This window comes from Rhea pennata, chromosome 20 (assembly GCF_028389875.1).
Source record: "Rhea pennata isolate bPtePen1 chromosome 20, bPtePen1.pri, whole genome shotgun sequence".
In the NCBI taxonomy this organism is placed as follows: Eukaryota; Metazoa; Chordata; class Aves; order Rheiformes; family Rheidae; genus Rhea; species Rhea pennata.
The window spans coordinates 9,513,885-9,658,063 of NC_084682.1; the positions used below are offsets into that span (position 1 = coordinate 9,513,885).

General features: G+C 46.6%; 1 protein-coding gene and 1 long non-coding RNA gene across 2 annotated transcripts; one reads left to right on the forward strand and one right to left on the reverse strand.

The window, feature by feature from the left end:
• Nucleotides 1-9,230: 9,230 nt before the first annotated feature.
• CASTOR2 (cytosolic arginine sensor for mTORC1 subunit 2) lies at nt 9,231-118,353 on the reverse strand. Its single transcript, XM_062592862.1, has 9 exons — nt 118,022-118,353; nt 57,934-58,004; nt 21,240-21,433; nt 20,282-20,414; nt 18,251-18,374; nt 17,527-17,637; nt 16,088-16,170; nt 14,360-14,454; nt 9,231-9,534 (listed from the first exon to the last, which is right to left on the reverse strand). Exons 1-9 carry the CDS (start codon nt 118,132-118,134, stop codon nt 9,469-9,471), a joined length of 990 nt encoding a protein of 329 aa, XP_062448846.1. The 5' UTR covers nt 118,135-118,353; the 3' UTR covers nt 9,231-9,468.
• Nucleotides 38,941-43,997, forward strand: LOC134149625 (uncharacterized). The gene is made up of 3 exons (XR_009960467.1): nt 38,941-40,941; nt 42,843-42,913; nt 43,756-43,997. It is a non-coding gene; the product is annotated as an uncharacterized LOC134149625 (long non-coding RNA).
• Nucleotides 118,354-144,179: the final 25,826 nt, after the last annotated feature.

Consider the following 144,179-nt stretch of genomic DNA (forward strand, 5'->3'; position numbering starts at 1 on the left):
TTTTTGTTTTTCCCTTACGAATACAATTCCCTCTTCCCTTTCCGTCTGCTTCACACGTGGCCAAAGCTCCTTAGCTTTTCCTACCAGCAGTGACAGATAGAAACTCAGAGGGATACTCGTCTTTTTCAGCAAAGGGGAAAATCAACATTGATGAAGGCACCCAGGTAACAAAATTGCATGTCCCGAGCTCCTGGGAAAGGGGGCTTCGTGTCTGAGGCTTGGCCCTGCTGACACCCAAACTGTGCCCACGCGAGGACCTCGCTGATGCCTCCTGCGCCTGTCTGATCCCATGCTGCTCCAACCAGGAAGGTACCAAACTGATCCAAGCCCTGCTCGGTGCAACAGGGTCTGTGGACACTCGGCGCACAGTGAACATGAGCCTGATCCCCAAAGCCTCCTGCCCGGCCCCATCGCTGCACAGAGACCTCACAGCTCAGCCCAGTCTGCCACCGCCTCCCGTGCCTGCCGTGGGCGAGCCGGCATCCCGCGGCGCCTGGAGGCAGCCAGTGCTTCCCGCGGCCCCTTCCCCTTGCAGCTCCAGGGGCTTGTGCGGCCCAGGCGGGAGCCGGTGAGCACTGCCAGCCGCAGCAACAGGCACCGTGGAGAAGCAAAAGCTGACGTCAACTTTCAGACAGAAGTCTGAATTCCTGAATTGAAGAGTTTTCCAGAAACCCTTGTGCTCTAAGCAAAAGAAACTGTTAAAAAGAAACTTGAATTGCCCAGAAAAAGAAGCACACCTGGGGAGGCATCCAGTCTCTGTGCCATCAACTCAAACCAAACCAGCCTCCTCCCAGGATGAGCCTAAGTTTAAGCATGTGAACTGGACTGAACAGATGAATTCCTCTTTCAGGGCCTTAAGGATATTCAGAGCAGCCCCAACAGTGAGCCAGCTCTTTGCACACCAGGCTCTGGAAAATGGTAGCAACGTTTCTACTTCAAAGGCAGTGGCATGAAACTAGGTCCTTGCAAAATTACTTTTGTCAGGTTACAAAAGAGCAGGTAGGAAGCCTTTGGGAGAAAGGCTTATTATTATGATTGCAGAAGGCTGGTTTTCAATCCTCAATGACCTGAGGTCCCACCAGAAACCTGGGGGGAGTGGGGGGCACCTTGAATTACAACCACTCTCCGAAAGCATCTTCCCAAACACGCAGCGACACTGCCTTTCCCGCGTCAGCACCGCGCCACGTCCAGGGAGGAGAAAAGCAAACTACTCCCTAAAATGAAAGGAGCCAGTTTTTGGCATCATTTTTTCAGGGTTGGGGGGACATAGCTAAAAGCCTCGGGCCTGGCCAGAAAGGAACATATAGATCAACTCTTCTATGCTATATGCAGAGGACAGACCTAATATAGAGGAGATAGAGGGAAGCAAAGTGCTTCCTCTCCCCTCTCTCAGATATTTCAAAACTTCAAGCACCGCTGGATTCCTGTTGGGCAACTCCAGCCTTCCCAGATCCAAAACCCACTCACATTTCATAAACAAAATTTTGCAGAAAGCTAAAAAAGTGATGAAGATAAAAACAATGGAGACCAGAGAATTAAACAGAGGGTTTGTAACTAGAACAACATTTGTCCTGCCTGGGATAGTGCTGAAGCTGAGTGGAGCGTGTCACTGCGCCTTTTCACCTCCAGCCAGGCGCCCTGGGACGGGGGAGTCAGGGCCGACACAGCTGACATCTCTCCCACTGCTCCCTGATACTTCTGCTGCTGAAAAGCTGCTTTCCAAATGGAGACGAGCAGCCCGGAGTTACTGCTGTCTCACAACCAGGCCCTGACTGTGCCCTGGGCAGCCATAATCTCCAAGAAGGAATTACAGAGCAGGGAAAAGCTATTACAGGTTATCTGCAAAATAACATTTCAGTTCTAGCCCTCATAAGTTATCTATCCAAGCAGAAGAAGCAATGGCTGGTGCTGTCCAGAGAGACCAGGCGAGGGATGCCAGGGCTATACACGTTCCAAAGAGGTATGTTTCTCTGCACATTCACACCCTAAAAGAATAATGTGCTTTGAGATGTGCTTCATTTATTTCCCCTCTATAAATCAGAGCCTGTGCATTGCTCCAGGTTCACCATAGCTGCTGCACAGGCTAAACCACTTGCTGCAGCAAGGATTCGCTGATTAAACTCAAGTGCACATTAGTTTGTGCTGTATTGCAGAACACAGTCCTCTTCCTCCCTAGGCCAGTTGGGACACTATTACCTAAATTTGTGCTTTCTCATCAGGAGTTTGGTCCCCCTTGAGCCCTGCAGCTGTGCATGGGAAATGCAAGCAGTGCTAAGCTGTCCACTACACAGTTGGCTTGCGGCTGAGGACAGACTCTGCTTGCCAGCACAGCCACTTGCTGGCAACGGGCTGTGCTTCTGGGGGATCAGGTAAGGAAGGAGGCAGAGGGATGGCAAAGAGGGGGCTGGAGACAGCAGGGAAAATACAAGATTCACAGTTTAGCGCCTCCCTCCCAGGTGCATCAGGAGGCTCCTACAATCCCTGTCGGTGTGCGCACGTGGAGCGTTTCCGTATCAGCCCAGGACTGCAGAGATGCCCAAGGGGCGTCACTGTCTTCCGTGAGGCTCGGACAGACAGATGCACCTGCACTCTGGGTGAGGGGGTCTCCAAGTCCGTCGGGCAGATCTGCACATCTCGGCCAATGTAAACACCCCCCAGCACATGCTGTAAAATGTAAATACTATTTGGCAAAAGGATTACTGGATTGTACTCTCCAGCAGGTAATAAAGGTTTAATCCATTCTAACATTTGCAGGCAGGGCTGCACCAGTTAAGTGAGATGCCTTAAGCTGCTTATTTGAGAGGTCCACAAAACTAATGAAAATAACATAGAAAAAGAAATGCTCATCAAAAGATGATTTCTTGTCCACTAGCAAATGCTGCTGCGAGACATTTTAACTTGGGAGCTAGCAGCTGATGTTCAGCTTTGGGCTGAACAATGAATTTCTCCCTTAATCACTATCAGAAAATACCACTGATCCCATGGCAAGGCAGAAACACTGATGAGCACACTGCAGGCTGTCGCCGAGGGGGGCCCCATGTTCTCCTGCACCTCCCTTTTACTCAAGCCAGTGATCTTTAAAGAAGTTCAAATGCCCTGGTGCTTTCTTAAAGCCAATGTGGGTGCACGGTCAGAGAAACCAGAAGGATGCGACCAACTCGCTCAGGTCACAGCCTTGACCTGGCTGTTACCTCAACACAAGGAGCTTTCCCTGACAAAGACACTGCAGCAGCAGGAGATCTTCTGACCACTTGGGGTTTGTGAGAGCTCAAGCCACCTTTGCAAGGATGGCACTGGTGGACAAATGCATCCCCCAGGGAGTTTTACTGGGCTGAGCAAGGAGGCTGAGCAGGGAAGGGATGGGTGTTTAATTAAAAAAAGGAAAAAGAGGAATGAAAATACTTTTGTATTCACAGTGACAAGCCACATGCATTCATTTTGGCAAAACTAAGAAGGAACTTGAAATTTTTCCTTTGCATAATTCAGTACACCAGCTATTCATTCCTCTCCCCTGGCCTTCCCATGCTTGTATGTCCACAGACCTCCTTTGTGCTGCACCTCATGCCCTGTGCTCAGGAACGTCCTTTGGGCGACAGACAGTGGCAACTCTCGATGCCAGCTGCAACTCCTGGACACTGCAGGTCTGCCCTGGCTTCATACTGCTACTAGCAGCTGCTCCCCCGAGGAAAACAGCCAAGACAGAAACAGGGATAGGCACAGGCCTATCCCTGAAGACCTAGGGCCACCATCACAGCCACCTGGTGCGGGGACACATGGGTGTTGCACTCCCAGTGCAGACAACCACATGCAGGCTCTGAACGGAGACACTTTCTGCCTGGCCTCTCTCTCAGGTGTTTACACTCTGCTTGCATTAAAAGCATCAGGAAAACAACTGCATGCTATCAGTGACCACTGGGGCTTGAGTGAGTTCCCCTGCTAAAAGCCCCCCACATTGCACAGCCTTATTTTCCTTCCAGAGTCGGCAGAACAAAATGTAATGCTTCACAAAAACTAAACCTGATTAATTTCTGTTGGATGCTTTTCTTGGACAAAGCAATCACGACCTTCCAGTAATGTTTTCCTTTAAGTGTCAGTCCTGAAAATACACGTCAGCTCTACATGGCACATCTTAAAATACTAAATTACTGCTAAATTCCATTTGCAGTCTCACAAGCAGGGTCTGACATCACCATACTTTTTGTTACAGACAAGAATTGATTCATTTCTGACCAAAAGCATTCTCTACCTGTGCCTGTGGGAATGGTAACACTAAGCTTGGCATTAAAAATAAATTTGGAAGAAGCAGCATATTGTTTATAAGAAAGATGGATGTTCATTATAAATGGCCTTGCCATTAAGTAAATCTTAATACTAATGTCATCCACTGTGCGTTCTGCAATCTCTGCATTCCAGTCAAAGCAGAACACTTCCATTAAAACCTCTCTCCACAAGAAAGACCATCACATCACTTAGAGCATAATATTTCAGAAACGCTACCAACTGCAAACCAAACTGACTTCAGCTTCTGAAAGAAAAAGATGCACAAACTTATTAAAGGATGCATTTATGGGACAGGCAGAAAATTAGCAACCTAATGTTGAAATACAAGCTGCAAGGAACAACCTCCAGCAAACACACTTGTTGCAAATGATGAAGCATAACTGAAATGTCAAACTAGGTGACATTTTGGGTAGAAATCTTTTCCCATCTGGAATCTAACAAACAGCACTCCTGCTCAGCAGGAAACTCCAACAACAAGATGCAAAGACCACACACTTCCAATTACTGACTTCAAACAGCCTCTGTTACGGAAAAAAGCCCCTCTTCCACTTTCATCTATTTAAAAACAACCCACTGATTTAAACCTCCTAACAGGCCAACAAATGCTAGGCTTCCAATAAATACCAAACCTCTGCATTAGCACTGGTTAGTCCTCTGGCCATGAAACTACCAACAACCACTGAAAAACAGACCTCTCTGAAAGAGCAAAAACCCACTCTGGTAAAAGGCAGCCACACACACTCATGAGAAAACACAAGTGCACACTAGCACCTAGAGTGCTTGGGGAGGTCCACCTTGACCTGGCACCCTCGGACCCATAAAGATGCTCCCTGTCATCTCTGAAGACATTGCTGTGGGGAAGGTTTTGCACGGTGCTTCCCCGCGGTGCTCCCTGGGCAGGCGAGCGCCTGGCATCGCCAGGGCACTCTGCTCAATTGCTGCCGAAGGACGCCAGGGAAATCCGGCCAACGCACGTCCCAGTTTAGTGCTCGCAGAAAAGGGAAGCCCCGTTGCAAACCAGTTGGTCCCTGGGGCTCAAACAGGCACTTGCAAACGACCCACTGCTGCATACAGGCTGAAGTAATTCAGGGCAGCAACTAAAACGGAGAAAAAGGAGCAACTTTTCTAAAGACTCTGTGCTCAGTGCACCAAACTGAGGAGGAACAGGGTGTTTCTGAAGCAGACAAGAAAAAACAATGCTGCAGATGCATTACACCACAAATCATGCTAGGTCTCTGCCTGCTTGCAGCGAGTGGAAGAGCCACAGCTTTGCTGCAAGTCAGCTTTGCTGCCGCTCTTTGTTAAAAACGCGTAGAGAAACCCAGACAGCGTATCTAAGTATTCATATTGCCTATATACTTGAATTAAAAATATATGGTGAATCCATGTGTGTATACAGCACTTACTACATACACACACACACACACACACACACACAGAGCGTGTGCCTAGAGCATACACACATGTACTCACACCTCATATATTAACCTATATTGCTCAAGTATATATGCTATGTACAGTATATAGCCATACGAACATAAAACACAGGTATTTATATATGTGTACAATAGATACATACTAAGCATTTCTATGTAAACACTATACAATAATATGAACATACGCACACACACACTTGAACAGTAGAAAGGAATCTGCGGCCAAAATCTCATCAGAAAAAAAAAAGACAAAAAACTGCATACTAACACACACAACATGACAAAAGTTTAAATTTCTGTGAAAATGAAGGCCTCAGAGAAACAAGGAAGGAGACCGAGAGCTATCTTCTCCTTCCCCAGGCCACCCCTCCTTGCAGGGATGGAGCCGCATTTCGGGGTTTGGTGAATTTTTGTGCAACGAGAGATAGGAAGCAAGAGGGGTGCACAGAGAGGGTCCTGCGCAGTTAAGGTGATCCCTGATTAGCTCAGCAACCTCGGCCAAAGCAAACTCTCCAAGGAGCCGCGCCAGGAGACAAACCGCAAAGCACCCAGCGGGCGGAGAGCCCCCTTAAGCCCTTTTCCTCCTTTATCCACACAGTGTTGCAGGAAGGGCACAACGCCACCGATGCTTACAGACAGACATTATTATAGTAAGGCATTAAAAAAAAAAAAAAGAAAAAAAAAAGATCCTTCGATTTTCCCCCAGGCCAAAAGCCAGGTGCTGGGAGAGCGGGGGCAGTTCTACCCCGGGGGAAGCCGCGGAGCGGGCCGGGAGCTCGCCTCTCTCCACCTCGGCCCCCGCGCATCCTCGCGCAGTCCCGAGCACGCTCGTTTGGGCTCACAGCTAAGCGCTGTGCTGCTTTATTTATTTTCAATTTTTACAAAGCCCCTAATGGCCCCATCCTGCCTTTGCCTCTTACCACGTGAAGGTCTCCCAAGTGACACCACTGTGCAAATTTGCAACGGCCCCAACCGCATGCTGCATTTCCACAGTCATCTGAAAAAAACCTTCTCGGTTATGGAGACAAAAAGAGAGAGGAAAGAGGAAGGTGAATCCGATGGAGATGGCAGAGATATGGAGGCCCTTGATAGCGTTTCACCCCATGTGAATTCTTCAGGGTAACTTTTTAATGACAGCACATCAACCTGCTTGGTGAAAAGTTTAAAGCACCCCAGAATCATCCACAGATTTCACAATTTTTAAGGCCGACTCCCTCAGGAAGAAAAAAAAAAGAGAAAATTTAAATTAAAGAATCACCATCTAAAATAGCCTGAGTGCAAAGTTCAAAAAAAAAAAAAAAAAAAAAAAAAATCTTTTTCTCTTTCTCTTAAGGCTCAGTGAAGTTGTTGCTCGTTTCAAGTAATCCCTTACTGTAAATGCCATGATCCTTAGAGAGCAGCAATAGCATGTGGGGAGGGCACCAAACATCGCTCTGACACACACACACACTGGCTAATCATCCTTTCCCAGCAGTTGGTAAAACCCACAGGCACTAACCGGACCCTGTCCCGACGAGGCTGTGCACGCACACACGCAGGTCAAGCTCCGACTCAACCCCGCCGAGCCGAAACCTCGGCTGGCGACAACCCAGCTGTACGCCCACGAGCGCACTGGTTTTCACCTCCCCCCCCAACAAAAAAAAAAAAACCTAGCGCAAAACAAATCCGCAATCTGCTGTGCCGAGGCGAAACCCTTCAGCAATTCACGCCGTGCCAAGCTGCTGTCGCAGTGCCGCGCAGCCCCGCGCGCAAGAGCGCCGGGGGTGTTTGGGATTATTGCACTGCCCAGCTCGTGCCCGCAGCCTGGTGGCACGCAGCAGCGGACCAAAGCATTGCTCCGGACAAACATCCGAAGACGTGCAGCGCCGCACCTGGGATAAACCTTTACTCCAGAAATCTGGAGTGGATACAATATACCATGGGGCAGTTTTGACAACCCATGGAAAGGAACAGCAGAAATACTGCTCAGGAAAGTACATCAGTATGTGCCTATGCGCTCCTTGGCAGGGACACTTTAACTCCGTTAGGGCCTGCAAAGGGAAGCTACCCATGCTCTCGCCTACGGATGCGCTGATGCCCTGTCCAGCTGCCACACGACATCCCCACTGATTAAAAACCAAAAGGATTTCAAGCTCAGTGTCTGGATCTGGCAGCACCAGAAAACAGGACCGTTAAGTCCCTCCTGCTCAGCCACCATCAGTGTGAAAGGAGAACTAAACAGTGAGCCGCAGGCTGGTTGATGTGTCTGCGTGTCCCACGCACCAGTATAAACCATGGGGATGTCACGACTGGTCTTGGATGCTTGTTCACTGCCTCTGCAAAACCCTGGCTAAAACCTGCAATGCGCAAGCTCAAGAAAACCATGTTAGAAGTTGTTTCTTAACTAATGCTGGAAAGTCCTTACCAAAACTGTAAGACCTGAAATTTCTTAATGTCAAAAACGGGGAGGAAAGAAGTCTCAAAATGCAAGAAATCCTCGGATGCTTAATTGCAAAAGAAGCTCCTCTGAATATGGCCTCTCCTTTCCACAGCTCCTCGCTCCCGCAAGCTCCTACCCCGTGGTGCACCCCGCCGGCATGCCTGCCTTGGCTTGCACTCGCTGCCTGGATCTCCTCGGTGCTCCCTGGGTGCGGAGAGGGCACTTTGGCGGCAGACGCCGCGGCAGGCTTCAATGCCTCGTTCCCTGTGGCCACCGCCGTCATGCGAGCGAGGAGCTGACGGGAACCCGGGCTGTGACGCTGCTGCCTGCAGCGACCCCGGTGCCGGGCAGGACGGCAGCAAGCACCAGGGCTGCCCTGTGCAAGCAGCAGAAATGGGCTGGGAAGAGACCCGAGGAGGATGGAGACGGGATGCACCCCTCCTTCACTGAACCGGCACGACGAGGGCCGAGGACGGCTTCACTGCGAGCTGCCAGGGGGGCGGGGGGAGGGAGTCGGAGGCAGCCGGGCTCCCTCTGACCGGGGGACAGCATGGGAGAGGTGGGAGGGCGGCTGCGGAAAACTGAACTAAAACAGTCGTGTTTCAAAGCAGACAAGAGTCCCCGGTGCACCGTCCGCCGGGAGACGGTGCAGAGGGAAGCGTCAGCCGGGCTTTCTCCAGGCAGCCTGGCTTGGGCTCCTGGGAGAAAGGAAAAAAGGGGAAAAATTCGAACAACAGGATATTCTCTATTCCAATGACAAACAGGCTTGCTGGAGGAATCCGAACCCAGCTCCCTCCCTATTCGAATGTGCGCGACGAAGGATGGTCTTCAGAAAGTCCCGTGGGTGCGGGCAAGCTGGCGCCACGCAACGTCTCTTCTGTTTGATCCTACATTTTGCTCAGGGGAGTTTTCCAGGGCTCTCTTGGAGGACCGGGCCTGTGCACGCCGGCTGTGCCGCGAGCTCTCGCCGGAGCGCCCGTGCTCGCAGCCCGGCCGTGTCGCCGGACGTCCCGCGCGGCTCCTTTCGCATCGACAAAGCAAGCGGGTTACCCTGCACATCGGCGTTGTAATGTCAGGAAACCATCCGAACGCCCTTGCCTCCTGCCCCTCATTCATAAGGAAATTTAATAAAATAACAATAATAATAATAATAATAATAATAATAATTAAAACAAAGGCTTATTGGAGCTGTTTCCGCTCATCTTTCCACAGTCTCTTTTCATGTCACTCTCTGGAATCAGATTTTTCAAGAAATACTGTGAGAAAAAAAGAATAATAATAATAATAATAATTATAATAATAGAAAGCATCTGGAACCAGCTCAGAAGATTTCTAATGCTTTTCAGCTTGACTGACTTGGAGTGCATTGACCACACCATTTATGTTTTCTTCAGGTACCTGCAAGAAAAAAAAAAAAACAGGAAAGGTCACATCTTTAGCAAAAGCCAGGGAAGGACGACAACAGAGACAAAGCTAAAACAGTTCCCGAGGACCCAGGTATTGTTGGACACCTCAACTCCTCCAACAAAGTTCGTCTGAGAGACAGAGCTACTTTCAAGGTCATAAATGATAACAAGGATTTGCTGATGCTCCGTGTGAGCAAACTGCATAAGCGAGGGCTGGCAGTTCTGCCATCTACATGGTATCTGCTGGTAGGGACAGCAACTGGTTGGGTTTACTCCATCCCTTCCCAGTCCTTCTTCTCCTTTTCCTCTCCTCTCCTCTCCTTTCCCTTCCTTTCTTTTTTGAAGCACCTCCTTTGGGCGAGCGACATGGAGTGCACTGCCGGTCGCCTCGTTGCCCTTCTCTCCCGCTGGCTGGCAGTAGGAGGAACAGATACATCTCACCCAAGACCGTGTGCTTGGGCAAGAGAAACATAACAGCCCCAGAGATGCTTCGCTGCTCCACCACTGGATCGGGCTGAAGGGCTCCCTAGCCCATCCAAGTGAGCACTTTAGTTCTTGCAATTACCAATCTGGCTTTCACAGAAAGGTGATGCCCAGATAAAGCTCCAAGAGTCCTGGTAGCTCATGCACTACTGCAAATATGCAAGAGATTTGATTTCTGCCTCAAAGCACTTGTATACCAGGAGCTCACTACTGCAAGGTGCCTTGGGCTGATGGATTAATGCAACTACTACATGAGGTCCCACAAGGCTGTCAGGGCTTCTTACAAGCCTGGCACCCATAAGTCTGGGTGGTGAGTCCACATGGGGTGACAAGGGGAAAAGTCTGTCCAGAGAAGAGGACTGCCCATCTGACAGGCAGCTAACAGCTCTTGAAGGAGAGGAAGTGGAAAGGAGACTGAGGAAAAATAAACTATTTGTGAATTGCTTTGTGAAGCCAAAATAATTCATGTTAAGTTGAAGAAGGGACTGCCTTCTATGCAAGGTATGAGAATCCTTTGCCAGAAGCACAATACCTGGATTCATCAGACACCCTTATGAGTTTGTACTGTGGAAATACAATTGGACTGTGATTTTCCACAAGGCTTTCAACAAAACTGATGAACAAATACATAAGGAATAGCAAGAAGAACTTTCAGTTTTCCAATGGAACAGTGGAGCCACTGGCTCTGATGTGTGAACAAAGGTCAGCTGAGAAAGGACGAAAATAATCTTGAGACAACCATAGAGCCAACTCTTTCTGATTAAGAAGCAAACCTCCATCATATGAAACAGAACTACAAGACAAGAGTCTTTGCTGCTACTTTTCCATCATTTTTCCCAGTATCTTGAAGACGAAAGTAGAAGCAGCTATGTATGACTGTTTGCTTCTCCTGAAGATAATGGGAAAAGACATGGGAATCAATTTTGCACAAAAAACTTTTCACAGCCATCCCCAGCAGACATCGAGCATGTCTCTGCATATATTCCTTCAGTGCAATACAGACGCATGTGAAGGCAGAACAGGCCAGTTCTGGCCTGGTATTGATGGCATGGATCCACCTCCTTGCTTACACAGAATGGGCTGAACCTTCACTCACTGCAAAATGCATGACTCCCTTAAAGTCAAAGCAATGATATCAATCACCCAGTGAAGCTCTGCGCTGGATTTTCTCTGGGACCGGGGTGCAAACAGTTCTGATTTGTAGAACATGACATATTTTGCCACCAGCAGAGAAGTCCTACCTCTCCTCTGCCCCTCAAAGATCTCTATACTAGTGCAACTAGGGCTCCATGTTCACTTGTCAGCCAGAGGGTAGATCAAAGCATCCACCATGAAAGGCAAAGTAAAGCTCCAAACTACATCACAGACACTTCTTCAGCTTCAGCCTTATTATTATTATTATGCAAAAACCTTGTGAAGAAGAGCAACACCTCCCGGCGCGAGGCAGTGAGAGCAGAGCACCAGCTGGAAAGAGGGAGAGGGATCTTCTCACTAGCTCTCTCCAGGTGTATCCTAGAGGGAGCTGAAATCGTAGCTCCCTCTAGCCTGACCCTACATCACCCATGGGACACACCAGAGACCTGGAGGGTCCTGACTTGGCACTGTCTCCCAAAGGATTTTCTCTCCAGTGCAGCTCCAGATTTCCAGGCCCATGGCACACTCCTACAGCTACAGCATCCCAGAAAGAGTCTCTATTAATACCCAGGCCACATAAAAAAAAATTCAACAACAAAAAATACCTTAATGCACATGAGTGAAAAAAGATCAGGTCAGAGGGGAAAAATGAATGTTTGTAACAGCAGGTTTGGAACAATTTTGAAGAATGAAAGGGAGAATGTAGAGAATGGACTCCAGAGGTGCATAAACCTTGAGAAATTTCACTATAAGTCAAGGTGTCTGGCGAGCAAAGAGGAAGTGTGAAATTAAGAGAAATCATGCGAGAATCTACAGAGAGTCTTGGCCAATAAACCCCATCTAGAGCAAGCAAGAATATAGCTTCTGGAGCAAAGTCAGTCATGGAAGTGCTGGAAATGGCCCAGCATTTAACACATTTTGGTAGGAAGTTTTGACAGCTACAACAGTACTGCTCAAATGAAAAGGCATTTACAACTGCAAAGAAAGAAAACAAGAAATCACAAAGATAATGATAAAATACTGATTTGAGCATGGAAGATCTGCAGACCTTAATGCACGGCCCAAATGCCACCCCGAACAGCTGCCTGGAAGCTGAGAACTGCTGGTCTCAGATGGAGCAGGCTGAGACACATTTAAAACTTGGAGCTGCCTGCAGAGTCATCACACTTGGATGGCAGAAGTTTTAAGTGAAATATCTATTTTAACTGGCAGAGCTGAGCTCTCCAGATACTGCTTGACAATTAGAAGCACTCTGCACCCTCTGCCCTGCACAGAGCATGCACTTGGGGCTACAACAACAGGTAGGAATGCAAGGCAAAGCTAACAGTATTGATTTTAAAATGGTGTTTTATTGGCTTATCTTATCAGCACAGTTAATATTCAAGCAAATAAGACAAACATATATAACAGTCTAACCTTTGCTATCTGGGATAATATTTACTTTTACTCTTTACACATATGACCTATGCACTGCAAATGGTTTATGCCAACTGTGAAAAACTGAAGTAATTAGCTGGAAAAAAAAAAAAAACAGTGCAAAAAGTCCCTTGAACTCATTGGAGCTTTTACAGGTCAAAAGTAAGGCTTGAGCAGTGAGTCTGCAGTGATGAAAGCAGAAGTGTAATGTAAACAAGAAAGGGTGCATTTAAGCAAAACAAAACAAAAAGCCCCAGTTCTGCCTCAAAAACACCTTCCCTTGCCAGGCTACCAAGCCTTAACAGGAACTGGAAAAATACAAGTTTCAATGCAGTTTTCAATGAGCCAGGGGTAAAACCTGAGGTGAGACCACAGCGATGCACATAGGCTGGCACAGCTGCAGGAGTGTGGTCCTCCTGGGATAGAGGAGGCTTTTGCTATGCAGCTCATCAGATCCATTCCTCTATGCCTCCCTCATATGGTAAAAATGACTATTTAGGTGCTCCATGGTAGTCCTCTGGCTAGCCATTTGGTGGACTGAGGCCAAAGAGACTGGCCATCTGGGCAAGCAATAATAATAATTATTATTATAACTGCTATTTTAGCAGAGACCTGATTTCTGGAAGCAAGGGGTTGCTGAGCAGGCTGACCTCAGGTCCAGCATGCACAGAGCCCCTTTCATGGCCAGTTCCTCCCTAGGCCTGGCAGAACCTCAAACCTGCAAGGGTGCTCAGCCAGGCTGGGTTTTTGCCACGGATAAGCCAGTTCAAACCCTCACAAAAACCAGATGTGCTCAGCAAGGCTGTGGTGGGAGCAGAGCTCCAGCGGGATTCAGCACTGACTCGGGTTTGGAACCACAAAAATGCACAAAGAGAACAACCACAGACAGGCTTAGTGGCACGTTCAAACGCTCCAGAGCCTTTGAAAAAGTTTCTAAAAATGGGCAAAGAATGCAGGTACACTAAGTGCCTCAGCAAAACAACCAAATCCACATCTCTGGGGTTCCTGCAAACCTGACGAGATCCTTCAGAAACAGCAGAGCTAACTGGGTGCTCCCAGATAGATGTCAAAATGCTGAAGATTGGGACCATGTAGGGACTGAAAGATGAAGGCAGAGGTCTGCTCTTGGGACACTCTCCAAAATAGTCCCCTTCCCTGCACAAAACCACCTTCCTGAGAGTTCCTGACCATGCTTGCAGGCAAACGGAGAGGATTTGTGGCTGGTTCTCCTTAAATAACAGACAGCGATGCCCTGGAAGAGACGGCTGAGGGCAGGTGTGAAGTCTCCATCACTCTTGGTCTCTAAGGATTGAGACCAGCCTTTTGCAAGAATGACGCTTGCTGACCTGGGTTTGCCTTGAGCTAGGGCTGGACTCATTTCAGGAGCCTCTGGCAGAGGCAGTTACCGCCAAAAGGCTGTTTATTCAGGAGTGCCGGCGTTGCAGAGGGAACGGGGCACCAGGGCTTCTGCGGCCTCGGCCCCAGGCTGTTGCCAGCACAGCTCAGCCCTTGCAAACTGGCTGCTCCTGTCGCAGCCTGATCTGCTGCTCTAACCCAGGCATAAATGTGACAACGCAGCAAGGCTTGGCAGATAGGCGCAGGCATGATCTCACCCTCACCCAAGCTTTAATGCACGAGAAACACTGGGGAGAGGCATCTGTGCTGGGCCACGTCAGAACGAAGTCCCTTTGGTGAGCTCTCCCACAGGGAAATGATACTCTCACCATCACCTCTTTCCCAGGAAAACAACCTCCTCACCCCAGAAAAGCTACCCTGATACTCACCAACGCGTGATCAAACTTAAAAGTACTGATGTAATAGGCTGGGATGTCGGCCGCGGCCAAAGGCTCAGAAATCTGAGCGACAATTCCACATTCATCTAGAAGGAGACAAAGAATAGCAGCGATCAGCCGAATAGCACCCACTGGTCACCCTGGGGTTTGCAAGTGCCTCACCGATGTGGGGAGCAAGCGGAGGCACCACTAGACCCTGTAGACCTCACACCAGGAGCTCCATGAGTACAATCCCAGGCGTTTGACTTCCCCGGGGAATCAGGGGAAGGACTGCAGCATAGAGCCCACCAGATGAAATGCCTTCTTTAGGTGCTTTGTTGGTGATGTTTATGCAATAGCAGCAGAATTGGGCTCTCTGGGCAATCACAGTCCATTGCGCAATTGATTTTATCGCCTCCTTTTTCTTCCAGAAAAATGTAAATCTCCCAAAGGCACAAAACATTAGAACTGGAATGATTTTCAAAGGTCCAAAGAAAGGCAACTAATGAGATTCAGGACAGAAGCATCAAAAACTGTCTCAACTAGCCAAATCTTCATTTTTCTCTTTAGTTGTTGCTATTAAATTCTCTGCCATGCATTGCCGAAAGAGGAGATGCTGAACAGCTGTTTGGCCTGGCCACGTAATTCCTGGGCCACAGACTGCCACCACCACTGAGACTGGATTTCATGCTGATTTAAACGGTTCATCTGTTCTGTTCATCTGAGACCAATAGTACATTGTTTCCATGTGAAATCTGAGTTTCACTGATCCAAATTTACTATTCTCACTCAATTCTAACCTAACATATTTAAAAGCTACACATTTAGGAGACTGGCAGATGTCCTGATGTCCCATCAATGAAATATGGCATGCCATTTCTACATATTTTGCCTCAAAGATGCATAAAAACAAGGTGCATGAAGATTTCCTTCTTTTTATAGACCTAGGAATTAGCTACTGAAATTAGTTTGTCTGGTATAGATGTTTGATGAACAATGAACTAGGAATTAAATCTAAAAATTGGGCAAACATCTTTCAGGGATAATTAGTTTTCTTGAAGCCTGTATTTTGAAACAGTTTCAGAGACCTAATTTTTTCAAGGGAAAGAGCCCCAACATTTTCTGAAAACCAGGGCTTTGTGGGATTATTCCAACTGGACTCCTTAAAATTACAGGGATACAGAAACATAAGTCACTACTGTGGATGTGAAGCATTTGCTCTGTGCTATTTTGATCCAATATTCTTTTGATTAGAGAAAATATTTGGATTTGAAGCACTGCATTTGAAACTGAGATCCATGAACAGGGCTCCCACTTGGACTACTATAAATCAGCACTAAATCTGCTAAAGCCACAGAGTCGTCCAGGCTTTGCACTGGAGTATAACAGTCCTCTCTGACTCTTGATTTTAGTATTCTAAAGATCATTCTCATGCCATCTTTTAGGCCAATTTTTCTCTTTAAATAGAGACCTAGCTGTAGCTACTTCCCAGTTCCAGCAGATCAATGCAATTTAGATGGAGCTGTCAAACATGTAGCACTTTCAAAACTCTATTTAAAATCCTGACCTATTAGGTAGGAATCAGAATCCACCTTTTTGAAAGTCTCAGCTCTCAAAGTCATGTTAAGCTGCTGGCTCTTAAAAGGTCCCAGACAGGCCGCTGCAAGTTTTATCATCATTTCAGAAAACCTCAAGGTGACTGACTACCTGCACACCAACTGATCCCCAAATGTTACCTACCGAAGCCAAGTGGCTGCCCACCAATCCGCACCATCTTCCAGAGTTCACCAGATGCACTTGTAAACAACAAATTATTAGGAAATCTGCAGAAGAAAAGGGAACACCAAATGCGTCAATTAAAACACAGCAGTGTGTCAAATTCTGCTGGTGGGGATGCTGTTGCTCCTATATCCCCACACTGCTTGAAGTAAACAAAAAACAGCAGCAGCAGCTCAGTGAACACAAAAGAAGTTGAAGTAAGTGGCACAGATGAACCTGCCGGCCCCTCCAGATGTCCCAAGGTGAATACATGTGACACTGAAAGTCTGCATAAGCACTCAGAGAGGTGCAGAAGAAACTTGCCAAAACACAGGCTATGCCCTAGGCTTTACAAATCCCAAGAGTGATAATTTGAAGGCTTGATTTCAACTGCATTGTAGGAACACCTGGGGACAGAAGATGCTTCCCCCGATTTTCTGAGGAGCGTGAATGGTGACCACTGCGTTTGTGTCTGAGCATCTTCAGTACTTTATTCACTCATGGTCCCTGGGAGGTCCTGCAGACATCCCCATCTCCGAGTAGAGGACAGAAGACCAGAAGCGAAGTGACTTGCCCAAGGTCAAGCCAGCAGTCTGTGACATAGGGAATCAGCTCCCTGGGCTCCCCAAGTATCAGGCCACTGCTCTAACCCTCAAGCCTCTCTTGAAGGCAGACAGAGGTTTATTCCAATTAAGGTTAAAGCAACTTTAGGGAGCAATTAATAGTTTGTGAAACAAGTCCCTAGGGCAGGCAAGTATCAAAACTAAACACAGCACTGCATGCCAAAAGCAAATCCATGAATTGCATCTCTCCTGCCTAGCCTCCAGAGCTCAGCAAGTGATGTGGAGCTGAAGAAGTTCATATATAATACGCACAGGCTGATATTTGTTCCCTAGCCGACTTTTCGCCTTGCCAGACAAACAGAGTCATGAGCTCCTGCTGCACAGGGATGACTCAGTACATTACCATCACAAGGGGACTCCACATCAAGCCCAGCCATGTGTGAAAGAGAAGTTGGAGGACAACATCACTGAAGTCCCCACCCTACTCTAGAGCTTTGGCCTTAAAACGTCAACCATGTACACTGGATTTTTTGTTCTTTGCTGTTAAGAGTTCAGTCCATGAACAACCAAGTAAAAATGTCAAAATCACTTTGCTCCAGCATCCCTCCTTCAAAAGTGAGAAAACCCTTGGGATCCTACATTTCACCAGCTTTTCATTAGACTGAGGGCTTGGACAAACAAGCTCAAAATTTACTTTCTCCATGTCAGTCTTCACTCAGAAAAGTGACAAGGTGTACAGGCACATAAAACTGCCCCAGAGATGCTCCCCAGAATTAACACGTATGAGCCTGAATAACTTCCTGCTCCTTTGAGAACTTTCCAGGTGATTTTTTTGTGGCCCAAGAGACCAAGGCTCACCTCTGCTGTGTCTGGACATCCATGACCAAGGAGATGTAACCCTCAATGAGAGAAAAGGAGAAAAAGCGAATATGTCCCGAGTCTTCGTTGCCCACCACTGAGTCTTTTACTCTGAAGAGATAAGAGGGAACAGCATTAGCAGAAGCTAGAAGGGTAAAAGAAGGCATTTAAAACAGATACTAGGCACTGACATCAGAGATGTTCATACACTGACTTAGGCAAGAGACATTGAGTCCTGTCATATTATACTGCTTTTCACGTTTTGGTTTTGCAGGGGGAAGAAAATACCTGTCCCTACTACTGATAAAACTCTCGTCCATGCCCCAAACACGCTCCTCCAGCAGGAGGCCTTTGGCGACTCTGGGTTCCCAGCTTTCTCCACGCTGGCCCTGCATGGTCTGTGCATGTGGAACAGCAGCCCAGCCTGCATTCTATTTGTAGGCACATACGCATTTGCAGCATATGGGTTGCATTGCTACTCTTAGCTTAAACCTACAGACGCACAGCTCTACAAAGCCAGCAGACACTTTTGAGCACCTTCATATCTTATTTGGTGTCCACCTGGCAGGATACTCCTCTTGGACAGGTGAATACACCCTTCCTAAGCGCAGAACAACCCGAGTCCACCACGAATCCCTGGACATCTTGAAACAGCAATGGAAATTTGTGTCTTAAGACACCACCCGCACTTCCCCCAGGAGCCTCACTCACTGGTATGACGTACCCATTGGAGTAAAACATGACATCCATTAGGAGTGTAGCAACAGTGGGAAGGGTATCTGGATCCAGGCTGGTGACGCAGAACATATTACTTGGGCTGGAAAGGGGATGAATGACAGGCCTCTGAACTGCAAGAGACGCACAAAGACACACACAGATGATATGAAGCCAACCCTGCACCAGGTTCACATTCCACCAGACATTTAGTAGTCACACACCAGCACCAGCTGGACAGAAAGCTGACAGTGTTTCTAAGTGCAACTATACAAGAGATGGAAGGAGAAACTTCCTGCTAGGAACCAGCCCAAGGAAGGTGAGAGCGCAGCCCAGGGGTCTTGTGGCATGGCGTTTGCAAACAGCGTTTGAGAGCCCTCAGGTGCTAGGGCAAGCATGGAGGAAAGAGTGAGCTTCAGGTCCCTGAACACCATGCATGGCCCGTGCATGACTTCTAAGAGCAATGTTAACCGTAAGTCTGGAGGATGACTTCTAATGCAGAGGGATGGGTTCCCTCAAGGGTCAAAGCATGCAACTGCTGCCATTTATCGTTGCTGAAGGCTGCTGTAGTCCCAGCTTAGCCCTCTGCAGGATCTCACAAAGGAATCAAGGAGCTTGGTGGCCAACCTGCCCTTCAACTGGCCTCATGGGCATACAGGCAGAAATCACCCACAGCACTCTACTGCTCACGGGGAACCATTGGCTCTCCACTTGCAAGGGCTTTCTAGCCATCAGGTGCATCCACATGACACAAGGGGTATCTACAGGAGGTAGCCAGATAAATGAAAAAGCAGAAATAAATTCAGGCTTCTGCTATTTAAAGGCAGTGGTATGGAAGGCATTTCCCTGCCTGGTTGTTGGCAGCCTAGACCGCAGAAAGCAAGTGCAAAAAAATCAGGTGTCCATCTCAAAACACTGGCAAGATGGAAGCAAAACCCAGCATTTTTGTGGAAAACTAACAGTTTGCTTAACCCTGAAAGGAATTCCTCACCTAAGGTCATGAGACTCAGCCGTATCCCCTTCTCCACTGCCAGCCATGCCTGCTCACTGCAGGAGGAGTGCTTGACTTCTGCAGTGTGGTGAAGCATGGGGAAGGGAACGACCGGACCAACGGCCCCTTACATAAACCCACCTCCTTTTCCCTCCTTCCTCAAGGCCTATCTGGCCATAACATCTAAAAAAATTAAAACCACCCTTCGTGCACTGGCTTGGCAAATACATGCTTGCAGCTGGTGGCCAAGGGGCAGCTGGTATTCATGCATGTAATTATTAAATGGCAAAAGAACAAACTGCATACCTGTGCATCAACACCTGCGTCACTGTGCCCTTCCTTCACTTTTTTTGTATAATACTCATTTTCTTAAACAAGATGATCTATAGTTACTGAGTGACTAGGCTGAGTGGCACTTCATAATAATTGATCCCTGCTTTGTTTGGCTATGGGCACAAAATTTACACTCAGGTGTATGGGTAAACCTACGTTTTTAAACATTTCCTTTTCCTGACTTTGCCTTTTGTTCGATGCTTGTTTCTGCAGACTGCAAACATCCTCAGTTTTTGTATGGCATTGAGTCCACCGTAGCCTTGATCCTGACTGATACTGAAGTGTGAAAGCTAAACAACAATATTCTCCGCGCGCCAATCACGGCAATGCTTAATGCAGCTTTTATATAAGCTATTTTCCTTTGAAATGCTGAAATGTGGAACTTGGGACTACACACAATATTATTTTTGCTACTGAAAACAAATTGTATTTTAACTTTCTGTTCTGCAAAAGGCAAGACAGAAATTATGATGTCTAGAGACATGAAAACAGAATTATAAAGCTCAAATTCAGCAAAGCTCTTCTGCATTGCTCCTGGCAACTTCTCAAATCCTTGGTTGAACTGGGACAGACTCAGGCATACGCTAAGATGGTTTATTATCCTACAAAAAGATAAATATTCACCAAAATGGTGCAGGTACGTACTAGGCAGATTCCTCACCCCCATGTAACATGGAGACCAATTTCCCGGAAAGCTGAGCCCATCATGGTCCTTACCCAATTTTGGTTTGACAAATCCATTCGTTATCCCAAGGTCATCTGCAGCCACCGTCTCCCCGTTCACTACTCTAAGGATGGTGAACTCAGCAGCCAGTGTATGCATCACGAAGGGCAGGTCTCGCTCACGTACCTGAAAATGACAATGGGATTTGTTCATGATGATGCACGTCAGATATGAGAATTCGCTACAGTGTAGGTTAGGTACCCTTAGGGTACAGAAAAGTAGACGTATCACTTATCCTTGAGCCAGAAGTGCATAAGGATAATTATCATCTTGATGTGTGTTTGGAGAAGCATATTTAGTGATGTTACTGCAAATATCAGTAGGATTAAGCACCATAGCACTTTCAGATCTGTGGAAAGACTCCAGTGGACTTGCATAAGCTTGAATCAGCTTGCAGATACTAAGATGAATGTTTCACTTCTTCTCTTCCAGCATCCCATCAATAACAGCACTGCCTGTTCCTAAGCCTCGCTTCCTAAGGAAATAAAGCTTGTGCTCTATGTATACACGCGCACACGTATGAGACAGAGAGACAGCCAGAATGCGCGTCCCCAGAACAACTTTGGAGGCTCTTGGTCATCATCAACCAATCTGACAGCAGATACTACTTTCCTACAGCTCTTAGAAAACTAATGTCTGAATGAAGGTGAGAAATCCCACCAGTGCCTCCAGTAAGGGAGAGATTGCAGTGTGGGCTCGATGCTTTAATTAGATACCAGATAACCCACCGAACAGTGGCACAACAAACACTTCTTCCCATCTGAAAAGCTTCTGAGATGTCAGAGAACCTAACTGCAAGAGGTAGAGCTCTGGGGAAAGCAGACTTTGGTATTTCTGATGCTCCTCAAACAACTTGTTCCCTGAAGAGTCACTAAAACTCTGCCCATTTGAACTTTCATCTGGTGGAGCATGCAGCATTGCAAGCTGCCTGGTCCTCTCATGTCCGCTTACCAGAATGAAGTCCGTCTGATAGGTGGAGAGCATGAACACTGAGATGTTTTGGTCAGCTAGTGGTGCTATTACTGACTTGGCAATTTTGGTCACACCAATGGGCTGGGAGCTGGAGAAGCCACCTCCACCGGACACCACGTTGAGGGCAAGCCACGTAGCATCTGCCACACTCAAGTGTTCTGAGGAAGGGAGCTCTGCAAAGAGACAGAGAGAAAGGACAGAAGCTTGTTTTAGAGCCAAAGAGAGCTGGGTCCACTGTCTGGTCTGTATATGGTTTGCACGGACCTCAGTGCAAGGAACGAAATGAGCCCATTTATCTAGCCCACCTCCCTGGCTTTCCACACTGCTTCAAAGCTTGGTACCATGTTCCTTTTAAGATGTGCCCATTGCATCAACTTCCATTGCAGGAGTGACAGAAATTTTCAAGGATGATGCAAGGAATTACAAAAGCCTCTGCCATTTGCTAAGTTGCTAGTGACCAGCACTGTCAACAACTCCCCATGGAGGTAATCCTAGGACTTCGACTAACTTGAATCTCTCTCCTCCTCCACCTGATTTCTCAAACTACCTTACTCAGACTTTTCTATTCTCCTTTGTTTTACTTAGTCTTTTTGCTCTTGATTTAAATTTTGTTCTCTTGGACTGGAAACGTGGGATGACAGAGCAGTCTGGGCACTGGCCCAAGACTTGGGAGATGCAGAGCAGATATCCTGCTTTACCAACAGCTTTCTGCACATCTACAGGCAGCTGCCCCCATCTTTAATGCAGCCGATAAAAGCCCCATGGCTCTGCAAGGGATGGACACACACACTAGAGACTGCAAGGTGATCAAACAGGAAGGTAATGGAAATCTTAAAAACAACCCAGTTCCATTATGTTTGCTTCTCATCTCTTGCTTTTAAATACTTCAAAAACTACAGTTAAAACATTTAATAAAAATTGGTAACCATTTAAAAGAAATCTTAAAGTATTACCAGCCCATAAAACCAGACACAGACTCTGGAACGACGGCCTAAACCTTGTTATGATTGTCTGGACTTTGGATTTTGGTTTGGCAAATTACAGTTCAGACCTGGCTCTCGCAAATGCAGAATCCCACTTAGATCTACTTGGCTTAAGGAAGTCAACCTCAGATGCAGAGCCAGCCACCCCAGCCACCACAGATGTGCCCATGGAGATCAGAGCTATGCCAAACACACTGTGCAGAACTTCCAAGGGTATCGACACTTTCTAAAAACTCAATTCCCTTTTCTAGGAGGGTGAATCTGGCTTGTCGAAACCTCATCCAGCTCTCACGTCATCAGTCTGAATGGTATTATTATTTTACCCAGTTTCTGACTCTACCGACCTACTCCTGGCTCCTCCATCATCTTCCTCTGTACGGCCTTCAGGAGCTCCAGACACCACGTAATGAATTCATAACCTTGCTCCCCCAAAACCCCCGAGCACAGCTGCTATGAGACAATGACTGTGCTGAAAATCCTAAATGAACGGAGCACCAAATGTTGTTCGTTTTGCCCTCCTCAAAAACCTCATTTGTGTGTGGCATGAAAATAACCTTGAGCAAACACAGGGTGAACAGTTGGGACACGGAGGGTTTGGCTTTTGCATTCTGCTGTTTAGCTTCGTAGGCCAATGTTTCTCTTTCACTGAATAATCAGAGCTTGCAGGGAACAAAAACTGGACACTGGGGAGAGGGGGGTAAGTTTGGGCATTCACCAGCAGTGTGGTACCTCAGGGGGACCAGTGCAAGTTGCTGGCAGAAAATCCTTGTAGCAAAACGTCATTTACTGATCAGGTGGCCTTCTGCACCAGAAAAGCAGCCCCGAAACAAGGCTTGCTCCATCAACTGGCATGGACAAGCTACGGCTCAAAACAACTTGTGCTGATCTAGTGAGGAGCTGATGTCTTTTTTCCTCTATTCCCACCTCTGCTCCCTGCCTGTGAAATAAGGAAAAATTAAAATAGGACGTGTTCCTTCTTTGGCCATACATTTGCCCCCTGGCAACCTGGAGCAGCAAGCCCAGGCCGGGCCGCCTGCACGGCAGCAACATTTGCAGTTCCCGCACCCCCTGGCCATGAAAACAGCCAGGCTCCAAAACCGCGGAAAGCTCGAGCGACCCCTCGCCTCGCTGCAACCGTTAAGGGCTCGGCCCCGGGACCGGCAGGGAACGCGCGGCTGAGCTGCCGCTCCAGAAGCGGAGCAGACTACGGCCCTGCTCTCCACGGGCGACGCGGGCCCGGCTGCAGTTCATTAAACACCAGTAAGCTCTCTTGGGTCAGGGATGCGGCGGAAGAAGCGACGTTTCCCAGGGGCTGGATGCACCAGCCTGTCTCGCTCTGCCGGCAGCGGCGCCGCCCCACCAGGCCCTCGACGACCTCTTCTGCACGGGGCAGAAAGGCTGATTTGCCCCTTACGTCTGTTAATTGCTGGGAAGCGTCGCTCGCGTTGCTTTAAATGGGTTTAACAAGCCCTATGAAGTGTGACAAGGGCCATTTTGTTTGCTTAAGTAACCTGCTTCTCATAATTTAATTGATATTACGAAAAATGTCTAGCAAATGCCAGAGATGCCACTTCTGGACGCTGTTTCCACTAGGAAGCCGGATTGAAGAGCAAAGCCCGAATTTTAGAGAAACAAATGCAGATTAGAGGCTCCACAAATTCATTTACCTAGCACCAAACAAGCCACAGGGGAAGACGCTTTGCCCAGGAAGCTGCTAAACGTAAGCATGAGGAGCTCCAAAAACACCAGGCGTAACATTAATGCAGACAAAAAGGTAATAAATAAGCAGCAAAATAAGGAAGCACCCGTGTTTTGGTGCCAACGTGGTAGAATGCGAAACACTAGGAGAAAGCCCGACCACTAAAGAGTGCTGTAAAAGCCTACCCATGGAGACTGGACAGCCGTCACCCTCCAACCATGGGGCGAGGGACGGGGAACACAGATGCGGGACACAGAAGCGAGCACGTGCTTCCCAGGGGCCCCGAGCATCCTGCGCACGTGGCCCCAAGGGGCTCCCTGTCCTCAGCCGCAGGGCCGAGGCTCCAGCAGGCTCTCCAGACCCTCGTGCAGCTGCTTTAGCAGACTATGGGTCACCCCCCTCATCCTGGGGGACACCTCATCCTGGCTGAGGATGACCTATAAGAAGTCAGAGACTCGGGCTCTGTTTGCTCTAATTGAGCTCTTTGTTTTTAATCTGTTTTGATCTGGGGTGATTTTTTTTTTCTGCATAATACTGCAGCAGAGGCACCAGCTCAGCTGCCCGTATGCTCCACAGCCATAACTTGCTGCCCAGAATCATGACCACCTCTGGCAAGCACAGAGGGGCCACAGACTCCTGCCATCACTTCACCCACGTTAGCTGCCGTCAAAACCCACAAAGATCGCAAGATGCAACCATCCCTGTCTTGAGAGCACCACGTCCGTCTCACGCATGATTTTGCTTGACACAGAAGTTTCCCTCATGCAAAATCCCCCGCGGTACATGAAACCTGTGGTGTCCCCAAGCAGACAGACAGACGTCGTACAGGACATGGCTCCTCCAAGGTGGATGTTAAAGAGATGCCAAGCACTGGTCAACCTAAACCTGACAAACGCGTGTCGAATCAGGTTGAGAGGCATGAGTTAAACTGCTTATTTGCATCATGGGTGAATTGAAAGGCCCAAGGTTCGTCCTGAGCCTCATTGGCCCACTTGGCACGTGTGGTCAAAGCAGACCTGCCTCCACGGCAAACGACAACCTGGGACAAGGGGTGGAGAGTATCACGTTGGCCATAATTGGCTCCTAAGCTCAAATAATTGATCCCAGTTCCAGCTAGGACAAAAATATTGGCTGAGGCCCAACTATAGATTGAACTTGTGCCTCTGGAGCGCTATGAAACTCTGCAAGCCCTGCAAGCCAAGGCTCTACATGGCACTTTTACAAAACCTGTTTTTTACAAAACACCAGCCAGATGATGATGCTTCCACCACAACGGCTCCATCAGCAGCTCAGGGGACCAAGCAGGGAAGGAATGTCCCCTGGCTCCCAGTCCAGATCTGTAAGTTGGCTCTGCAATTCCCCTGCGTGACAATGGGAAAATATCAGTATTTTGTTTCTTTATTTCCCATATTTTGGAGGCAGACACACTGAAGGTCTGCCAGCCTCGTGCAGCCAACGTGGTAGAATGCGAAACACTAAGAGAAAGCCCGACCACTAAAGAGTGCTGTAAAACACCTGAAAAACTACATGAAAGCAGAACTTTTTTTTCCTCTCTGCACCTAATGTAAACGGGTTTAGACTTCTTCTAAAAGGGCTACAGCCAAGGGTCCACAACAGCAACTGGAGAATGAACAGTTCCATGGTGCCAACGCACATCATCTGCCCACGCAGAATCCGATCAGTGCTGTGTTAAGGACTACCAAACGGGGAACGATCCCCTTCCTCCAAAGGGGTACACTGAGCTGTTTTACATGCAGCTAGTTTCCACTTAACCGCAATCAGCTACCCACCCAAGGCCACCTATTACCTTTCAGGTGAAAATGTAGATTTATGATAGATTTATTGTGGAGCTTGGAGGGAAATAAAGGTGGTGAGCATGTTTGGTTCTTTGTTGTGGTACATTGGCTCTTCTCATAAGCACTTATTTTCACTCAGTATAGAAATTTTTGCATTACAGCAGAGTACTTTGTGTGATGTGTTATTCATTGATTTATGTTGGCTCTGGTACTCAGAATGAACCAATTGCTCATTCAGTTTATCATTACAGGGTTTATGTTTGCAGCCACTGCTAACTCTGAATGTTAAAGAATAATGAAGTTAAAAAACGCTGTGTTTTTTATTAGCCTTCTGGCTTTAGATCCCTTGCACTGTACTTATTTCACCTTTTATAGCCTCCTCCTGCAAAAGTGACAGCTAGAATCTGACTTGTATTAAAACGACAGGCAGAATGCTCCTGCAATAGCAGGAATGGCCAGGCATTAAAAATAAAAGCTCTGCAAAGTGGAAAATTTTGCAAAAATGGCAACCTCTGCAGAGGCGTGTGGGTGCCACAGCTCGGCACGACCGAGAGGCGCGCAGCGGCCGCTGGTGCGCGGGGAGCCGGCCTGCCCCTGGCAGCGCTCCCGTGCCGCTCTCCGACACGTCCTGCCGAGCCGGCGGGCACCCCAGGCCTCTCCGCAGAAAACCTTCGAGGAACGTCGTATTTCCGAGGAGGAAAAGCCTGACGGAAACTAGCCACGCACGCTTGTAAGCACGGGGCGAGAGTGGGAGGACAGCCACGTAAACCTCCCTCCTTTTGAGAAATCAGGCTAAGAAAACACCGCTTTGACGCCAGGCCGTGGAACATTTGTTTTTTTTCACTACCGGAAAGCAATGCAAAAAAGCAACGCCGCTGTCGCAGCCTGCGGCAACTGCAAATTGCTTTTGCAATTTTTACCCTGTTAAGGCTCGACTCGGAGGCGATCCCCGTTTCAGCTGCCCGTGGGTTCAGCCCGCATCGTGCGGCACGGCGCCTCGGCACGCCGGCATGCAGTGGCACTGCAGGGTGCCACGCGCCCGGCCCACGGGGCAGCGGGTTTCTCCATGCCAGCCACGAGCTTTTTCTCATTTTTCATCATTTCCTTGTCCTGCTTTTGGCACTCCCAAAATGTGCTCCTGATGGGACGCCCGGGCATCCCTGTAGGGCTGCATCTGCAGCTGGGAAACTCGGCCACCGCCAGCCGCGTGCCTCCGTGCTTCTGCCACGTCCTGTTTTGCACGCAGACCCGAGGGGTTTTTATTCTAAACCCCCTCAGCAAGGAAGCTGTGAAAGCTGTCATCTCATTTTTCTATTTAGGTATTATCCCACTCACGAAACTGTCAAAAGAACATTGTTGGGTTCGTACAAACTCAACCGCTCTGCAGCGAAAAAATGACAGCCTGACATTTTATATATTTAACCTCAGCATTTAGGTGCCTCAGTTTCCGAGCTCTAAAATGGGCACAAAATCCTCCTTCCTCTCTATAAATCTTGCTCTCAAAAACCACCTGACCTGTTTAGCTGAGATTTATACCCGTTTCACAATATAAAATGCAAAAAGAAAAAAAAATCAGCATAAGGCAGAAAAGAAGCATGCAAAATTTCTGCCCAAAGAGGGAGTCTAGCAAAGGTTTAAGCACCGGAAAACAGGGTGAGAACAGCAATTGCTGCGGCTTCCCGGAGCGCTTTCCTGGGGGACGGGCGTTACGAGTGGCCCAGCGGGACGCGGTCGGAGCCACCGCTGCGCCAGGGACTTTCAGGCAGGACTGGCAGGCAGAGGCCTTGCATTTGCCACCGTATCGAGGCTGTAAGGGAAAGACAGATGGGCAAAAAGAAAAATAAGGAAAGGAGCAAGCAGGAAAGCAGTCTTTAAGAAAAAACAAGCACCTGGAGCAAGGTCTCCTTCCCTGGCTCCTGGCCGTAGGGCCCACAGCGATCTCGACCCATTTCTCATGGGAGAGTCATCTCACCCTGGTCCTCGCATGCTGTTGCAGATTTTATTAACTATGGGTCTACATGAAAACGCGCGAATGTACCCAGTGTATTTTTCTCCTGTTTTATTGACAGTTCCTTTCGGACTACACCTTGCGCAATGACCAGTTTGGATTTCACACCGTTCACGCGAACAGTCCAAATTACACACGCAGGGAATTACCCACGGTGACCCCAGTTACTGCGGCCGTCTGGCGGAAACCGCTGTTCCTGGTCACGAGCAAGGGAACATATCACAGCCCGTGCCCATCCCTGCAGGGAAATCACGAACGCGTTAATCCCACCTTTATTTCATAAAAATTGGGAGACTCAAAAAGCTGCTTCAAAGAGCAGCCAGGTCACCGGCGGCATTTCTTCAGACCACGGCGTCCAAGAAAGAGCCCCCAACTAGAAACACTGAGTGACTGAAGAGCACTTGCAGGGCCCGTGGGACCCGCTGGAGAGGGATCGTGTTGGCTCAGCGGGACTCACCGAAGCGTCACTGTGGCCCCATAAAAAATTTTTGCAGGACCTCACAAGCATGTTCGATTTTCAAAGTGGCTGCAACCTTTCCGTTGCCGATTTTTAAAAGAAAAATTTTTAAGTCCCTCCTCAGGTAAGGTAGTTAGAAGAGTCCCAGGTGCTATCATGCATAACGATAATTTCTGCCAGAGCTGCTGGCAGGTAGCTCTCTAGGAAGACTTTGCTTTTTCGGCAAAGCTGAAGGAGATGCTCATGGCTGTCTCAAAGGGGCACAGCCGGCATGGACGCCGAGGCAGGGGAAGGGCCAGCGCTGGTCCCTGCGGAGCAGCAGAAACGGCAGTGTATTTACACTAATTATACAGCTAGGGAAGGACGTGCTAATTAAAATTACTCTTTGGGCTCAGCACGTCCTCGCTGCGTTTGTACAGAGCAGAGATGACGCCATGTGGCTGACTGATTTATTTACACCTCCCGAATTCCCGGCTCATCCCGGCTCCTGCTTCCCAATTAAGGGCACAGCCATGAATTTGGGCCAGTTCCAGCAGTCAAATACGGCTGGCACGCCGCTGGCATGGAGGAGCCAAACTAGGGACTTTCACCTACCGTGAGCGCTCAAGATGCCTCCGCTGCCTGGAAAACACAGCAGCAGACCCCAGCCCGGCACCGTTTCCTAATTTAATGGAAAAAACTGCCCAAGGGCTCTGCAGAGCCCTGGGTAACGGCCTGCAGGTGACGGAGTTGCAGCAGGTTATCGCCGGCGCTGCCTACAGCCAGGAGATCTCCAGCAGCGCCCAGCGCCGTTGTACCGCCGAGCACCTGGGTTCGGTGCTATCCAAATAGCTCTGAACGGTGAGCAAATATTGGCACGACTTCATGGAAGCTTCTTGGAGTAGGGAGTAATGATATTTAAGAGATGAATATGCTGCAGGTAGGAAGATTTTTGTATCTGGAAGTGTGTGCTGATAAGTTGCTGGGAGCCCACAAAATGCTGACTTTTATCAGTATTCAGACAAATAAATGAAATGCATTCTTCCTTATTTCCACTTCTTATTTCTCTTTAAAATACAGGGGATTTAGATTATATGTCAACTATCTATTGAGACAGATGAAACTATTAGCTTAATTCCTACAGCGTTGAAGTACTGCTCTTCCCTGGCACAACCAGTCCTTGAGACGAATTTTCTTTCTGCCTGCAGCGATAGCATCTTTCTTTCTTCCAGACTTTATGTTTGCTCCTCTCTGAGCTATTTGCTGGCCTGAGGGTTGCCCACGTAGAGACCGACTGCATGCTGGAAGAGCAAGCGGACGGCCAGGTGCCCGTTCAGGTACCACGACACGCTGTGCCTTCCACAAAGCAGCTTGCCTTTATTTTTCTCCTGGTTTTCTCATGCTGTCTCGTTTTCCCGAAGCTGGCGGCGCCCACACGGCTGTGGCACTCACGGAGCCATCCCCGGAAGCGCCTGTGCCACCACAGTGAGGGGTCTCCAGGCCTCCCTTCTGTGCCGAAGGCAGGGAAAACAGCTGCAGAAACCCAATCACTTGCTTTTTTCTCCCTCCATCAGGCTCCAAACTACAACCAAAATAAGGGTCTCCTTTGGGCTGCATCAGGAGTGTAGCTGGATCCCCTTTGGCTAATGAAAGGCCAGGATATCCCAGGGGAAAGGACCTGTTTGCCATGCACGTTCCCTTTGCAGGAGAGAGGTCTTTAGGGAGGTGACGTAAGCTGTATTTGCTCTCAAGCCTTTAGATTTTCCTCCCGTTCTCAGCATCCCCGTTCTCAAGCTCCAGAGGAGGAGTCGAGTCACTGTGTCAAAATATCGGAGAGCTGAACCGTGGAGCTGTGAAGGTCCATGCCGTACCTCGCCCGAGCTGTGGGCAGAGGCCAGGAACAGGGCGTTGGGTACCTCTGTGTCCCCTGCTAACCACTGCTAAGCCTCAGTGGTGCCACGGCGTACTGCAGCCCTACAAGCCGCTTCTCCAGGGATGGCTGGCACAAACCTACCATGACTCGTGTGGGCTCACACACGCCCCTCTGCCTTAGCTGCCTGGGTGCTTGGTGGCTCAAGGGCACCCTGTCCGGGTCATGTCTACGAGATGCTGCTTTCTTTCCACCTCCCCCTTTCCTACTTTATCTGCAAGCTTGTGGATAGGCAAAGGGGTATTTCAGTACTTTGGTTCAACTGGGGAAGTCCTGCCTTGGCCAGAAGGTGCTGAGTTATCCTGGAGCTGTTACAAACCTTTGCTGTTTCTGGAAAGCCAAGTAGGCAGGTACCAGGATTGCACACATGAACTCAGGAAGATCCTTTCCAAACAGCGGCATAAGTAACACTATCATTTTTATGGATGAAGTCCTTAAAGCTATAACTTATTGCCTGCAAGCAGCGTTCCTCCAAGAGGTGCGAGGCACTGGCCAAGGGCAAACCTTCCCTCTCATCTAAGCAACACATCTGCCCCAGGGCAGGCACCTACCTGCTGGCCTGGAAAGCGGCCGGGACAGCAAATGGCACAAACATCTCCATTCCTGCCTGCATGGTTACACGCACGCTGTAGAGCTCTCCTCCATCACTGATGTAGCCTGGCAGCAGCCCTTCATCTAAAGGGGTCTGAGTCAAGCGGATCGCTGAAGAAAGACACAGCTGCTCTTTCGGAGGGAGATAGGTGCTATGTTACATTTTGCTTTTCCAAAATCTGGTTACGATTCAAGGGCGGACAACTGTGACTCATTTCTGCTTGCACACACGCCCTCCTGGAGACATGGTGGCTGCCAGGAGCTCGATGCAAAGCTCATCCTGCTCTTTACGCCCACACCGTCCCGTCCCATGGGGTGCACCTCCTCGCTCGCAGCCCCCCGACGCTCGGCCGCACGTGGGCACCAGCTCTCCTTCCCTGCAGGAGAGCTGAAGCATGCAAGGCGAGGATGGCAAGGAAGGCAGGTTGGGGTATTTTTGCACAGCCTCCTACCAGCGGCGTGCTGGGAGCTGCTGACATGACCTCCTGCGCGCCAGACTAAAGATGGGCAAGAAAAGCTACTCGCCACCTCAAGGCACAGACACGGGCTAACGGTTTTGATAGGAGGATGTGACTGAGCAGGACCTTCAATTCCCACCCACGTACTTGGATTACATGAGAAGTGGGTGTCGTTAGTGCCAGTTTTCCTTGAAACCCTCATGGCCCGACAGAGAGGGGGCACAGGCACCTCGTCCGGAGCCACACAAAAGCCTTCCTTTGCAGGAAATCAAGAGCAAGGAACCAAGTGCCAGCGCTTGCATCAGCCGCAGGCTAGCTCAGGCAGAAAATCACCTCCGAAGCGTTTGTGTTGCAGATCAACGGGGCGATGGTGGCGCGGGGCAATCAGCGCCTTGCACCAATCCAGCAAGCGGGGGGGGGGGGGGGGTGGGGGTGGATTTTAGGGCAAGGCTGGTGAGAAGGAGTAAGAACAAACTCTTCCTGTTAGGAAAGGCAATCCTCAGCTCCGGCTGAATCCAAACTGGGATACAGATGCTGCAGTCTGATGCTTTTGCAGCTGGGGGAAAGGCGAAGGCGCGGGAGGGAGGGGACTGCTGTGACCATGCCCGGACACACGGGAACATGCTGCAGACGGGGAAGGCAGAGCTGCTTTCACCGAGACGGCCAGCGGCAGCTACGGACACCCCCAGCTACAGAGCAGGGCAAGCTTTAGCCTGTTTTCTGCTCCACGCAGCTCTCCAAGCAAGATGAAACTCCTGCAGGTGGATCCCAGCAGTGCTGCACACATGGATGGACAGACATTAGATGCAAAGTGGCATCAAGGCAGATCGAGATCAAGCAGGTATCACCCTGGCTGGGGCTCTGCCCAGGCCCAGGCTCAGGCAAACGTCCCCTTCTGGAGGAGCCAGTGTCTTTGCCGGGTCTGAGTCTCTCTCCCAAACCGTGCTCCTCAGGCACAAATCTTCATCATTTAAGATGCTGTAAAGGTATCGGTCTGATTATTGTCACCACTGTTAAGAACAGGAAAATCTCATTATTTTCCACGTGATAGCACAGCAAGTGCGAATATAAAACGTGCCCTGCCGTTACTGCTGGTGAACAAGAAGGGAGGACGGAGGGATGATCTGGTGGCCGGCTGCCGCGCGACCTCCTCCATGCACGTTCCTGAAACCCGTCCCATCTCCAAACTCAGCCGGAAGAAGGGGGACAGTTGCTCCGAGGAGGCCTCATCCCACCACTGGGAACAGATCCCGCTCTGCCCCGTGGAGGGGCTCCCACGCTCTCCCAAGCGGGCACTTTCTCCACCACCCCAACAGCAGCCTGCAGAACGCCAGCTACCGAATAAGCCCCATTCCTTTCTAATTACGAACCTCTGATGCAAGGCGAACCACCTCTATCTGAATGCTGTTCTGCTCTTGGGACTGCGTTTGCATCGACTCTGGAGGCAGCGAGACCAAGGCAAGCCAAGCGCAAAAGCCTCGCAGGCGCTGACGCTCTCAACGCTTTGAAATCACGCTGATCTGATACGGTGCCGAGGGAATTATGCAAGGGAACAAACTCGGCGCCCGACAAGGAGCTTTCGAGATGGGTAGGTAGCGCTCGGCGGGAGGGAGAGGCAATCACGGCAACGGAGGGAGGGAGAGGGCAGGCCAGCAGCTGGGAAGAAGAGCCAGAACATAAGGGTGCAACGCGTGCCTCCCGCCTCGAGGAATACAGCTCCTGACTCGAATTCCCAATTTAGGGACCTCTACGACACACATGCCGAGACACCCCGGGCTGGATTCCCGAACTCGGCCCGGAGGCACCGGCAGTGCTTTGCGACTCAGCACTGCGGAGGCGCCAGGCTGCAGAGCCAGCCCAGAGCAGCGGGTGCTTTCTGCGGAGTCTCATCGCTGCCCTCTCTGCCTCCTTTTCCTTATTTCTACATTGCGGAGAGGCACCCGGTCGTGTTGGGAAGGCTGATGACCGATTAACAGCTGCCAAGCGTTTCGAAGGTAAAACGGGCCCCGTAATTACCACCTCGAGCGACGAAGAGCAGGACAGTCCGAGAGCACGCACCAAAACATTACACAGCGCTGGGAGGCACTGTGCAAAATCTCCCAGCAATTCCCACCAGAGCGAGCGGCTCTGACAGCAGAAGCTGGGGGAGATGCCGTGGGGACCACCTCCTTGGGGTGGGAGGGGCCCCCAGGGACCCGCCGCACCAAGGAGTTGCTCTCCCTTTCCCCGCGCCTCGATTTGCCACAGAAACGGCTGCGTTCGCAGGAATTAAAAACGCAATTCTTGCCCGGCTGTACCCTCTGGAGGCAGCCACCTCAGCCAAACAGGATTACGATAGCTCAGGATTTTACTTCTTTATTTCCACTGCCGTAACCATGAGATCAAGGCAGTCAGCTCTGGAAGAAATAAGCACAAAATTCATTTACGCAAACCCCCGTTTATTCCTCTATTTCTGCAGCACGTTCGAGACAAATACAAATGCAGAACTGGACTGATGCGGAAAAGCAAATAGCATCTAGTCACCCCCCAGAGCTCCAATGAGCACTTCGCCCGACCCCCCTGCACAAAAGCTGGTTAGCTCAGGGGAAGCAAACCTTCAGGAGAGCGGCAGGGAGAACTCCCTGACCGCCCATTTGTGGGAAATCAGAGGTAAAAACTACACATCCGAGGGAAACCAAAATGGTTTAAGTGGGAAACCTCCGAACTGAGGAAGCAGTGGGGCTGCGGTGGTGTGCAAGCATGTAAACACAGCGTGTGTGTGTGCATAGGCGCTCCTCTAAACAACACACGTATGTGCCAGCTTCCATGGGCTCCAGCCACGCTCTCCCCTCCCGATCAGGCCAGCTTTGGGAGGGACAGGAGATTTGTCTTCAGGCCACGCACCCCTGAGCTGGCATCAGCAACGCTGGTCTGCTTTTTGACCCTAGGGTGCCGGTTCACTCTGTTTATGAAGTTTTCATCTGTAACCCACTACAGAGGTTTTTGGCATCATGGCTGGAAGGTAAGAGAAGGACCACAGAAAAGCAAGCCCCAGGCATGGAGCCTTTGACGAGAATGATCAGTCAGCAGCCTCCGCCAGGAATTTTTTGTATTTCGAATTAAAAGAGCCTCTTTTGGAAAAAAAAAAAAAAAAAACACCAAAACCTCCCAACTGAGACGGTAAGTTGGTGGCTCAGAACTGGCGGTAAGATAATTCTTCCAGAAGGAGAAACACCTTCTGAGAGGAGACACTATTATTGCCTGGCATTAAGCATGATGTTAGAAGGCCACTTTATCAATGGCAGGAGAAAAACACCCTCAGAGCCAAGGGAGAACTAAGAACTGTTTTCTGGATTTCCTTCTCCCTCCAAGGACGACGTTTAATAACTTAGATACTCATCAGATGCCAGTAAACATCCCCTAATGACTTCTAGCATAGTCTTGTTGAAATATATGGTAACAGAGTCCAAGACGTATGACAAAGAGGACAGATTGGCCAGAAGGAGGACTTGGTCCTGAGTCCCTGTGATACAGCCAAGCAAGGCTGAGGAACAGGAGATGAGTACACAAGAAAGAGCTGTGTGCACCTGTAGTGCAGGGAAAAACATGCCAGGTTGAATGAACCTACCAAATGCATGTTCTCTTCATGAGTTCCTATGCAAATGCATATATATATATATGCTAGATGGCCCTGGAGAAAACATCTGAAGGGAGAGAGAGAGAGAGAGAGAGAGAAAAGAGGGCTATGGGGCTGTACTTTCAAAGAGATATGGAGCTGGATTCTCAAATGGTATGGGAGCACAAATCTTGGAGGAATGGTACTACAGAGTTTCTGAACTCCTGTTCCTAAAGCCTGAATTCTCCTGCATCTGAAAAAGGCTAGAAGATGGATAGAGGGGCCAGGCGCTTCCGCTTGCACGAAGCAGGCAGGTACCCCAAAAGAGATGACAGTGGAGAAGACCGTGCTGTATTTCTTCCTGGAGACAAACCACAGCATCCTGTTCTTCAGGACCAAAAAAAGCCTACCAATCAACCAGAAAGGACTTAAAGGATGGACAGCTCATGCCTATTGGGCTCCCAACACAGTATCACGGGATTTTATCGTTACAGACACTTGACCACAGAACCATCGTTCCTGCAGTGTTCCAGTCTGTGGGGAGAGAGCCGTTCCCAGGAAGCAACAGGACTCACAGGAGTCTTGTCAGTGCCCAAGCTGTTTGGACAAGATCCTGGGCAGCTTGTTCTAGGTGACCTTGCTTGTTGGACTAGATGAGGTCCAGATGTCCCTTGCAAACTCAACTATCCTGCGATTCTGGGTGAGTAAGTGCTGAGCGTGGACTAAACACGCTCTCACTACCTCCGGCATCTCCCAGCTCCTCAAAATGCACTATTGATTGAATGGGCAGGGTGATTGTACAGGAAATAAATACATTGGTGATCTTCCCAGGCAGAAAATAGCATCTTCTTTGCTCTGCAGGCCCAGCTCAAAGCTGCCGCCGCAGCATCAGCAGCCCAGCGCCCGCCTGGGCGTGGAGGGTGCGTCCGCACCGTCCGCCCGCTCGCGCGCCCGCACGTGAATCTGCTGTTTAATAAACTCTCCGACAGTCTGCGTTTCTCACGAACCCCGCGCGAGTAGCCATGGCGACCAAACCGGGGGCCTCGGCGCCGCACCAATGATGCTGCAAACCGACGGTGACTAATCCTAAAAGCCTGATTTGCAGAAGTCATCTGAACGCGTGAAGATACGCGGGTCAGCGCGGGGGCCGGTTTAACGGCTGTGGCACAGCCGCCGCGGAGGCGGTTGCTGCAGGAGCAGCAGCCAGGGCATCTTCTGGTCATAAAATTAAGTGGCTTTTTGATGCAAGACGCAGACTGGAGAGACGAGAAGAAATCTAACCACCACCACGATAACCAACCCAAAGCTCCCAGATGCTGCTATAGCAACGTCCGCAGCCCCGGGCAGCGCTGCTGCGGTCACGGGCGCCCTCGGGCCCGCGCGGGACGCTGACGGCCGCTCCCCTCGAGGCGCCTTGCCGGCGGCACCGGGGAGCTGCGCAGCCGGGTCCCCCGGCCGGCCCTGTCGGTCGGCGGCCTCCGCCGCGCGCAGCAGCCGCCTGCGCTTTGTGTTGGGCAAAATCCCGGCTCCGCTTGCTTATCCGGATTTCCCCCTTCCCCAAAAACCGGGATGCAGCCTAATTACACTTGCCGCCGCGGCCGACACGGAGCCAACCCGAGCGCAAAGCGCCGTAGGTTCCCTTCATTAGTTCATCAACATTTCTGTTCCCGCCGAGGAAATTGAGTTTAACCAGGAGTTATCTCCACTCACACTTCGTTATGTTGCTGTAATAAAGCAACAGCGGCAGCAGTAATTACGAGGGGAACTAATGACTTCTTGCGTACCTTCAGGAGCCGAAGGCGCCTTGCGGCGCCCGCGCGGACGCCGTCCAGAGGCTCCGTGGGGCGAAGGCGCCTCGCGGCGCCCGCGCGGACGCCGTCCAGAGGCTCCATGGGGCGAAGGCGCCTCGCGGCACCTGCGCGGACGCCGTCGAGAGGCTCCGTGGGGCGAAGGCGCCTCGCGGCGCCCGCGCGGACGCCGTCGAGAGGCTCCGTGGGGCGAAGGCGCCTCGCAGTGCCCGCACGGACGCCGTCGAGAGGCTCCGTGGGGCGAAGGCGCCTCGCGGCGCCCACACGGACGCCGTCGAGAGGCTCCGGGGGGCGAAGGCGCCTCGCAGCGCCCGCGCGGACGCCGTCGAGAGGCTCCGTGGGGCGAAGGCGCCTCGCGGCACCTGCGCGGACGCCGTCGAGAGGCTCCGTGGGGCGAAGGCGCCTCGCAGCGCCCGCACGGACGCCGTCGAGAGGCTCCGTGGGGCGAAGGCGCCTCGCGGCACCTGCGCGGACGCCGTCGAGAGGCTCCGTGGGGCGAAGGCGCCTCGCAGCGCCCGCGCGGACGCCGTCGAGAGGCTCCGTGGGGCGAAGGCGCCTCGCAGCGCCCACACGGACGCCGTCGAGAGGCTCCGTGGGGCGAAGGCGCCTCGCAGCGCCCGCACGGACGCCGTCGAGAGGCTCCGTGGGGCGAAGGCGCCTCGCGGCGCCCGCACGGACGCCATCGAGAGGCTCCGTGGGGCGAAGGCGCCTCGCGGCACCCGCGCGGACGCCGTCGAGAGGCTCCGTGGGGCGAAGGCGCCTCGCGGCGCCCGCACGGACGCCATCGAGAGGCTCCGTGGGGCGAAGGCGCCTCGCAGCGCCCGCGCGGACGCCGTCCAGAGGCTCCATGGGGCGAAGGCGCCTCGCGGCACCTGCGCGGACGCCGTCGAGAGGCTCCGTGGGGCGAAGGCGCCTCGCGGCGCCCGCGCGGACGCCGTCGAGAGGCTCCGGGGGGCGAAGCCGGGCACGGTGGAGGCCCCGCGAGCCCGGACGGCAGAGCCAACCCCGGGCTGCCCTGTGGGAAAGGACAGTGCTCGCCCACGCCGCCGGAGGCCGAGCCTGGCCCCCGCGGCCCGCCGGGGCCCCCGCGGCCGCCGGGGCTGGGCGCCAAGGGCTCCGCGGGGAGAGCCTGGAGAGCGGGAGGGGGCTGCAGACCGGGGAGCCCTTCGCAACGTCCGCAGGCAGGTTTGCGTCCTGCGACGACACCAGTTAAGTGCTTCAATGAATTGGGAGCGATCTTCCAGCGTATTTTTAGCTGGCACCAACAGGCATTACATAATAGCTATTATATAACAGCACTACAGCAACAAATATTCTCTTTGGGGCTTTGTTTAGTTTTTTTTTTTCCTTTTCTTTCTTCTTCTTTTTTTTAATCGTCTCCTTGGTGGGGAATTGATCAATAATTGTGCTTTCCATCAAACACGGGAGGCAAATCCTTAGGAGAAAAATCAAACGGCACAAAAATGTTGTTACTAAGCCTGCGAGCGCTTCCCTCTCGCCCAACCTCAAACAGAATTAACTATTCCCAGAATAGAAATTCCACCAAGGCTTATCGGTGGTTTAAAGGGACAGGCTGTGATTTTTTGCAGACACTAAATTTCTCAATATCAGATTTTTTTTCTTTTTTTCCCCATCTCTTGCTGATATAGCCCAGAAGACAAAAATAAAGCACGGGGCAGGAGGGGGAGCACTGTGTAAAGGATGGTGAGCGAAAACGGAAGGAGCTTTTCTTTGTCTGCCGGCAAGATCAGCTCCAGTCGGTGCCCCTTAAGTATCTTCTCTGGCATCTTTTTCTTTTTCTTTTTAAATCTTTTCTTCCGAACAGCCGTACTGACAGAGCAACGGAGGCTTCTGCTTCCCGACTAGGTGCTGCTTGGAAAAAAAGAGGAAAGTTTTCAAAAGCTACAAACACGTCCTTTGCCTTGCTCTGCACCCCAGCGGCGCGGGCGACGGCTCAGCTCGGCTCCTGCTCCGCCGGCCGGGAGCCCCTCCGACGAACGCGGCAGCCTCCGCAACTCCGCAACAAACCAAACCCCGGGCTACCCAGACGGGGAGGCGTCGCGTGGGAAAATAAAATAGCCTTAAGAGGGAGCGGAGAAGGGAAAACACAAATGCAGCTGCTCAGAGAGCGCAGAAGGGCTCAGCGGAACCGCCAGCAACGGGCAAAACCCCCCGAAAACAGCACAAAGCAATAGCGGAGGGAGCCAAAAGGCGTCGCATTAGCACGACGGTGCCAGGTTCAAGCTAAATTATTGGGGCGCGTGGCAGGAGGAAGGAAAACTCATCAAATATACTGAGGTACATTGCTCTATGTGGAATAGTGCCTTGCTTTTAGTTTCAGTCTCTTTTTTTATAGCTTTTTAATTCACAGGCTTTTGTCATCTGTTTTGATCTTGAATAATTAAGCTGAGAAGAAAGTAACTTGCTGCAAAAGCTGCCTCAGGAGTTGCTCGGGTCGCGGCTGGCGGCAGACACGGCCGCGCCGCAGGGCTTTGCAAGGGCTCCACACTGACCACGCTGAATCCAGCCGTTTGTCACTTAGGAATGGAAATATTAGACTACCAAGCGGCAAAACAAGCAAAGGCACTACGTTTTCTTGCATTTGTCATGGTTTTCTTCTTCCCTGTAAAAGTCATCAAGGGCTTTTGCAATAACTGATTGCTTGCAGTACTGGGAAGTGGCAAAAGCAACCTTAACTGAGAGAAACACTCGCAGGTCTCGGGAGAAACGCTCCTGACTCACTTCAAACCTGCAGGGCCCTGCAGATCCCACGGCCGCAGGTGCTGAAGATAACGGCATTTGCTGCCGGTTTGGATGCACTGTTATTTCTGCTGCTGAGGGCCCTTCTCAGGATCAAAGCTCTGCAGGCAAACACAGCTCGACAGCTAAATCCCCTGGTAATGACCCCTTCTGCACGGTCCTGCATGTGCATAGGTAGCTCGTTTGTGCATGTATCCAAAAGGGAACGACAACAAAAAAGTCTTCCTTAGGACTCAGCAGCATTGCGGCTCAGCTCGATGCTGCTTGCGAGCTCCCTGGGGTTTTGCTTTACGAGAGGCGTGCAACAGGAGCGCGATGAACCCAGCTACCTGGCTGCGCTTCCACCCGGCGCAAGCCTCTGCAAACCTGCCACTTCGGGGCAAAAAAACCCAGCTTCACCGTAAAGAGTGCTCCACAGTATTTAAGATAGAATTAAAGTGTATTTAACTCGTATAAGTGACATGTAATACATATAGGAGATTAAAAAAAAAAAAAAAGATGCCGAAGATCTGCAAAATACGAAGCATTAATCAAACCACCGCTCTGAAAGACTTTGCTGTGAAACCTCCAGCGAATAGCTGCTGGTGCCCAGCCACAAGGCCTGGATGAGTCGTCTCGGTGACACGTACTTTTGAACTAGCTATAAGAGGCCATTTGGGGCACGGAGAACGACCCTGTCGAGCTGGGACCAGTTTCTGCCGCAGCTGATCCTGCAGAGCATCTCGGCATCTCAGTCCTTCACCTCTAAGACTAGAATATTGCACCCTTTTCTTAACGCTGGCCTAGCTTGTTAAACGAAAGCTTCAGAGCGTGGTCCACCTCTTCCTACGTTTCTGGAGCACGTAATGTAACTCCAGGTGTGTTTGGGGATAAGCTGCACCCATCTGGAACACGTGCAACCAACGGAGACAATCGGAGAAAACGGGGTTGAACGAGCTCTCGTGGCAAAGCGCCGCCTCCCTGCCCATGACAAAACCAGCTGGCCCGAGACTGTCCTCGACCGTCCCTGTTTAACGCGCTCTTTGCAGCCCCCCAGTGATGGAGAGCCTGATGAAACGCCTCGAGCAGCCCCTGGCACAAGCCGCTGGGAGCCAGCGCTTCGCCTGTGCTTTCCTCCGCAATTCCAGTGGTGCCGGAATAAAAGAACTTCCCCTACAGAAGCGTGCACTCCTTCCTAAACTGCAGGGAGGGGTATGTGCATTGCCAACAGAGGAGCAAATGTTTAAAAAAGAGGGAGGAAAACCTAAGGGTGCGGAAAGCAGCGCCCGTAAGAAGGTTTGCAAATCGCTCCACGCAATTGCAAGTGGCCAAGCAGCGCTCGTCCGAACTCTGCACCAGCCGTTTCGAGGGGGCAAAAGGCCTGCAGACTGGTGTGCAGAACAAGGGACCTGGGGGACCCGGCTGCTCAGCACTGGTCCTGCCACGGCCCCCAAATTCAGGCACGCTGAGGGTACCCTTTGGCACCGCTTTGGTACCCTCTGCTCGCGAGCACATCCTTCCCCGACGGCCGGAGCCCGCACAGCTGTGGGAGCTGCAGAGCTTCTCCACAGTGACCGAGGACATATCTTACACGCAAAAATGTTGTTTAGAAGTGCTACAATATCAAGTGCTCTGAAGGTAGGAGATTCCAAAATGATATCTCCCCTGTCAAAGCACGAGAGCACTAAAGCTCACCAGAGGCAACGCTGTCAATATTCGGTAGTATTTCCCTCCACGCTGCTCTTGAGACTGGCTCAAATATGTTTTGTTGTATTTGAAAAGAAATTGAGAAAGTCAGGTCCCCTTGCATGAAGAATCTCATCCCAGGTTACTGAAAGCTGGCAAAGAATCAGGGAAGGGATTAGGGTCTTTTCATAGGAAACACGGGGCAAAGCCAATACGAGGCAGCACTGTCAGCACTGCCTACAAAAAGTTTTAATCTTTTGCTGACAGTTCTTTATCTCATAAAACAAATTGCTCCAAGTGAACTGCGACATCAGTGTGTGCGAATCCAGTTGCTCAGGGCTATTAATGTTTAAGATGTAATTAGAAGTAAGGGCAGAAAATAGCCTTTGAAGAATATTTTTCAGACCATTAGTTGAAAGAATTTTCCACACAATTTCTCCTTGGCATTTCTGAGTACAAGGGCCTTCTCCGTACCAAGTGCTCCCCACCCTGCTAAGCGCTTTCAGTGGTCACATTTGCTACCTATTCAACACACATCAGTGATGCCAGCTCTGATCCTGCCGTTTTGTCAAGCCCAAGAAGACCCGGTCAAATCTGACTTGCGCTGACAACGGGCTGCCTTATTCCACTTGCCTTGGTGGAAAAAGGCCAGATCGGTTTTACTCTCTAATCCCATGATTTTCTCCTGGTAGCCAAACTGTTTAAGAATTGCAGGAAGGAGGTGATAGAAAAACGACAGAATATTGCACATTTACCCACCGAAAATTGCAGAACAGAAATCATATGCCTTGTTGCTATCCAGCAACAGGGACCCGATCTGCTCATTAATAAACAGCCCGTTAAGCCAGCACATTTCTCTATAGGAAATTTTTCCTATGAAGCCTCTTTGCCTTGTGCTCATCTTTGAAATAAGAAGCCTTGTTGCGTGCTTCATTTAGACCCTTCCTGGCCACTGAGAACATCCTAGCTGCAACGGCTGCTTTGGAAAAAAGCATCTGCCAAGCACGCAAGCGCCCTTCAGCTTTTTGCTTCCTGAACCAACTAGGTTATTTGTACTGGGCGATCCAGGCATGGACCAGGGCCCGGCTGTTTTGAGCTCATCGGAAAATGAAAAAACAAACCCCCCAAATCCTAGAAATTCAAAAGCAACAGATGAAAAGGAGCATCCAATTCTTTTCTTTTCCCCAATTTTTTCCCCTGGTGCTGTCTATGCATTGCCTCCCCGTTTTCCAACGTGGAAGCAGCCCGCATCCCCCGTTAGTAGCAGCTCATCAATGCTGGCAACCCAGGTGTCCCCACCTAGACAGCTCCACCGCATGCAGCCCGTGCCCAACCATAGCCATCGCCGGAAAATAGGTGCCTTTTCTCCACCCCCCCTCCCTTTGTGAAATATCCCTACAGAAGCTATGGCCTCGGAGATGCCGGCCTGTTGCTCCAAACCCGACTCTTTGCCCAGCCGACACATGGTCGTCTCCCCTTGTCGTGAGCAAGGCGCGCGCCGTGGTGGCCCTCATCACACGTGGTCCCGAAGAGCTGCTCCGGCCCCCCGGAGACTTTCCCCAGCCCTGCGGAGACCCGGGCTCCTTCCAGTTGCCTTCTCTTCCCCCGAGTCGTTGGCTTTTACGGGGCCAGAGGGGGATTTTGGCCACGTTCAGCTTCAGCACGAAGCCCTGGTGGCCTTGACGGTGCAGCCAACGCTCCGCAAAGGGCCCTGCTAGGAATCCCCCTGCTCCTGTGCGCGTTTTCCTTTGGGGCTGGTGCACGCCGCAGCTCCTTTGAACTTTACGATTATGAGACGCAGGCCGGGCTTTTAAAAGTGACCTGGTTTCTCTTTGCGGTTTCCTTTCATCCAGCTGGGCGGCAATCTGAGAAGCTGGCACAGACGGGCCCCGAATCTTGGATGCAAACGCGTTTCCTTGTAAAGGTGCGTCCGAGCCACTAAAAGCAGGCGCATTGTGGCACGCCGGAGCGTTCATCTAGGTCAGGAATTTGTTTACACAAATTCTAAAAATGAATTTGTCTGGAGGGAAAAGGATCTCTCCTCTGGTTTGGAGCACGAGGAGGCATGGTAAACGTCCACGGGAGCAGGCGCTGCTGCCGGCTGCAAACAGCAGCAAGTTTGTTCAAGAAGCTGGTTTATTTTCTGCTCGCTGGTTGAAATGCCGAAACAGACCTCGACCAGAGGCTGAGCCGCACGCTGACCCACATAGGTCCCCATCCTGCATCTGCAGCCAGCACCCAGCCCGGCCCTGGCCCCGGCAAGCCCTCTCTCGGGGACTTCTCGGAGCCCAGCTTCTCCCATCTGCGCCAACCACCTATCACGCTGTGCTTTGCTGCTCCGGTCTCCTCCCACCCCCGCAGCTGGCTTTCTATCCGGCAGGAACACGCTGGGAATTTTCCTGCCCCCCTTCCCTCCCCGCTACCTACTGCTGTGTGCGCCGGCTCCCAGGCGCAGCCCGAAGCCCTTTGATCCGCCCCAATCGTTGCCCCTGCGGAAAAATCTGCGCAAATAAACCAGCACCAGGATGCCATGGCCTCTTGCTAACTTTTCAAGGTAAAGCAAAGTAATTTTTGGTGCATGCTGCCAGCTGGCTTGTCCCCGAGTTAGCCGCCTTGCAGAGGGCAGCTCAGCAAGTTCATGGGGCTTCGCGCTCATGAACATCATGAAGTACAAAATTATAACAGTTCTTTTTTTTCCCCTACCTTTTTTTTCCCCCCTTTCTTTTTTTAAAACTAATTCACAACCTTGGACCTGGTATCACCAAGGGCTTCACCTGCCCCGCAGCAGACCGAGGCCAGCACGCAGCCCCGCCATACGGCTCCCGGGGATCCCTTCCACTGCTGGACTCGCCTCCGTTATGGATCCTGGGAGTCTAAGCGCAAGCTGCCCATTTCGTTCACCAACTAGAGAAAACTTCTGTTTGATCCCGGACCGCTGACTCCTGCCAGACGCTCTTACTGGATACGTTAAAGCTTGAAAAAAAAACAATATACTTTGCAGTCTCAAGTCAGAGTTTAAGGATAGATTTCTGAAAAAACGCAGCTAAAAATGTTTTTGCTTAATCTCCTTCTGTATCTCTGAATAAATATAGACTACATACATATATATGTATATATATATATATATATAAATACACACACACAAATATATGTATACTCTCTCACACACACACACATATATACATCTATATAAAAAAACTGGGAACTCCTAATTACACAAGTTCAGTTCCAAGTAAATAAACATCTAACCCAAGCCCAGAGAAGGAGAAAAACAACTGTGAAATAAATACCTTGCAGAGAAGTTATTTCAGCAGGACTCCAGAGGTTACCATTTATTTAGTGCGTACGATCAGCTCAGCATCGTACAAGATATGAAGATAAAGAAATGGAGCTGCCAGGGACCCTTCAAGGGCACGCCAGCCACGTGCCTGGTGCTCCCAACACCCCCAGCCCCTGGAGAAGCAGCCTCTTGCATGAGTTGCAAAACCCATTTCACATACTCCAGAAGCAACTCAAAAAAAAAAAAAAAAAAAAAAAAAAAAAAAAAAAAGCAGCCTGTGATTGCGGAGAAACAGTTCATTCCAACTTCAGAAATTCAATAAATGTGGAAGCAGGGAAACTAGAACTGAAGAGGGATGAGTAAGTCTTATAAATAAAGATGAAAATATTTCAGTAGGACATGGTGAGGGAAATCTCAGTGAGAGTAAACCCAAAAGAGAATGAATGGAACTTATGCAATGCAAAATTGGGGACATATCTGCCCAGATGATATGCAAAGAGCTAGGAGAGGGATTATGGAAGAGAAGGGAAAGGAGCTTGTTTTATATGCAACTGAGAAGGAAACTGGCTACTGTCAACCAAAAGCTTTCACTTACATCAGGTTCCTTGAGTCAAGACATCAAGTTAAAAAATAATGTGATTTATACAAATATACACACACACATATATAAATATATGTACATGAATGAACCCAAATATATTGTTGGCTCTCTTCATTTTTCTTCTAAGGCTGATGCATTAAATGGTCTTATTTTCAAATTTTATTTCTCTGTAAGAAAAACAACTGCATTTTTTCCAGTAAAATAATAAAAAAAGACTACTGTCTCAATAACATAGGTTTCAATGTTGGGATTTTAAGGGAAGACATACTGTGATACTGCTTGTCAAAAGGCGGGAGATGTCTTACAAACTTTCTCAATACCTGCCTTGCATAATCATCAAACTGCTGTGTGCAGTCTTTAGAGGAGGACAGCATAGGAAGGACAGGACTCAAAGCCTGGCCATCTCTCTGATGTTCCTAGCTCTGAAACAATAAAGTACTGCCAGGGTCAGACTGATGGTCCTGTGAAATCCCCAAACGGGTGTATGAACTCCTGCATCTCATTGATATCAATGCGTGTTCCTCAGGGTTCAATCTACACTGACACATACTGGCCTTCCCGCATGGTCACATTGGAGACAGCAGCCCAGGAAGGCCCAGGAGATGGAGAAACTACTCAGTCATACCAACTGGACTCATCAGGGACTCAAGAGAGTGGCCCCTGCCAACCCAGTCACCTCTAAACTAAGACTGCCTCCTCATTGACCTTCACAGTTGGCTAGTGTTGTAGGCTGAGCAGAATTGATCTTTAAAGACCCCCTCACGTGCCAGCTTCCAGCAGAGGTATGAATCCAGCACTCACACAGGGTTTGTATCCTTGTACTACATCCTCCACCACTTCAGACAAATCAGAGGAAGTACAAGAAAAAAACAAATTAGAAGACACATGAACAAACATGGTATCCCAGAGAGGAGGAAAGTCAACAGAATTTTTGCAGATGGAAATTGGGTTTCCCAAGTCCATTAGACTCTTGGAGTGAGGCAACAAACTCAGAGAAGAAAAATCTGATCAACATGGGAGGTCACGAGCCAGGCAATCACAGGCAAGAGCAAGGATCCTCTGCTGGACTGTTAAGAAAAACAGCAATAAACAGCCAGTTTCCTGAAGGAGGAAAATTCACAGGAGAAACCAACAAGGACCTCTGGCAGAATCTGTGTTATTTTATAGAGGCTCTGTTCACACCTCTTCCTAGGAGTCTTGAAGACACTTGGACAGTTCTTTGAAACACCAAGTCAACATTCAGAGACAATCATCTCTAAGAAACAGGAGAGAAATGGGCGTAAGACTACTGGTGCTGTTATTCCACAGTATTAATAAACATGATCTGAAGCCCAGTTAAATTATCAGGGAGTAGGTTTAGAAGAAAAAGTGAAGGAAGAATTTGTACAGCACATACAGACACTGATGAAGGTGCTGCCACAGATGTCACAGAGACTAAAAGACTCAGCTTCAAAAGGAGTTTAGACAAATTTGCTGTGTATTGGTACATTCACAGCTATGAAATATGGCAATGTGGATTCAGCCTGATTGTTGGTTGATGGCGAACTGTAGTGGGGAAAGAACAAAATTAACTTTCTTGTTTGTCTCCTGTTCTTGCAGCTCTTACGCAGAGGACTTCCCACGGGCATTGCTCAAGTAGCCACAAGCCAATGTGAGCTGACATCCCCAGTTTTCTCAGACAGATCAGCTTCTCCACAGGTCTAGATTAATGCAGACAAGATGTTTTCACTGTTATTATACAATGCAACTGATGCAGCAATCTCTCTTTCATCATGTTCCTGTGTCTGAGCAGGATATCAGTCACCTAAAAGCAAATGGACGTACAGAATCCATACCAAACCCTTCTTCAAAGGAGCTCTCTGCTCTGCGGTACAGGATGTGCATACCAAGACTGCTCAATTAAATAGCTGCTGTAAGCTCTGACTACAGATTAGCAAACATCTAATTCAGGTGTCAAGACTTCTAAATAGGCATCCAGCATATCAGGAATTGTGATTTAGCATGGTGGTTGTTCAAACAGGAGCTTAAAGAAAGAGCTTTAAGAACTGCAATAGTGAGGACTTGGTATGGGAATTGCTGTCAGAATCATGAGCTCTAGAAAGGAGCAAAAACAGAAAGCAAAACAGTAAATAAGAAAAAAAAAATCTATTCCCCTTTTGGATTCAAGGGAAGCCTAGGAATTAGAGGAGGGGAAGGAGCCCCAAAAAAGCACTTCCTGCTGTCACTGGAGGGAATTCAGATATCATCAGTCTGCACGGTTCAACGTGTGCCATCCTCATAAGCACAAATCATGAGTCAGGATCTAATTAACATAACCTGATGCTAACACCCTTTCCAAATTGAATAAATGTTTTGGAAGAACAGTTGACTTGTAGGTTTATTTCTGTCACTGCCTGATTGCTTACTAAGTGCATCTGCCACAGAGGCAACACACGGAAAACTCCGCAGCGCGCTGCTGCCCCAACTGCAGGTAAATCTCCTGTGCTGTCTGGCTGCCTGCTCATCTCCAAATGTTCTGCTGCCTCAGCTGGAAAAAACATATTCCTGGAGGGTGGCTGCAGCTGAAAGACAGACTTACCGATGACTTGATCCAAAAGGGTAAGAAGGGTTTTGACCCCAGGAGCCGAAGCGGCGCGGGCTTGCTCTAGCATCATGCACTGCGTATCACAAGACGGACACATCTCTGCCAAGGGGGGCTGGAAATCCAACCCGCTCCACCTTCTCTCTCATGTGCTAGCTGCGTGCAAAATATTAGCGCCATGGTCAAATAAAACATTCGGCCATTTTAGGCACGCTGCCTAATTAGAGGCCATTGTTATCTGCAAACGCTGTTTTTGCAGCTGTCAGGAAATTAAATAACTCCAGGGTAACTCGGAATTAAATGAAGCTGTACAAACACAGAGCCCGATTCTGAAATCCCGACTCCGACAACTAGCTTTGCTGCTTTCCAAGCAGCTACGCGTCCCGCAGCACGACCGGCTACCCCTGTCTACGGAGCCATAGGGCAACGCGTTCCTGTCCTCCTTGTGCGGTTCACGTGTCAGTCCTTACAAGCCTGGCAGCTTGTGAACCTGCACGTCGAGCGCGGGCATTGCATTTGCACCACCTGAACTATCAGCACCTCCTGGGCTGGAGTACAAGCGCCCGCTATGAGAGCGGCGACGGCCCGATAAAAGGAAACGCTTACGCAGAACCCCCTGCTTTGATCTCGTTTTCAATCAATTCGCTGCTCCTCTGGCAACCCTGTAACTTTAAACTTTGATGGCAACCTAGAAACTAAGCTGGTTATACTTTTCCGGTGACTTTTTAAAAATTAAACAAAAAGAGAGGAGTGCATTTCCAATGGGACTCGTGCAAGCTTGTGTAGTGCACAAAAATACATCCGTTTGGAAGAAGTGCTTATGGTGGCCTCCTTTCCTAGCTTCCTGCTTGCCATTTCGGCTGTGCGGAACGCAACGCTCGGCCTAATAGCAGCAGAAGAGCAAGGAGGAGGCGAGTTCTTGCCAGCCCGGACACTGATTTAGCAATAAATGGGATTGCACTGTAATGTGAAACACAACGTGAAAGCACACTTCCACCTGCCTCTGAACGCAGTGACTAGCTACCTGGTGGGGGGAGGACTAGGAAATCATATTTTTGCAGTGGCATTTTAGAAGAGAAGCTCAGTTCTTGGGAATACAGTCGTAGGCCATGTCCAGCTCTGAAGCACAGACAAGTAGATGGAAATCTGGGCCTGTATTAAGGCAAAAACTGAGCCATACCACAAAACACGCGTGTGGCCTTATACAAGCTACTTGGACTCTGTGTATCAGTTTCTGTGTATGTGGGAGAAAGAAATTCAGTCTTACCTCACTGGGGTATCATCTGACAGGAAACATGAATGCGCTCCAAAAAACAAAGCATCATTATTATGTTTGGCTAAAAATGTGGAACACGCTAAGGTAAACTCCAAAAATAATTGTTATGTCCACCCGCACTGGAGAAGCGGGTTAGCAAGGGAAACCCAGGCGATGCCACAGTCCGCTGCCAGGAGGTCAGGCTGCTCTCTTCCTTCCTCTTCATGGGATAACACATCATTAATAATGAGCACACCTGGAAAATCCAAAGCAGATCCAAGCTCTGCAAGCTGGAGCTGGCTCCTGAGAGGCAAGGAAGGAGCAGGAACCGGCCTTTGCTTGGATGAGCAAAGGGTCAAAGCTCATCCTGAGATGCCTTTAGATGCATCTGCACCTCAATGATGCCTTCTCCGACCACTGATGTGCAGTGCCACGATGAGGCACCAGGGTCCTTCCTGACCCACTGCCAGCGGCGCTCCACGCTCAGGTGGAGAGCACTGCTCCCTCGGCACCGCTGGCTCCCCTGACCCTCTCCGTGCCCCGCGACCAAACAGGCTCCACGGTCCGGAGGAACCGTGGACTTTGCCTCCGGTAATCAAGGTGCAGAAATTGCAGAAATCAGCAGGTTTTCCACTTCCTGAAAAAAAACTTTCCTGGTATTTCAAAACATCTTGGCAAAGGCTTTGCTCGCAGGATCTGCACGCCTGGGGCTGGGGAGGACCCAGCCCAGATGAGTGTTGGGAGGGGATGTGGCGCCTCAGGTTACTGCTGGCAAGGAGAAGCGCAGAATGCGTTGCAGGGAAAAACCACGAGCACAGAGATATATATATTAAAAAAAAAAGAATAAGGAGATGGACGTGGTTTGACTTGTCTTTTTCTATTTTCAAATGAAGTAACACAACCCCCCTCTTTTTTTTCCTTTTTTTTTTTTTTTTTTTTTAATAAACTGCATTTCAGACAATATTCTACTGGATGGAAAGAGCAGTGCAAATAATTACATTTCAAACAGGACTCGAAGATTGAGCTGCGAAATTCTTAGCAGTTTGTGTAACTGTAACCTTGAGGCTGTGTGACTTAATATTTAATCTTGCATAGGATTAAGATATGAGATTGTAAAAGATTATGCAACCCTTTTTGCATAAAACAGTATTATTTTTTCACCATAATCTCCAAACTACTCCACTGCAGGGATGATTTATTCCGTAGGTCTGGAAGTGTACCCATTGTAAAAGGCCTTGGGAATCCTTTGGGACATAAGCTACCTCAATTACTATTTATCATGGCCCTTGCCTGCTACATTATCAAAGCATTTCCACATGTTCACTAATTAATCTTTATAATGCCTGTTATGAGGTGATTTAATAGGATTATCCCTATTTTCCAGATGAGGAAACTGAGCCACAACGAGAGACTACTCCAAGGTCAAACTGAAAAGCCTGAAGCGGGCACGGAAGCTTCATTTGCAGGGTTCTGATTCCTGGTCCCTTCACCAATTCGACTGATTCTTGTGAAACTCAAAAAATGAAGTCTGTTGCACCAGGATGACCATACCAACCCTGGAGCCTTCATAAGATTGGGTGGCCCTGTACCGAGGCTGGCAAGAAAGCTGAAAAAGACAGGTTATTGCTCCAGGACAAAATAAAATTGGTGAAGTTCTTGGACACAAGACTCAACACCTCTGCCCAGGTGTAGATGGAGATTTGGCTGGTTTTCCCTATCAGGTCACGACGAGGAGGGTCCTCCAAGCCTGCCAGGGACAGAGATTGTCTCACCTTGACAACTGACTGCTAATCCTTGGGAAATCTGAGCTTCTCCCTCACAACTCCTCACGGTCAAAAAAACAAACCCCCCCAAAATCCCTCCCAAATCTGGCAGTCTGCTCAGATTCCAACTCTGGGGACTGCTGGCACCCTGCAAGGGCTAACCAGTAGATCAGTTTTCTCTGCTTGCAGAAGATGACAGACTATTTTGTGGAAAGTTATTCCAGGCTCATTTTTTCTAATCTAGAGTCACGGCATTTACAAGAAGGATGCCAAAGCAGCTGGAAATCCAGTTGCTAACATGAGTAATCAGGTCATGAACCTGAGAGAAGCAGGACTTGAAAATTAAAGTGGGGTCACAACTGGCAAAGCCTGGGAAGTAAGGGTTGAGTGCTTTCAGCCTGAGGACAGAGGGTTCACGTCTCTGCTATATCGCCGGTGCTCCTTGGGAAGGTCTCTCAGTGCTCCCTTGGATTCAGCTCCCTAGCTCTGAAGGGGGGATAACAGCATTTCCTCATCTTGCAGAGGGTGCCCCATACAAAATTCACTTAAAAGGCAGGAAAAATTACAAATTACAGCTCTACAACTACTTACAGTGGACAGATGCTTCAAAGAAATCTCACAAAACATATTCAAGCCTGTCCCCTCTAAGCCATGGAGCACTCCACCCTGCTAGCTTGGCTCATCTCCACCAAGCTGGCAGGTTGTGGTTAGCTCCAAACACATGGCAAACCACCAGAACAACCAACTGCCCTTAAGTCCTGCCTAAAAAAATCCACCGATAGAACAACATGCAAATGGCTAAACACTCTCTATTGAAACAAATAAGCAGGGCTGCTACTTAATAGTTGGGCTGTATCCACCTAAAATTTCAGTGAATCATTTCTTCATTTCAGTGAGAAAAACATTTTTAAGGTGCTGCACTTTGGAGTGCAGGTTGGTAAGAGCTAGCCAAGGTATCTATCTGCTCATCTATCTCAGACTTTGGAAAGCACTAGGAAACAGCAAAGATGTAATCAATTTAAAGGAGGAAATCAAGGCCAGTCAAGTGGTTCAGGAAGACACGTCTGGGCTTTCTCATCATGGGTTGTGAAACAAAAATAGATCACGATACACACCCATCTGCTAGAAGAAACAGTGAAAAATAGGTCTTATTTATGCAATATTTGTTTAAATAGGAGCAGAGAAACTGGACCAAAAAGACTTCATGTGGCAGGTAACAAAAATAAGGAATAATATGGGCTATCGAGATTTGCAAATCCACTGACACGTGAGCTCTAACAAGAAACTAAAGCACTCCCTTCTCTAGGTGACACAAACTAGACTTGGGAATATTCCGTATTTCTCATCCTTTCCCTCCCTTCCCTCAAAAGGTTTAACTACCAAACTATATTGCCTCTTGGGAGAGGGTGGAAATCACGCATACGTAACAGCCCCTCAGCATGCATCCAGATCTATATAAGCACTGTGGGAAAGACCTTCCCAATGAAACGCATATTTCTAATTACTCAGTACTCAATTCCCCATGTTTTTAATTTGCATTTAGGTCATTAGGACCACATTACTTTAAAAAAAACCCTGAAAATCACAGAGTCTTGCTTGGCCAATACAGAGATCCAACAGGGAGAAATTGTGCACGTGTTTAATAGCAAAAACATCTTCTGCCTAGCAACCAGCAGGCTCTCCTAGCGGTCAGGACGTGGCGAGCAGGGGAGGGAATTCGCCACTATAAATGTCAGGCAGCAAATTAAGCCCCCATGCCTTGAGATACAAAGGCCTTGTCACTGGGTAATAAAAATTCAAAGAAGAAATAGTTTATAGGTGAAATATTTCTAAAACCAGATGCATCTATTAGCTTATTTCCCTCCGCTTTTTAAATGGGGTTACAGACTGCTCCCAGCTAGCTGGGCTCTGTGCTTGCACTTATTTACAAGGCTGAATTCTTGTCTATTTTATATACAGGATAAGAGAGCAGATACGGAAAGCAATCTAACATTCTGATGTTATTGAAAAAGCGAATTGATGTGGCACTAAAGCGTATGATGGTCCTGAATCCAAGGTCAGGTCGGGAACACGTTTTCTGAGGATGATGGTTATCAAAACAGAGCACTGTCAGTAGAAGAGCTTTTTTCTTTTCTGTTTTTCCCCCCTTTTTATTAGAATGGGGTCAACATTTTACAAATTCCGAGAAAATCTCTCTGCCACTCAAACTTCAGTTTAGATTTTTTAAATAGTTCCATTATTTTTAATGTATTGGGCAATTACTGTGAGGTCTGAACTGAGATTAGGAGCCTCTTTATTCTATAAACTGCATAAATTTGGATTTCTGGGCTTACAAAAGTTATTATCTAGATTAGGCAGACTCAAGAAGGATAAATGAAGGACTGTCACCTTCCTCCTGCAGGTGAGCTTCAGTGTGGAAAGACAGAGTCCTGCTCTAGGTTCATGCAGGGGGCTGCAGCAAAGAAAGGTGATGAAAGCAAACGTTTCCCACTCCTGTTTCAATACGGAAATCAAAGTGACCTTCCTCTCTGGTTCAAATCCCAAAGAGATCAGTTATGGCCTAAGGTCGGTGACCTGGAACTACCTACATGCTGATTCTAGGGGACAGAAGTCCGGAGTACATGAGGGTGGTTTGTTTTCCTCCTCACCCCTCAACTTTCCAGTTTCCCGAAAACTGGAATAAGCACGTTCGCCAGTTTGGAAAGCACGAGGATTCACTTCTCCCTGGACCTCAGCATTTTTCCCCCTATCTCCGCTCTCTCTCTCCTGCCTGCAGGAAAAGATCACCTTGGCTGTCCAAGGGCTAAGGCTGGGCAGACAGTGCTCTCACCTTGGAAATGGTAGCAGCATGGTGCTTTACAGCCTTTTATCTTCAGGCCCACTTCACCTGGGCAACAGACTGTCACAGTCCCCATTGATGCAGATGTTCATGGAGCAACTCAACAGCTGCCACTGTCTCAGAAGGAGCCCAGGTCAGGGACAGGCCTCTGGGATATCTCTCCAGCAGGGAAAACCACCTTCAAACTCCATCCATTGCCCTGCAAGAGGTCTCAAGCAGGGAGACATCACAAACGGGGTAGAAACTCAACTAGAACCACTTGTTGCCCTCTAGGTGTAAAGTGACTGTCTTGCCCCAAGATGGTGTTAGAGGCGCTCCTTCTCCCTTTAGCATGGAGGCAGGTACAAGTGGTGGTGATTCAGAGATGGAGCAGAAGCTAGTCCTTGTCGAACAGACTGGCTCCGTTTCAAGTGGGTGCAAGAGATACTGAGACAAAGATATATCAGAGGGTGTACCATAACAGTCCCTCATCTCCTTGCAATTGGATCAACTTATACATGTGACACTGGATGTGCTCATCCGTCATTAGGCTTGTACAGAATGAAGGTAGTCGAGGGAGAGCTTTAGTTCTTCATTTCATACTGCACTGTGCAGTTGCAGAGAAGCACCGTAAAACTGGAGGGGAGATGGATGGCTTCATTCAGAGCTACCCAGGCAGAACTATCACTAAACCTAGCTGTGGGCTTCCAAGTGAAAAAAGGATGAAGAGGACTGCAGACAAACCAGCCAAAGTGATCAGGACTAGAAAAGAGAGGTAAAACAAACCAAATACCCAAACTGACTCCTTTCCTCCAATAAAAGCCCCTCTAGATATGTGGTATAGAAGCCACGACTTGACGGCTGCTGGGAATACCACTGCGGGAATGTTGCTACCCCAATCGCTCCCTAAGCAGCATTATTTTATTCAGATGACACCTCCAGGACAGGACTGCAACATCAGCAACTGCTTCCCAGCGCACATTCTCAGGATTTCAGAGAGCATAGCTGCCTCCAGGTGTACTGTCATTTACTTTCCTTTCAGCAAGCATGAAAGCTAAAACCCTTGATGAAAAGAAACTTCTGGGAATGATGAGACCACAGGTAAAAGCTCAGCTGGTGCAGGTTGGTGCAGCTGCCCAGGAGATGAAGGGATGGTGGCCTTGCTGCCCTTTGAAAAAGGAACAGACTTTGCAGAGAGCATAGGTGCTTCACTATCTGTACCACACTCAGGAAGCTCCTGCTTTCAGCCAAGTCTTGGGAAAAAGGCACCCCCCCCCACACACACACATATTCCTGTGTTTCAGGAAGCAGCAAGCACTCAACTCTTCTGCCACGTGCTGACTGCACGGCAGGGGATAAATGTGAGGATTTTACATGGCTGTCCAAGCACCCCAGTAACTGAGACACTTCTCTTCACACAGAAGAGCCCATAGCCAAACTCCTCCTGCTAATGCATCTCAATATCAGCCAGAAAAAGAGTTTTCTGTTCATTGTTTGCTGAATAAAATTCTTTCTCATTAAGAGGCCCAAGCCCAAGAAACAGCCACGGGAACAAACAAGGTTCTGTGCAGATATAATTCCCACCTCGCCACTGTGGAATTAAAGCAAAGAATCAGGCTGCAGCCGTTCCTTTCCAGCACAGTGAATGCTAAAGAGGTTACAGCTTTGCTCTGCAGACATTTTCTGGGAAGAAGAAATAATGACTTCTTTACTAGCCTGTCTCATTTGCTACTTGCAAGGAAACAAGCCTGAGGATTATTATTTGACATTTTTTGACAAAACAGTTAAGAATGATTACTACATGTCAGTACGTTTGAAGTGTTAACCCAAAGGATAGCTGGAAGTGCCAGTATTTCAGCATGCCAGCTGGAATTTCTACCTGAACCGCTCACCAAGGGTGAAGATTTACCCTGTAATCTGTGAGCTGAACCCTGGCACCTTACTAGTGGGGTCAAGAGGTATCTGATCCCCTTGAATAGAGATCATGAATGTTGTTTCGCAAGAAGGTGGGATGCAGCAATTCTTACAGGTTTTGTTGTTCTCCAAGCCAATATTTAGGTCATAACCAAGTGAGATTTCTCCTCCTCAGATGCTTAGAGCCGGACTAGGATAGGAAGAGAATAAAAGAGAGCACTTTCACAGTTACAAGTCATGCTAGGCTGGTAGATGCTGAATTCCTCCGGTCTGAAAAAATTACAGCATACAGGAACTAGGAAAACGGATGGAGAGCCAGTAGGGATCCCAGTTAGAGCTAAACCTGAGGGAAAGTTTTGAATGCAGTGGCAACTGTTCAGACGAAGAGCACGTGCCGGACACAAACCCAAAGGGAGCACGGGCTGTGTCAGAAGAGCTGGACGAGGTGCAGGATGGAGAACATTCAAGTCTCACCAGCAGATCACTGCTTACTAGCGAAGAGCAGAGGAGAGGCCATCAAGCTGCCGGCTCCGTAGCACTACTGTTCATGTTGGGATTTGCACCCGGCTTTCGCTCCGTGCCGTAGGCAAGGATTGTCTTAGAGCGCTCCTTCCTGCAAAGCTCTGCTTTCAACACTCAGCCTGCGCACTGTGTATTTGATTAAAAGAGATGTTACATGCTGCCAAAGCCACAGCTCAACAGGGGCTACGCTGGTACTGTAACTACCAGCAGTAAATTCACGCGCATACGAGAGCCAAGGTAATGAAGTCAAAAGGTCCAAGCGGAGCGCGCTGCTGCTTTGAAGGGTGGCAGCACTGCCGGATTCACAGAGATAACCTGAGGCAACAGCAGCCCGTGCCACTGCTCGAGGACAGGGGTTTGCCTAGACCTGGGATTTGCTCCAAGTACAACCACGGGCTACTAATGCAATGCAACCCCGTACTACTGAGGAGCAAAACTATTTGAACTTACCTTTGTTTCAATGTGGAATAATTTCCTGAAAGATAAATAGTGGTTGGGGTGCTTATGCTAGAAGCTTTACAGCGGTGTTTGCAACTCAGACTTGCCACAGTGCCCTAAACTGAGGAACATGGCTTGTGCCAACAGGGCAGAGAAGTCAGCCTCATGGCTATCACACTCATCGAGGGACTGCTGGAGATGAGTGTGCCCCTGTCATGGCAAATACGTGGGGAAGACACAGCTCAGTAACTCTGACTCCCTTCTGAGGATGCGAATCTGCCACGCACTGCCACCCTTGGCAAAAACTCTCTTCTCCTCCTGATGTCTGACTTCTCTGTCAGACCAAGCTCTTTAGAGACAGGCCTTGTATCCTGCTCCTACAGAAAAGCCAAATCTGAATTGATTGCCTGTAGCCACTGGCCATAATAGAAAAGCTGATGCTGCCAATACAGTAACAAAGTTTTCACGCACATGCCACATGAACAAATGCAACAAGGGATACACATTTGGGAAGCAGGAACATCACTTGAGCTCTTTTGGAAACAAAAATCATAACATGTGATGTACAGTTCCTACTGAAACCAACAATTCCCAAATTTTGAAGATCCATTCACCTATTCTCAACCTAGTGATTTTTTTTATGAAGATGTTTGCACCAACTTTATTATTTTCTAAAATATAATGATTTTTTTCTACTTTATGTTCATGAGTACTTCTTAAACAGAAAGGGGAATAATTCAGCAAACCAACTTATTATAAAACTTCTACTATATACGAAATAAAGACGGCATACTTTCTGATTTTTGCCTCAGGGCTTTGATATTACAAAACAATCATTGAGTATTACAGTGTCGCAAGTGGCTACTTGACAGTTAATTCTAACTCGGGAATTAAATCTGCCTTTTTCAAACTTTAATGAATTTTCTCCAAAACAGTAAATTTTTGTAGACTTCAGAAACCAACCGCAAACAGCAGCAATAGCACAGAAATAGTAATAGCTGCACAGTACTTCTTCATTCCACCACCCAAATAACACCGCTACACAGCCGCCCCACATGCTAAACGTTATTACAAGCTATTTCCACTGCCAAAGCCAGACTATTCTCTCCGTCAGCACTCACCCGACACCGAGCACCTCCAGCTCCCAAACTCGCACTGGGCACTTTCCTCGGCACCAATGGGACCGCGTGCCGTGCGCAGGCAGAGCTGTCCAGCCACCAGGCGCACACAAAGAACACGCTTAGCACGGGGTGGGAGAAAGGCAGATAAATTGAGGCTTTTGGTGACAAGGCAAAGGAGCCGATTTGCAACTCTGTTGTGTTTTGTCAGGGTGAGGACAATGTAAAATACTCATCCTTAAGGATTTCTTTTAAAGAGGGAGGTTGGTGAGACCTTGGAGCTGGAGGAACAAGACGTGGGCGCTCACAGAGGTCTGAGGATGAAGCCCAGCAGAACGATTTGCAGTGACAGTACAACGGCTTGCAGATAGCTTTGCTTTCTCAAGTGCGCTTAAGCTGCTCTTTAAAACTCATGCATGCTCTTCTCCCAGCAAAATCCATCCCTGTTCTGTGCATGAAATGCCTCGTACGGCACAGCGGCAGAGACAGCGTGCTTAAGCGATCAAAGCACCTTTCACAACTGTATCGCTAGTATTTACAGACCCGTTTTACAAATGCTTGGGTTTATGATGTTGATGAGAAATGACATGTTTCCCTCCTCCTCCTCCTCCCCCGCCAAGGCTGCACAGCGAGGTGGCACACGCTGACACTTACCCAGGAAGCCCTCTTCATCCACAATGATTGTGTAGTCCTCTGGGGTTTCTGTGAGGCTGAAGAACTTGCACCTGGTGAAGGCAAACAGCATGAAAGCAGGATTAGCCAGTGGGCTGAGCAGAGGCCACCCCATCACTGCAACCCTGGCCACGTCGACAGGACAAGCCCAAGGTATGGACAGACCTGGTGAAAAACTTATTATTTTTATTACTTTGGTTAATCACTTTTATTAGGTACCATATCCCTCAGGGCTTTTAGGCACAGCATGGGACCTGCTGTACTCTGCAGAGCCAAAGACTTCACATGTTTGTAGAAGACACCAGCACCCTCCAAAAAGCTTCTTGCCCTGTCAAGGCCTTGCAAGCACAATCTTCCTGCTGAAGACCCAGTATGTGTTCCTGCTGCTTCAGAGCCTTTTCCTGTTGGAGCTGAGCATCCCCATTCCCCTTGCCCATCCCTCTGCTGCCCTCCAGATAATGCTGCAAACGTCAAGTGCAGGAGCACAAAGCCAACCTGTCCTCTTCTTCATCTCTTATAGCCTCATATCTGCTCCACACTCATCTTTCAACATTGTTGGCCAAGTGAGGCCCTACCAGACTGCTTCTCAGCACTGCGGAGGTTCTGTATCTGAAACTTCCCCTCAGGGCTGCTGAGCACCAAGACACCTATGTTGCTGCCTTGAGACATCCAAAACAGAGACATCCATGTGATTAGAGATTTGGGCCAAAAACTGGCTCCAGCTTTCTTTTGTCATGTTGAAAAGAATGAAGAGTGCAGCTCTTCCCTCCAAAAACAGTGGGGAGAAAAACGAGATGGCTGCTGCCCTCCCCGTCGCCTCATCAGGAAAACAAAAAAAACCCAACATGCAGCTCTAATAGTGTTCTGCCATGTAACCAAAACGATTTCACGTAAATAGAAAGTACCAGACAACCTGTCCTAAGTGAGTTGTCCTCCTTCCCTAGGAGCATCCGTCATGACGATCAAGCATGACAGTCTCCCTCCTAGCACAGATGTATCACCATAAAACACAGAAGTGGCCCCACCACAACAGAAACCACAACTTAATTATTTTATGTCATCGGTAATAGCTACTGTGACAGCCACATTTACTAACTCAACTCTCTCCAGGAACAGTGCCAAGACAAGCAGAAAACAGTAGCAGCCCAAATTCTTCCTTCTCACTTCTGACCTGCACAAGGATGGTCCCTGTGAGACTGGTGACCCAAGCAGGAGAGCTATGCTGGGCAAAGAAGGATGCTGCTCCAGGAGGATCCCAGGAGATATCAGTATTTCTTTTATTATTCAGTGGATGAATTCCCTGGAGAAGTCACTGAAATCAAAGTTTTTGCTACCAGCAGCTTTCCTACTCACACATACTGATTGAGGGATGCTGACTGGAGAGAAACTAGTGGTCTTAAAGGAGGAAACATTAATATTAAAAATCCAGCTTTCCTGATCTGTGATGGCATTTACGGAGAAATTTTGTTCCAGAACTGTAATACACATCTGTTTGCACACATTGACCCAGCAAAAAGAGTATGAACGTGTCAGATGCCATTTTCTTAGCGCACATCTAAAAGTGATGATATTTAAGGGATATGTACTGACGAAATCCCATAATTGCTGGCTCAGAAAGCATGTCAAAACCTCACATCTTCATATATCAGCACAAAGCCCAATCCCCTCCTCACTGCCATTCTGGAAAAGGTCAGCAGCATACAGCCATCTGAATTTAAACACAAAGTCTTTTCACCAGCACAGAAGAGACAGTGCTTCTTGGGGAATACATTCACTCAGTTCAAGCCCATGTTGCATTTTTCACAGGGAAAAAGATAAAAAAGAAGAATCTGAATTGCAAGTGTTTATGCAATAAAATACTACATTGAATTTTTTTTCTTACCATCGTATACTAACAGAAATCAAGCCCAAGTCCTAAAACTTGTGCCTCAGCATAAATACACACGAATCTACTGCCACGGCGAGCACAACTGAAGAGTTGTATGTCTTGAACCACCAGCGACAGGAGGAACCCCCAAACTGTATTGCTCTCCTGTGCTAACCTATACATTGCCCCTTCCATTCAAGCAGCTCCAAGTATTTCTCTTCCCCCTTACAGCAGTTCTGGAAAGCTGCACGCCAACAGCATCTTCTGTTCTCACACTGAAGCCAACAAAGGAAAGGAATTGCCCTTTAATAGGTCTGAGACATCAAGCAAATGGTGCTTCTCTAAGTATGCGCAGAAAGCATATATATAGGAAGAAAATATTTTTAGTTCCCTAATAGCCAAACCTCAGATAGATTCTTCTGGATTTCTGCCTTCTTCGTATTTCAGCACATTTCCACTTCAGCACTGTTGCTGACTTCGACTGCCTGACAGCATATGTCTTTTTCTGGCAACACAGCAAATGTAGACCAATCTATTATTAGATTAGATCTTTGAAACTGCAAAGCTTACGCTGGTATGGAAGTAATACCGGAGCTTGCACAGAGCAGGAAAGCACGCGTAGGATGCAGCAACAGCATCATTTCAGTTTGCAAACAGCACGTAAGTCTCCACAGGAGGAGAAAGCAGGCAGAAAAGCCTCCTGCTTAGCCTCGCTCACAGGTCTGCCCCAGGAATGTCTCCTGGAGACGTTTGCTCCCCAGACCTGTCTAGATCACAGCGGTGATAACACTGGAATTAATGCAACTTCCACTGGTTCAGGGTCACACTCAGAGCACATGCTTGCAGGAATACTGCTGGGGGTCAACTGAAAATTCTGCACAAATGATGGTCTTTAAGGAAACCACAACTCCTGTCTTCTCATTTGTAAGGAAACCACTTAGTTAATTGTTGCCTAGGCAGAGTGAAGAGTTGCAAAGCTGTTTGTCCCCTGGAAAAGGTCCTTCCCAGAAGCAGGTGGGTGACCAGCCTCTCCCCACCCCTCACAACCATGGCCTGGCGCTTCAGAGAAACATAACGACTAGAAGGCATTCAAACGCAAAGTCTGGAGGTAACCCAAAAGTCTGCAAAGAAGCCGTTGCTCTGAAGGGGAATTAAGCAGCAACACTAAATCAGAAAGCTGATCTGAGTGAGGATGAAAAACATAATTTGTTGGGTTTTATTCCAGGCTGTCTTCTCATTTTAGATGAGAAGGGATTTGTATGCCTCACTCTGTACATTATCATGGTAATATATATTCTTAGTAAAGAAAGACAGTCTAATGCTAATCATCTCATTCGTGCTGATCTTAACTTCTTCGCAGTTTTACAAATAATGACAAGAGGTGGATTCTAGCGCGACATATTGTGAAATGTATTTAGGAAAGCAGTAAGGAACACTTGTGCTGTTAATGCATTTTGACATATTTGTGTAACATGTTAAATACTTTACACCATCTAATTACAAGACTATGCAGTCAAATGGCACCAAAAATTACAAACAGTGAAGTGACTGGTGTTTTCTAAACAGCATATTTGTTTGTTAGCCAAAACACTTTGCCATCTTTTTGGCAAGAGCGAGGAAGAAAACACAGCTTAGCTGAACTCCGGAGACGAAGCAAAGCCCCTCGCGATAGGGGTCGGTTCACTTTCCCCTCGACGCTCAGATCCGCAGGTGGTGGCTTCATCTTGCTTGCCGTAAGTTACTTCTGCAGCGCGGTGTCAGCAGGCTGCGACGCCGCGAAAAGGAGCATTGCTCAGACGAGCTGTTTCAACAACCCTCCCGCCCCCCGGTTCCAGCCCTACCAAGGGAAACAGCGAAGATGTCACGGCGCTGCCGGGACCGGTCAAAGGACAGCAGGAGCATTCCTTCCAGTCATTAGCCGGGCTCGGATCCGAGCCGGAGACGTTAGCAAACACGGTCAGGGACTGCCTGAAGCGTCACTGTGATAGCGGAGTTCGGCTCATTACAGAAGGTTAATCATTTTCAAAAACAATGCGGAGCAAAACTAACAGATTTGTGGCCAAGGAAAGCAAGTATTCATGAACAGACATTAATTCAGGAAAGTCCTGCAGCCTGTGCTGTGCCAAAACTTCTAATATGATAAGCCTGATGGTCTTCTCTAATTTATAATAATAATGATAGTCTAAGCCACAGACTGCACTGTGGACAGTTAAACAGGGGGAACTTCAGTTCACCTCTTTCCTTGCTTCTTTTGCATAGCTGGAAAAGTTAACCATAGCCTTTATTTAGGCTTTAAGATGCCCGAGAGGAGAAAAACAGCAAAACGATCTGCATCAGTGAAGAAACGGAAATCAAAACCAAGTGCAAAAGGGATGATCTGCAACACAGACCATTTAAAAAAAATAAACAGAAGATGTGGATGCACTCACAAAGACACTGATCTTATTAAGGACAGCTTACTGATCAAACCAGGACACTCAGCAACAATACACACAAGGATTATTCTAAAATGTCGGCTGGGTGTCCCCCTTCCTTGCTTTCACTAAACTGAAACCAAACTGCAATTTGAGTCTTCTTCAAAACAGTTCCCTGTGGTCCGGACTGCAAGAGCCCATGCAAGTCCAACCACTGCTGCAAAGGAAGGGAAGATTAGCAGCAGCTTGGAACGATACCAGCCAGCGATTCTGATACAATTCCCACTTTTCTAGAGCCAGACATGGTCAATCCAGACTTCCCAAGCTGCTGATTTAACAAAGGTACAGTATTCAAGAGCTATCTTGCAACATAACCGCAGGCAAAATGTTTTTGGTTCTATAAACACACACTTGGAGTTTATTTTATATGACTAGCAAAACCCAAGTCAGGATGCTTTCACCAGTCAAAGCCTAATGTTTGCAGTATTGCTTTCTAAAACTATTCCTTGGGGTACTCAACTGAAATTTTCCTTCATTTGCCATGACAGCATTTCTTTTTTTAAAAACACTTCCTGAAAAAACAACTAGAAAGTAACTTGCTACTTGGCTGGGGCTTTCTTTTCCCCTTCAACAGATTTCCACCATCATGTTTAAGAATATTCTGTAAAAAAATCTGTTCATCCCTACTGATGCATAGAAATCTACTCTTGCCAAATGTAAAGAGAGAAGCCAAAGTACGCTGGAGTAAGTAGTAAAAGAATACATCAAGTGAGGAAGTGAAAGCATGTTAGATGCTAGAATTGAGCAGAAAGCTGATCTCACTGAAGGAAACTGGGCAAGGGAGATGAGGAGGTCTGAGGTCCGCCTGAGTGCAGCTCTCTCCCGTGAAGCTGCCCCAATCCAACGAACATGAAAGGCGCTGCTCTCCCGTCCCAGCACGATGCCAACAGGCAAGGAGCCTGCGGAGCTGAGCGGAGATGCACTGCAGGAAATGTAAACACACTTTAAGACTACACAAGTATTACTGTGCTCATCTGTTATTTGTCTGCTGAAGTAGCTAAATATAGAGATGTTTTCCTAAACTCAAGAACGGTTCACAAGCAAATCATCTGAGGTGCGGACATGCTGAAGCTAACACATCCCCTGCACCCAAGGCTCATCCTGGGCGTGAATCTGCAGGATAATTTACTGACCTGATGTAATTAAAAGTTATTCTTAGCACACATTTTTCTTCTTGGGTCATAAATTATTTCAAGTGAGCTCTGCTGGGTGATTTTTACTGGGAATGTCACCATTCACCATCTATATTAGGGGATGGGGCTGAATCAAAACCCTGGATCTGCGCTTCGCTGTGCTGGCTGGTGTCCAGATGGCGCACGCGCCAGGCGCCTGGCAGGGATCCTTCCTTCCTTGCTCTGGGAGAAGTCACCCAGCTACCTCCAAATGGCTCATTTGCTCTTTGAGACTCAAGTTTGGAAGGTGCCTCATCATCAATCTCAAGGGAAAGGGTGCAAAGCAGAAGGACGGGAGCCTGGGCTGGCTCTGCACCCATGCTGTGACCCACTTCGCACAACCGCAGGACCTCAGCCTTCAGCTTTTAGCTTCTTCCTGGCTATTAACAGTGCTGGTTTCTGGTGCACACAGAATTTGGCAGATACAGTGCATCTGAAGGGCCTGCCTGGTGCTCAGAGAGGGAAGAACCTCTTGGTTTTTTTAAAAATAGCGTATTTTAAAAGAGCTGTAACAACTTAATATCAATTTTACTCAGATAACCTGGAAAAAATAATCAAAAAAATGAGGTTACTTTACCTCTACTTCTTTCATCTCTTTTTGTCTTCTTCCTCTCCTTGCTTCCCAAGAAGAGACAAAAGCAGCTTTTAGTTTTAATTGAAATTTAAAAAAAGACCACGTCAACAACAAACATTTCATGGAAGACTATCTCATTTTGACACAACCGGTCCCCTCAAATCCCATAAGAAACCTCCACTGCCTAATGCCTTATGGTTGGGAAACGTTCCTTTATCGCAGTGAAGCGGCTGACAAGGGAGCAGGAGGAATTCAGCTGTCATTGGTCAGAGCTGCGGTCAGGAACACATTTTTTTCAACTAATCGTAAAAGTAAAAGTATAATATAAAAATAATGCATTTTGATAGGTATATGCGCCTGTTGGATTCCACTGCCAGGTTTTTTTTTCCAGGTCTCTGAAACCGTCTCGCATTTCACAGCTGCCACACGGACGGCTGCCGCACCAGTCCGCTCTGCCACGTGCTCCCGATTCTGCTCTCGGAGCGAGTTCAGCAGTTCCGCGGCCAGCCCCGGCTCTCCCCTCTGCGGTCGTCTGGCTTCCCCCCTCCGGCACAACTCACTTATCACCTACGCGAGCGGGGACTGCCGTAACTCAGGACCAAGGGCTGGAGGGCAGGGACGCGTTTAGTTCGTGGTCGCTTTCCCAGCTACTATTTGAACTTTCTAGATTCGTTAGGGGTAAAAGTTTAGGCAGCTGATGGGAGTAGCTGCCTCCTCGGGCTGCTTGAAAGCAGCCATCTCTCTGTGCTCGAACTGCTGGGGACGGCGGAGAACCACAGGGGCATGCATCTTCTGCCACGCTCAGGCTCGGAGGGCTACTGCTAAACACCACCTGCAAGGTATTAGCCTTCTCCTCCTGTCTTTGGGCAATAACTGTGAGCCAAATTCATCAGTGCACGAGCAAACGCAAACCGGGTGAGCTATGAGTCAAAGGAACTTGGTCCCTTTGACTGGATGAGAAACATCAGCTCAACTGCTTGCAGGGAACCGGAGAGCCAGAAGTGCTCTTGCTTACCGCAACTGATTTCTGATTTTTTGTGTAATACACGTTCAGCAATCCAAGCTGGGCTCACCAAAACCAAGGAAGCGCCTCAACAAGCATCGTTTCCATTGCAAGGCCCAAATGCCCACAGCCTTTGTCCTTTTAAAACAAGCGCCCACGCAAGCACACAGCCTTCCTCGGCTCCCGCAGGACTAGGTCACGTTAGGACGATGCATGCTTTTACCTGGGAAACATTTGGGTCACTGGCATCGTGCTGGGCTTTCAGTGGGGATCTAGAAGTGCAGTCAGGGTATCATTGTCACATTTTTTTGGCTTAAAACACCTGAATTAAACAGAGCTTTTGCTGGTGGGCTCTCCTAGTCCCTGATCTCAGTATCTGCACTCTCAGATCTGCTTTTTCCCCCTAACACAAGCCATGGCTGGTACCTCTGAAGCACCAGGAGGAGCCTCCCTTGGCTTGTCCGTGTCTCTGTTTGGGACTTCAGGAGCTCTATGTGCACTATTAAGTGAATTTAAGCCAAAACAGCTTAGTGCATCCCATCTGCATAAGTTTACCTCTTTCTAGTTATTGGGACATAAACACAAAACCCAGTTGCAGGCTCCAGGAATGGAAGGGGCTTGCCCCAGAGTCAGTTTTGGATCACTAAAGACTCTATAGTTATATTCCCCAAAGGACAAACTGTACAAAGAAAGTAGATTTTTAACACTCAAAACACAGAGGAATAAATCTTCCTCCCCAAGTCATCACCACTGCCTGGCCTGCATCATGTTACAGAAACTCAACTAGAAAAGTCAACTTTCAGGAAAGCCATTTTATTGCAAATTTGAATTTAGGCAGAACCCCCCCCCTCAAAAAAAAAAAACAATAAGCTTGTAACATTCACAGAAATCTAACCAAAAAAGCCCAAGGAATTATTAACGTGGTTTTCCAATTGATTTAAAAGAAGCCATAGAAATGTGTTTTTTTTTTTTCTGTCTGTGCAATTCACTGAACATCCCACAGTTAGTGGTTTGCTCCAACTCACTTCGCAACTCTTCTGACTTTCACCTACCCTGACAGTAGCTTCATTCAATACAAAACAGGCAAAGGGCAAAAGCAGAGGATATTTTTCTTTTATAGAAATCTGCCTTTAGCACTATTATGTGGAAGAGCTGCAGTAGTAGGCCTCTGTACCACACTAAATTCCCGTTACAGTCCCCTCGCTCCGTTTGCATTGAGCTTGTCACCGTAGGGACTGCGTCGGGTTTTGTAGCTCCTGCTGCAGGTGGTGCCAGGCTGTTGAGGGCCACCAGGGAGACTGGCAGGTCCACAAAGCCCAGAGACTGCTCAAAGTTACTCATCAACTCTTCAATGTCAAAATGAAATACCAGGAGGCCTGACACTAGATAAAAACCAACTACAAACCACGCTGAGGAGGAAGGTGAGCCATGGCACAGGTGGCTCACCATGCCAGCCTAACGTCTCTGCCCACTGCAAGGTGGCGTTGCTTTGCCAACATCCGCAATGCCAAGAGCCCAGCATGGCAACAGCGGTGCTGCCTGCCCCAGGCTCCTCCACCGCAGCCATCGCCGCGACAAGGTGCGATCCTGTGCCCCCAGCTGTGCAGCCCTGCAACTTCTTTTCCATCGTGGTTAGTTGGATTAGCTTGATGATCCACCAGAAAACTCCTCTCTGCCACACCAAGGACATTTTCTGCTAACCTGAGTGGAGGCAAGCTGTGCTGCATGCATCCCCGAGCTCCAGTTGATGGGAGAGGGTGGAAAAGTGCAGGAGGAATAAAGATGACACTTCTCAGCAGCACCCCAGGGCTGTTAAGCATAACAGAAAACTGCCAGAGGGTCCTTCTGCCTCTACATACCCCAGAGGGGTACATTCCCCCTGTTAATACCTGTATCTAAACATATCTTCCTCATCCCATCTCCCTCCAAAGGAACTTATTAGGAAAACCTGTGAGAAGGGACTAAGCCACTAGTAGCATTAAGAAAGGTGTCACCACCCTCAGACCTGTGAGATGTGAGAGCAGTAACAGAAGTGGTCAGAAGATAAAGCAGCCTTAGATAACACACTCCTCCAGCCATTGCCACCAACCTCCATGAGGACAATCACAGACCAGGCTGCGAACACACAACCAGATCCTGGCTTAGAAGCGAAATTCCCTGGAGCCGACTGCACTTTCACGCTGCAGCCAGGTGAGGTGGGATCAGTCCTGTCTGCGGAGAAGGCAGGACAGAAATGCACTGGCTGGGTTACAGAACTCAGCCACAAACCTTGAAGGCACTGATGAAACCAGACCTTTAGCCCCCTAATGCTCCTGGAAACACTCACCTTATAGCCTCCTATGCAAGAGCCCTGTAATGAACTTCAACTGCAGAAGACCATGTGCTAGGAAGACCTCAGTAGAGACTGCAGGCATTGCTGCTGCCCTATGCCTACATGGGAGCAGGGAAAGCTCTCTTCCCTCTAGGCAAAACTATGAATTACACCAGGAATCAGTTCAGTCCACTAATTTTGACTGCAACACTTTTGGATTTACAAATTGGAAAATGAGGCAAGAAACTCATCCGATAAAAAAAAACAACATAAAATCCACAACAGCCAGAGTTATGTTATTACCTCCAGAGCCTTGAATTCAACACCTTGCTCTGTACTATTCCTATGGGCCTGCTTATGACTCAGTTTCCATTTGTAAACCAGGTCTAAAACCATCCCTGCTGAAAAATATGGGGATATAAAACCGAACCAAACCTTGTCATATTCTCATTTATTCTACTAATGGGGACTAAATAAGCAGCTTGGGCATCCCTCTGCTCACGTTTTATTGTTGTTATTCCTCCAGCTTCACTTTTTAAACCAGAATATCCCAAACAAACCAAAGGAGCAATAGCAGAATGTTTGAATCCCAGATCTTACAGAAATCATAAAATTATTTGCAAAGCTAAAACATGTTCAGTGCTGCCTGTGCTCATTTCCTTCTCCAAGGATGACTAAAATTGCACATCACCTTTTTATTCAAGTCCTTTAATTTGTTCCTTTTGGCTTAATATTCTCCCCAAAGGGTCTTTAACAATATTGTTTACAGTCTTATCACTGTTAACGACTGGGAAGTCATTTTTCAAATCTCCATAGAGGGTCAATGAATGTTTACATCAAAATGACAAAAACTCTTTGCTCTGGGAAAGAATGCTGTAATGAACTCTCTGAAGGGGAAGCTGAAAAGGAAACCGTGTTTGTGTGCACTGGAAAAGGATTCGTTATTATCTAACAATTAACCAATTGATTCAGACACACCTTTTCCTCTTCTCTCTTTGCTCTCTCAGCCAGCCAAAATTCTCAAAAGTCCATCTGTTGAGAGCCAACTTATCCACACAAGAGATGCACAGGCAATTCTTTCCACTTGAAATACTCCATCATTTATTTAAGCAGAAGGTAACTATGCTTTAAAAACTTTACACTAGCAACAGTATCCCTGACTGAGCCTTTACCGTCAAAGCTGAGCTTACTTGCAGCACAAGGAAAAGAGAGGTGGAGAAAGAAAGACTTTTCCTTAACCACAAAATTATCTTCTACAAATCAGAAACCAAACTGAAAAACATGTTGCAGATGTGGGTGTGGGACCTGAGGTTTATAGTTGAAAACAATGCATGATTTAATGTACGAAGGCATCTGAATGCATTTTATGGGCTAAATCCAGGAGGATTATCCCATAAGGACAACGCAAACACTGAGTAAAGAAAGCCCCCCTTCCTCTTTCCTTCCAAGTCAGGCAACGTACATCAGTCCTGGCAAGTTTGAATCTCTCTTCTATTACTCCTTTAATATCCTCTGCTACAGGATTTTGACTTTGCAATCCTACAGCAATAAAATGCAATTGAGTTTTCCTAGCTGGAACGCTACTGCACATCCAAAACCGAATACCTACGTTACATAGGAGCTATTATTGTGTTCAGCCCAAACCCAATGATTATTGTGCAGACAATGCTGAAAAACACAGACTGCAGAGCATGTGCTTCTTATTTCAAAGATGGGAGAAACGCAGGCTCAACCCAACAGGGGCGAGAGGTTCTTGTGATATTGCTCCAAGATACAAAGGAAGGAAGAAGAAACAGCAAGACTGTTGTGGACTGGAATTGATGAACTTGTTTCCCTGCAGGAACCATAAACACAATTTTCCCAGCATGGGACATAATAGTTCTCTCACAAATTACTAAAATATATTTCCAGGGCTCAATATAGAAAGCGAGATGTACAAGCACTGTTTGCAGCTTCAGCGCAGACAGTAATTGAGAACATGTGTGGCAGGGGGATTGAGGGGGAGGAGAGGCAAAGCCACCCGCCGCCGAGGCGCAGCGGCAGGAGAAGCACATTTCAGTCCTCATCAGCCTCTACCAGCTCCCATTTGCGAGCCTGGCCAAAAGCCCGCGTCAACTCCATCCAACGGGGAGCACGGCCTGCGAATCAAACCTAAATTTAGCGTTCGTTAACAATTCAAGAGCCATTGTCGAGCCTGAATGAGAAAATTATATATATATATGCTCACACATATATAAATAAATACATAGATAAATACGTCTGTTGACTTTCCCTTGAGCACAGAGGTGGGTTTTGATTCTCTAGGAGTGCTACGACACACCTGGTCACGTTCCTCCAAAGCGGAGGTATCATGCCCAAGATAGTGGTGTGGATGTAGCAGCGGCCACCTTTCCATGAACTGAGGTTTGGGTTTTTGCTAAACTTGCAGCTCTCGGAGGGCCAGGACAGGCCACTCGGCAAACGAAGCCAGAAGAAGCTGGTCTTCACATGATGATTCCTATAAATACAAGCAAAGGGGCAAAACACATTTCAATAATTTTATTTTTTAAAATAAGTCAATACTGACAACCCACAGAGTTTCAGCCTTCCAAATGTCAGCCAGCATTATTTTTAAAAATGTTTTTCCAAAATGTTTTTCTCTAAATCAGTCTCTTCAGGCTGGGAAGGAAGAGCCAATGGCAAAGGTAGTATCAGATTTCTCTTAGAGCCTACCAGCACTAAAACAAACATGAGAAATTATTCAACGAGCGAGTACGGATGCAGATTGAAGTTCTTGTTGAGTATCACCACTTAAATACATCCATCAGACCAACGACCCAAGCAAAAGCCAGAGCTGCTGGGGAAGTGGATTCTGCAGAGTGGGTCACTGTGTGGGACGGAAATGGGGTTTTGGCTAATTTCCCACAATCCCGGAGCCATCTCCGTGAATCGCTCCTGATGGGATGTTATAGCCACTCCAGCAGACCTGGCCTCCCTGCTCCCGTGTCTGATCCCTGCAGCCCACGATGTTTCAAACTGAGCTCAAAGCACAAACTGGAGCAGATTCCGCACCCCAGAAATCCATGGAAGCGCTCACTCTCTCTCTACCCTGGCTGCTTTACCAGGTGGCACAATTTCTGGGGAAAATCAACTTTCGGTACCTGTGGTGCCTTCGTATCATTTGTTTTTTGATAGTCTCAAATTTTCGGGACCAGTACTCTCTCCTACCCTCTGCACAGCACCTAGCGCAACGAGGCTCAGACATTTCTAGGGAGCATTAACCCAACTGACGTGAAAAAACTCAGCAGAGAAACTGTTCTGTAAGGCTCTTCAGCCCACCTGCCTGCCGCCAAGGATCCATAAACTCCTTCTCCACCTCAAGATCTTACACTGCCTCGTGACTGAGTAATAAGGTGACAGGTGAAATTCAAAGTCAATAAATGCAGATTATCCATATGGGGGAAAAAATAATCTTAATTCTGAATGAATAATGACAGGCTTTAAAAGGGCTATCACCACACAGGAAGGAGACTGGCATCACCATGGGCTGCCCTCTGAAATGGTCAGGGGCTGCCAAAGAGGCTGAGAGGACGTCAGGAGCAACCAGGCAGGGAGGCGAGAACAGGCATAACACCTCGTCATCCCACTGCGCAAACCGGGCTTACACCCAGCTGTCAAGCATTTCACGAAGTTCTGACCGTCCCTAGGCTAGCAAACGGGCTGGAATTGAATAAAAAGTAACACAGAGAAGGGGAACATGATGGATCCAAGGTGTGGACCCAGGACCGTTGAGCTTCAAGAAGTGATGGCTCAGTACAAGATTATGGGAGAAGTTTATTATGAACGAGATGATGAAGGAATTATTCACTGTCTCACGGTGTGCGAAGGGGGGGAATTCAGTCAAGCCACCCGACAGCACAGTTCTCCACATGAAACCGCACATGACCGCGTGCGCGAGAAGGATGGCCAGACAAAAACGCAGAAGCCAAAACACAAAGGGAAGAGATGGATTCAAGGATTCAGTGCTCACTGATGAATACTGGGGCCCAGATGAGACTTTCCGTTTAGGAAATCTCTCATGCTTCTGGCTTCCAGGAGCCAGGAGAATGTACCAGGGTAAATCCATGTTCCAAATCCTGTATCACAAAGCCAGACTTCCAAGCTCAAGAAATATCCTCTTCTTGCATAGCTCTCACGGTTACTAATTTTGTAGGTTTTTTTTTTTTTTTTTTTTTTTTTTTTTTTTAACAAAAAGATATGTCCTGGTGAAAAAGGAGGAAAAAAAATGGCATTTTATTAATAGTTCAGAGGTTTCAGCTATCATCGAGCAATGCTAGCCGTTATCTCAGCCAGTCTGAAAAGCATTTAAATGGCAGTGGTCCGCACGTGTTTTAAACGGGCATTTAAAGTCCATGGGAACAAATACAGTTAACACGCTGGGAAAACCTTTGCACAAGCAGACACAGGAAGAAGTTTCAGTAGTTCTAAGTAACAGCCCGAGGGCACAAAAACCAGCTTTCCACTTCCAATCCTCTCAGCTTGGAAGGGCCTTCTGGAAGTGAAAGGACACGTGGTGCTCCAGGCAGGTCTTAAAGCTTTAACTAACAGCTTATCCTCTGCCCTACCCTCTTTGCTTTAAAACATAGATGAACTGGAGTGCAGAAACATTTCAAATAGCACTTCACATGAAATTCAAATCGCCATTTCAGCTGATGTTTTTCTGCATTGTTCATTCCCTGCTTCCCCGTGGAGAAGGGGAGGAAGAGCAAAGGAAAGAGTAGCTGCTTTAGTAACTGGCAGAGCCCATAAACATGTTCTCTGGAAGCAGCTGACCAAAGATTGCCAAACGGCTAGGCCTTATGAAAATTCAACAGGCTGTAATCGTCTGTGTCCTGTCCTCACCAAGTACCGTACAGGATAAGTATTAAAATAGATTAAAAAATTAAAGCAGCAAAATAACAGCTGTCAAAGACTTACAAAAAAATGAAAATTGTGAAATCACTCAGACTAGCTGGGAAAAAAAAAAACAAACTCCCTCTTAAGAGTCTGGAGAAGAATAAATGCTCTCAGAACAATACAAGGATCATTACAAGACACCTCCAAGCATGAGAAAATAATGAGCAACAGCCCTGGATTTTCTTCTGTGTGCTTGTGTTGAGACTCACCAAAACTGAACAAGGGTAAGACGGGGCAGGAGCAGTATCTCCTTCACCCCTGGCAGCTACAGAGGAATATTCCTGGCTTCTTCCTTCCTTCCAACCATAACGGATCAAGTGGATGTAGCAGAAGATCACATGGTCAGATGTTGCTTTTACCTTTCATCAAGGAAGTTTAAATCATCAGATGACCCAAAAAAGTAAGATGGGCTGCAAGGAGGTGCCAGGGCACCTAGGACACAATGGCAAATCATGACCGGTGCAAGCGCCCAGAGCAGGACGGTTAACTGCTCTGCCTCTGCTCATGCCTTAACAGCCCCTAACTTGGAAAGCAAACAAGGCACAGTGCGTTCAGGGGACTGCAAAGCGTTCAGAGACCCCCGGAAGGAGGCTGCAGATGGAGGCTTGCTTGTCCCCAGCTCCAGGACAGGCTGGCCACCTCGCGTGGCCTGGGGCTGGGGCGTACCCTGCAGCGGGGCTTCACCAAACCTTACTGAGCCACTTGTAGGGTTTCTTCTTCTTCTTCTTCTTTTTTTTTTAAATCAAGTATTTCAGGACTATAAAATGCCAGGATGACAAATCTGTGTAGAACAGATAAATCTATAGATCTCGCAGCCTCTTGAGATCTGCATAGTCCTGTCAACTCAGGGATGCATTTGAGGTATATTAACTACCTGTTTCCACTCAAGTCAGGATTTAAAACCCACTTTAGGGATACAGACAAGGTTTCTCACTCATCGTCTGTGCAAATGCTTTTTGCCAATCGTGTTTCATAATGCTTCCAAGCATGATCCTGCGACAGGGGCTTGTTGGTTCATCTGGGTACTGAATTTTGCTTTAGGCATCCTGAGAAGTCTAACAAAAAGCCTGGTCTGCTAAGGAACCAAAATTAAGTAAATGATCAAAAACAAAGAACCCCCCAAACCCATTCCCCCCAAACAAACTCACTCCTCCCCACATCTTAGGGTGAGACACAACCCTGAACTTAGGGTAGTATGAAATAAGGTGCAAACATATCAATGAGAGCTCATTGCCTGACCCACATAACACAACTCTCCGTTCTCCAGAGCCAGTAAATACCTGGGATTAGCACCATCAGAAAGCCTTCTGCTAAAAATGCATTCAGGTCACAGAAAACATCCTCCAAGAAGATATAAAACCAAATACAATACTGAACTAAGACAATCACAAGTGGAATAAAAACTAGCGATTACCGCTAGCTCACAAGAGGACTGATAAGGAATCGCTAAATTACCATCTTCCAGGAACAAAAGATGAAAAGCCTCTTGGAAAGAAGCAATTCCACCTGGCTCCTATTTGCTGCTTTTCACAAGTAGACCCCAAAGCACTTTCTAAAGAAAGTCGGTATCGATATCTGCTTTTATTGCATCTGGGCTTTGCAGGACAAAGCACAAAAGCAGTAATTCTCTCTGGCCTCACACAGCCCAGACAGGTCTGAACATTTAGTGCTCTTCCAGCAAGGACACTAGCAGAATAAACAGCTCGTCCTAGTTAAGGAACGCTTTTAACCTATGCTGAGGATACGGGGAGTGCAGCCTTTGGCAATGTACTGGACTTGGCTCTCAAGCCAAGACTTCGGTTTTTCCACAGAAGAACGAACCGGGGACATGAGCAGCAGGTATTGCTGGCCCTGGGCGAGGAGATCGGGAAACAGCACGGTCCCGTGGGATGCAGAGCCACCAGCGTGGCAGCAGCCCCGCTCACAGAGCTGCCCCATGAGCAGAGCAAAAGCTGGAAAAGCAACCACCCACCTGGAGAATAAAATTCAGTCCTACGCAGAGGACGTGCATCAAGTAGATTTTTTTAAGCATGACGTGGGAGCGACACTTGATTAGGTGCGAGGTAGGGCAGGGGTCCCTGGCCCAATCTGGCCTTGTGCAACGTGGCTCTGTTGCAGGAGGCTCCTGCAAACCAGGGCTGCATGCTGCACCGAGGGTTTTATAGGGAAACTGCCTGGAAGGGGGCTTCACTGCTGGGGGAGAGCAGAGTGCAGGACAGTCCAGGAAAGGGACATCTCCATTTCAGTACAAATTTCTACACTTCTGCTGAGCCCAAAGGCTTTACTGAAAAGCCTGTGCTTCAGGACATGGTCCACAGGCTTTGTTCTGGCAGCAATTAATTGGCTTAGTCACCACTTTTTTTCTGCTGTCGCTGACCTATGTCAGTAAGTAAACAACATGGGTTTTTTGATGAGACAAAGAGCGAGGGGGTGGAAGCTGCTAACAGAACAGAAACACTCACAAACTAACCTCCAGTCTCTAGAGCTGTTATAAATCAAGAGGGCGAACAACAGAGAAGGCGCTAGGAAGCCCACCGGTTATTGCACAAGCTTTTCTTCCCTCAGTGCCAACATTCAAATCCCACTGGAAGGATTCGAGCAAAACAACTTTCTCCATGGCTATGACAGCGTGCCCAGTTTCCAACCCTAGATTCTTCTATGTTATTCCAGTTCACAGTAATACGTTAACGTACCTAAATGTCACATAAGACCTCAGACTCCAGTCTGTCCCTCGTAGTCCAAATCCAGAGCATTTGCTATCATATTTGATCCAGATATACAGACCCAGATACACAGTTCTGGTCTATTCTGTCCCCGCTGTCATGTAGCTTCTACCTGCTACTCGAGCTCAGTTGAGCAGCGATTCATCCCTGCCCCATCACCATCGGGACTGGAAGCTGCGCAGACCGTACGGAGACCACTGGGGAAGAGGAGCAGCCCAGCACTTCAGGTGCAGCATGCCTGGGACAAGCACTAGCTGTAAGCCACAGCACTGAAACAGAGCAGGATCCTGTCCCACAACTAAACCACTCCGATCTTGTCACAGTAGAAGAGAGATCAACTCGAAAAGGGATGGCAATTAAAATGCAGGCATGGCTCAAGACGCGTTAGTTTGGGGGTGACGAATGGCACACAAGGGGAGTTTTGGAGGGATGAGGTTAAGTTACTTTTTGTAAGTCTGTACGATTAAAATTTCCTGAAGTACCAACAAAAGCAAAACTAACAAAATGAATACTCGTGTATTAAACAAAACTGGACCACATTGTACCTTTTTCCCTGTAGATTATTTCAAGATCCACTTACATAGTCCTTCATAAAGGCCTGCTGAAAACATCAATCAAGTTTCCTAATGTAGAATGACTGAGTTCTCTAGCCATCAAAAATACATTTATATGTCAAAGAACTGACTAAATCTAACAGAACAAAGTGACCATTCATTTATTTGCCAGCTAGTTCTTTGCCATTTTGTCTTTTGCTCCTTTGCTAAAGACTACTTCCACGAACCACAACACGATACTACTGACGCACAAAGTTCTCATTCCTATCGCACCAAGTAGTCCAAGCGGTATTTTGCACTCTAAGCAGGGAATTCACCTGTGGATTTAGGTGCTATTCACTGTGAGCAAGAGATCAAGAATTTGGTGCATGATGGAGCAGCAAGATGACTGGCAGGCGTGTGTGTTCGCGCACGCATAGCTGTCATGTGCAGGCCTGGCGCAGAAATGCCAATGTTTTGAGAATCACTGCCTTCCTTATAACCACATGCGCACTGTTTAACCTCAGCGCAGGGCTTGGATGGCCAGAAGGCATCTGGAAAAGTACCGCCTGTGCACTGGCAGATGAAGAGCAAGCCAGGGTCACCCACCTAATGGTACCGTACTCCAGCTGCGCGGGAGCCACTGAGCGCGATAAACTGGACGTGAGCCAGGGTGCTGCTGTGGAGGTTGACAGGGCCAAGTCATGAATTTGTCAGCACTGATGCTGCTGGAGTGGAAGAGGAGTGGCAACTCACTGGGAGAACTGAAATTTTACTAAGGTTAGAAGTCCTCCTTATTTTCACACTCTCCAGTTTCCACAGCAGCAGAAAGACAGCGCAGGAGGTGCAGGGAGGCACATATGGCCCTACAGATTCGGGAAAGGAGCACTGTTTTAGGGCTAGTTTTAAAGAGAAAAGTGATTGATGCAATCACCCTATGTCTGTCTGCCCCTCCCCTGCAAGCTTTGGACCGATCCAGTTAAACGTGACAGAGCTGGAGATTTCAAAGGTACTAAAATTCATATAAGGTTCATTCAAACAGGTGCCAGACGTCAGAGGAAAGCCCATCTGCAGTACTGCTGAGTGAAAGGCTGCGATGCAAGTGTAAACCTAATTAGGATCCATAAGGGGCATGGCCTAACCACAGAAAATTTTGCTCAGGGCTAACGTCATGTTGAACTCTGAAGGTCTTGCTAGAAGACAAAGCGAGAGGAAGCCAGCGCTGCTTGCTCCACGGCTCTGCTCTTTCGGTCCCTCGGCAGCCTGGGTGTGCTGCACAGGGAAGAGTCCCAGGTGTTTCAGAAACCCTGTGGAAAGCTTGGTGTTTCTTTACTGCAGCTAACTCAAGGGGCTGGGAAACCTAGGGGGGGGTACCTCCAGCTAAGGGAAGAGCCCTTTAGCTATCACCCTAGTGGGCCAGAGCCAGCAGCTGTTTCCAGCACGCCAGCGGACACCACAAACACAGCAAAGCCACCAGCCTGGACTGTGCCTAGCAGAGAACCAGACTGGACCCAAAGGCAGCAGGCTACACTGACATGGACTTGGCACCTGGACATCTGGGTGAGAGATGGGCTTTGTCCCCATGGTGGAGCAAGCAGCGCTTGCTCGGGGAAGCTGCCATGACAGGCAAAAGAAGGGGCTCAGCCAACCTTCCTGCCCTGTCGGGTCCCAGCTGGTCCCGCTTCCCCTCCTGGCAGTGCCTCTGTTTCAGAAGAGCTCTCCAAGTACTGCTGTGCCAAGCCACTTCTGTGATTTTGGGACAGAAAGGAAACACCTGAGTACCAATTTTTGAAGGTTGAGGACTGGCAAACTTTCACTAAAGCTGTCTAAAATTTTTTCAGTTACATCAACATATGCTTATACAAATATATCCGCTCTCTCAAAGTCAACAGTGGTCTGTTTTTATCTTCACTATCCTTTGATGTCATTGCCCAGAGGGCTGGAAACGCTACTTAGCAGCATCACCACAAAAGCGTAGGTAGCAGCATCTTCTGCATCAATAGCTGATGACTCAGGAATCCAATATAATGCAGCCTTCACTTATGGCCGTTTCCGCTACCTGGATTTTAACCACACTGCAAAACCTGCATAGAGTGCTTAGTATCTTCTCCTTGGAAATGGCCATCTGTTTACTCTGACAAGGTTGACTTAATTTCAGGTTTCATCATTGCATATTAGTTATAAGCCATTGAGCAAACACGGCTTGACAAGAACCTTCCAGAAACAAGACTGGAGGAAGATGCTTTTTAGCCAGGGATGTAACGGGGAAACCAACCTAGAGCTGCTTCTGCCTCCACTGACAGCAAGCACTATTGCACAGTTGCTTACCATCCAACTTCCAAATTAAACTCAAGCAGATAGACCTTCAGGGGTATACGAAGTTGCTAAGCGGAGCAGGCTGTGAGGTGTCCAGTGTCTGCTCCTTTAAGGGATCTGGAGGAGGAGTCAGGCCATTTGATACCTTTGAAAATCCTTATGAATAACCTCAAAGTGAACTAAACCGCTTTGCATTCATGGTGCCTAGTTCTCACCCTGTAAGCGTGGGTATCTCCCTTTGGCCAAGCATGCAATGCTATTCCCTTAGGTCTTTTTCTAAGTAAAAAGAGAGTGGACTTCACTAGAGGCCGTGTCAGGCAGTAAGACATGTTGAACCACCAAGCACCAGCCACAGGCTGGGGGAACCCCATCTAAGCACTCCCTGCTGTCACAAAAGTTAAAGAAGTTTGATAAACCTTCAGTCAATTGGAGATCTTTCATGTTGCGCTAATCTGGGTACGGCACAGCTCCAGCTCTCTCCCAGGTTGGTAGGAGGCAGAAGACACAACAAGCAAGATCAAACCAAGCTCGTGGTGCCAAAAGTGTTCATGCTACACATGAAACGGGATATCACCCTGTGCTCAGTTGTGCTACGGTTTCTTATTCACCGCTCTGCATCGGTTTCGGATATGCCCAAGCTGCAGATCTTTAAACGGACATGCTAAATATAAGCTACGGAGGTGACTGACAGTTATATTTTAGTCTTTTATTTAAAGCCATGACTGAATCTAGTATTGCTAGTTTTCTCTTGGCACCCATGTTCACCGTGCAAAACTCCACTCCGTAGTGGTGAATTATTTCAGGTAAGACAGGGAGCAGAAATTTCACCCATTTTCCTGAGAAAAGAAATTGCTTCTCCTAGATAAACACCCTTCATATCCTCTTATATAAATCCACAGTTGCATCACTATGCCTAAACATACCAGTAACATTAATGTATACAGAAATGACTTGCAGACTTCCTCTGTTTTTCACTAATCTCTTTAATGCCTTTTGCATCTAAATCAGACCTTTAATAAAATCCAGACAACGCAGGTCCCACAGAAAGCGTACTGTCCTCTGCACCATTCCCGGGCAGTTCTGCAAACCAGAGGCAGCGAGACTCGCTTGCATGATTGATCGTGGCGGACCAATCCTGCTAGGTTACCCCATCACCCCACTGGATTTTGGGCAGATATAGCAATTGGCACTGTGTGCCGAGATGCCTTGCTACGGCAGGTACAGCCGTTCGCATGGGAAACCAACACAATAAAAGGAGTGATCGAGACGAGGAAGCTTGGGACCAACTGAAGATGTTTGGCAAGGCACGTGCTTTCCCCCTTATCTCACCAAGGAGCTGCAGGACTAATTCGCTGTGTCAACACAAGCCAGCATGTACTTCTGTTACTTGATGTAACCAAATTTATTTCGGTTTTGCTTAGGTGGGTTCTATGTTCCAAGCCACACACCTGAGCAACAAATCTGCAAAACAGTTTCAGAAACAAATGTCTTCTCCCTTCAAAGCTCAACTTTGAGGGCCAAAGGCAGAACCTCTCCTGACCATCACTGTAACAAAAGCTGCAAAGTTTGATGTTAAGATCAGAAACCTGGACTGAAGCGCAATGGCCCAAGTGTGGGAAAGCAACTGCACACGCAGGTGCCAGGTCCTCTGGCACAAGGTCCTGTGGTTTTAGTGAAGAAAAGAAAGCCCTCAAAAGATGCTTCTTTTTAAGATGCTTAAGTGTGTGTGTTCTCAAGAGCAGGAGGCTGAGGGCAGCCCAGTTCCCTTGGGAAAGGGCCAGCTCCTCTGCTTTAGGAAAAGGTCACTGCAACATGAGAACGCAGCACTCGCTCCCGCGCTCCTCCAGGCTTTCTTTACGCCGGGGATTGAAAAGGCTTTTTCTCTTGAGCACCGGAGCAGACAAATTACTAACTTCAATTTCTGCCGAGATAAAAGGAACATGTCCGAGAAAGCTAGAGCGGAGACTGAAACGGCCGCACAAGGACCACCGCGTACGTGAGCGCGGGCGGTCACGCTGCCAGGACCAGCCTGGACGCTTTAATCCCTACCTGCAAGAAACAGGGGACAAACCTAAGGAAGCAGTAGCACCGGGACACAGGGCTCCGCTGGGCAGCTGTGTTTTTGGCTGGCTGTCAAAACTCCTCTTCGCCCTACTTATTCCCACGTAAATCGGCAGGGGGGGGAAGCACTCCAACCTCTTGAGTATCCTCAGAGCTTACTAGTAATTCACAGGGAAAGTCTTTTGACCCAGCATTAGGGAGCCAATTTATTTTATTTTTCACATGATGGTTCAGTAGATGTGGAAAAACATTAAAAACGCGGTGAAAAGCCAGAAAGCAGAAAACGTAACGCAATCGGGGGTAAGACATTATGCCTTCTGCTATTACTGCTACTTGAGTAGGGGTTTATGACAATCCATCTATTCGGGATCTTACCTCACTCCTTCCGAAGACTGCAACCATCCTTAAAATTCATTAAAAAAAGTGCCCCGAACTGCCAAGGCACGGGGCAGTGAGATGGGCGGAAGCGTTCGGCAGTGGGCACGCACGCACCTCTGTACGTGCTCCCAGCGTACCTGCCCCTGCCCCCTGAGCTGCAGCTTCTTCACGTTCATCTGTCATTGTATCAGGAATTGCAGCACACTTCACTTCGAAGTACCAGCAGCTGCCACCGCGTATTAACGAATATTAGCGCCGACAGCATGCCACCGCGCTGTCAGGGCGCGTAGCTGTGCAACTTGCCGACTCTTCATGAATTTTGAAGGCGGCGGGAGGTGGGTTCGCGCACATATTATTCAGCTGCCCAAGGAGAAAGAACAAACGACCCATTGTGGCCATCTGAAAGAGGAAAAAACACCCCGCTGTGGCGGAGACAAATCAGTTTTTCGTACTGCTGCTGGGGACACTGCTGATGACAAATGCTGAATTTTGGCTCGAGCATGTGGGGTGGGAAGATTAAACGTGCTCTGCCATCTAATAAACCTTACACCGAGCTCTGTTTTTCTCTGCCTTGCCCTCTTATCAAGAGAGCAAAGCAACTTATCAGATGTTTCCAGGCGTGCTTCCGATATTAATACCCACTTAAATAACAGCAGCTGCCTTTGCAGCTAGAAAAAGAAGCAAGAGAAGGGACACAGGTCAGAAGCCCACAGTTTGGGCCAAGTACTGTCCCTCCACGTCACCGCGTTAAACTCCTTTTGTTATGAAACCAAAGGCAAGACCACATGTAAACATTTTTTTTCTTTTTTTCTTTTGAAAAAAAGGCATCAGATGCTTTCATGGAGGTAAGGTACACGGAAGCAGCAAAGCTCTGGTGTATTATTAAAGAAGAAGCAGATACAAAGAAATGCGGTTAATCTGGCACCTTACTGTCCCCGGTGCATCCAGACTCCCTCTTGTATCAACACCTCAGGAATTGCTTTCTGCAGCTGATACTCGCTAACCTTTACACTAGTGCCTGAGCAATGCTCCGTAATGTTTTCATCAAATTGCAGTAATTTGTTGCTGCTCCTAGCTGCCCAATTTGCATGGTTTTTTTAATTGTCAAATCTCATGACTGCCTTGCTGCTGATATAACCCAAAACTGCTGAGGTTTTCATGAAATCACATGCCATTAAAAAAAAAAAAAAAGAGAAAAGGTCCTTTTAAATAAAGTAGCTAATCTAGCCCTCACAGGTGTGGAGAAAGGTCTTGAAGCATTAACCCATGACTCAAAATTAAACAGTAAATTATGTTCATCTGTGGAGATCTGATGCATCGTGAATGCTGCAGGTTGACACTTGCCTCTACCCCCAGATTTCCAGGTAGAAATCAGCCCCCTGAAATGCATGCATATAACTGCACCAATATCCAGGGAGCATCCGAACACACAAAGCAGAGCCAGAGGCCAACTCCAGTGGCAGAGCGTCATCAGCACCCCTGAAACGTTCACCTTCCTTCCACTAGAAATCGCTTCTTGTTTACATTCAACAGCAATGAAGTCCACAACCAAACAGCTCTAGTTCTCATCTCATGCCTAAAAACAAGAAGGGGGAAAAACAGCAAATGCTAACAAACCCCTGCAGAATGACTAACACGTTTCCAGGGTCTGACTACCTGTGACCACTGCCATGGCCATAGCACCATGTTCACCATCCACCAGACAAGCCCTCATTTTCTTTTGGTGAATAATTCCCCAGGACAAATGTTTACTGAGCAGCAGAGATTTGAAAGAGTGCTTTAAGATATCTCTTCCCTTTAAATGATCTGGAGATCATTGAAGAGGGAAACATATTGATGGATGCAACAGATCTACGAGAGCCAAAATATCTCCCCAGGTACAAAGTCCGCTGTCCAGACCAACACGAAGCTGCGAGCGCCAAGAAAAGTCTGCAGAGAGAATTAAGCAGTTGTGCACGTAAGGAAGAGCAGCTGGCAAAAATAAACATGAGGTGTGTGGAGAGGGGATAGATGGAACAAGGATTTCCAGGTATGTTCAGTTAGGACTTTAAAATATAACCAGTGCATATTTTTGCATAGAAATAGCAATATGCTCCTGCACTTCAGTGTGGCACCAGGCCCAGCCTCCCCGCTAAGCTGCGACGTCTTGACTTCCCACCATATCTGTTCTTTACCTCTTCCAGAGGAGGAGGAAAATAAATAAGAGCAAGGCATATACTAGGGCTACTCTAAGGATACTGCTGCTTCAGCACACGGCTTGTTATATTATCGCGCTCACCTATGTGCTTTCTCTTAGAGCTCCCCCCTGCTATCAGATAAGAAAAGCTTGTCAGGAGTTTTTCCTCTGACTTGGTCTCCAAATGGATTCAACAGGGCACTGGGTTAAAGCAGTCCCACCACACAGAAGACCAAAAGGTTGGAATATCCCCCTGTTCCCTTCTGCAAGCACAGGCAGAAGGGTCCTGATAGGATAACACAACGGCAGGAAAAGAAATGTTTGCAGGAACTTTGTTGTACGCGCAGAGAGCAGGGATTTTGCCATGATCTGAAATGAGAGGAAGATTAGGCCATTGGGAGAGTAGGGAAAAATCAGAAGTAAAAGCTGGCGATTCACTGGGCTGGAACAAACCGATCGAGTGAGACTGATACAATACCCAACTACGAGGCAGCCCCGGCTCCTAACTCCTCCGCTCAAAATCACCATCACTGGTTTATCATCACTGGAGTTCACATCTACTGCCTACCATCCTAAAAGCAGTTAGAGAAAATGAGTCAATCTCCCATAAAATTATGCTCATCAAAAGGCTACCACAAACCTTTTTCTCTCTCTGTTCTGCTTCATTTCTTGCTGTTTATTTGTGTTTCTCTGCTGGGCAAACTCAGACCAGCGATTCCAACTTGGCTGCCCAAGGCAGGCACCTCCAGCCGCCTGCAAGTCCTGGAGCACTTTGGCTCTCCAAAAGAGCTGAGCTACCGGTAAGTCCTGTTGCAACTGGAAGCGCGACTGCTCAGCACCTCTGCAGGAAAGACATGCTCAGCGTTTCGGGGCAATCTCCTGTGACCTGAACGCTTCCACACGAAAAATTTGATCCAGGTTTTAAGCATTCCTGCATGTGAACGTGAAATGGCACATGCCCATGGCAAGAACACAGGAGCAGGGGATCCTCTTGCTTAGCAATATCCCCAAATAACCACACACGCAGTGCAGAACAGAGACCAATTTTCAAATTCACTAACTCTGTTCGTGCTCCCGCTATCCCACACCTCTGGTGTGGAAATCAAGCTGTACCTGCTGATTAAGCAGCAAATTTCTATGTATAGCATAACCTCCCCAGTTTCCTCTCTGCTCTACACAGATGCTGAGGACAGCTTTGCTAACTGCTTACAGCAGTATCCTCGAATAAAAGGCAGGCCTGAAGACCCACCCAGCGCTCGCTTGCCCCATGCAGGGCTGAGAGCACAACTCATACGCTGCATTTGGATCCTCTGATGCAACAAAAAGCCGGGGAGCCTGTTTGCGTTACAGCAGCAGCCCAAAGCCTGGAGTACAACGTCTTTAAATGATCACTGGCATGGTAACATCTCACTTTCTAAACTGTCTCCAAGATATTCACCCTTAGAAGACTGTGAGGTGTGGGAATGGTGTTTTCCACGTGTTGCAGATAAAAATGGGGAATTTGAAGATGCCTAGGCTGCCACCGTAGGTCTTAGGACAGTCTCTTTGCTCTGTGAGCTGCGCTTTCACAGCTACCTCCAAAAAAACATTTGAGAAAGACTGACATTACGATGCTTTGCCAAAAAGCCCAGCAGCTCTGATGCAAACTGAGTAGGCTGAGCCCTTTCAGGGATGGATGCAGCAGACTGGAGCACAATTACTAGAAAGCAATTAGAAGGCTGTGAAGGTTGATTAAAAGAGAAGGAGAGGAAGATGACTGCACTCTGGAGAAACAGATCCGTACCGCTGGGCTCAGACCATTTTAACAGCCCCCATCAGCTTGTTTCAGAACGTGAGAAATTGTAAGGGTGCCAAGCAAACAAGGAGAGCGGCAAAACCCAACCCAGTGGCACCCAAGAAAAAATCTTTACAATTGCCCCAAAGTCCAAGTAAAGCAAAAACCCTGTGTTACAATAGAGCCCCCTCCAGCCCGCTATTCACATCAAGGAGCAGAGTTGAGCCCACTCACGGTGCTCTTCCCACTGCCTCCCTCCCCCCGCCCCCCCCGCAAGCGAAAGGGAGGATCGAAGACTCATGGAGACTTCGGTGACCGCAGCCTATTAGAGAAGGAACATAAGAGCTGCCGCCCAGGTCTCCTTAACTATGCACTTGCCCGCACAATCACCTTTCACAGCTTAGGTCAACGGTTTAAGGAATATTACCGCCAAAGCATCAAAATCCAGGCTAGACGGTATCACGCATGGGAAAAAAGTTCCTGTGTTTCCATGGGGATAACGGTGGTTACGTATTTAGCGTCCAGAAGACAAGTCAGTGTGCATGATGAACACACCAGTTTCCTGGCCACAGCACAACACCTAAGGGCCAGGAGAGCTTCAAGATGATGGGACAGCAGATTTTTCACTCAGGCGTTAATGTCAAGGCAGTGTTTTCCACAGAGTAGCAGCTGGCAGAGAAGGTTCCTGCTAATTCATGTCTTGAGATCAGACAAGCAATGCCTTAATTTCTCCCTGGATTTACTTGTTATAGAAATCCCAATGGAAAAGGCCTGCTACATCTAAAGAAGCGCCAGTCCCACAGCTCCCCCCTTCCAACATCAGAGTGCCAGAACACATCATCGGACCTCACAACTAACATACAGGAAGAGCTGGCAAAATGCAGAGACCACTTGATGGGGAGGGATACAGGGTATGGGATCACGTAGCAGCCACGGACAAGCACGCAGGACCATGTGGGAAAGGAGGTTACAACAGGGGACCAAGCAGTGTTTGCAGAGGGCTCCCTGTATTGCCCAAGCACCGTTTTTCTGCTCAGCAACCCTATGCACCAGACCATGGAGCAAACTGACCACCTACGTGGTCAGCAGGCAAGCTCACAGTTTGGGAAGTGTGCAAAATGAAGGTGAAAGAGCCTAAATGGAGGCCAAGCAACATCTGAACGCAGCAACGTCTCCCAGCACTAACCAATGCTACAGTAACATCCTTTGAGCTGCCTTGAAAAGCCTCTCAATTATGCTGGACCTCCAGCATCTGTCTTCACGGTCAGAAATAGAGTAAGGTAAAGGATTATAGCAAAATTAATAAAAATAGAAAATGCTTCCACCACCCAACTTTCAGAGGCCACTTCTGCACATGTTTATACCAACACTTGTGCACTCTGAACAGTGCAGTCTGGGATAGGAGGTTGCTCCTCACACAGCTGCCCCACTGTGTAAATTCCTTTATGAAAGCAAACAAGCCATTTATAGGTAACCCAAACACATGCAAAAGCATGCAGTTACAGCAGGCTTGATAAAATTAAACTCCCCAATGAATTCCAATTATATTTGTTCAACAGCTTAATAAATGGCAAGCTTGAACTCCTAGCAAAAACAAAGTCATTTGACTGGTCACTGAAGTACATTTCTATGGTTTACGTAATTATACCTCTGTGGCAAAGCTGTAGCACTCGAAGTCCTGTTTAAAGAAAGAGAAGAAATTTAAGAACAACCAATTACTGTATGTCAGCCCAGAAATCTCAGGACACAGCTCTGGGCTGGCTGATGAACGGCCTGCAGGCACCAAGGCATGGGACAACTGTCCAATGCTGCCAGGGAAAAATGGGACTCCAAGGTCAATACCTCAAGCACCCGCAACCTCCAGCATCACTCACAGGCTTTTCAACAGACCAGTTCCCATTACTGCATGTCCTGAATTGGCAAGGACCAGGTATCATCTGCAAATATACTTTACAAACAGATCTTTGCATCCCCCTGAAGCAAACAGGTGTAAATTGTCCTAAACTTCATTGCTTCCATCTCACACATGGAAGCATGGGTGAAACCATCAGAGCCTAGGCTAGAGCCAAGTCTAACATTAATCTTGACAGTGCTTCCTTGCTCTGCTTGGACATCTCGCTCTCTTCTCTTCCATATCTGTCTATACAAAGTGTGGTTCTCCTGTTATGCCTCTGCGCTCTTGCTACTGTAAGCGGAACCTGGGAACAGCCACCAAGCAAACTTAAGAGCTCCTGAATTAGGACAACAACACCTGAAAATAGAGCTATGAAAGCATGGATGAATTTTAAAACAAAACAGGCTTTACTGCAGAATCAGAAGAGTGGCAAATCATTATTCAACTCTTGAGTTTTATAGTTTAACTCCAAAACAGACCAATTGGTCACTCAACTCCAGCCCCTTCTAGTGCCAGCATCACACTGGAAGCGAGGCTCAGAGGGCTGGAGGATGCAAGACTCTAAACCAGAAGCACATCTAGGACTGATGCCCGATGGTCTTCCAGACTGAAAATGTAGCTGCTGCAAAACCAGCAGGTCCAGAAATTCTCAGAAACATCCACGAAAAATCCGATCAACATCAGACTGACACAGAGTAGATGATAAAGGGCCGGGAATTGGGACAACTTAATCTACGCAGAAACTACCCAAGCATTCATTTTGGGGGAACTTTACACTATGGCAAGTCCCACTCCTCAGAATGAGCTGTGCAGCTTGTGGCAAAGGGGTGGCTGGTCCTCCCTGGGATTTGCGTCTGTCTTCAGAGGAAAAGGAGTCAGCTGTGGCCCTTTGCTGACAAGCAGCCAAGGCACAAGACACTTGTCAGCTGTGGAGCCTGCCACTCACCACTCTCCTTCCCAGACTACAGCTGTTGAGTAGTAAATATCAGCATAATTAACAAGAAGAAAACACACAAACAAATATAACAGAGCAGGCAACAACAGCAGCACTGCAAGAACCAAGTCCAGACATTGACATTGTTCTTGGCTTGCTGGCCATGTCCTTCAGGCTGAAGGATGACAATTTGGAAGGTTGGGAGATGCATCTTAGGTGGCCCATGCACAAAGATAGGACCACAATTTATATGTATTGACAGGCAAGGCAGGAAAGCAGGGGGAAGGAAGGACAGCCATCCTGTTCAGCAGACAGGGAAGGGAGACAAAAATGATGGCCAGAAATGCCTAAGCTCGGCTTCCAGGAAGGTTTTGCTCCCCAGGGCTGTGCTGTTGCTCTTGAAACATGTGAAGCAGCTTGAGCAGCAGAATCTGAAACTGAACCACATAGTGCCCAGCCCAACCCAAAGACTACCCAAAGCCCTCCCTCTGTGACCTACAGAAGCACGTAGTCCCTGTTTGATACCCTAAAGGCAGAGCCCAACTTCTGTGGGCACTGAGCAGACCTTTGCTCAGCCCAGATGCTTTCCTCATGCTTCCGACCAAGGACGCTACCAAAGAGACCCCTCCAACCCCTTGCAAACTTGTTCTCATAGCTCTGCTATTCTGGAGGCAGAAATGAAGGAAAAAGAGGAGATAACAGGACACAAGGTTCCTAACCCAGAGAGAACCAGAAGTTCTTCCCATTCTGCCAGAGGACAAGTCATGGAGAGCAGCTGGTGGATGGGGCCACCATGCCTGTGGCACTTCCTGCTGCTCCCAACAAGGGGACATGGGCTCTCCCGGCTATGCCGTGGGGACTTTGCCCGCCATGCTGAGAGGAAAAGCAGGAATGACACAGCCACGGAGATCTCATTCGGAGGTGGAAAGGCAGCCCTAACTATTTAAAAGTTATAATGGGAGAAAATGGCTACTTGCTAGTACAAAATTATTTAGTTATGACACTAAATCCCAGCTAAGCCACAGAGAAGATACACAAGGAGAGCAATTTTTCCCACCTGCGAAGTGAATGAACTGTGTAATTCCAGGTTCCCACTCATAGACGTGTTGTTATACACTTAAGTTGTCTTACCACAGCACAATGATTAGGGCTGAACTATAGTACTTGCATGCACTGGTGTAGCTCCGAAAGTTACACTCTGAGGCAGCCACCATGAATCATCGTGTGTTCCTACGGACACAGCCAAATGGCTTCTTCTGAACAGCCCACGTGTTGTACATTGCGGTAGATCAGACAGCTACATGCCGATTTGAAGCTTTCTGCACCCAGTCAGTGGTTGCTGCCATAGATGGCTTAGGCAGGAAGACAGAGAACGTAATGCCATAGCAAAGGGAAGTCATCATTTCTTAAAATGACCCTCGTGCCACTCATTCACTTAGTCCCCATGCTGGAAGAGAGCTCCAGCTATCACTTGCAATGCATCTGTCTGCTTGCACTTAACACCCCCTCCACTATGGTAATAAATACAACTGCACAGTAACTCAAGTTTTCTTGCAACCCGATCTATAAAAAGCAGCTGATTTTTCCTCCCCTCTCCCAACACTGCCTTGGGTTTCCTGATACACTTGGAAACCTAACAGGGGTTTTATTGAGCAAGTTGGCATTGGGTAGCTATAAACATGAATTCTAACCCTGCCTCTCTAAGTATTATTTACAAGGTCAACACTTCTCATCTACCTTTCACCCTCCCCTCCACAAAATCCCAAGCAAACACGAATATTCTTTAGCCCCTTTGAATTTTTGGAAGCCACAAACGTAAAATTAAGATGCCACTTGATTGCATATTCTGCTCAAATGCCTTTGGCTAGCACAGAGGGAGAAAAGTCGTATTCATGGGCACCTGAATACAGCATAGAGTAAGTAAGCGTAAACTTCCTACTTGCACCCAAAGTGGGAACAAACCAACTTGGCAAATTCTTATTCTTGAACACATCCTATATCTCCCTACATCAAAATGTTACTTGTAGACCAGATAATAGACTAGAATATTCTACAATCCTAGACAATTGTAGAACAGATAGACAAAGACAGATTTCATTTCTACAAACCTCACTTAGTCTGTAGCAAAAGTGTGGGGTCCCACCACAGCAGGCACGCATCTCAGCCCTGATCTTACTGTCATCAGACAGGGAGACAGATCAGAAGTTGACAGCAGCAAGGACAGAAGAAAAGGAACCTCCTGCAGCAAGCAGAGTATGTTGGGGTAGGATTAATTTAAGCCTAACTTTTCTGGAAGGAAGGATGAAGAATGTGCAAAGGTCTCAGCACCAAAGGTAACGAAATATTTTGTCAAGACTCAGCTCTGCCCAAGACCAAGATGATCTCTGTAAATTGATTCTTTCAATCTACAGGGGAGGGAATCACACCGCAACGGCACAGATGAAGTTAACACATCTGCTCTCAGTTTCCCAGATTTTGCCACACTTCTGCCTGCTGTTGTGGAGCCTCTTTTTCCAGCACCTTCAAACCTCCTCTGGATTAAGCAACATTCAAGTAAGACCATGTGTAGAGACCCACTTAATGCCTCGTCATGGCAGGCTTTGCTATGAAAACTCATCATTCCCCTATGCTACGAGTTCATGTATCCTTTTCATAAAAGGATCAGTGATGGAAGGCCAAGCCTTGTTTCTCAAGTGTGACATCCTCATGTGGGACCACCAGCTCCTCCAGAGCATTAGGGTTGTCCTCAGGTCTCAGTTGACAGGAAGAGCTGGGCACAGGCTGCTCAGTGGGGACTTGACCCCCTGTGCACCTTGGTGGCCTTGTTTTAAAAAACACAGAACTGCTTTGCTGAAGAAATAGTTTATTATTTATGGCATGTTTTTTCAGGGAAGCATATACTCAGACTTCGATATAACCTTAAAACAAGGTTGAGAGTACATACGGGAGCATGAATGAGCTAACGGCTTGCTCAGACCCAGCCTTGCTCTCCACTGCTTATGGAGGGGATAAGCTGCTCCTCCAACACGACTCTACACCAAAGCATTTAACCTACACATCATCTCCTCCCCCATCACACAGGTATTCTGGGGTCTGCAGGTGGCTATGTAGGAGCTAATCCATCAATAACCTCTCCTTCCCAGCTCCTCCAGGAGTATTAACCCAACTCTTGGAGCTACAAGGCAAGATGGAGCACGTCGTGTTCCCAGAACCAGCCCCTCTCTATCAAGTGTTAGACGTGTTTGCTGAAAAACAAATTAGAGCATGTTAAAACACTTCACTTAATTAAAAATAAGCCTAACAGTATCACAAAGGTAAAAGTAATTCAATGTTTTGGTTAAACACTGGGAACAGAATCGAAGTCTGTGGGACCACTGTGTGCATACTAAGCAGTGTTTTATTTCTAAAGCATGCTAATGGAGCAAGAAGAAAAGTGATTTGAATCAGTTTTTTAATTGCACAACTTATCTTGCAAATAATCAAAAATCATCTGGACACAAGTAAAGGTTAGCATAGAAAGTAGGGGGGTTATTTTTAGTGTTCAAAACCCGTAAGATACCTCATCAACATTTTTAATTTCAGTGAAAAAGCAAAACTAGAAAAAATACCAGGTTTCTTTTCTCCTCCTGGGCCTGTCTTTTCTCCAGCTTTACAAGTAACGCTCTAAATAGATCCCCGCAAGAACACAGCAGAACGAACCCGCTGCCATTCAGGGGGATCCGTGCCAAAATGTGGATCAACTCTTGGTGCGACACTGAGCTCCTCTGAAGCCGAACCCACACTCTTCCCCAATGTTGCACAAAGGTGGCAGTTCACATTTCCCCTCCAGCGAGCAGTAACACCCTGCAGTTTTTGAACGAAATCTAACTACAGATTGTCAGTGATTTCTCTGGTTCGGCAACTGGCAGTTCAGAAGAAATCAATCTGCCGTGCTTGCCAACTTTTGTCTATGAAAAACTAGAAGGGAAAAATAGAAGAAAGAACAGAATAAAAACATGGAAAAAAATCTGCAGTTAGCCTCCTTCATTAAAAAAAAAAAAAAAAAAAGAAAGAAAAGAAAAAGGTGGGTTAGAATAAGCTGCCACTATGACTTTTCCAACTTAATTGCTTTTTTCTTTCAATCTCATTCCTGGTGTCTTCAAATAGAAGGCAATGTACACCTTCACTTTTCTAATACTACGCTTTAGTTCAGTCTTCCTTACTTAAATACTTCAATAGTTATTTGTAAGAACCAAAAAAGTAAAAAAAAAAAAAAAAAAAAAAAAATATTCATTCCTTGGCACTCTGATAGTAGGAATGCTCTAGGGAGGTAATAGCAAAACTTCAGTTTTTGCACTAACATACGCCTGTTAGCGAGATAAAGTCCATTGCTCTGGACAGCTTTTAGTCTTTTCATTTTTAATGTTACTGCTGTATGCCAAAACATATTTTTCCTGAAGAACTATGCACTGGATTAACTAAAGCCAACAGAATATTCACTGCTGAGTGCAACAAAAGTGGGATCAGACTGCAGCGCTGAGCATATCTATGTCCAGCTATTCAGAGAACATGAATTAACACTGAAGCATCCATCTGGCATAACAGATTGGCTGCTGCACTTCGCCCCCTGCTAATTAATTGATTAGCTCTACCGAGAAGTGAGAGATTTTCCCCTGGTTCTCCAGTTTCGGTGGATGGGCTGATGGACCACGAACCTGTCCAACAAGAACTCCCCTTGAGTAAAGGCTCATGCTGACACCAGGCGCCCAAGGCCCTTTGAAGCCCTTCCAGTGGGACCACGGCTGACAGGCAAATCCTTGCCCAAAGGGTATTCTGGAGAGGTGGTTGGGTTTATCTGCCTCATCCCCAAACACGACCTCACAGGTGGTGACACACAACAGCTCCACTGGGCATGGAGCTCTCCCATTCACCAGGGACCACATGCAGCAACAGAGCCCATGGAGATGGCATTGCTCAAGGCCAAACCCACTGCATGGCCCCTGTTTCTCAGCCTCAATTAACTCATTGCACAGTGTTGGGATGGAGCTGGGAGAATGGAAGAGAGAATCATGCTGGAAACGTGGAGCAATTATGGCAGGGCTGGAGGATGGGGATGGGTGCTCCTGAGTTAACCACGCTCCTCATCATAGGCAGGGGATCACCTCGAGCTATGAGATGGTTTGCTGAAAGCTGCAAATGCTCAGACTGCCACGATCCTGGAAACACAGAGAACTGACGGGATTTGCCTGAGGCATCCACCTGTGCAATGCTCCTGGGAAAGCGCTTCGGTAGGGAACCGTCCATACGGCTTTAGCAGCAAGAAGAAAACACAAGTTAATCTCTGTTTAAGCTCATATTTCCTGCAGTTTTGCTGTATTTTACCACTGCTGACCATTTATATCTGCAGTCCCTTAACCGCAGACTCGCACTGTGAAGGAGCGGGGGCAGCCCTGAACACGCAGCAGAATTACTGCCCGTGGAAATGTTCTTCGAACTCCTTTTCCTAGCTCAAGTCAGCAAGTTAAAAGGCAGCACTGCTTTTATTCCTCTGTTTGAAGTAGCTAACAAGTGTAAACTTGGAACGTTGTTTGAAGAGTAACAGTATTTCCTCAAAATCTGCCCATATCATGAAGATATTCCCAATGCATTCAATATGACTTTCTGGGAAAATGCCTTTCCAAACTACACGCATCTCCTTCCCCAAACCACGTGCTAAGACAGGTCCTAGCAATCTGCACGCTCTATAGGGCTGGGACCATCCCTCTCCTGATGCAAGTCCACGAAGCATGCTTGAGGGCGGTACACCAAAAAAATGCAAATATGCAAGTGTCTGGAAAGAAGATATCTTACAAGCCAATGAGATGCTCATCAAAATAGAAAGCTGATTCACCACTGTAACAATTCAGTAAACAGCTGAGTTAAAGGCCAGCGTTTCATCGCACAGGGTTCAACTGCTAAGAGGGCAGGTACCAAGCAGTCCATCTTTGAGACAAAACTTTACTCTGTGTAAAAATACAAATTTTTAAATTTCTAATATAATTTAAAAAATAACTAAAATATAATGAAGGACTTGTGGTCTCTGGATTCACCCTAAAGCCACCTCATCAGACAGGCCAACAGCAAGTCTGTGCAGTGCAGGATATGAGAGAAGAGAAATGGGTTAAATGCTCCCAAAGAACATATTAAAAGCACAAATGCAACTTAAATCTTGCCTACAGGGTGTGGATTTGTGCAGAGAGCCGTTCTGCTACCAGAACTATGCTCCAATTAGGCCTCTTTACGTGGAGAAAGCAGGACCCACGCTCGTAGGGGGTCAGGGCCTCGAGCTTCCAGCCCAGCACAGGAACCACGCAAGCCCCAGGCCAGGGAGAGGATGGGGGTCCCCGGCACTGCTCCAAGCCCACCTTCAGCAAACACCCCGCCAACCACCCTGCGATGTGACGCAGAAGCTGCCACAGGGATTGATCGTGATGTTAAAATAAATGATGGTCACAAGGAAAACAACTGCAAAACAGGATGCCCTCATTAGCCAAGCATCCCGCCGGCCCGGCCGCGCGGCCACCCGTCAGCAGCCTTCACACCGCGAGACATACTGCGCTTCGTGGGCCACGGCAGGTCCGTTCAAGCAATCCTTGACCCCAAAGTAGAGCCTCGTAGCACTACTGACACACAACGGCAGCCCACGTTCGTGCCTCTCTAGTATTAAGTGAGGTAACACAGCCTATTTTGTCCCAGTGCCACCCTGAGTTCTGCAGCCCCCCCTCCAACTCGTTCCTCACTTCCCCCAAGTATGAAACCTCCTGGAGGAGGAAAGCATACAGATCAAGGACATGAAGCTGAAAGAAACTACTGCAGAAGGGAGAAGGTCTCATGGGCAGCTCTGAGGCTCCCCCGAACACTATCGTCCATGCACCTGCCCGCTGACTGGCTGGGAGCCCCGTGCCGGCCGTGCCCTCAGCAGCTGCGGACACCAAGTGCCCCTCAGCCCTCTCCCCCACCCTAAAAATTCATCTGCAAGGCTGAGCTTGGGAGCTCTTATGAACAAGGAGTTCATGGCAGTTACTGTGCCGGGAGTAGTGCTGATCTTTCATCCTCCTAAGGTGCGCAGCCGTTTATCCGTTCAAGTTCCGGGCAGTACAGCCGGAGTCGGCATCACCCTTCAGCAGCCCGGGCTCCCAAGCTGCAAGGGTGGCTATTCCAAAGGCAAAAAAACAAACAAACAAACAAAAAAAAAAAACAAAAAAAAAACAGCCTTTCTCCTGCACTTCCTTACTTTAGTTCCTTCTGCTCGCTGACCAGGGTCTGGCACTATTCTTCCATGTTGATCACATACCAAGAAGCCAAGTGCCTGCAGACTCCTGCCCAGGAAATTCCAGATTTTGTAAAAACTTGGCTTGAGACAAGAAATAAAAGCTCTTCTTGTTAGACGTCACATTAAGTCTTCTGAACAGGATCATTTATACAGCCATGAGCATTTAGTTGAAACCTTTGTCACATGAGAGCCACACGTTCATTATTCCTACCTCAAAGTCAATTAATCAGCCTTGCTGTGCTATCCAAAGCCTTCCTAACAGTTTCATTTGGAAACACATTCCTGCACAGTTTATGTGAAGGTCTTTTTGGAGTGTGCGGGGACAGCTGGAGACAAAGGAGAACTGTTTTTCCCAAAGGCAACGGATCACGTGAATGATCTCCGTAAACCTAGAGAGGATGCACATCACAGGCGGACTGCAGCTCTGGAACAAACTCACCTCTTCCAGCCTCCTGCACGATACTGGGCCACCGCTCCTTGCAACTTGGTCATGAAAGCTGATACCTTTTCCCCAAATCTTTATCTAGAACAAGGTGGTTATGCAAGACTGAACACAGAGAAACAAACAGGTCCAGGCTTGTTTGCAGACAAATCTAAAACTGAAAGCCTAGGAGCTAATCAGAGAAAGAAATGCCTACTCAGTATTTTTAAACAGAGCTCGCCTTCTAAAGCCAGCCTTCCTATATCACGGGGCCTGTCCGCCTGCTTTTTCGGCTATCGAGATGAGTCACTGCAGAAATGGGAGCACCTAGCCGGCGTCTACCTCGCGCAGGTGTGCTGTGGCTTACTCGCTGTCTACGAAACGCTGCTCTGGCAGCTCTCCCCACTGAGAGCTGGCGGTAAGGCTGCTCCCGGAATAGCTGGCTGCATCCCAGAGGGCCCCGAGCAGCCTCCTTGCGCCTGGCACACCCAGGCCATGGGCACCGAACAGGAGCCGGGAGTCCGGCCGGCGGCCAGCTTGCTGCACGTCTTCTACCCTCATATTGTGCAGGGCAATAACTAAAGAGCTGTCACCATCACAACGTGGAGGAGCAGCCCAGCAAGCCCGCTGCATCTGATGGCAAAAGATGGTTAAACATTAAACCACAAGAATTTCCATCCAAATCCCTGCACACAGGTCTAGGCTTAAATGTTGTCTCCAGCACAATCGACTCTATGTAATTTATGATGGTGGCATCGTTTGCCAGATGGTGCTGGCTGGTGAGGTTGAACAAAGCAGCCCGGCGCTGGGAACGTCCACATTGACCTGCCCTTCCCCAAACCCAGACTGAGGGTCATACGAGAAGTCCTACACAGGCTCCAAACAGGCTCTCAATCACTGAGTCAGATCTGAGCCTATTCTTTAGTTAGAGATACAGTTAAAACATAAAATGTACGCCAAAAAAAAAAAAAAAAAAAGTAATTTCCTTATCTTTTCTTTTGTTTTCCAACTTCCATTTGTCAAGGGCAGATGACTGTACTTGGGATTCCACTTGGAATACAATTCAGCGTTGCCACTGTTGTTTTATTCTCACTGATCTCCTGATAAGGGATTTTCTTAAAACTCCAGAATATAAAAATAAATCACATGAAACTCAAGAATACATACATTTTAGGGATCTGAACAGGAGGCAGATAAAAAAGCACACATGATGCAGTTGTAACTACTAAGGTTCAAATTGGAACACAAATAAAAATAACTTTTTTTAAAAATAAAAATTCTTAAGATTTTAAAATCAGCTTCACTGTTTTTGGAGGACTGATTGCCTATGTATAGTTGATCTAAGTGTAAATGTTTCAAGCCATCCACCTTGCATTTTTAAAGCCTAGAATCCTACAATGAAAACAGCCACAGGCATGATTAGGTTGTATAAATTTCCCTGGTTACAAAGTTCGCAAGTCACTACCACAGACAGAATTACTATTATTTTTAATACATCTTTTCTGTACCTTGCTGAAAAAGTCTTAAGCACTTACAGAAAGCTAGTATCTCTGTGTAGTATTTAAGGAACTGTAATGCACCTGTACAAGATGCTGCAGATGGTTGAGACACCCATGCGCAAGTTATTCTTAATTATATGCTACAGAACTTAGCTGGCTTTAGAAAAAAAGCTCTGCTTAGAAGGAATCACTGGACTTTTCTTCTGTTCCATACTTTGGAAAAGCTCTCAAGCAGAACTTGGATGCAAACAAATCCCATGGCTATGTGCTGCCGCACGAGGGGTGACAGCCGGCCGAGGGGCTGGGGAACAGCCCCCTGCTCCCTACCGACAACTTGCATTCCCAATTTATCACATTACTTAATCACATACCTCATTACACATTTTAATGGAGCGACTCCTGTGCGTGAAGCCAGGCACCCAGCGGATCAGGGTTATGGAGAGCTTTTGTACTAACGCTTCTAAATTTCCTGCTGTAGTTTATCCCTCTCTTATCAAATTAAAACAAACACGAATATGAGGAAACAGAGCAGGTAGAAAACACAGCTTAACTACCTAGAGGACTTTGAATAATCAAAGCAAATTAAAGGGCTGGAACAGGACAGATATATGCTGGCCTTTTTTTTTTTTTTTTTTTAATAAAAATCTAATATCCAGTGCACCCCTAATTACTAGAAGAACCCAGCCGCAAGATGAATTGTAAACCCACAATTAGACACAATGAGGATGAACGACTGAGTAAAAATCCATGTCCGCACAAATAGAACTACGGAGTCCGGAGTTCAGCTCTTAATATTTCCTTGTTGCTAGCTCAGTGAAAAATGTCAATTCAGACCTAGGGACTTCAGAACTTTTGTGAACAAAAAGGATCTTTCTTGGTTTTTTCTTTTGCAAAGATAAAAGAAAAAAAAAGACTTTTTTTAAAAAAAGCTCAGAGGATGCAAGAAGGAAGTAATTAGCCTTCATATCAAACTTGAAAACAAAGCCTTAAATCATGACGCTCTAGTGTCAGCAAAAGGAAGTGAACATAAAATGAAAAAAAAAAAAAAAAACCACTTCATGGCTGAAAACACAGTAAAGAATCATGGCAACAAAGCTGTAAGTGTACAAAGGAGCCCAACATCCTCCTTTAGCTTTCTGGGCAAACTCTAGTCAAAACCCTGAAAACATCAAGTCCACAAAAACTTAGTCAACACCAGGCTACAATTAAGCCCATCTTTGGGTTCTCCTCTAGTGCAGTACCTAAACAGCAGGGCAAAACCATTTTTCCTGACCGTTTTTCTGACAGCAAAGAGAGAAGAGAACCGAAAGCTCAGATCTTCTGCTGAGCCCTCGAGACGAGGGAGCTGACTGGTCCCGAGTCCCATGCTTTGCCACCAAGGGCCGTCAAGCAGGGCAGCAGCGACCAGGCTCCGAGTGCCTCTCTTGAGGAGGGATCTAGCATTTGACACTGGGAGAGAGCGGGCAGCAAAGCAAGAGGCTCCTGCACCTTGAGGATGAGAAAATGCACCAGGAAGCGCATTTAAACACCAGGCAACACGATGAGGGGGACCTCACCAAAAAGCAGGAGCCTGCTGCGCACACAAAGGCTCCAAAGTAGGACTGCCAGGTGACTGTCCCAGGAGGGTGACATCGGTTACCGTTTGGGGGGGACATTTGTTACAACATGGAGAGGTAGACACAACACTAGTGCTCAGGGGGTCCCTGGGGACATGCCTGTTCCCTCTGGGGTGCTACAGAGGCTTTAGCAGCTCCAGGTGGGGATGCACGGAGAGCACCAGGAATCACCAGCACTGGGGGCAGCTCTGGTCCATTGCCCCGTATGCAGCCAAAGGCTGTTATAAAAGTTATATAGCTGGAGAGGAACCAACAGATCTCTGGGTGGATTTAAATATACAGGCATGTAGTTCACAACAAACTAAAAGCCACCTTCGAGCTTCTGACTACAGCCAGGGTCTTTTGCACTCTTGGCCCCCAGAAGTGGCTTTTCGTAAAGGGCAGGACAATAATTTCCTTCACTGGGGAGAGAGGAAAGGAAAATGCTCAAGTTTTTCACTCACTTTGGTTTATTTTAAGATTTCAGCTCAGATCGCCTTAAAGCAAGAGTATCGTACAAAACCAACGTCTCCGTTCACTTTTGCAAGAAGGTAGGAAATTAATTCAAGGCCAGTAAAAGCATGGATCACCACAGGCATTAATTTCCAGCTCTCTGAATTTATCAACAGCCAGAGGACGCCAGGATTTCTAGCTGAGCCAGGGACATAAAGAGAGAAGGAAATGGCAGCACCGACCCTGGCATTCAGAGCAACTGAGCAAGGTCCATGCAACACTGACCTTGCCATCTGGACATGGGGCAAGCCCAGTGCAGAGGCATTTCCAGCATTACCCCCCATACTCATGTAAGATTGTATTCTGATGAGACAGGCCAGCAACTGCATGCTCCAAAGCCCAGCTGATAACAGCAATCAGTCCCCTTTACGGATGCCAGGTCACACACACGTCACACAGCGATGCCCATGCTACTGCTTCACAAACATCTACAAATTATCATATTTTCTGCACAAAGATGGCAATTTTCATTCTCACAGGTCTGCAGAGTAAGGGGGAGAAAAAAAAAGAAAAAAAAAACCCAAAACAGCCAGCGTTTAAGAAGCTGATCCTAAATCCCCAAAGAAAAAACAGAAGAACTGTACTGAGGGCCTCTACCTGTGCAGGATCAGGCCTGGAAGATTTGCAAAAGGCTTTGCAATGAACTGTTACTGAGCTAAAAACTGGAGCCAGGAACCCAGGTTCCTGGGTCTGTGCTCACCGGACAGGCACTGCCACCAGCACGGCGTCACCACTCTCGGCCTCTCTGACCGCATGCAGCCTTCTGCTGCGCTTGGCCCTTGTGCACATGACCGGACTTTGATCCAGCAAGAGGACACACTGCCCTTGTGACACTTAACTCGGGAATCTCCTGCTAGCTCCGTGCAAGAAGCCTGTGCTGGAAACTATGAAACAGCTGTGGCTCGGCTCCTGCTCGAGCATCATGTGCCAGCAACACTGGGGTCAGCCGCTCCACTGGGAATTCTGCAGGAATTCCACTTGTGCAGACTAAAGAGAGGAGAAAGAGCAAAGAAAAAGATCAAGAAAAGAGATGATTTCTAGTGAAAAAAAATAGAAAAGAGGCAGACTTTGTAGTTATAGTTGACTTTCTGCAAAACAGGCTGAAAAAAAAAAAGATCTAGTAATCCCCATTTCAAGCCTGTAACAAGCTGGCCCAGCTCCAGTATTCATGCTGCCCGCTGTCCCATCATCTCTACCCCAGCATCTTCCATCCTGCGCTCGAGTCTCTTGCACAAACAGTCTCTGCACCCAAGAGTTTGCTAAGCCCCCTCAGACGAACCTCACTGCTCCAGAAAAAAAGCGGAGCCTAAGTGGCATTTCTCTACAACAGCCCTTCTTCGGAAGAACCAAATCCCTCCAAGGTCCGAGGCATAGACGAGAAAGAATTCAAACAGAGAACGCCCAACAAAGAAAACGTATACAACACCCTCCCATGCACAGTGACACAACAAGACTTTACAGGGCTTGAGGGAGCAAGTAGAGCAGTTATAGTATGTTGGAACAAGTCATGTCACTCATTGCTTGTCTTACGCGACAGATTGATGGGTCGCCGGTGCAGTACTTGTAGATGACTGCAAAAGGCGGAGAGCTGAAGCCAAACTGTCAATGGAGAGATTCGAATCCTTTGCTGAAAACAAACACGCAACCCCTAAATCTCCAAGCAGTCTGGACTCTTAATAAGACACCAGCACAATCTAAAACAAGAAGAACAAATTCTGATACGAGCCCACAGAGAAAAACAGGCCATGGTGCATCTTTTTTATGCAGAAGAAATTGTTTTCATGAAGGATGTCATTATTTAGCAATCAACAATCTAGACCAAGAAAAACAGGTTAACCCTGAAGAAAAATAGTCAGAGGACATTACAGGGTTTTGAGAAAGCCACCAATGCATCAAGTAACCAGAACGTCAGATGCCTTTGGCTAAAGTCAGTCTCCCTGCCACGTTGCAATTCTGGACGTGGCCATGACGTTCGCCAATTTGCTGAAGCTTAACTGTGAGAAAAAAATGTAATGAACATAACATTAATGTTTCCTTCATGATGCCACATGGAAAAACGTTCCCAGCCTGTCACCTGCGGAACAGGAAGGCTGCTCCACAGATGCAAACATTTCAGGAGGTACCTTTGGTTATACAAATCCACAGGTAACAATTCTAAAAATGGCTTTACAGACCTGTTGCTTCAACTCCTGCAGCTGTGCGAGCCTAGGGAGGTAATAAATCTAGACTGTAGATTCAGTACTGGAGTCAGCTACTAGTTTAACGGCTGTGTTGCGCATAAGGAAGGAGAGAGGCCAAGGTGAAGCAGCTTTGACAGGTTTCCTGGGGAAGCTACAGTGCCAGGCCATTCTCTTCTCGGGAAAGGCAGTTGTTTTTCATGGGAATCAGGTCACACAATGTCACAGTAATACTTTTCTGCTTAGATTAATAAACAGTAAAACATCAGCTATCTTTACGGTTAAAACCAAGACAAGCTTTCTCCGCAATAGAAATCCAATAGCATACCACAATTTCCAAGCCAATCACTGATGACCCATCCTAAGAGTCATCAAAATTCACTGTATTTCTGTGAGACAAACTTCAGATTCATCTGGGGTCAGAAAAAGTAAAGCTGCAGCTGCTGTGGAGTTTTAGTTGATGCATAAAGCTTCATCCTCAAGCTGTGTAAACAGTAGGCAGGACCACAAAGAGCCATAAAGGTGCCGGAGCAAGAAAATAACACCTGAATCTATCAAAAGACAGGGACAAAGTCCATCTTTTCCATTATATTAATGCCAAGATGGTTATTGCTTTCTAGGGAGTGAAGACTTCTCCTGTTACATGGGCCTAGCTTGCTCCAAGCCTACCAAACCCACTCAGTATCAAGGCTTGCTCCTGTTAACATCTTCCTTGAATAAGACTATCATCCTGATTGAAATCAGCCTGTTTCAGTGCCAGCCGTAATAGGCCCATACAAGGTACCTGCTGAAAGGACTGAATGTGATTCCTAAATTATAAACACAATGTAGATCTAGTGAAGAGAAAAAGTAATTGCAGCATGATTTACCTGTGATTGTTTCAATACTAACAAACTTTAGTCTTTTCTGGTCTAAACGAAAGAGGTCTGAGGTCAGAACTACTGTGACCAGCATCCAGTAGTAGATAGGTAAACTTCTTCCCTGAGTGACAGATGTGTAGAGATGTTCCCCCGAATTTTTAAAACAAAGTTGATCATAAAACTTGTACACAAGTTCTCCTAGACTCTTGGTTAAGCCCAACACTCTTCCCTCCGAGCACCCTCCCTCTCTCAACACAGCACCAACTCTTGCCTGGAGATATGAGAGATGCTTCGTGGCCACATAGACTATTCTCAGTGCGAAACATTATCTTCTACTTCTGAGTAGGAACAGCAGCTGTAAACTAAGCATCTATGAGAACATCTATTGAAGATGAGGTATTGAAGAGAACATCTGCATCTTAAACAAAAGCCAAAAACCTATTTGGCCAGACTCCAAGTCAAAGGTAGTCCTGGACTAGTTAAACTCTTAACTGGTATTTTCAAGCCCAGGGAATAAAATTGTTTCTTTATACCATTTTCTATCAAGACCCTGGTGAAGGGCCGGTCTCTGAAATTAGAGCTCAGTGCCAGCACAGTTTATTTTGTCAGCACACTACCACTGAACAGATAATCTCGCAGCACAAGGACAGTGATAAAAGGGGAAGAGGCTGAACAGCACAGCGTAAAGTGAACTCCACTTCACGTGGAGTATCAGCACCTTCACGCTAGCCACAATGTATCATGGTTTCAAAACACGCTGGCGCTGCAGAGCAACAAGGCGAGAGTACTGGAAACACGATCAAACATACTGCTCTCAGTCTGCCTGACCCATATCCAAACAGAATGGTCCTACTCTCTTTGTACAGCAACTTTACCATCTACATCATTCATCCAAAAATAATTAAGAGCTGGCTTTAATACAACATGAATTAATCCAAGGACCCTAATGCATGCTACACCCAGAATAAAGGTTTATTTTCCCAGAAATCTCAAGCCTACTGACATCTTATTTGCATGAATAAACTTGCAAAAACATCCCTTCAGGTGAACTTCTCACTCTTGTTTAGGTAGACATGATAAAGAAAGAAATATCTTTTGCAAGAAAAAACTCTGGTCAAGCCTAACTATAAAATCAACTATACTGCAATGGAAACAGGAAGGTGACCTGTTATGCAGTGGTTATGTTGTTTTAAAGCACACGTAGGCATTACTTCACATTAGGTTTTACGATCTCCAGTTTAAACTGATGATTTCTATTTTTTACCTGGGAATGCTTTTCAGCTCAGTACACTGTAGTTAACTGGTACAGCCAGTTGGGGCCTAATGCCATTTGTTGGCCCTAGAGCAAGTGCAGCACTAAACTATGAGTTTTTGCAGTAAAAAACTACTTAAACAATGTTCAGTTGTTTGGAAAGCAAGGCAGCAAACCCCTGGAGAAGTGGGAAACATTCCCATAGAAAAGAAAAAGCCATATCTGTAAGCTTCACTATTTTCTTATTACAAATCTTGATCTTGAGGAGGGGACAAGACATACCTACTCAGCATTTTTCTCTCATCTGGTCGCCAGAAATAGCTTATTCATTTGAAGTGCATGCAAAGCTAAGTCTCTGCAGAGACCGCTATTTTGAAATAAACTGATTTTTCCCATTTATTAGCAGAAGCCAGACCTAATTTTTTCAACACTAGATGCAGACACCTATGTCAATTCAGTTAAAAGAATAAGCCATTAATCGACAAGCATAAGCATAGCCAAATGTTTTCTCACGCAGTTCAGAGATATCAGAGTCAACCAGAATCTCCTCAAAACACAACGAAAGATGACACCTCAGCAGACAACACAGACATGGCAGGCAATAAGTCTTGCAGCAGAAGGCTCCCTCCTATTTTTAGTTTCAGCCATCACCAACTCTGAGATACAACCATCTTTTCCAAGCCATGACAGAGACAAGAGAGGTGAGATCAAAGTGAATGCCCTAAACAAATGAAAAAAACACTGGGATGTTCTGGTTTCATTCAATTCCCACGTATCTCCTTTGGTCTAATAAAAATAGCTCACTCTGCTGTTAGCACAAACCTGGAGACCAGGAGATACTACAGTATGGCTGCCTGCATGACTCAGAGCAGGCCTGCAGCATCCCACGGGCAACTCGCATGCTCATGACCAGGAGAAGCTTTGATGTTTTGCACTATCCAAGGATCTTCCATCTAAAGGTTAGCAGATGAAGCCGTGTCACCAGACTTCATGTGACTAGGTGTTGTTTGGCCTGCGAGAGCCGACCCTCACGGTGATGGCGTGGGAAGAACCAGCTCCCATCTCCACAGCAGCCCAGACCACCACCAGCTACAGAAGTCCATCCAAGTAAGCAGGTGGTCATTTAATCAACACAACTTCTATGGCTACAGTGCTGGATTTATCCGAGCTACCTCTCTTCAAGCTATAGATATGTCACTGCAGCACACGGTTGGTCTTGAGATAGGAAGTTTTAGCCTTCCATCTACACATTTAAAGAATAGATTTAGCTGTATGGTTTAGTAAAAGCTATTTGTCTACCTGTGGACCCTTAGTCGTGGACATCTGTAGGTCCCCCTCTTCCTCCTCCTCCCTCTGGCTCCCTGCGTGCCTGCAGGTAAACCAGGCAATTTTTCTGTGTCTAAATTCCACATTTGTGTAACAGAGATAATCACTCTTTGCTACTGCAGAGGGCCACGGTCAGGCTATGTTTACTAGTGATTTGCAGGAGTCTAGGTACTATAGATGAGCATCAAAGAAAACCACCCCCTGCAAATGCTTTATGAAAAACAAATGCTCATAAAGAAAAGTGATTGCAGTTTCTGCTCCCCAGCAGTTACCACCATCAAGAGCAGCATTTTAACAAAGATCCTACAAATGGGAAGGAGGGGGTGGGGGGGAAAGAGCAACAATTTGACAATGTCCCTTCAAGACTCAGCTTTTAACTTGACATGAAAAAAAAGCACGCGGAGAGAACCGCATACAATAAAGATAATGACAAAGCAACAGAACAAAAAAGGTGGGCAATATTGAACCTGCTGGCTTAAAAAAATAATTACAGTGCACTCAATTTGCCGGTTCTGTAGGTGACGTGACAGGTGCTCAGTTCGCTTTGGGACGACAAGGGAGCAGAACGATTAGCAGGGAACGGTGACAGCGACCGGAGAGCCGGTAAGTTATTAAGCCAAACAACGCATCGCTATCACGAGCGAGCCAGCGCGTGAACTGTGATTTCCTTGAAAGCCGAGCAGGGCATGATTACACTCATCCACGCAGCCGCCCCGCTGGCAGCTCGGCTGTCTGCTACTGTCCCGGGAGCCTCCGGCGTCGCAGCGCCCGGCCCGCAGCCGGCTGGCAGCGCGTTCCTCGCGTCCAGCCTCCACCACGGCACCTACCACCCAAGGCACAGCGGGAAGCGAAACGCTCTCCGTCCTGCAGTGCTGCTGTCAGAGTCCCCCAAAAACGTGTTTTCCTTTTTCACCAGGAGCTCATTCTCCTCTCATTTCTCGCAGGGAGAATTTCCATTTCAACAGCACTCTGACTTTGGAATGACACATACAGGCACGTATATATATGTTATACATGTATATACATACATGTGCATGTGTCTGCATATAGCATAAGCCTGTGTGCATAGACACATACATACACACAAGCGTGTGTATATTGCACAAACTATATACATACACAACATACACACACATCCATATACACACACATACATAAATATAAAACCACGCAGATATACAAGGACCTTCCCAGCTGCTTGCTTTCTGACTCTCAGGAAGACCTCTGTTACTACCAGAAGCCCAAATGGTTGTTTCTCAACCCTAATATCAGAAGGTATAAGCCAAAAAGAATAAAGCACACAACCACTAACGAACCTAGGAAAATTAGGAATAGAAGAGGGGAGAGGAGGAGGAAAAAATTTTAACACGCAGCCAGCAGTTACACGACAAGGATTTAATGTGGCCGGTACGAGCACGGACGGGAAGGCTTTCACCTCTCCTGCTGAGCAGAGGCAGTTCCACGGGCAGTGCAGGGCTGGAGGTCCCGCCGCAGACCTGCTCTGCAAGACGAGTGTTGACCCCCTACGTGCCTCAGTTCCCCCCCAGCAGCGCCTCCTCGCCTCGCAGGGACGCGGGGCTGGAGAGACAGAGCTACGCGCAGCCCTGCACCCGCGGGGTTACGGCGAGAGAGGCAAGAACAAGAGCCCCATCTTCGCAGGACCGAGCCTCCCCCTTGGTGCTTTGTATACCACGCTTTGGTCCTGCAAGGTGGTCAGCTAGTCACTACAGGAAGGAAAATTTTTAAAGCCCTAAGTGTCTTCCCCTCCCACGGCAACAGGCATTTCCGAGCTGGAGCCCCGCTGGTGTCCAACGAGCCTCAGGGTGCCAAGTCTTTTCTTTTTCTTCCCCCTCCCCCAAGCGGGACGTAGGTGATTCTGAAAATATTACCGTGTACCTCACGTTAGATGTACTAGAGAATGAACACCGAACGGGAAGAAAACCTGACACTAGGAACATTTGACAAGTGCTTAAAGGTAGGTTCTAATTCATTTTAAACTTTGTTTTATGTAAGACTTATTTAAGTAGCACCATGAAATTCTTTCTTTGTCCTTTTCTCTGTGCTGATCCTGCAGGAAATGTATAATCAGTAATATGGTTAAACAAACCAAGAGAAAAGTACCACTCTATTTTGAATCCATTCTATTCCTGTCATTGGGATTTTTTTAAACACAGAACTCAAGTCTAAGGGAAAAAATTGTTACAGTTGGAATTAAAAACACAAAATGAGCAAATGTAATACTCACAATACACTAGCAGCACACAGGATGAGCCTATAGGCTGGAACAAAGCAAAGACCATTCCCATCCCCACAGCCCATATATTTATAAAGAAATTATTTCTATCCTACAGTGAGACCTAATAATCTGAGCATCTTCCTGGGCAGCATGGAAAGGTGAAAAAGTCAATCATTTCTACTCCAACATTAAAATTAACCATCCCTTAGCTGTGCCACTGCAATCGATTATCAAAATTATTTGGCTTTAAAAGGGTTTTTTTTCCCCCCTCCCTCCCTGAACTTGGATCACACTCAGCAAGTTGACAGCAACCTCCACAACACTGGAGGTGGGAACAGTTGACTTGGGGCCAGGAATTTCATCAACTGCTTTGCTATGATCCTCTAACTACACGCTCCCTTATTCAGCCAACGGAGACTATGCCTAAAGATAGCGTCATTAACTGTTTTAAACACCGCGGCCATCTGAAAATCTGTAAGAAAAATGCATGGTTACGTTCTAGTCAGCAGGAGCTTGAAAAGAGAAAAACAGCAGTAATATGCCATGGAAGGCTATCAAACATGCATTAACAGCCAAAGATGTATTAGTCTAAAGCCTCAAAAAAACACTGAAAACATAGGAGAAAAATGAATTTAAAGCATATGCTCACGTACATCTCAAAAGGACAAACTCAAACAAAGCATTTATGCATATGCATACATGCTATTTATTATTCCTGACATTTTTTTCCTGTTTTCTCCCTAATAATTAGGTCATTATCACCTTTACAATGGGATAGGCATTCAAAACCCACTGCTTCACAAGATCATTAAAAGCTAACAGATAACCATATTGTTTTGGAACCATTTCATATTTAAATTATTGCCCAAGATCACAATCCAAGCACCATCAAAGCCTTTCAAAGGGGTACAGGACACACAAAGTCCTCTCACATTAGGCACTCCAGGCCGATTTCACACCCCTGTGCAAAGGAGAAGTATTTCTGGCTTTCGACAAGGATTCAGCACCCACCACGCAATGCTGTACGTGAACAGCTTCAAACACGTAATATTGGGACTAGATTCCATTGGAATGCTTTCCCCCAGCTACAGCAAGGACGTAAATAAAGCTCCTATGTAGTCAGTCAGGGTAGAGGTGACTTCATTAAGCTTCTACATCCACCTAACCCCTTGCAAATGGAAATTCAGCCATCTGCACCGAGGTGAGCACCTGCCCTTTCCCACGGCCAGCCTTGTTCTCATCCAGCAACGGAATTTTGTGGCTTCTGGTTTAAGTTAGAGGAGCCTCAAGGCTGCTCTAACGTCAGCTAGGTTTTATGGTTCACTACGGTCAACAGTGAGGATTACATGAAATGCTCACATGGAAACTTGAAGGACCAATAATTAGTATAGTAGACAGTTTTTCCTCCATACAGACAATTTCTTTCTCCAAAACAAGCTGAGAGGCTGTATAATCTCACTCTAGCATTCAAAAAAAAAAGCTGTCTGTCCTGTTTACATGAGACATTAAATCACAAATTATAACGCTGTATGGAAAGCGATACCAAACACAACAACACATCAGCAAGATCAACAGACTGTCAACACGCACAGGAGTAAAGCCACACGCACAGCGTCAGGTACAAGATCTGACTGGACAAGATGCTCAGTATCCTGCTCAAATTTACTCTCCCTTGAGCGGAGGGTTGGACTAGATGATCTTCAAAGATCTTTTTCAACCTCAACCATTCTAGGAAGATTTTTTATTTTGTGAAGATGACACAATACCAGGCTTAGAGCGAGTGCAACACACCAAGGCTCAGACTGCACTACAACGTCATCAAAGTCCTGCCTGAGGCTCCCGCGTTGTTGTCAGATATCCACCCTCTTTCACCAGGCCAACCTTGGCCTTTGGCACCTTTCCTCCCTTCCTCCTCGCCCCCCTCAAAGTAACCATAAAGCTGGCTTTGGTCAAGCTGAATTCTTGCTAACCTCTTCTGCACTCTTTATTCTAGTCTAATAAAGTGGTTCCTGGCAGCTATCAAAATACTATGACACCTGTATGCCAGAGACTCTTAAAAAATCCAGTAAACAACAACAACAAAAAAAATCCCCATGTTGAAAATAATGCTCTGTTCTCTAGGAATGCAGTTGTTCTGTACATCTGTAACTACCATTACGTTGCTTACAGTGTCGGCAGCCCAAAATCCATTTCATATGCCAAAAGGATCTATTAATTTCCTTTGCACAGAAATCTTTATAGACAGTCTACACTGATGAGTTTTGCCTTTAAAAAAAAAAAGGCCACTTAACAAAAACAATCATCCATCTCAATTTGTGTCCCCATAGCCCATAAAAGGTAAGTATTGCAAAACATTTTCACCACGCACTGTGGGAAAGCAGGCACTGACCACTCTAAAACCGGTGGTGGACTCAAGAGAGGAGGTGCCACTGGGGCATGGTTTCACCCCTTGCAAGCTAGGCAGAAGCAGACAGCCCATGCACATATACACTCTGAAGGGCATACAGAAATGTCAAACAGTTAAGAACATGCAACGCAAAATGTTTCAGGGTATACCAGAATCTGCTCTATATTTATACCCTCAGTGGCAAGAGATGGGTTAATTTTAACACTCCTGTTGTACGGTCAAGGAGTTTGGACACGAAAACAAGGAAAGCACATTTCAGCTTCAGTAGATCTGATTTAAAGCTATCTGAAGTCATTTCTGGAGTGACGGCAATCCTGATGCACAGAAAATAATTCAAATAAGTCAAGATATACTGAAAATAATTCATATAAGAATTAAGACTCAAAAGAACCACGTTTGCTGCTGAAACTCCAAAGAAAATTTAACAAGTCAATTGAGGAGAAATCAGTGACAAAGCAACTGGAACTGGTCCATTTACGCAAGAAGCCAGATTTTGACAGCAATAGCATCTTCCGCAAGGAGACAGAATATTTCATTTCAAATTACTCAGTTTAGTTTACGATGATCGCTAGTTCACTCCAGGTTGAGAAACAAATTAGGAACTTTAAAAAAGCAAGTAAACTTGTTTTTTCCTTCCAGTTTGCGAACAAGAAGGAGGTGTGGGAGGCTGAGATCAGTAGCTCTAATGTCTTGACAAGCATGGGCTTAAGTCACCATCAGTTTGTTTCACTAAGTACAGATCATACTAAACTGGTTAGTTGTAAATGCAAAATAGGCTCAGATAATTTTTTCTAAGTATTCAGCACACACAACATTGTTTCTTAGTTTAAAAAAATGCAGTAAATGAAAAAGCTTGTTTTCCATGTTATAATCACATTTCAATTTCCACCCAAAAGCATCCTGAAAAAGATCACAGCTAAAAGATTAATCATGTAATAAATAAGTCATCCATCATTTTCTAAAAAAGCATAAAGGCTGAGTAAGTCTATGTTAATGTATACAGCTGCTCAGATGCATACAGAGTCTATCCTTATTATTATTAAGAATAACCTTTTTTTCCTTCTGCCAAGACGACATTTATTTTCAAGAGAGTGCTTTAAATGTGATCAACGGAGGAGAGTCAATCTTTATTCAGGAAGAAAAATAAAAACTACAAATGTGAAAGACGACGAACACGGGCCATTTTGGTCAAGGTCTCCGACTTGTTGACTTCAACCAACTCGCCCCGTAAAACAGGACTTACCTGTGGCATAATAGAGGGTTGAACACTGATCTTTTAACCACAGAAAATCAGTGTATATCACTACCTAGATTCTCTGCAATATAATATTTCTGAAAACCCAGAACAGAGAGACAGGGAAGGAGACTCACACCTACGTCTTAACTGCTCAACCCATGTCAAAACTTGTAAGGTTTCCCCTCCCATCTTCAGAAATTCCCCCAGCATCTTTTTTTAATTCACCTATTTGAATACTTTATGTAAGACTTAATTTAGACTAAAAGGCAACCTTCGAGTGTCACGGCTCGCAGCATCTTATGACCTCTCTAGCATCCTCTGCAGCAGCGCGGACACCACAACTTTGCAGATAACAAAAAAGAACATTTTCTTCACTGTCACACCTTGATCAAACACACGTTCCCACTGACATAATGGTTGGGCTCCTATTCATAAACAACTCGTATCACAGGAATTTGGGTCAAGGACAGCCTACCAGCAATAACAGCCTACATCTCCCCACAGGTACTGGCCGAGAGGTAGCACGGTATCTTAGAGACATCTATTCCATCGTATTAGGGAAAATTAAATGGACTGGAAAGGATTCTTTAAAACGCCACACCACTCGGCCCACTGAGACATCGCTGAAAAACAGCATCTCAGGAGCCCCCCAAAGGTTAACGGACGGTTTGCCATTGAACTCACCACTTCTCCAGGTGCTAAACCGTGAACCTGGTGTCTTAGCAGTGCTGCTGGGAGCCCTCTCAAGCAGGCTGCAGTTCAGAAAGAGACTTTGTATTTTAAACTCTAGTTAAGCATATTTAATGGACCAAAGTAAGGAAGACAATTCTGGTTGGTAAGGATGTTCAGCCATTTGCTGCTTTTTTTGGATGTAAAAATAAAAACTTTATCAACCAGTACAAAATGTTTATTATACACGAGACCACAAAAACAAAATCAGAGCCTCTGATACCACGGTCAGCAGAGTAAAACTTTGTACAGTCAGTGTGAAACGAGCAGGGGATCATGCAGTCACACACACACAAAAAAAGCCTAACTGATCTTTAGCTCTTTCACGCCACAGTAAAACATTTTGTCCATTAACTGGTTTCTCTCTTAATAACTGTATCTTAGAGTTAGCACGCAAAACCAAGCTAAGCTCAGGGAACGAGGGGAGGAGGAGAGATCTTTTCAGGTTGAAATAACTGCGAACTACAGGCTTGGCTCCGGCGCTGCTGAACTGGGACGGCTGGAGTCGGCTCCTCGCGTATCGCTCCTCTTTCGCCAGCCTTCAGCTCTCAGCAGACCAGAGCCGGAGCTTACGTCGGCTCTGGCAATAAGCAAAAGAACATACCTGCACCATTTCCTACCCCCACCCCCCCAAAAAGGAAAAAAAAAAAAGAGAGAGAAGAAATTGTAGCCCTTGTACAAATATATTAAAACATTGAAACATGCAGGATGATTAAGGAGTTGTGTAATGCACAAATAAGTTAGTGTGTCCAACACGTGCATTCAAACACACACACAAACAGCTGAATTAAGCGGAAAGATTTACATATATACGGAGCACAAACAGGGTACTATCAAATAGTCCCTGTCATCTAACAGGGCCCAATTTAACTTATAGCTCGGTGGAAGGAATAGCTTGTGGATTCAAACTGTCGCATTAATGAACAGCTCAAGCTTTGCGTCATGACGACAAATGTCCAAAAGTCATACTTTTCCTTAACAGACCTGCAGTACTATTGCTCTCCTGCCAAAACGTCAGAGCATCCAAACTTGCAGAAAGAGCCGTCTAGGAGCTAATTAAGGCCAGATTTTTCACTTAAATATCAACTTTCATCTGAAGTAACATAATAAATAAATGTACACTTGAAGGGTGTTTCACTGAGTTACATGGCAAAAGATAAGTATTTTCCCCCCTTTTTTATTTCTCAGTTCAACGTCAGTGGGCACCAGCATTGCCTTTACACCACTGATTTCGTACCTCATCCCCAGATGATGCATTATGTCTACGCAACAGCTCTGCCAATAGATAGGAACAGTTTTGCATGGTAAATAAGGAATAACCACCATCTCACTTCAAGCTAGAGCCAGGTATTTATTTATTTAAAAGGCAAATGTCCAAGTTCAGAGAGGGAAAAAGATCTTAAAAAACAAGCAGTCCTGAAACAATGACCGACATCTAAACCAACGTTTCTCCAGCAACACATTGCTCCCTGGCATTATGCCGTGGGATTGATCCAGTGCCTTTGTTCCACCTCTTGAATCCCATTTGGTTTCTAAGCGCTTAAAGATAAACAACAGGAGACCATCAGGAAAGAAACCTGCTCTTTCCAAGCCTCTGTATATTAAAATACGGAAGAAGGTCCCTGCAGTTGCGGGTGCAGCAGCAGTTGGAGCACCGAGCAGTCCTAAGCATGGATTGACAATATTCACAATCAAAGCGCTTATGTCCTTCATTAGGCCCAAATAAGTAACATTTATTCCATTCTTTTTCACCTATTCTCATCAGCTCTTACCAGTCCTGAATATCCAGGGGCACATTCAGCACCATACGTGCACATGGGAACACAAATCCAGGGGCACAGCACCTCAGAGAAGGACAGGCAAAAGGTTTTAGCCATCAGGTTACCTGTATCTCCAGCCCCTCAGGGGGTCTGGACATGAGCACTCACCTCCTTCCTGAACAGATGGACAATAAGCCAAACAGAAAAAGAAGTCCCTACACCTCTGATACTGCACCCCCTTCACATTCCCCCCAACCAAGGGGCATAGAATTGTTTGTCACACCAGAAGAAAAACATGAACAACGTGTAAACACTGCCCTATAACCTGCAAAAGCCTTTATCTAGTAGGTCTTACTAGGACATAAGAAAAAAAAAAGGTTTTAACAATGATAGAAACTTGTCTTTGCCAGAAGATCACCCAGCGTTGCAGACCAGTCACTGTTTCATCAGAAAGGATAAATGACACTCATTTGCTTAAGTTTATTCCAAAAGCAACGGACCACTGATCTCCTGAATGTCCTCAAATGATGTGCAGATACATTTTAAGAACTTGTTTGTCCTATTGTGCTCTGAAATCCAAAATAGACCTTTTATCACAGTCTCTCCAGTTGCAGGACTCCTAGACAGTAAACAAGTGATCAGAGAACAAGAAACACTTATATTAATAGCAACAACACACTGTGTATAAGCAGAGGTGTCAATTATTACCAACCAAAAGAGAGAGGTTACCAAAAATACCATCGCAAAGTTAGCAGCGATAACAAGCCTAGCTTCGCCCTTTACTGCAAGATTGCAGAAAATCCAGTACGGTTTATCCTCATTTGCTTCTGTTTACATTTTAAGTAGAACGAACATTTCTCAGCCTGTCTTCGCTGTAGGATATGCTCCCTTGGAGCTGCCACGGGACCAGCAGCAGGACAAGGTCCAGTCCGGCTCTCACAGCCGCTCCGGCATTGCGGGGAAGAGCCCCGCTCGTGCCCAGCGCCAAATGGGCCACCTTGCAAAGTGCTCACAAGTCTGCTAGAGGTCACCAACACACCTCGAAAAGAGCTCCTTGGAGAAGGAACCAAGCTGAAAGCTGCTTTGAAAGGGCTGCCTGGGCCACCTCTGTGATGAAGCTCCCATCCTCGCCTACAGGAGCCTGTTCTTCCTCTTCAGCACCTAGGAATAACCAGGGCCAACTCAAAGCAAACAGCCCTGGAAAGTTCTCAATTAAAGATTTTAAAATTTGCCATGCTACATCCATGACCTACAATTATTTTAACTGCACAGACCAGCGAACAACTAACCTCTCCAGCCCAATTATAACTTTATGTCCTTGGAATTTAAAGGATACCTTTCTCCCTTAGCTAGTTTATTTCCCTGTTTACCACCAAATTTTTACATTATGCACAGGACCTGAGAAAGCAAAGGTTACTTGTTAACTCATTGACTGCAGATGTTCAAGGGTCTACCACAGCGTTAGTCAGAAACCAGCAAGCAAAGGATAATCACATTATACAGATACAGGGCTTGGGAGACCCCTGACCCCACTTTATTCTCCAGGACTTAAACTCAGCTATATATATATTTTTATATACACTCAAAAGACAAGGTCAGGCTCACCTCCCCTCTCTAGTGCATGCACTGGTGGCTCGCTGGAAGCGTTACCCAAGACTCACAACTATCCTTCCTCCCGCTCCAGTCAGGTTTAATCCCGAGGCACTAAAGGGAGATGTAGTTAAAACTGTTCAGCAAGCAAGAATAAAAATCCAAGACAGGAGTATAGCAGCATGTTAGCGTGTCTATCAAATCCTCAAACAGGTCATTTGGGTCATTTGTGGCATATCACCCAACAGCAAGAGATAGTTTAAGGCTGACCGAGGAAGCGGAAATCGGAGACACTTAGTTCTGGCGGGAGGGACGTTGGGCTTTTTGTGGCAGTACACAGCTAGCTGAAGGTGGTAGTTCACAGACCAGCACCATTCCCCACCCCAGATAACTAACATTTACAAAAGGAAAAAGACACAATGTTAAAACCAGGCTGCAGTCCTTATTCGTGCACCTGCAAACACACCGCGCACCTTCGGAGTAAGCAAAGGTCCTTGCCACCAAGGATCTGCCGAGCCAGTGCAGTCGGTAAAGCAGCAGGACGACAAGGAGCGCAGCAGCAAGATGATGAGATGTGCAAATCTGCAGCGTGCAACTAGAAATTACACGGAACTGATTTTCTGCTAGGGTGCCTGGCAGAGCACGGTTCAAATCAATAGGTCTGCACTTACTTACACAAGCAGAGCATCACTGCTCAGTGCAACTGCTCAGGAGCTTCACTATTATTTATTACCAGACTACCTGTCTTAAGGCAACTTTGCATAAATTAACTCACGCATAACTTTAAAGTTATTAGCAGTGTTTTTCTTTCAGTGCTGCTCAGCCCACCGTTTTATTCACCGTTGGTCTCACCTCTTCACCTCGTTAACTGCTTTCTTGCTTCTGGCCATCGGAATAGCTCCAAAATTGCTGCTCTTTGTTCAAAAAAAAATACTGCTATTGTAACAGAAGCTAAATTAAAAGACTCATGGCACGAATAAGGGCAGGCTAAGTGGCAAAAGGCCAACTAAGAAGAGGGAGATTTGTTACTTTTCCTTCCCAAGAGGATTAAGAAAAACGTACAAGATTTAAAAATTGTTCCAGCCTTTTTCCCCAGCGTATGGGAACGTGAACAAGATTCAAATCCTCCCAGATAGCTCCTCCGAAGGAAGAGCCTCATGTAAAATTGCAGCGTTTCCTGCATTGCTAACGTTAAGGCAACAATGATGTCATTGCCACCTCTCTGGTGCACATCTGTCCCACAAATTCTTATTTCTTACCGGCAGCCTTGCAGCACAGGTAAAAACTGTCTGAGGTCTCACCTGGAAAAAACATAGCTGGTAAAAGCAACTGGCATCTTTGTTATCTCAGCGGAGAAGATTAGCAGGCTGAGGGCCATCTTCCCCCATCATCCTCCACCTGGTCCATCTCAGATGGGGTGGGTAGGGAGGGGACATCTGCCTTACACCCAAATAATCATTTCCTGGGCACATTCATTTCTTAAAGAAGGAGGGAGAGGAAAGAGCACGTTCACAAATCCATAGTTATGTCTCCCAGAGGCCTTCACCTTTCTCATCTGCATGGTGTCCACCAGAGCAGAAGGCCAGTGGGGCAGGGACCTTATTTGTCCCACAACATGTAAAAGCACTTAACAGAAAGCAACGCTTGGGTACTGTCAACTGTCCTGAAATGGCACGAACAAGGATCCCCTTCTCGCCCCTACATCCCTACTGGCAACAAAAACTCCACCACAAGCAGAAAGGAAAGAAGGAGAAGCTTCCCATGCCAAACAAAAACTTTCCACAAAGCGAGTTTTTGACCCCAACAGGCAAGATGCCACGAAGCCACCAGAAATGCCATCGACAACGCTGGGCATGGGAAGGGCCAGGTACCGCAGGGAACAGCGGCAACGCCGGACCGGCCAGCGCCGTACCCAGCGGCGGACGAGGCGTCACAGCCCAGCGCAAAGGACACATGGTGCCACCCTCATCTGCCCCCGACCGCCCAGCCTTTGGGAGGGGGTGAGAGGGGGAGATACGTCACGTGAAGCAAAAAGACAACTGGACAGTTCCTGAACTAAAATAAAAAAAAACCCCACAAAATAAAAAACACCCCAAAATCAAAACCCATACACCCCAAAACCTGTCTATACATCAGAAGGTACAGATTTAAAGATTTCATTGCTGACATTAATACTGACATTTTAAGCACTGGGAAAGAAAATGTCCTGTTTAGCACCCCTCCACCTCAAATCAGCAACCGCTTTCACTAAGTAATGAAAGAATATGTGAAAAAATAGAATTTTAAGATTTAAGAGCCTTTAACAGCCTGTTGAGCATGCAGGGAGAGCGGTAAACAAGGTGCTGAGATCCATTACACTGCAACCAGCGTCAGCAGCGAGCCAAATGGGACGAGCCCCAAATCAGAGTGAAATTTCAACGCATGAAGTTTAACTGCAAGATAAGGGACTGTAATCAAATTACAACACAAACAGCTCCATTCATCCGAAAGCATTATCGGAGAGAGAGGGCTGCAACGCCGATCGGAATAAAACAATCCAAGAAATAAAAAGCAAATTTATTGTCTATTCATTATTTTCCTGCTGCCAAAGGAAATGCCCCGTCTTCGCACCGAAATTCTAGCTGAGCCAAATCCAGAGAGAAAACCGAGATACTAATTATCAGGCTGGAAAAACAAGACGAGTTGGACTTATATTATTTACATTCCCATTCCTCTTTCTGAATAGACCCACAAAGTCAACAAGGCAACCGAAGTCACAGAAGACGCATTTGCAATTCAAGTTGTTTTCGCTCCGAAAGGCCTAGGCACATCTCAGCCACCCGGTAACCCGGCCAGAGCCCTTTTTTTTTTGTTGTTGTTGTTGTTCTTTCTCCCTAAAGAAAAAAAAATTCTTCGCAGTGCCTTCCAATTTTTTTGGTCTTGGAAAAATAACACAGTATTTTAAAGCGCACGGAGCGCGATGTGTGCCCCCCTCCCCTCCCAGGGCTGGGAAAGCACCTTTTAACACACGCGTTTAGACGATTTGCTTTTTTTAATAAGTGCTGCAAGCAACAACACCGGGGGGGGGGGGGGGGAGGAAGAAACCCTCCTCCTCCTCCTCCTCCTCCTCCCCCTGCCGCCGTTGCCTTTGTTGTCGGGCGCTCGCCCCGCAGCCGGCCCGGCCCCCCCGGGCCATGCCCCCCCCCCGGCCATGCCCCCCCCACCTGTTCCGTGCAGCCCCGCTGCGGTGCCCGGGGGGGGTGGGGGGCGGCCAAGCACCCGGTGGAGGTACCTGGGGGGGGGGGGGGGGGGGTATCTACAGCGTCGCAAATGGGGGGTGTGTGTGCAAACTCCGCGGCTGCCCCTCCATCGCCATCTCTCAGGCTTCACCCCCCGCCCCGCGCAAATCCTGTCTCCGTGCAGCAAGAAGGGTGCCCCCCCCCCCTTAGCGCCCTGCTCCCTTGCAAGGGGGGGTGCTCCCCCCCAACCTTCAGCCCTTTCGCGAAGTGGGGTGCTCCCCTCCCACCCGAGCGCTCTGCCCCTCTGCAGCCAGGAGGCGTGCCCCAGCGTCCTGCCCCCTTGCAAGGAGGGTGCTCTTCCCCCCCCGAGCAGGGGGGAGGGTGCCCTTCACCCCAGCACCCAGCCACCTTTGCAGGAAGGACGGTGCCCCCCCACCCCAGAGTCCTACCCCCTTGCAAAGGGGGTGCTCCCTCCCCAACTCCAGCACCCTGCCCCTGTGCGAGGGGGGTTGCTCCCCCTCGTCTTAGCACCCTGTCCCCTTGCAGGGGGGGGGGTGCTCCCCCCCACACTCCGGCACTCTGTCCCCTTGCAAAGGGGGTGCTCCCCCCTACTCCAGCGCCCTGCCCCCTTGCAAAGGGGGGGTGCTCTCCCTCCCCACCCCCAGCGCCCTGTCCCCTTGCAACGGGGGGGTGCTCCCCCACCCCCAGCGCCCTGTCCCCTTGCAACGGGGGGGGTGCTCCCCCACCCCAGCGCCCTGCCCCATTGCAACGGGGGGTGCTCCCCCACCCCAGCGCCCTGCCCCCGTGCTGCCACCCCCCGCCGCCGGCACCTACCTCGTCTTGGAGGAGAGGAAGGCAAGTTTGATTAATCCATAGGTGAACAGCTGGATGCTCTCCTTGGCTATGCTGGCCACGCGGAGCCGGTGCTCTAGGATGTGCAGTTCCATCTTTTCCTCTTTCTCATTTGTAGTTCATCTATCCCCGGGGGTTATTTTGTGTTTTTGAATGGGGAGGGGGAGGGGGGCTGCTACGCTCGGTGCCTTTTTCCCGTCTCCTCCTCCTCGTCGTCGTCGTCCTCGCCCCGGGGGCGGGGTGGGGGCGCGGGAAGGTGCCGAAGTTGGCGGCGGCCGGCGCGGCGCGGCGCGGCGCGGGCAGGGAGCCGGGGCCGGGGCCCGAGCGCCGGGCAGCTGGGGCTACACTGTAACAAACAACTTGCCACTCAAGCCCGGCCCGGCCCGGCCCGGCCCGGCGCGCCTGCGCCGCGCCGCGCCGCACGCCGGGCGCTGTAGTCCGCGCTGCACCGCGCCGCCCCGCTGCACCGCCCCGCAGCGCCGCCCACCCCGCGCCCTGTGCTTTTTTCCTTTCCTTTTCTTTCTTTTTTTCTTTCTTTTTTAAATTTCTGATCTCCAAATATTTGGAAGTGACCGCCCCTTTTTTTATTCTTCTTCTTTTTTTTTTCCCTTTCATTGCACCTACAGTTCGAGCCAGGTGCAAGAGGTCTAGAAAGTCCTGCACTGCTCGAGAGTGCAAGGTCAAAGGTTTCAGTAACTAGGGAAATATTCACATCTTACCCTGTTTGTTCTTCTAAATATGGTTGATATGGAGCCCTTGACAACTTCTATGGATACTCCCCACCCCACCCCACAAAAAAAAACAAAAAAAAAAAAAAAAAAAAACAGTTTGCATAAAAGTATTACAGAAGTGAACACGCAGTTTTTGTTTGAGAACGTAAACACAAGCTTTGGGGGCATGCAACAGTTTGTAAGGTTGGATGGTGTCCCATCCCCCATCAAGCTCATGCTGGGGAAATGGAAGGACACAAGCCCCCTCCCCCCAGTGCTGCACACGGAGATGACCATGGGGCGGACGAGCCCTCGACCCAGTGCCCAGAAACAGGGCCTCGCCACAGCTTGCCCCATGCCACAGAGGCCAAAACGGGCAGTAAGGTTGGGCTTGCAATATTCTTGAAACAGGACTTGGGCTGAAAACCCAGTTTGAAACTTCCACCTGGAAGGGCTCCCTCTGACTTTGGATCAAAATCGAATGCCTTTAACAATAATAATAATATGTAGATCATTAGGACACCTAGGTCACTTTGCATCAGTAGATCTCCAACAGGCCTTATAAAGGGCTTCAATAACAAAATTTGTGTTGTACAGATGGGGAAACCAAGGCACAGAGTGTGTCCAAGCACAGCCAGGGCTCAGTTGGCTGAGCCCCTCTCCAGGCCACTCTTCTTCCCTGTGTAGACAGGCGAGTGTTGGTGGTTGTGAATTCAGATTTTCAGGCTGGTCTATGTTCTTACGGCAGAAGTCCCATCAAATTCAGCTCTGGAGACATGTCTCTGAAGCCAGAGTTTTCAAACCTTTTGATTCGGTTTGTTCCCGTGGGACGGCTGTACTTCCCCCTCTGGATACAACTGCGCTTCCTCTGCCTATGGCCAGACTTCCGAGACCATCTTAATACTGTTATATCTCCAATGGGGAAACCTGAAATTAGAGGCATTCATATCAATAGTTAGTCTGAAATCATTCAGGGGAAAAGCAACAAGGATAAAATATCAATTATTTTATTTTTAAAAAGCCTTTAAAAAACGAGGACTTATTTTTTCTCATTGCCTCGCACAGAAGTTCAGATAACGGTAGGCACTGCAATTTTGGAAGCTGAAGAGGGCTTTTAACCTGCATCCACTGCTAATTCAAGGCCTTGCTCTTCAAAGTGCTGAATGTATCTGTGCCCGGCTACAAAAAGCGCCTGCACCTGCATCTGCAAATCACAGATATCTCTGCTCCTCGTGGCTGGTGCAGACCACAGAGCCCAGAAGGAAGCAGCCAGGGACAAAACACTCACTGTCAAGGTTGCTGTGAGCTTCCCGAGGAAATCAGACAAACGCAGCCTGAATCGCTGCTAGGAAGTACTGCAAAACTTTCCTCTTTCACAAAATTTTCCATCATAACCAGGACAACATGCACAGGATCAACCGTTCCCCTTCCCACTCAAAGAAAAAAATATTCTGCCTTCAAGCAGAACTTTCTCAGCCCAGAGAGGCCAGAGACTTCAGGAAAGCCACCAGGGATTATGCTATTACCAGTCTAGTTACCACAGAAAATGCTTACATATAACAACGAGAGATGGTAGAACAGACCCAAAGGTAAAATCAAAGAGGACCTTCTGAAGCAAGGAAATCATCGGAGACTTTTGTTCTGCCTGCAGGGAAGGAGAAAAGAGGCCCTGATGAAGTCATCTGGATTTACTAAAAAAAGAAGAATCAAGCAAACAAGCAAAAAAATCCCCCCAAACCCACAAAACATAAAAAATACTCCTTTGTTTTGTAAGTTTACATCTGGTGCTCTCCAAAATTGCAATTTCTTTCCTGGGTCTGATCAACTGCTAGAGTTCTCCAAGTTTTTCAAAGAAGGCCTGAAGGCCTCTTTGAGCTGGAAACACAGACACAGACTTCATGGCTACATGAACCTTCACATAGTTGACCAGGGGAAGCTTTAGGGAAAAAACAAAGTCCCACCAACACCCAACGCAATTTTCTACACGTGAAACATATGCCTAGCTCAGCACAGGCAAAGTTTTCTAGAGCAGGCAACCTGGCAATAAACCAAAATGCCGTTAGGTGCCCTCTCCTCCGGTTGTGATGAGTACCTTGTTGCCAGGTGTATCTGTGAGGTTTCGTGCAGGGAGCAGAGTGGAATGTGTTGTTATTATATATAGCACACTATAATATCTTTTTATTATTGCTGCCCCAAATCTTTCACATTTTTGCAGCCCAAATGGACTTTCCTGGCCCAGCCACAGAGCGGGGACCTTTTGTGCAAGATGATGTCTCCATACTTTTTTTATTAAAAAAAAAAATTTCCTGCCCACGCAGCTTCCAGTGTAGGCTACCACAGCACATGCTGGGCCGAAAGAACAAAGAAATGAAGAGAATGGACAAGAAAGCAGGAAGATTAGATAGCAGCAAAACAAATCTCAGCACAAGGACCAGGCACCATGAGTCACCTCCTGCCTGGATGGAGAGCAGAGCACTTACGAGCCACCTGGAAAAGGAGAAAATTGCAGGGGGTCTAGGTCAGAGACTACTGATGACACTAAACAAGCCTGGGCTTTGAAGCCCTAAGGTTGGGGTGATGCAGTTCCAGGTCCACCAGAGTGTACGGACTGTACTTGAACATCTGGGCAGTTTTCAGGCATCTCAGCTTCTGCTTGTGGTTGCATGGACCTTCTCACTGGGGAGCAGGGAACACCTATCTCCTGCTTGCCCTATGGCACTTACTGTCTTGAAGTGAGGTCCTCAGCAGGAACATGAGGCTTTATGGTAATGAGGAGTTCAAAAAGGTGACCTGTATTTTGGTAAAATGTTACCTTGGCTTTGAACTTTCGTCTCAGGAGCAACCATATTCAGCCAGCTGTAGGTCACCAGCAGTCCTTTGGGAGACTCCAGCTATCGCGAGTCTTTCGCCTGGATGCTAAATTTCTCCCAAAGCTTATGCAGACTATCATTCAAATCTCTGCATACACGTTGCTTCCATCCTAACTGAAGTGCTTAACAACAATGGGTGTTTCAGGAAAAAGAAATGAAAAATGGAGAAACAGTTTAGGTGAAAAGAATGTAATTACACCCAGTGATGAACAGTTCACCAGGATCAGCACTGTACACAGAGAAGGAAAAAGGAGGATTTCTAATCACGTGAGTCATCATGTTTTATGCAGTTACTCTAAAATAGAGTTGGCTATTTCAATATTATGTTATTTAGATAGTGTAAGGAAGTTCTTAAATCATTTGTGGTCTCTTCTATACCATAAAAAAGCCCCCAATTACCCTATTTAGATCTCAAAGATAAAACTATGGGAGCCTTTTAAGGATGGATTTTAGCATGCAGTATCTAAATTCCTGGCAATAAAGCCTCATTTTCAGAGAAGAAGTATAATTTAAAGTCTCTCACGTGATTTGTCTGATACTGCACTGTTGCAAATCCAGTATTGCTCTGCTGTTGGCAGCATTACACTTCAGAAACATCTCAAGTTCAACAGCATCCTGACCTCTGACTAGGATTCTTATCAGCTTCTAAGATCTAAAATAGCAAATAAGACAAATCCTAATGTGAATGACGTAATGCCAGCCCACTAGATAAATATGCCCAAGGCAAGATGAAACCAGTGTCGCAGTTGTTTTTCCTAGCATTTGCTTTTCCATAGTACGTGGAATATATGAAGTCCTTAGCACATCTTCAGCTCTGTTGTGAAAGCAGCGTCAGTGCGCATTTCTGGGGTTCCTTTCAGACTTGGTACGTAGGGGACATTGTAAGCTGCTTCAGTGTCTGAGCTCAGAGAGCACTTTTTGAAGGCAGCTGTGTTTAAAGCTTTGAAGACTGGAGGTATCTTCAGGTCAGTGACTGGTTTAGACCAAAGGGGAAACCATGGTGTTTCTTAACAGCCTTAACCAGTTTATTCTGAGATGAAAGTTACTTAGTAACTATAATTATCCTGAGACTCTTTGCTTAAGTTAAACAGGCCTCTTCGACCCAGGGAGGGTAATGCTTCTTCATACAAATGGGTAAATAGAGGCACAGAGAGGCAGGCAAGGAGCCAAGGTCACACCAGGAGTTATTAGCATTTTGGAAGTGCAATTTGTAGGCTGCTGCTTGATCATGAGACCTCTGAGTAGTGTCCAAGGCGGATGGATGGGACAGGTGTGCAAGCTGATGTTTTACACTTTGATGACAGCATCTTTGAATAAATGGAAAAAATAAAAAAGCAAAAAACCAACCAACCAACCAACCAACCAAAAAAAAAAAAAAAAAAAAACAAAAAACAAACCTGTCCCAAATGATAGCTTCTGGGCTTGCTCATGAAAAATTAGCCATTTGTTTAATTGAAAAGAGCAATTTATCAAGCTAATTTCCTTCTAGCAACCAGAGACCTTTCAAAACTTGATTGCAGTTAATGTGCCAGTGTTTCAAAGCATTTTACTCAACTATCAAATAAGCTAATGAAGACCTTTAATTTACTGTTCAAGTACACAGTGGGCAGAGCAGGTTGAACATTTCCTGCTCCCAGGGCAGCCGAGGTGAGGAAGAGACCTCGCCCAGATCCTGGCTGCCTAGAGAGGCTGAATCAGCAGAGGGACGCACGGGTGCAGTTCCTGCCCCGTGCACAAGTCGTGTCCCTGCTAACCCAAGCAACAGCAAAGAGCTCCAATAAAACATTTACAAGTCAGCTTGCAAACAAGGATTGTACAACTAAATACCTTGGTCAGGCATGAAAACACCTCACCTTTTGCTCGCTATCTGTGTTTATGCACCAGTGACACCTAACAGCTAGTGTCCTAGCTGCATGTTGGAGAAGAACAAAAAACCATGGGACTCCCAATACCAGGCTGGGGAAAGCAAGCTTTGGCACCTCTACTTGCTGTTATGCAGCCTTTGGAGAAAAGAGATGAAACTGCACATAGCTATCACGTACAGCTAGACATAGCAACTACCAACTGGCAACACCAACCAAACACAAATAACTCACCAAGCCTCAGAGCACCCCAAAGCAGCCAGCTAATACCATCCCCATCCAAGGCAAGCAGGAGTCACTCAAGCTAAGCCTGTGAGGAGTCGCTTAAAAATTTGATCCGTGAGTTTCACTCCAGTTCTTACTTCTGCTAGCTACTGACTGACAAAACTTGTCCATACCCTCAATTCAGTGACTAGAGCCACTCTCGTGAATCCCTTATTCTTGGTTATGAGAAGGTGCCTTAATACATCACTCCAATAAACTTACTGGAAACATGCAAAGTCTGGAAGGAAAAGCAATTACGAACAAAAGACCGGTAAAGTAACGCAGGTATTGCTGAACCAAAACATTATATGACATAAGAGACTAAAGATGCCAAGATTGAGATCACACACTGGTTTCCTGGTCAGGTGAGCTACTTTGACCTATTTGCTGATGTCATGAACATTATTGATACAGACTCAGTTCAGCTTGTTGAGTCTGCACAAAACCAGTTAAAGTGGCCAAAGTCACGTCCACTTCCTCAAGGCTGAAACTCATCGTTTATGCAAAACTGAGACAGAATGGCTCAGGCTGTGGGAAGGATGTCTTCACGGCTGCTAGGAGGTGTTAGAGATGACCCCATCTTTTCCTTTACTTCTGGTATTGAAATAGGCAATTCAAGAAAATATCTCCCACTCCTATCCTGCCAGCCTCTTAAAGATCAACACATCTGCAAACACATTCTGTAAACCTAAGGGAAGAAAGCCAGATTGTAGCCTGCCTTATCTCTTCTGACTTGCTAAATGTATTTCAGGCCTCAAGCATCACATGACTGTACATAACGTGTGGATACGATAACTAATGTGGCTTTCATAACGGATCAGCAGGGATCAGCAATGTTGAACAAACACCCTTATTTGCAAAAGCACCTTCCAAGCCCATGAAGCAGGTGACCTTGTCTCCAAAGGGTTATAGTGTGAAGTTAATGATCCGCAAATTAAGGATTAGAAACTCGGGTGAAATTTATCCACCGCTCCCCCTTAACCTTGCTGTTTTGCATTGAATCAAGCAAACATTGTGACTGCTCTGTAGAAACCTCATGCAATAAGAGACTCCAGCTCCTAGCAGCAGAAGAGGTGGTAGACAATGCTCTTTCTGCAAGAAGGTGCCTGCTGGTAAGGACAGGATTTCATGAGAAAGCGTAGATTGGTATCTTGTTGAATGCCCTTTGTTGCATCTCCACATGAAGAACTTACCGTGCTCCTTCCTGATTGCAACACCTATGGGAGACACTCAGGGAGTGGTACACTAGGTACATGACTCTGCAGCAGTTTGGAGACTCCTGAAAAACAGGTCAAAGTATAAGCTAGTAACCTCTTCCAGAGCTGTTTTCCATATCCTGGAATGATACCATTGCACAGGAAGAAATCCTGTATGCTCTGGTGGGCCACAGGATCCAGTCATCCACAGGGTTTAACTTTGGATGAAATGCCACATGGGGAAATTCCCTGCATGCTGCCTTCTCACCTTCTCAATAATATATCCAAATAAATTATATTCTATATCTTGAGGAGGAGAAGGTCTTATCTGCCCATGTATTTGCAGAGTAGCCTTATCTGCACAGGAGGCAGTACCCTTCTGACCATGCTACTCTTCTCTTACGACTGGTGGAGCTAAGTCAGGCTCCCAGGGTTTTGCCCCCAGGGTTTTGCCCAGGACTGCCATTTACACTGAGGACCCCTTGAGGCTCTTGGCTGGCATAGCCACTTGGTAAGCATGAGCCCTGTGGCCGCTTTCACTCTTTCCATTGGCCTGCAAGTGCCCTGCTCTTTCCTTGCTGGGGCCTTTCTGGCTGTGGTGATGCACTTGGTGCCACTGAAGCTGGCTTTAGAAGCTGCAGCCTGCTCTTGGACACTAATTCTTACATACTTGTTGGACTAGTCCAAGCTTTCCTCTCTAGCTCCAGATGGACAGGGAGCTCCTATGACAGAAAATTAGCAACAAGAAGGAAAGAGTAGAAGTTCGAAAGACACTCTGACAACGACATGCCCTCTTTAAGAGAAGCAGAGGTGAGCGGGCAGGAATTCTGGTTCTGCAAGGCAGCTTTGCTGGAACAAAGCGGAGCCTGTTGGTCACGGGTCTGCGAAAGGCAGTGGGCCTGAGCTGGCACGCCCGGGCCTCTCCACCGGAGCTCCACCGGGGAAGCAGTCCTGTCTCCATTTCCTCTGGCACATTGTCAGCACCATCCCCTCCATTCCCTCCTGTTTGTCTTCTTCAGCAGAGTCTTTTTGCATGATTACTTTGAGACAAATGAGCCCTCCCGGAGTGATTCAGCAGATAAAGCCTGGCTGTTCCCATAGTCTCCGAGGTGGGCTCTTCAAGTACCTCGCCACATTCGATTCTGGATGGCACATTCCAGCAAATACTTGAAAAAACTCTCATCCGCTTGCCTCTCCAACCACAGTAAGATTTTTAACTCATTGTTTTCCCTTGAAAACAAGATACAGCAGCATGCACAGCGACTACTCTCGTGCTCTGCATAGAGTTTAATATTAGAGGTAGATGAAAAACAAAATGAGGGACGAAGTAAGATGACATGAAAATCACTGCACAATTAGGAAATGCACCTGCATTTGTCTATGAAAGGCCTGAGTCTGTAGCACTTGGGAGCCAGGTACAATTGCTTCAGGCTCCAATTTGCAAGTGCAAAAATCATGGAAATTTTGCATATCTAAGAACATGATACCTCTGCAGAGAACTATAAGTGTTTTTGCACCTTGGGATTGCATGTTCCACCAGATGACTAGAGAATATTTTTATTAGATTTATACTTCGTATTTGTAGACTCATAGATGCTGCAGCGGAGGAGCTGCCAAAGCAAATTCAGTGATGAACATAGAGAGCTGCAGAACTGGACCATCTCGCCTTGAATCCTGCTTTTGACAGCAGCAAATGCTGATGGCAGAATGTCAGAATAAGACATTTGTGTAGCTTCCTCTGCTGCACCCTGTCTAGCCTCTAACAGGTACAAAATTTCATGTTCTCCTAAAGCACTCTTAAGACACTGAACCTTTATTTTAGGAGTAAAATTTTAGTAGTAATAATCTGACTGCCCTGAGGGAGAAAAGCTACATTGAGGAACAAAGAGTTCTTTAAGACAGTGGGGAAAAAACACTGTGATATTTTAAAATGGAGCATTACAAACACTGAAAACAAGCCGAGTAAAGAAATGGGACAGAGACACATGCAAGGGAGCAAGTGGAAGGAGGTACAGTCAACTGCATAGAAAGTTTGCTTTATATAAACCATTTCTACTCCTAGGCTTAAATCACAGCTTTCCTCTGCCACTGACCCCCATAAATAACAACAGCAACAGCAACATGAAGAACGTCCCAGCTTCGGCAATCAAGGAAGGAATTTATATCCTGGATGCTATAATATGGTCACAGACCTCCCCCTCCCAACTGCTGTCTCTTCTCCCTGCTATAACCACCCATGTCTCTGTCTGAAGAGCTGACAGGTTTAAATAGAGCATATAAAACAGTGGCTGTTTTCAAAACCCCATTTCTGCCTGCCTCGGATAGCATGTAACAGTCATCTTTGCACTCCAAGTTGCTCTTTTGAATTTCAGTTTTGATTACTTCAGGGCTGTGCCTCATGCTATGCTGTTATTTATTTTAATGAATTCTGCTTACTCTATCATTTGGTTCAAACCAGGAGATCTTTGGAGCTGTTGTGCCGTGCACAAATTCAGGATGATACAGCAAAGTAACCTAAATGGAATGAGGCCAAACAACATGTAATCACGTCTAACGAGGAGGGCGGGCGAGGAGCGCAGGGGGATGGGAGCAGAGGAGCGGGGCTGGAGCGAGCACTGCGCACAGAGCAAGCGCCGCTCAGCCCGGCCTCGCAAACAGAACCGGGAGGGCAGCTCCAGCCGAGGCGGCGGAGCACATCTGGCTTTTGGGGGGGAGGGACAGCGAAAAGTGGTGTCTGGACTGGCAGCTGATTTTTCGTGGGGGTGTATTTCCACGAGGGTGGGACAGCGAGCCCCAGAGGCCAGGCCCAGCAGTAAGCGGCTCTTAGTTGTTTGCATTGCGGCTCATCACTAGCAGAAAGCAGAAAAGGAGAAAATTGGAGCAATGTGGAGAAAAGAGATCTAGGCAGGTAACTGCCTCCTAATCTGCTCGTGTCACCTGAAGACTATGCCTCTTCAGTTTGTTGGCATTACCTAGAGGCTTCCTTACCTCTTTTTCCTGCGTGAGTCCAGCTCTTTACCTCTCTGCTTACTCCTGAAGTAGGCCGTGCTTACGTGATCTGCTTCTTGGGCAGAGCTGAAAATGGCATAACCTTCCGAGGCAGGGATAACACTTTAAATGGATTTGCAGAGCAACTGTGTTTGCAGAGCAAACAGAGACAGAGTTGAAGGTAAGGCAGTGTAGCCACCAGAAGATTTCGCTGCTTTTACTCCTGTAGGATGAATGCCAGAAAAGTGCCGGTACTCCAATAATTTGTTCCAAGGGAAATCCGAACGGAATAATGCACAGTATCTGCTTAATGTAGGAGCATGCAAAAAGAAGAATAGAGATAAAGCAGCCTAGGGAAGAGCAGAAATCCTGGTGGCTTTATTCCTTCCTTTCATATACCAGCCACAACTCAGGGTAGCGCTTTGTGATGGTCTCCAAATTCTTGGACATGAACCTATAACTAAGCATACCAGAACTCCCCCTGCTGAGGAGCTACCACAACCACAGCTAAATATTTGGGGATTTTTTTTGGCAAAACACTCCTCTATTGGAAAGTGCTGATTTGTTGAAACCAAAGCTTTCTGTGGAAAAAAACCATCAGCTTCAATGAAATACCGGTTGGGAAGAGGTTCCCATGCTCACAGTGCAATCACTGGTCAAAAGCAGGCACAGATAGCATTCCTTCTGGGGTACTTCTGCACTGTGTATATATTACAGAGACAGACAGCCCAGCAGACAGACATGCAGACACAAACCAGAAAGGACAGTCTCTGTAATGTAGAAGGCCTGACTTAAAAGTGCTGTTTGAACCTGGCCTTCCCCACTGACTATTACTATATGGGGAGGGGACAGGTTCATGTCTTAGTATCTCCCTTCCAGAAAGGGGCTTGGAGGTGAGTGTTTTGATTTTCTTACCCCCCCTAGAAGGGAATGAAAGCAAAGAGACAAAAGCATTAAATTTCTCAGGAAAAAACACTTGTTTCCTTCTCTCTCTCTAGTTTTAACATCAGTGGTATTGTACTCACACTAAGGATTTGATAATTATTTTGGTTAAAACAAGCTAAACAAATGAACAAAAACTTGTAATCCTACGTGATAGGGCTATATTTACAAAGCACTGTGTGCGTGGATTAAGTATGAGTTAAACTGGAAGAAGTTCTCCACCCTTGACCTGGGGCTCTCTCCTGCATGTGCACTTGAAGATTTGCTGTCATCCTCCTTTCACTAAATCAGTTGAACAAGATGCAAGCTGGGACCACTGACTAGGAGCAGTTGCACTTTTCTGTTGATGTTTAAAAGCCCTAAAATCTGCCTAGAAATGCTCACCCCTCTGTTTAAATGCTGTGGCTGCAGTAAGATTCGCTTCGAAAGAATCAAACTGCAGGAAGTTGGGTTTTTTTAGCCCAGACAGGAAACCCAGGCAGGATCTCTCCGGTCCTTGAATCCTGTTCTGTGCCTAGCTATAAAACATGCCCTTTACAAATGATTTTTTTTGAAAGCCACAGGCTGTGAAAAGAGGATGAAGACAAAGTCTCGTAGAAGTTGCCTGTGAGAATTCAGTTTAGCTTAAATTCACCATGGATCCAAGTACCAATGAAGACCAGTCTGCAAACAAGCTGTGAGCCCTCAGCCACCTAGACACGGGGCCATGGTTAGGATTAATGCTGAACCATGGTTGTTTCAAAAACCACGACGAATCTCATGGATATCCTTCTGTTGGTCCAAAACTATCTTTATTTGGGGATCAGTATTATGAGACTCTCGTTTTTACGTCCCTCATTTGCTGTATTGCAACCACTTTTGTGGTAACTAGTGCTAAAGCCTTGCCCACGAGAGTTTGTTGATGCATAAGTGCTCCAAGGGAGAATATCCAGGGAGCAAACAATAGCACCCCACATTAGCCATATACGGAGCATCGAGAGGGGTTAAAGCATGCTGTGGTGCCATCAGACCCGCCAGGCAATTATCAAAAGCAAGCAGAGACACTTTGGTCCCAGGCTGTGTTTTCCCATCAGGTTTTTGAGCTGTAAATCTCAAAGGCTAAAAAAGGCCAAGAAAAGCGGGAGGGGCTGTTTGCCAAAGGGAGGGTTTGTGGAAACCAGCTCTGATCAGAACAGTAAGTAATACAAAGAAAGATGCCCGTGCCGCAGTGCCATCAGGATATTGACTTACTGCATCCAAACATCTGTGTCCGCTCGACAAGAACGCCATGATTTATTAGCAATCTGTACACATCCACCTTCAGTACTATCCTGGACACAAAAAAGTACATTTAGAAAAGAAATAACAAATCTGTCATCCAATGTACTATAAAAAGATTATATTTCTAAAATGCAGATGTTGAATGCCTGGCTGAAGCCAATCACTGATTTATTATATTTTTCCATTTGCTGTGTAATTTTTTTCTGAAAATACAAATGTCCTGCTTGCTCAGATAATCCAGACTAACTATGTATGAGCTTTGTACAAGGTTATGGCTGGCTATAGCCTTTTGGCTAACCTTAGGAGAAAGATCTATAATAAAGTCCTGTAAGGTTTGGTTCAGTCCCATTTTGGAATTAGATTTTGGCACACTTGCCATCTCTGTATTTAGAATCACTGACACACATTTACAGCCTTGTAAGCTTTGTTTCTTCTGAACCCTCAGTCTAAACATTTCCTTGAAAATCTAGCAATACCCACAACAAATTAGAAGATATGCATCAAGCAGATGATCATGGAAGGCTTCATCTGATAAGCAAGAAGAATATTACTTTTATGCTGTTGTTTGACACAGAAACAAGGATTCTTTATCGGAAAAGCATCTTGCAAGTAATGGCGGGCTTGCCAGTTAGAGGCTCAAATTCTCTGAGCACAAATGGCTTGATAAGGAGAAACACCGTGTTCAGATTGCTACTGTAAGGCTACAAAAAGTTGTATTTTTACTTTTTATTCACAAAAGAAAAAAGGAACTTCTGTGCAAGGCTCCAAGTGCTCTTGCTGTAAATTATAAGAAATTATTACAAGTTTATTTTTCTCCCTCCCTCTGTCTCCCCCCGCCAAGGGATTCACTCTGGAGAGAACGGTGTTGCTAAAGTATTGAACAAACAAAGCAGGCTGCCTCCCAGCCATAGCACAGTCCATACCTTCTTGTGCAAGAGCAAGGCAGTTGTGGTGTGGCTGCACTTGAAAATGGCCATAAACCAGGGCTATATTTTGCATAAGAGCAGCACATCTCAGAACAATAAAGAGTTTTTCTTTCCGTTCCTTGTTCTTGAGTTTAGAGCGAATATAATCCCAAACACAGCAGTTAAATGTGAAGCATGTTGCTATAGCTCCAGCTGCCTTCTGCAAAGAAGTTTGGAGGAAACCACTTTCAGCAGATTCCTCATATTACATTTATTTTATTTTATTTTTTTGCTCCACCAGCAGGTGAAGCAAATTTAGACAGCCAGGTTAACATGGTTATCACTTCCATTCTCTTCTATGGTCATTTCTGTACAAGTCCCTTTTAGGAAACTAGTGTGAAATAGTACAGCTCCATTGGACTTTTTGGAATAATGTTAGTTTACACCAGTTTTGATTTTCAGACTTAAGGTCTAACTACCAATAAAATGTGCAGATACAATTATGAGAACTGTAAGGAGAAGACTGACACCTTTCTGTAGTGGTCCCATGTTTTGTTGATTTACAGACTACTTGCCTACTAACCCAGTTTACCCTCATTATTTTTATGTTGAAAATTGCAGTTTAGTTTCTCCTCTTCCCACCCCTGCAAATTTCAAATTCACAAACAACAGTGCTGCAACCTGTACCCAAATGTAGGACACACTAATCACTCCTGCATCCACACATGCCCTCTCCAATGAGATGCATAAACATCTCTCTGCATGGCTTAAACTCTCTATCACTCAGTATGGGCTTGCCTACTTTTATCATTTATTATGCAGCAGAAAAAAAAAGGATACATTAAAACTTTTCACAGAAGACAAACGCAATTAATAGATGAGTAGAGAGAATGGAAATAAAAAAAAAACATTGTTGACACCTATACAATTATGAATTCCAAAGATTTGCCAGATGAACGCCAATATAGTTCTAAATGGTCACTTTTGCAATAGTTTTGTTGAAGTTAATATAGTCAGATGACACTGAGATGAACATTCACCTATGTATTTTAAAGTCAAAAACTGTCATCAAGGATACCCTGTCAAATCCTCTGTTTGAAGCCATCGCTCATCTCTCAGGAGACATATTTCTCCTCTCTTTCACAGCCGTCATGTATTGCAAACAACAGTCTTTTTGGCTCTCCACCCCAGAACAATAGACAAGTGGGCTATATATTATATTCTGCCTTGCTACTGTTCTTTTAAAAAAAATGAAGGAAGAAGGCACGCATGAGTGTGTGAATTGGACAGATTAGACACCTAAAGCCATACACATCAGGAATACATCTGCTTCAGTGATCTCCTTACAATTTGTCTCAGAAACTATACCAGGAATACAGCACTGAAAAAATGCCATGTGGCTACTCACATCAAATGTAGAAAAGGTTTAGCAGTTCTTAGGATCAGGCCTTGAAGATGATATGACTGCTATAAAGAAATAATGGCACCGCTTATTCAATTGCTTCAGCCACAGAAATGTTTCTGTTGCCACTCTGTGTGTTATATTGGAGAAAATAAAAAAAAATTCAAGAAATTTTTTATTAGAGGAAAGAAAAAACAACAGCCAGCTTTGCACTGCTAAAAAGTTAGTTTTCTGCAACAGCTTTGGGATAGTTCTTTTTTTTTTTCCCTAGTTAAGAAAAAAATAATTACCAAAATGTTGGTTGAAGTGGAAATCACGTGTTTTCCTGCATAACCATGTTTTTTTTTTTTTTTTTTCTGCTAATGCTAATGCAGATCGCTGTAGTGGGTCCAAACATGCATTTCTTCAGAAGGTGGGTCCACCTTGGGAAGATGTGAGACTTAGAAGGGTCAGCACAGGCACAACACACAGCAAAATCTCAGTTTCATTCTGATAAATGTTCACAGTATTAGGTGAGTTTGAAGAGAGGAAAAAAACCACACTAGTAGTTTTGTCTTTTCAGTATTAAAAGTTATTCATAAACAGCTGTCTTCTAGGACAAATGACAGCATTTGCTCCACGAGCCTGCAGTCAGTGTGGTTTTCTGTAAACCCAACAGGAGCTGCTGGATACCTGCAAGCAGTCCAAAGAAAGATAAGGCAGGACTGGAGCCCAGTAAATTCAAGAGACTTAACTAATCGCTCAGCCTGCGGCTTCCAAGCTTGCCTTCCCTCCCTCTGCCTGGAGACAGAGGGTCCTTTCATCACGTACTGATGGGCAGTAATCAAGATCAAGACAGAGGGAATGAATTCTGCTGTTGCAACACCCATGGAAAAACCCACAGTTCCCTGGAAAGCTGAAGCTGAAATACCTTTCCTTCTCTTCACTGCAGAAAGCATATACCCTCCACGTACTCTGTCGAGAGAAAACCAGTATTGACTGCAGCCAGTGCTTCCAGGGAACAGCTCTGCTCAGTGAGCAGCCGGCCAAGTCTGCCTTTGCATCTGACTTCAGCTGCTCGCGAAAGAAATTTATAGGCGACGGACAAAAGATCTATGTAAATGCAGTATCTGATTTTAAACACCTTCTGTCAAGATTATATAATCTAACAGATGCAATAACAAATGCACATCCCACCGACTAATCTCCACCAGAGCAGCATTTGGAAGGAAACACAGAGCTCTGCCTTTATGTTTATGCTCTTGGCTAAATCTACTGGATACTATCAAGGCCAAGTTGTAATCTTCCTCAGAGAGGTTACCCCTCCCTTGCAGGGCAGAGCTCCCTTAATTTCCCTGGGACCAATATTTGGCTCTCTGTGCACAAACTACAAAGTAGCAGCCAGGCCACACTGCTGCAGCTCCTACAGCAAACAGCAAAAAAGGAAATGAAGAGGGGAGTACTGCCAGTACTTTGCAGAGGGAAGAAGAAGGTCAGCATTTCACAGCTATGTCCCTGCATATAGACACATGTGTATATATTTGCAAGGAACATGTTCCCTCCCCCTGCCGTGCTACATGTTTTTTTTTCCTCCTGTTTTTTTTCCTTTTTTTCCTATTCTCTCTCTCTCTCTCTCTCTCTCTCTCTTTTTTTTTAACATATAGCTCTTGGTTTTCAGAGCTTAAGGCTTAAAGAAGTCCCATCAGAATGATCACCTTGGATATGTGTCTGATTGACTTATCTGTATGCTGTTTTTTTCAAAAGATGGCACACAAGTTTCATATCCAGAAAAAAAAAATGGGGCTTTCATATGGACCTGTTTTGGACTTGAGTGAGCTGTTAGCACCTAAGCCTTATTCTGCAGAAATTTATTTCTATCACCTTGTAGAAGATAGGCAAGAGTTAAACTGGCATGTGGTTTTCCAGTGCGTGGCACTGAGATTTTTATAGCACCAGAATCAGGTGGGCTTTTGCTTTTTCATCTATGTTCACTTATTTGTTTGTTTTGCAATAACCAGTCTATTTCTAAAAACAGAACTGTCTGTGCTGGATGTTTGGCTGTGTTTGACTGCAGTACATGAATTAACCTTCAAATGTGCAAATTTAACAGCCTGCAATTATTGCAATCATCTTTCATTAAAGAGCCTTTTAAACAAATAGTTTTTCTCCATATAGGTTGAGCTTCCCTGATACCAGCAAAACAAACTATACAGGCATCAAGTTTAATCGCATGCTCTGGTGTGGACGATGAGGAGGAGGAGCTGGAGATGCAAGCTGAAAAGCATGAAGAGCTTTGGAAGGTGATCACTGTCCATCTGTCCCTGGCAGGGAAGACGTGACCACCCTGGCCATCCTGCCTGGGGCTTTGCCAGGGGTTATCACCTCTGTGTTGGCTCCAGAGCAGCTGCACATCACCACTGAGCGTCTTAACTTGAACCGCTGCTCCAGATTAATTGCTTGGTTTCTAACTCTGGCTCAGGACGTGGCACACTTGTGCCTCTGCTGCCCTTGCGATGGATTAGCAGAAGCTTCTGGCCAAGAAGCAGCAGAGACAGCTCTGAGCAATGGTGTCCAGACCCGACAGCAGCAGTCATCAGCAATTGCCTGCCACAGTTCTTGTCACATGCTTGACATTAACCCCTTGTTAAAGTCTTGCTGATACTAAAGGGACCTAGGCGTGAGCCTCACCTTTCTGTTGAACACACAAACCGAGGCACATGTTTAGGAGTGTTCAGAGGAACTGCAGTCTGCATGGATTGAAAAGGTATTTTTGAAGACAGTAATGAAAGACAACAATGAAAAACAAAAAGCATCTTCCAGAAAGCTTAACATAAAACCCTCAAAAATGGGATGTTTGGGGTCACCGTCAACTCACCATAAACCCACAATTTATCCAGATCGTCTGTTATTCAGAGACAGTATGTATATGCTGGGAGGGAAAGATGGCAAAGGGTTTTGCAGAACCTCAAGAATATTTTCTGGTCTCTAATAGAAAATATTTCTAGATCATACTCTTAATCATGGCCATTTTGCTTAAAGATCACTTGTAGGTAATCTAGCCTTCTTTAAGTTTCTTTTTTAATACACATCTTTTTCATAACCTACTAAAGTAAGTTCCATGAAGATGGAAAATAACTCTTGCATACGTAATCCAGTTTGATTTTCAGATTCATTTTTTGCAGAATTTCAAGACAGAGAAACAATCTGTTGATTTATTTAAAGGAACTGCCTGGATGCTGAAGGCACTAAGGCCTTATCTATACCTAGGGGAAACTGAGCTACACAGTTACTACAGAATAATTATTTCACAACGTTCATTCCAGTGTACTTGAGTGATTCAGAACAGCCCCAGATACAGCTCTGCAAAATAAAAGTCACTTTAATTTTGAATTAAGGATTGAAGAAGAGAAAGCTGTACTAGAACAGTTAATTCTGTAGCAGCTAAGCCACAAAGAATTTTCCCTGGCAGAAAAATATGCCCATTTCTGTAACTTCACTTTTTAAGGGAACAATTGTGAAATTGCCACAAAAATCAATGTTAGGAAAGAGCAAGAATGTATTTGGCACTCCTCCTCTTCCACCGATTTCATTGCATAAAACTTTCGGATGTATATTGGGACTGAGGAATCAGGTTTAGGCAAAAAAAAATAACAGTAATATTTTCCATCCGGGAAATTTGGGATTCTCAATTTCTTTTCAGTGTACAAGCAATTCTTAGAAATAAGATGTAGTATGAAAGTGCACTAGTGAACATTCTTTTTTAATGATTTTTTCTCCCTTTGATCTCATTGGTTTGTGTTCGCACATGGAGACTCCGAGTATCTTTAAAGCAGATGCTCAAGATAATACATGTTAAAAATGGAACAGATTAAAAATTTTAGAGAGCAGTAATTGTAAGTATGCATCAAAACTACCCCCAGTGTTTTCCATTGTACAGAAGCTAGGTTAGTTGGTTTTTTGCTGGTGTGGGTTTGATTTTCAGAATATATCAGATACATCTGGCATGTGTCAGCTTTAGTGGAACTTGTGGTTTCCAGGTCTGGCTAGCGAAGAAAATGCAGCATATTAATAAGGTACACAGGATCAACTTAACAGAAAATTGCACCTAGCGTAATGCAAACTAAATTGATGCTGTTTAAAAGCCTTGCTAAGTTTTCCCTTTTTGTACCTTGTATAATTCAACATTGAAAGTACCTTTGCTGTGAAAGGACATTGCTAAACTTTCTGTTGAGAAAGGCTCACTTGACCCTTCTCTCCCACCTTCCCACTACCAAGCAGGGCCCCATTAATTGTCCTGCTCAGCAATTCCTTGTCTTGCACTACGGGAAAAACCTCCATTACTCAAAGCAGTTTTCAGTGACCTTGGCCTCACGGTGGCCATCCAGGAGGCCTGCAAAAGACAGATGGCTGTGATGGCCCGGTCTGAAGCTGGGCACCACAGCAAGCGCCCTCTCTCAGCCCGCTCTGAGCTGTTCATCTTTCAGCCAGCACCCATGGCCGACCTTGAACTCCTCCATCTCCTCCTAGCTTCGGAAACAAACAGCAGTGATTTCTTCTTTCCTTTGTTGCTCTCTATATTCTTTCAGAGACATAACGATTTATCTGACCTAGTAGTGTTTCCCTTTCTTCCCCAAATAAAGGCAGGGCCACTAAGGCCCTTACAGAGGAGAGTTTTGAAGCAAGTGGTAGCCTTGCTTTTAAAAATAATGTGATCATATTCCCATTGATCTGCAAAAATGATTCGTGGTACTTCTTCCTCCGTCATCAGCACTCATGAATCCTTTTTTTGGTCTTTGATTTTCTCCCCAGGTGGAATTGAAACACATTTTAAAGTTCTAAAATAGGTGATGAAAGCCTCCTCCCAGGCAGTTAGCTACTGCTTGACACTTTCCATCCAGCTTTCATCAGCATATTCTCCAATAAACACATTAATATATTTTTAAAGAAGCAGAATCTGCATTTCCTTTCCTAAATGAGAGGGGGGAAAAAAGTATCTGGCACTTTGTTCTCACACCTAACTGTATTAACACGATGGGACATTATTATCTCAGCTTGTAGACACAAGTAGCATGGACATGCTCCTCTGGCAGGCCTGCCCTGTTTCTGTTTGTTTGATTTAAAACCAGAAAATAGGCATTTGTTCTGGTTTGGGCAAATCCCAGTGGAACCTCAGATAAATGATTTTTTCACAACATGAGTAAGGAAATCAGTGCATTGATTTCTTCAGCTCACGGACTGTCCCAGAAGCGTTATGCCACCGTTTGTCCGTTCCCAACAGGGCTCAGGCCTAGCTGCACAAGCCCAGCATTATTTTTGTTATCTGTAGTGCTGTCTCACCCTTGGCCCAAGCTGAGAACTATCTACACTTCTACTTAACCTATGGTCTGGAGAAAATACATAAAAAAAGGAGGCAAGAACTAAAGGGAGTGAGAATATTTGCTATCCTTTTATTGGTGCTATGTAGCACAACAAGCTGTTTGATGATGCGGTCAGTCTCTGGCACATGGAAAACATAATTATCCCTGAACTAATACGAATTCCCAAACCTCTGTGAGTAGATTATATCTATATCGACAGACTGATAGTAAGCGCCTGCAAAAAGGAGCAGAATATGTAACCAACGTCTGCTGACCTAATAGTGCCAGTTTTGTCTAACAAGCTTACAAACAATTACATCAGCAGGCACTGCTGAAAAGGTTCATAGACCTCCTTGATGTTTTAATATTTTGTTACACTGAACTTAGGCCTCATAGCCTCCACTGAGTTTAATTGGATATCACATAATAGGCTGAATTAAAAAGACAAACAAGAATTAATCTCCCTCATAACATGCCAAACAGTGAACAAGAGGACAGGCTGCACATTGACTTTCCTGTGTTTTGAAAGACAAAGTGCAAAGTGCAGTGTTTAGGACCCCTTGCACTGCACCTTGTTTAACCAGGGCCCCCTGACACCCTTCTAATGGTCAAGAAAGGCTAACAGCAAAGCAGACCCAGCTGCTTCCCTGCCCAAACCTGCTATTCCTGGCAGCGCATAGCTGAACTTTGCTATGAGACTGTCCAGTTCTCCACTTGACCCCATGCTCTCTAGTGGCATTCTAACAAGCCAAATTTCCAGAAAACCTCATTTCTAGCAAATTATATGAGACTTTGTTTTCAGTCCATAAACTAGGTCATAAAGAGGCCTAACCATCAATTCCTGAGCCTATCATATGTTACTTACAGTATATATATTTTTAACAAGAACCTGCACTGAAGGGTCAATACAGACACCTCATTTTCACAAGGCCTTCCATCTCCAAGAAGTATTACAAGAAAATAGCACTCAATTTTCAAGGTAAGTCTTGGCTGCCCTTTCAAATGATCAAGGCTGAAAAGTGCAGCAGCTTCCAGCTCTTTATCTTCTAGTGCTTCCTCCTCCTTATCAGGCGCCTTCAGGCAGCAACAGGATGATAGGCAAGCTTTTGCTAGTGCTGCAGCAGAAAGCAAAAAGCAGCATGTATGTGTACACATGCATAACTCTTAACCAAGGCAGGCTCCAGTTCTCCACCTGCTTGTATGAGGCCCAAGAATCAAGAGCTGGTAGAGATTACACTTGCCTACATCTTCACATTTAAATCAGTCTCCTAGTAAAACACACAGATGCCAACACCTATACAGGAAAAATACTGATTAACTCCTACTCCAATAGGGGCAAGACAACCCTTTGATATCTTTTTGCTTAATAATGAAAAGGATAGGCTGCAAACAGTCATTTATAATGATCAACACAGAGATAGTATTTCACTTGCTGTACTTTGTATAATGTGCTTGTCAAGAAGAACTCATAAATCACAGAGAGATCTAGGTTGACACAGTGGTCATTGGAGAAAAAAATCACAATCTACATGTGTAACGTGAACCATACAACTTGCAGCCCCTGAAAATCTCAGCAAACAACACGAACAGAAAGCCCACAACATTTAAGCTCTGACTTCAAAAGGGGACTCAGTTTCCAAGACAAGTGTTGCACATACAGAACTTCCCACAGATGCCAACAGTGCTGGAGAGCAATGGATTGCAGAAAAAATAACACATTTTCTTTTCACTATTTTCCAAAATTTGTAATGTAAAATATATAATGTATGAGATAGCAGTATACTTGTACACACAAATATAAATTCTGAGTTTTTTCCATTATGGAGCAGTTGAAGTCATTCTTCAGTCATTTATGTTAAGTTAATCAGGAACATAAAAGCCATGTGTCCAAGCACTACAGATCAACAGCTGCTATGACAGCACAATTTATTTATAAAGTAACTGAAAAGCTAAATGCTCAACTTTTGCACCAAATATAGAAATTTTTAGATGACTAGGCAAAAAACAAACAAAATCATATTTAAGAATGATGAAAGCACATAAAGGAGAACAGTAGTTTCATTTAACTGTTGTTCCTTATTGGGAATGTGAATTTTCTGTGGCAAGGTAAGTGGAATCTAGATCAAAATCTACCCACATACAGCACTGAGCCATCTATTCCCCGTGCTGCTGAATCAGCAGCAGGGCTTCAAACTCCATATCCTCACACTTAACTCTCACATGAGTTAGAAGAAAATTTCTATCAGAGTTACAACCTTGCACTGAGAACCACTACCAAATCCATGCACACTTGACCTCTGGATTAGTTTTGGCTTAGCAGGGGAACAAGTATTATTCACTCTTCATGCTGTTAACATCATACATGCTTCAGCACCTTTCACTTCCCAATGTGGCCTATCTGAGATTTTTCTTACTCAGTTATTAAATTTATGAAGCCCTTTCCCCCTGCGTCCTTTCCTTATTTAAAAATAAGGAATTCTCTAAATGCCTTTGTGACACTTTGTCCCTTCACTCAGAGGGAAGGGGACACACAGAGCGATAATGAAATGCCACCTTAGCCTCGTGTATTAAGTGGACAGGCACCTGCTTGTAGAGGCAAATATTCCTGGTGAACTCACACAAAGAAAGAGGTAGGCACAAGTTATCTCCATGCTGCAATGTTTCCACTAGAAGTTGATCCCAGTTCTTGCATGTTCCCCAGTGAAGCAAATCTTTTCCTCCAGGTTTTTTGTATGCACTAAAGCCTTTAGCACTGGAAGTGAGGAGGACATGTTCCGTGAGAAATCAGGCAGTACAATACAGCGGAGTCTCTCCCCTCAGCAGAGGATCCATCTCAGTGAGACTACTCACTTTCAAACCCTTTATAGCATAGAGCCAAATTAGTGAATTGAAACTTATCTTCAGTCACACTTCTAGATCTACTGCTGCCCGCAGAAGACTTGCAATCTTCAGCTCTTCTGCTCTAAGCTCCAGTTTTCTCTCACTACCCAATTCACTCCTTTATTTCCATTCCAGTTGGTGGCAACTCTCCTCAGTTCTCCCCCTCCTTTCTGCTCTCCCAGAATCAGGTCTAAATTCTCATTCCCCTGGGAACACATATGGTAGTTCCAGTGGGACCATTTCCACCTTTGTAGGAGGAGAACTGAGGTATCCTCCTTGTCTGCACTCTTTAACCAAATTCTATCAATTAATAAGCAGTATAGATAGTGAAAGCACGTTTGGTTTTGGGCAGGAGCAGTTGAGCCTTTGTTCTCCCATAACTCGTCCCCCTCTCATGAAGAAATCTGACTTTGTCCAATAGTCCAGCACAGTCCAAATGTCATGCTACTACTACCACCTCTCATTAAGAGAGGATATAAACCTAACAAAGCAGCACGTGCAGAGAGGAGCCCTACAAAGCATATGGCCACTCTTAGAGAAGATGCACCCCTACCCCCTCCGCCTGTCAGAAGGGCTTCACAGTGTCTCAGGCTGCCAGATCAAGTGGAAGAGAAGACAAATTCCCTGTGCTTCTTAAGCAATTAAGTAGGAGTAGTATCTACTCTATTACTGCCATGCTACCACGGCAGGCAGGAAGAGACCATGGATTGGCACCGTAGAGCATCAACAGCCACCCTGACACAGATCCTGATGATGCACCAAGATGATGCGGTTTATCCATTATTCAGATATTACTGCTAACACACACAAAAAATGAACCATTAAATATACCTATGCATATTTTATGCATTTCCTTCATGTCATGCAAACTAGTCTGGACAGGACCCCCTGAACTTTTTCTAGGAGTGTGTTGCTCAAGCGAAAGAACACATTTTATCGGGACTGAAGTGGAATAATCCCTTTTGCCTTCAAATCAGTAGGACTCTTGACAAAGTAAGGTAGTGTTCAAGGAATCTGGAAAATATCCAACCCTAGTTCATAATCCTTCTTAACTGAGTGGAAAGAACTTGGATATTGTTCCATATCCAATCTGATCTCATGGAAGGTTGCCACAGCAGCCTCTGATACCATTTTGATGTAAAGTACATGCATGATCTGATAGGTGAGGGGAAAATTGTTTTCTAGTAGCACTGGCTGACTTGGGCAGTTTGCTGAATTTAGGTGCTGTGCATTTGTCAGCACATCTCCCCTGGAGACACACCTGGTTCCCAGTATCCTGGTCCTACTTTAATTAGTTCCTCAGGTAAATTCAGATGAACACTCCTGTGACAAATTAGCCTGCTGAAGCTTGTTCACACATTAAGAAATATATAGAGCAGAAGATAAAAAATGGATTGTCTCTCTGCCCAGGCACTGATGAGTCTATGAGTCTCTATAGCTTACAGCTAGGTTTTATTTGGCACTAAAGAAAAGGAAAGAGGCTCTGCTACGATTAGCATTTAGCAAGACTCGTCTCATAATCTTAGAAAAGCTCTGTTGTGGGTTCAGGAAAAAAACACTAAGATAACTCAAGAACATCATTATAATAAAATTGCCTTAGAAAAATTAATTTTTAGATCTAGGACTTAAATCTTACAAATTCTTGGAGCTCACATGGAGATCTTTTGCTATAAATGTAGTTAAGAAATTAGATTTTTCCCAGAGGGTCATAAAGCAACTATTAAAAATAATCAGTCACACAGGGCATCTCATTAAGAATTAAACTGACATAGATTTCAATTAGTCTCATTCCTAACTAACATAACAACAGACCTACTGGGGCAGATGGTAAGGTCTGAAGTTTCCTTTGTCTACCTCTTCTGGATCCTGAAAGAGGTGAACAAAAATATCCACCCTGAAAAAAAGTGACAAGGCTCAAAGCCTACTAGCGCATTTTTTTGTTCTAACAAGGGAATGATAAAAGTTTGCATGGGTTGAGGTAAAAGCTAGGCAATGCAAAAAAAAAAAAAAAAAAAAAAAAAGAAAAAAAGAAAAAGAAAAAAAAAATCAGACAATATTTTGAGTTCAGATTATACATCTACCTATTGTGCCTCTTCTGCAGGCCTACATGACTAGTCTGATACTCTGAGATTTGGTCAGTCTTTGGAAATACAGGAGAAGGGGAACCACAGCAGCACATGACAGAATCTTTCCGTCTTTAAGGGACCTACACCTGTAGCTCAAGGGGCTTCCGAAATTTGAACAGTGATACCTTAGATTCAATAGTTCTTGAATTAGTTTTTCATTAATAGACTTGTCCAGCTGCTTTTTGAAGCCATATGTACGTTTGTTATCTACAATATACTGTTTGCTTTAATGTTTACTAATTTAGAGTTTAATTCAGAGCACGACTTGCACTGTTTCCTGTTGAGGGACAATTCCTGTCAAAAACAATTTTTGTTCACTTCTTTCTCAAATCTGGTGAAGATCCTCTCTCTGCCTCAGATGATGCAGTGATGTTTGTTGTGAATTGCAGACCTAAATGTGGCAGAGACCATCTCTGTAGAGGAGGAAGATGAGGGTCAATGGGCACTAGCGAAGCAAAATATTGATTCATAAGGGTAGATACAAATAGATCTTAAGCTCTTCTATTTAAATTGCCAGCTGCACTAATTTCCCTGCTGTTGATCATTTATTTTCCTCCCTATAACCTTCCTAAGAGGAGGTCACGCCTATCCTAGTGAGTGACAAAGAGAAGTGAAATTCCAGCCTCAAACTTCCGATTCACTTCTGTTCTCCACCCAGGAGCAAAATTCAGAACGCCACTGTAATCCATTATTATTGCTATTATTTGTATTATTATGGGCCTCTTTAAAGACATTTTAGTGTCTTTTAGACATAAACTATCATAATGAAACAGTAATCACTAAAGCATTATCTGACGCAAATTAATTCTCAGGTTATCTGGAGGGACTTTCTCAAAATAATCAACTTATAGTTTTATAAGCAAGCTAATGTATAAATTAATCAAATACAAATGCAGCATTATCTAGTGAACTTGCACTAAAGCACATGATGCTTTCCTCAGCCTAAAAATCTCTGCTTTCTCAGTACTTCAAGAGAGAGTAGTGATATAACCCACTATTCAAAATGCTTTGCTTTTCCATCTGCGTGATTCACAGATGATGCAAATGCATGTTAGCTTCCAGCTAGGGAACATTTTATTTCCTTCTAAGCAACAAAGGTTCTTGCTCTCAATTCTGCAAATCTTTCAGTGACAAAGATGATGGCCACTGCATTACAAAAAGTAGAGGGAGAATGAGCAGTGCTGTAGGAAAGAGTGCCCTGTGCAGTCAGACAAGGGGCGGGAGATGCAAAAGTGAAGGTTACTAATGAAGAATTTTTAAGGAAGCCTGCTTAATGTTGGATAAGCAATTTGCAAACTTCTGTGATACCTCCTTTGCAGGAACTAGGCAGCCCTTTAATTTATCAGGAAATGGGCCTGCCTTTTGGACAAGGTACAAAAGTAGAGGCTATTAAAGACTA

Coding starts and splice junctions, on each gene's coding strand:
- CASTOR2 (XM_062592862.1), bottom strand. CDS start 118,134: ATGGAACTGCACATCCTAGAGCACCGGCTCCGCGTGGCCAGCATAGCC. Junction 58,005..118,021: donor TTCCTCTCCTCCAAGACGAG/GTAGGTGCCGGC, acceptor TGCCTTCACCAG/GTGCAAGTTCTTCAGCCTCA. Junction 16,171..17,526: donor GATGTCCAGACACAGCAGAG/GTGAGCCTTGGT, acceptor TTTCTTCTGCAG/ATTTCCTAATAATTTGTTGT.